The sequence below is a fragment of the Pteronotus mesoamericanus genome, unplaced genomic scaffold, assembly GCF_021234165.1.
Source record: "Pteronotus mesoamericanus isolate MK-2021 breed Mesoamerican mustached bat unplaced genomic scaffold, CSHL_Meso_final contig_20, whole genome shotgun sequence".
NCBI lineage: Eukaryota > Metazoa > Chordata > Mammalia > Chiroptera > Mormoopidae > Pteronotus > Pteronotus mesoamericanus.
Genome location: NW_026555085.1, coordinates 6441063 through 6584922, shown reverse-complemented (window position 1 = coordinate 6584922; position 143860 = coordinate 6441063). Strand labels below are relative to the sequence as shown.

Here is a 143860-nt window from a genome sequence, read left to right as displayed (position 1 = left end):
CCGTCCTGCTCCATCTGCCTGGGATACGAGTCAACCCTTTGTCCAGTGGATCTGCGCCATACACACTACCTGCCTGTTAGCCACTTAGTGGCCATCTCAGTTACCAGACTGACTGATGTAGTGCTTGTGTTAAAGTTAAAGCCATTCACATAACTGTTATCACAGTATATTGTTATAATTGTATTTTATTATTAGTTTTTGTTGTTAACCTCTTACTGTGTCTAATTTATAAATTAAACTTTATCACTGGTATGTATGTATAGGGAAAAACATAGTATTATATATAGAGCTCCATGCTGTCCTTGGTTCCAGGCATCCTCTGGGGGGGCGTGGAAAGTATCCCTCTCCAATGAGGAGGGAGTACTGTATTGGAACAAAAAGGTATGAAAAATAATGGTTATTATAACTAATCAGAAGTTCAATTTTTCGTGCTGTTAAAGTTGCTGTTTGCATTACAGCCATTCATTTTTTCATTTTTTAAGCCTTTCATCACTTAAGTTTTCATTATTGAATACCGTCAAGTCAAATGTTGTCAATTTTGAGTTAGTAGGTTTGCCTAAGCATAAATTAGGTCTTTTGCATCATCACAATATAATACTCAAAATAGTATTTAAATTGTTTAAACAAATATTCAGTCTAATAAAGCAGAGCAAGTCTTGTCATTAATCAAATGCATATACCTCCAGGTTGGCCACATTCGTGCGGAGCGTGACATTCTAGTGGAGGCAGACAGTTTGTGGGTTGTGAAAATGTTCTATAGTTTTCAGGATAAGCTAAACCTCTACCTAATCATGGAGTTCCTGCCTGGAGGTAATTACTTGATGATGAAAGGTCATTTTTCCTTTTTGTTCTGTGGCTTCTTTCTCACCTCAATTAACCCTCCTTTCTAATCCTTGCTCACAAAGTTACTTTCTAAATCTTTTTTAGGTGTGTAAGAAAGTCAGTAACCTGTCTCATACTGGGTGCCTTTCTACAATCCTTAGTGCCATAAAAATAACCTTCACATTCTCATGATTTCAGATGGATGTTTCTTTCTTTTTTCTTTCTAAATATATAAGGATAAATTAGGGATTCTGCCTGCTCTCCTGTCAATGAGAATCATGTATAATCAGTTTCCCAAGTGACAAAATAGAAACCATAACATTCTTTGCTTCAACTCTTTTGTTTTCTGTTTCTGTAACTTATATTAGTAAGGATTGAATTTCTCATTACCTATATTAGCCAGAATCAATTTCTCATTTTGAGATCATTAAGTTTCATGTAACTTAGCATGTGGGTCTCCTAAGACAGCTCCAAAACAAACCCAGACTAGTACCTACCATCTCTTCTAGGAAGCACAGTCTGTTTCCCAGTGAGCAGATGAATATGAGCAAACTCTGGTGGGGAAAAAAAGAAAATTTTTTCTTTTTTGTTTCTGTGGAAAAGCAAATATAATTGTGGCATAATATTCTGATCTTGTGACAACTTTTAGATTTAGGGTCATCAATAGTTTTTTATTAACAATTAATGAAGGTTAGAAAATAGACTGCTAGAATGAGGAGAAACTTTTTATTATTTAGATGCCAGTTCTTAAATAGGAATAAGAACCAGCTCAGCCACGAGCTCCTTGACATGTGTCTCCTCAACTTTGCTTGCATCAACTTCCATAGCTTCTCATGCCCCCGGACCCTGCCCTTTGCACCTGGTGGGGCTGGCCTGCAGGGCCATAGACCATCTGGCCGGAGCTCTCTGATCACCTGGGCAAGCTGGCCCAGGGGAGGCCATCGGCTGCCACAAGGCTACCTTAGAGCCGGCCTGCGCATGCTGTCCTTAATGTCACTAGTGTGCCCCCAGGTTGCATGTGTGGCTGCCAGGAGTCAGTAGGGATTCGTATTTTCCAAGTCTTGGATCAAAAAAGAACATTTTAATAAAAGGATTCATTTTCTTTTTTTTTTCCCTTTGGGGGTAAAATACCCACTTTTCTGTAAGAATATAAAAATTTCCCAAGTTATAAATGAAATGAAATTTAAAAAAAAAAAACCCAGCATGATGCTCTGATCAGAAGTTTCTTTCTCTTTTTCCTATTTTCTCACATAAATGGCTTTCCTGTTTTTCTTAGCTTTAAACTACATGTTAGACATACTTGCTTTGCTTTTGTCTAATTGTTGAGTTAGGATCAGAATCTTTCTTTTGCCATTTTATGCTGCTCATATTAAGCAGGGATAATTAAATTTTGGCTTTGCAGAAAACAAGGAAGTTACCTTTTAATTGTTAGACTATTGGTAATGTGTTGTAAAAAATGGCATAAAGCATATCACTGTATATTTAAATACCTATAATAAAACACTGAAGGAAAAAACCCCACGGATCTTGGGAGGTGGTGTCTAGTGTGCACTTTGGGGAAGCAGTTATCACACAGTCTCTGTGGAGCGTTTTCAGTTTAGTTTTAGTTTTGCTGACTGTCAGTTTGCTTCCTAAATCCCACTTTTTTGTTTATGTTCTAGTGTTGTGTGAATAGAAATTGGAGAGTTTATTTTCAGCTTCCCCAAGTGTTTGCATTGTTGTTTGGCATTTCAGCCTCTCTCTATAACAATGGCAATACAACTTACGTGGAAATGCCATTTAGTTCTAGGAAGTTTGCAGACAACTGTGCAAAGTTAAAAGTAAAGTAGCCTTTATCCCCAGTTCAAAAATTTATCGTAAGCAAACTTTCTTTTTTTTAGTATGAGAGACATTTTCTTTTTCTCTCAAAGTAGAATGGAAATCCTAGCTCAGTGGTAGTTGTCAGTTAGGCTGGGTGACAGTGCTTTGCTCTCTGTGGCTGTGAGTTTTACCTTTCAAGTGTTAGAAACTGCTTAGCATTTCTGCCCAGGGGGCCTCTGTGGGTCAGTCCCTGGAACACAGCATAAGCCTGCTGTTGACAGATAGGGAAGACATATCTGAAAACGGGCACTTATTCATGTGTGTTGTGTGTGTGTGTGTGTGTGTGTGTGTGTGTGTGTGTGTGTGTGTGTGTGGCTTTGTATCTTGTTTCCAGGGGACATGATGACCCTACTGATGAAAAAAGACACCTTGACAGAGGAGGAGACGCAGTTTTATATAGCAGAGACAGCATTAGCCATAGACTCCATCCACCAACTGGGATTCATCCACAGAGACATCAAACCAGACAACCTTCTCCTGGACAGCAAGGTACTGCGGGGCGCTGGGGTAGCAGTGTGACCGTGTGCACTTTGCAGTGTGAGCAGCCTCTGCTTTGATGCCTGCACTGCCTGCCAGTCCCTGTAGGGAAGTTGAGGAGCTCTGAACTCCTTTGTATCTCTCTCTCTCTTTTTTCTTTTTAACTGGTAAGTTTGCTGTTACTTCCTTTCTTTGAAAGGCTTATGATTTTATAATTTGATTGAATGTGCCTCTTAAAAATAAAGGACATTTTGAAAATGATTAAGAGTAAAATTTATTTAGAAGGTTATTTTGTGGGGAAAAAAAAAAAAAAAAAGCCAAAGTTAGTCATCTTCTCTTAGCATGCAATTCTACTGATGCATCACCTCTGCTGGACAGTGCCATCAGTTGAGGAATTCAGCCAGGGACAGGAAGTCAGGCACAACAGCAACAACCACGACACTGTCACAAAGTGCAGGTTCCAGATCTTATGCCCTCTGTTTAAAGAAGAGTCCTGCTCAGCCTCTGTAATGGCCTTTTTATATTTATCATTAGACATGCAAATGAGCTTATAGTTGCTTGGTTCTTAAGCTCACAGCAGATCTGAAGAGAATCTCCTGCTAGACTGCTGGATACTTCTTGGAAGTCTTTACCTTCTGGACCTCACTTACCTATAAAGTGAATATAGTGATTCAGAGAAGTTTCAAAGTTCCATCCAGCTATCAAATTGTACAGTGTTATGTTCTGTTACACAGAATTGTTGTCTAGACTGAATTTTTCTTCTAAGCAGAAAAGTTTTGGGTTGGCCAAAAAGCTAGATTTTTTTTCTGTAAGATGGCTCTAGTGGCCCTTAGCTGTCTTTAACTTCATTGGAAATTGTTTCATTTGAAACAATTTTGTTAGATTGTATTGTGACAGCTGGCATATCAGCATGCATTTTAAAAAAGTATCCAAATTGGTGAATTTTTGTGTGGTCATTTTAGTAATGAAGGTGGATGAAAATAAGCAATGTTTTTGGCATATTATGCTTTATTATTTCAAGAAAGGTAACAACGCAACTGATAGGCGAAAAAACACTTGCACCCGTGTATGGAGAAGGTGTTGTGACCAGTCAAACGTGTCAGAAGTGGTTTGTGAAGTTTTGTGCTTGAGATTTCTTGCTGGATGTTGCTCCACAATCGGGTAGACAAGTTCATAGTGATCAAGTCGAGACATTAATTGAGAACAATCAACATTATACCACGTGGGAGATAGCTGACATACTCAAAATATGCGAATCAATAAAGTTATTGCTGAAAATAAAAAAATAAGTCTTTTATTTTATGGAAAAAACTGAACGGATTTTTTGGCCAACCCAATAAATTTAATTCCTAGAGTATTTTTCTTTCTTGCTGCCTTTTGACAACTTTCTTGCTATTGTTGAAAAGCCTAAATTTTTTCCCTAAAAACCTTTATCTTTTCTGTTTTAAGAGGGCAGGAGATTTGTCATATTTCTTCTGGTTAGTAGCTTTTGCTTCATTATAAGAATAATGCATGTGCATAGTAGAGAATTTGAACAATATACAGTTACAAAGAAGAAAAATACCAATCTTATCATGCAAAGATAAGCACTATTTTGGTGTAATAGCTTCAATACTTTTTCTGTTTGTGTCAATAATTTGTATATAGTTAGCATCCTAAAAATAAATAGTTTGGTATTTAAAATGTTAATGTATATGAAAGTGTTTTCCTGTGTTAGTAAGTTCAGGTACATTTTTAATGTGGCTCTGGCTCCACTTTTTTGGTCTTGGGTTTGCATGCCCTGGCCCTGTACCCCAGGAGCCTTATACTGGCTTAGTTGGACGCTGTAGTCTATAATCAGGTTGAGCAAACAGTGAAGGCTAAGAACTTGGGGAGTCAATCAAGCTGAGGAGAAATGGAGACCCTGCTAGGTGCTTTTTTGCTTTCTATAATACGCTAGCCCAGACTTGTAGATTAAGTGTTCTCACCGGTGAGCTCATTTGTGTATTTGGCCATATATATTGAAGAAGTGAAAATGTAGGAGTTCTGAGTAACTGTTGTATACTCAGAATAGCTACAGAATTCCCTGAAAATCTAGGTTTGAATAGCATTTTCTCCAGGCACAGTCCTTTCTTAGAGGTATCCAGGTAAAACATGCAATTATGAGAACTACAAATTAACCTGTTTCTTGACTTGTAGAACAAGTTATTTGCAAAACTGGAAAAAAAAAAAAAAAGGTTAGCAAGCTCAAAGCTATCTGTTTGGCAGTTTACCTTGTTGCATGCATGTACACACGCACACACACAGACAAACTTAATAGGATTTCTTTGAAAACAAAAACAAAAACAAAATAAAACCTGACCCGTGTGAGCAGGGCTTCTACAGCCTTATGCCCTGAGAAGTTTATATGTTAGGGCCTGAAGGAAGGTGGTGTCAGTAAATGACCACACATGTTAAAGTCATTGGGGCTCAAACATTGGCCACAACACTTCTATTGAATAATTGTGTGACCTTGAGCAGTGTAGATCCCTGAGCATCAGGATTCCCTCCTATATTTTTGGTTTTACCTCCTTTACTTAAATTTTAACCACCCTAAGAACACCTACCTCTTTCTTAGGGCTATTTATGTGTCAGATACCAAGTTAAGAGTCTTGTGTGCAGTAATTCTCATCATTCCTATCAGGAAGATGTCATTATCCCCATTTTCCAGATGAGATCAGAGGGTTGCAGAGGTTAGCTATCCTGGTCTGGGGAGAAAGAGCACGTTGATTCTGGTTTTGGTTTTGTCACTTCACCAGCAAGCCTTTCGATGACTCCCAAGTCTGTGAAGCGTGGCGTAAGAGATGTAAATGAGAAAACATTTAAAGCATGGTGTCTGGCTGACAAGAGGTTTGAGTTTTCCTTGAAGGGAATGATAGAATTAGAGACTTACTGATTGAAATGCAGTCTGGCAACATTTATCAAGAACTATATAATAAAGTTTATCCCTTTTGTCTTTGGAATAGTTTACTCCTTAGAATTTATCCTACTGAGAGAATTCAAGAGGAGGAGAAGCTACATAAACAAAGATTTGCTCATTCCTTAACAACCATGTACGAAGACCATTCTCAGGGCCGGGCAGGGTTGGGGTTGGGAACAGAGGGCTCCGGGTCCCAGGGGTGCGTGTGGTCCGCAGTGCGGCGGGAGTGAGGGGATGGGGGCGAGGTGCGTGTGCGGTGTGAGGAAGTGTTGGCTGAGCAGTGATGTACTAAGTCATTTGGGTATTACCTATAAACATTAAAAATGGTAATTTAAAAGACTGTATATATAAACAGAAGAATATTTGAGTTAGTTTAAGAAGTAAAATTATCTTTAGATGCTATGGGGGTTCAGCTTTGTTTAAAAGTTTATGTTTGGACAAAAACCAAGATATGCAAAAATGAAAATACTTTTATTAGTAAAACAGAATTTGGGGTAATCTTTTAAAAATTTGCTATTATATATATTTTCCCTGTAATAAAAGAAAAAAAAAAGGCAGTGTACTTGGCTGTGGCACTGTAATGGATACTGCAAGGAGCTGGAGAAGGTAATGCTGTGCCCCACATCCATGCGTGTTTTGCATTGCCTTCTTTCTTCTTCCCCCAGGGTCATGTGAAACTTTCTGACTTTGGCCTTTGCACAGGCCTGAAAAAAGCACATAGGACAGAATTTTACAGGAATTTGAACCACAGCCTTCCCAGCGATTTCAGTAAGTGTTAAAAGTGATGTTAGCCTCTTTGTTCCTTAATTGGGCCTAGTAAAGCTGTTCCCCTGGTAACCAAAATGTGCAGGACGAATTAATAGAGTCTTCCTTTGAGGCTTTAGGGAATTAACTGATTTGTAGTTGTGTACTGAGGCAAGGTGAGTGCTTCAAATGTGTTATGACAGACATTGGAAAGAGCTGGCTTTGGAACTCTCCTGAGAGGTTCCTGGGGAAGAAGTTGGGACAGTAAAGCAAAAAGTCCTGGGAACAGTTCCAGATTAGCATTATCCTCATGCTGCTTTCTGTTGTGGCAGGAAGAAATTTATCTTTATGACTGTTACTTTTCACTTGAGCACTATCAAACCATTGAAATTATGTGGTGAAATTACAGCTCATCTTAGAGAAGCTAATGCCAAGTAATGTATAATAAATTCAGGAGTCTCTGATTACAGTTACACTCTTGGAAATTCTATGGTAATTTTGAGAAGCCATAAATGCTTTAGGTCCACTTTGGGACCTTTGCTTCTGATGAGACTGATTTCCCATAATTCTGATCCAGGCCTGCCTGTGTCCTCTGGCCACATGATCCACATGGCAGTGCTGCCTTACCTCATTATGAGATTCTTTGAACAGATGCTTTAGAGCCTCTGATTTGGGCTCATAGACTTGCTGGGAAATGTGTCATCCAGAGTTACTGATGTGTTGGCAGACTTTAGGGTCTCACGTGGTTTGAACCAGAGCTTAAAAAGTAGTAAACATTCCTGTCTGAACTTTGATTAGAACTTGTTTTCTCTACTTTCAGCTTTCCAGAACATGAATTCCAAAAGGAAAGCAGAAACCTGGAAAAGAAATAGACGTCAGCTAGTAAGTAATAGCTGTAGTTTCTTAAATGCTACAAACCAAGTGTGAATATGTTCAAAAAATATGCACATAAATTTACATTTGATAAATGTTTGCAGCGTATCTATCTTGCTTTTAAGATTGCCTTAATAGAGCACTGTTAGGTCGATAGCACCAAAGTAATCATTTGAAGGCAGATAGTATTAGGTTGTTTTGGTTGTGACATTTTCAATAGATGACCTCTTTCTGACCTTTTATATTGATGATGACCCCTTTTCTTCCTGTTTCCCCTTTTCCCCTATTTTTGTGGCAATAAAGGTTTATAGTTAGGGTTTATAGTTAAGCTGCAAGGCTCTCAAAATAAAACTAAGTACAGATACCTACCCAGACCTTTAAGGCAGTGGTTCTCAAACTTTTTAAAATTTTGATTCACTTCAGCAAGTCAAGACTCCTCAATTTACCTGCCCACCCTTTTCTAGTTTGTGGTGGAAAAAGAAACCAGGTGTTGAAATTGGAGAGAAATTTAAGGGAAATGCTTACTACTTACTTTATAAATATTTAAGTGAATAAAGAAAATTATGCCCCACAAGCTTAAAAAATAACGTTGTTAGACTTACCTTGATAGGATGTTGGAAGTTAATTTAAATAATACAAAGTCACCAGTGTAATGTTCCTGTCTAGCAAACTTTTATTCTGATTCATTGGTTCATATTTGAAGTGCAGTGTACATGTACCAATGTCTAGTTATTGGAAAAACTAATAGAAATGTGTGTCACTGCAAACTTAGGCTTTGCTAGACACCCATAGCAAATGAAATTGGTGATGGTAAAGCTGAACTAAAAACTGGTTATTAGAAAGCAAGAATAACAACAATGGAAAACTACAACTAACTCGGAATGAAGATCATGCACGTCTGTTATCTAGACATGGTGGCACTTCTGCTTGTTCGTGTACACAAATACAATAGTAACTTGGCAGGTTTGCCAAATGTTGTTTCTCAGCCAGTCATCTTAGTGAAGGCCTGAATTAGAGTTCTCTATAGTATCTTTAATAACTTACTGGGTTGACCAGAAAGTTTGTTTTTTTCTGTAAGATGGCTCTAGTAGCACTTAATTGTCTTTAACTTCATTCGAAACAATTTTGTTAGATTGTATTATGACAGCTGTCATATCACCATGTATTTTTAAAAAATTTATTAAAATTGGTGAATTTTTGTGTAGTTGTTTTAATATTGAAGATGGAAGAAAATAAGCAACCTTTTTGGCATATTATGCTTTATTATTTCAAGAAAGTGAAAATGCAACTGAAATGCAAGATAAGATTTGTGCGGTATATGGAGAAGGTGCTGTGACTGATTAGATGTGTCAGAAGTGGTTTGCAAAGTGTCATGCTGAGAGATTTCTTTCTGGACAATGTTCCATGGTTGGGTAGACCAGTTGAAGTTGATAGTGATCAAGTCGAGACATTAATTGAGAACAATCAGTGTTATACCACGTAGGAGATCATCAACATACTCAAAATATGCAAATCAATGAAGTTATTGGTGAAAATGAAAAATGTGTCTTTTATTTTATGGAAAAACTATACGGACCTTTTTGGCCAGCCCAATACTTAGTAGGTTCACTAGTAAGTAGCTGTCAGTCATGTGAAAATGGAAGCCTGTAGAATTGTTTAAGAAAGAATCAAAAGAAAGGCTGGTTTTTTTTTTTAAATTTATTTGAGGCTCATACGTTGGTCCAGACTATGCTTTGGATATTTTGATTTTTATGTTAAACGTGGGTCCTGGGAAAGGCATTAACTTAAACCAAACAGTGTTGGAGATGCAGTAACTGGAATTAATTTTTGTTACTCATTCTCTGACATTAACAAGGGGATACTTAGGTTTGGCATAGTTAGTCACGTCATAGTCTCCCTTCCTTAGGAACTGTGATACTCTTTAAATGTCTAAATTCTGTATGTGGTTGAAAACCTGTTTACATAGCTTGTTGAAGTTTAGGGAATATCAGGAACAAAATTGGTCAGGTGCTTCTGTTATGTCTCTGCTTCAAGCAGATTTTAACCTTAGCTGCATATCAGGATCACCTGGGAACTTCAGAACCTCCTAATGTCTAGGTCCTGCCCCCAGAGATTCTGATTCAGTTGGGGTACATGGGGTACATGGTCTGCGTATTTGATTTTTAAAAGGACTGTGGGTGATTTTACTCTGCAGTGAAGGTTGAGGCCCTCTAAAGAAGAGACTATTTCTTAACAATAGCTTCTACATTATTGGGAAATTGATATTTACTTATGTTTAGGAAGCTAACAAAAGATTAGGAATCTTCTTTGATTTTTTTTTTTTTAAACAAGCCAAGATTTAACTTTGGCTACTGTACAAATACTTACTTGAGGGATAATTAAGCTTAAATACCTTAAATTATCTTTCTACTTTGAGACAGCCTTTATGCTCTTTGACATGCACCAAAGAGTCATATCAGACTTATTAGGAACCATTTATAGGTGTATAAGGAAGGAGATTTCACAGTTTCTATATTTGGAGCTCAGTATCCTGTAATAGTTTAAAATATGAGTAAATTAAGGTTCTTAATGCTGTGATTAATGTTCTTGCCTTTTTATTTGATCTATGGTAGAAGTGGAAATAGTTTTAAGGTCATCCTCATACAACCCATTTTGATAACTTGAAGAAAACTGAAAGCCACCTCTCAGTCTTCAAAAGGTCAATTAATCATGTGCTTCTGACCTTTCATAAGTGATCCCATTTAGCTAGTACCAAGCAGAAAGTTAATGTTGTTAATGTTTAATGTAAATTTAGTGCTCTAGGTTAATAAGTTTATCATATTGTTCACCTACTCTGTTACTTTTCCGTCCATTGAGAATCACTGAATAGAGGCTTAACGCTTACTCTTTGGCTGTGTAAACCATATTGTAATGTTTCAAACTGTTTTGTGGTGTGTAACCTTAGGCCTCAGTAACTGATTAGGAAATAGGTATGTGTCAGCTTTAAGTTATTAAACCACAGAGGGAAGAGATGAAATACAATCTAGGTATCCAGTCTGTCAATTTATTTTTTAGTGTTGAATTTACGGAAGTGATTGAGTAGGAAATGAAATTGCTTTCTTCCCTTGAAATCCTAAATGAAATTATAAGTTGCAACATGTCATGTTTTTGAAATGACTGTTAACAACCAACAAAGCTCTCTTAGAGTGCAGCATTAATTGACACTATATCCAGACAACAAAAGGAAAAAGAAGGACACAGATTTGAGGTATTAAGAGCTTGGAGATGGAGGGGCACCTTGGTATGGAAAACAAGACACCTTGGTATGGAAAGCTTGGGAAGGGGACAGTCCCTAGACTAGAAATACCTACTACCAGTTTGTTAAAAGGAGAGTGGGGACATTGCCTTATATCACAGGGTTGTACCTGCTGTTGGCTGTGTTTTCATAACTCCAGGAATCTTTTTTAACACGTTAGTATCTTGAAGTAATTCTTTTCCTGTGACAATATATCTCTGATTTCTTAATAGAGATCTTTGATCAAATAAAACTTACTTAATATTGATTTTGCTGGGATAAATCTAGTCTCTAAATTGAAGGGTTTCTGTAGTTTCTTAACTTCTATAATTAGAATGAAAATATTTCTGCTTCTTGGGGTGGGCCCAGTCCATGTTTCAAGCTTAAAAGTTTAAGGGAACCTATTCCCCCACACCCCGGCATTTATGTTATTTAATATATATGTTGAAAAGAAAACAATGTACAATTAGGTATGTGGAAAAATGGGTTCCTGTCTCAAACTCTGAAAATTTTAGAAGCAAATACCTGTAATATCTTTATGACCTCAGAGTAAAGAAGCATTTTTCAAATAGGATACAAGAAGTACAAATCATAAAGAAAAATGTGTTTTATTTTACTAGTTTAAAGAAAAAACCTTTCCATATATTGAAACACATAAATGAGAAGATAAATCACAAGGTTCTAGTACTTTCGAATTATCTTGTAGTTCATGGACATGTCCTACAACCCAGCAGTTCTCCCCCTTGTCATGTGCTTTGGAGAAACTCTTGCACATGTGAACCAGAAGACATGTCAAAGAATGTTTGTTGCATTTCCATAATAGCTAAAAACTGGAAATCATTTAGTGGTCCATCAATAGGAAAAGGGTTACATTCTGGAATAAAATATTTTATGGCAGTGAAAGTAATCGAACTACAGCTACATATGTGGCATCATGGATCAATTTTAGAAACAAAACGTTGAGAAGAAAAATCAAATAGCAGAAGACTGCGTGTAAATGGTACATCTTTACAAACTTCAAAAACTAAAAGAGATTGCATTTAAAGAGACACATGGCAAAATTAAATTTATTTTTAAAAGCAGAGAAATGATAAAATTGAGCGTGCAGGGCTTTGGGGCTCAAGGATGGGATGAGGAGGAATGCGTGTTTGGTTTTAATGATATTGGTCATATTTCAGTTCTGCAGTTGAACTCATGGGTATTCATTTTCGTTGTTATGCTTTATAATTACAAATTTTTGGTATGTGACAAATATTACACCATTTAAAAAATCATAATAAAATGATAAGCCTCAGATTGGGAGAAGACATTTGGAATATGTAAAACTATAAAGGATTAATGATTAATGTACTGAATCAGGATTAATACCCTGGATTTATACAAAATTCCTATCAATCAATAAGAAAAAAATAACGCAACTAAAAAAAACAAAAAAACAAAACTGATGGGCAAAGAATGTGAATAGGAATTCACAGAAAAAAAGACCTGAATGACTAATTAACATGACTGTGCACTCAGCCTTATTGGAAATGAGGGAGATGCAAATTAAAACAGTGAGGTCTCATTTCATATTCATCTTATTGGTAAAAATTAAAAAATGTGACAAAACCAAGTGTTGGTGAGATATGTAATATTCATCCCCACTGGGAGTGTTTAAACAGGCATAATTGCTTTGGAGGACAATTGGAAGATGTCTAATTAAGTAGAAGACCCTGCGATACTATTTCTATTACATCTAGTGAAATTTTTGTGTAAGTGCCCAGGAAGTGTTAAAGGAATGTTTATTCGAGTGTTATCTGTTATAGTGAAACATTGGAATAAGTATGTGCCCATTTACAGGAGAATGGATTAAGAAGACACGGACATTTGTGGAATGGAATAGTGTATACAGCAGTAAAATGGGTGTTCTGGAGCTACATGAGTTAATCTCATTTATAATTGGAGTAAAAAAAAAAACCAAGTTGTAGCCTTGTAGAATAACAGAGTACAGTATGAAACCCAAGTTAAAATATACAAGAAGGAATGTTATGTCACTTACGTCTATATTCATACAAGCATAAAATAGCAACTTCAGGGAGGTTTTAATCTCGGTGGGGAGGGAGGGAGGGAGACTAGGCTTTCATCGTTTCTTTGGTTTTATTTCTTTTAAAAGACAAATAATCTGAGACAAATATGGCACATTATTTAACCTCTTTTTAATGTGGGTAATGGTTACATGTATATTATATTGTCTGTTTTGTTTCTGTATGTTTAGAGTATTTCATAATAATTAATTTAAAAAGACAACCACAGCTGTAATTTTTAAGTTTAGAAGCTGTGTAATATTGAAAGCACCTACATTGGAGCCTTCCACGTGGCCAACCGTCCAGTGCCGAGCACACTGGAAGGCTTGGACGGCACTTGCCCAGTATTGCGGCTCTGGTGTATGGGAAGAGAGTACTTGAATTTAGAAAGTGTTCCTTTAAGAACTGTTTACATAAATAGTTAAGTTTGGTAAATAGACATTTATAAACCTTTGACCGATAGGACATAACTTTAGCTTTTGATAATAAAACTTCCCTTAATAATGCTCTCAAATCAAAGAATGTATGGGGTGGAAGGGGATGATTTGGAGCAAGATAATTTCCAAATTGCACTCTGCCACTTAATTAGTTCTGAGGCCTTAGGCAAAGCCATTTTGGGCATCATGTTCTTTAATCTGCGAAGTTGGGTTCATAAGGCCCTCTTAGCCAAGTCTTGTCAGGACCAAATAATCTCATAATCATAAGAAGAAAAGAGCCTGGCGCTGACTGGACGCTCAGTAAATCATGGTGCTAGTCATCATGACAGGTACCTGTGGGTCTCTCGCTTCATTGACAGAGCTTTGTTTTTCCTTTTGGAAGTGCTCTGGCAAATCAGGTTTGCCCTTAAGCAGTTAGGCCTTCCTGCATGTTTATTTCATGGGCGGCTCCAGATGGTGCTGCGGCCTTTGGTCCGCAGAACAAAACTCTGGGCGCCCTCCAGCCTGCTGGGCCTCCCTGACGTGTGGCGTGTGTTTCAGGCCTTCTCCACAGTAGGCACCCCCGACTACATTGCTCCTGAGGTGTTCATGCAGACCGGGTACAACAAGCTCTGTGATTGGTGGTCGCTTGGAGTGATCATGTATGAGATGCTCATCGGTAAGTAGCATGCTTTCAGATGGCTTTTTCTGTGTAGCCAGGAAAGATTCCTACATTGATAAATAATAAACGCTCTTTCAATTTGAGATTGATTTATGTTCTCTCCCCTCCCCCATCTTTCTTGTTTTTAATTTAAAAAAATTATAGATTTTAGAGAGAGAGGAAGGGAGAAAGAGGGAGAGAAACACTGATTTGTTATTCCACCCCTTTATGCATTCATTGGTTGCTTCTTGTATGTGCTGTGACCTGACATCAAACCTGCAACCCTGGTGCACCGGGACGACGCTCTAACCAACTGAGCTACCGGGCCAGGGCTCTACCCTCCCCATCTTTCAAAGTCAAGTTTCCCAGGTAGAAAACTCTTGGCCAAAAAAGTATACCCTATGTTCTGTGGCACACTGACATCCTGTGCTGATCAATTTACCATGTTTTTTTCCTGCTTTTTCCTAGCAGCTCTTTTAGTCACTGGCATTTATTAAACATCCATTGTATGCAGAGAACTTTAGCTGGGCATCGCCTCATGCACTCTTCTTATTTGCTATCCCCTTCCTCTCTCAAGGCCTTCAAAGCACGGAACCCTCTGACCTCTCTCCCTTTTATTCAGATTGGTGTGTCTCATTTAGGGGATGCTCCGGTGGGGCGGCCCTACCCCTGAGAGCACTAGGAGAGTCAGTGTATCTGGGGTGGTCGCGGTGCATCTGTGCAGATGTCAGGTGTGGCATCTGACTGGCTGTGTTGTCTTTGTGAGCACTGGATGGATGCCTCTGGGCTGTAATCTGTGTGGAGGGCAGGCAGAGTAATTACAGTATGTGAGGATTTGTCCTCTCGCCTGTAGTTCTCAGAAGAGGGGTGGTGGTCACTTTTAAACCCCTTTTTTTTTCTGTTTTTTAAAGAGTTTATTTATTTACTTTTAGAAAGGGGAAGGGAGGGAGAGAAACAGCAATATGTGAAAGATACATGGATTGGTTGCCTCTCGCCTGCCCCCAGTTGGGGACCTGGCCCACAACCCAGGCCGGCCTGTGTGCTGACTGGGAATCAAACCAGCGACCTCTTGGTTCGCAGCCCGGCGCTCAGTCCACTGAGCCACCCCAGCCAGGGCTAAAACCCATACTTTTTCATTACTCAACTTGTTTGGCACTTTACCCACATAAAGATGTTCTTAAAATGGAGTCATTTCTTACTAATGTTTCATCCTTTCATTTCTTCTTTGGTCACAGTGGTTCCCACATCTGCAACTCTGCTTATGTCCTCCTCTCTTCTCCCAGCTCCTGTGATTAGGTGGCTCCCTTGTGGTTCCAGAAGCACAACTTCACTTTGGGTTTAGGAGTTTGGGGGAAGATAAAAAATTTGTTTAGATGCTTTCTGGGATGAGTGGAAATCCTATCTATGTCATGGAAGGAAGGACATAACAAGGTCATTAAAGATACATAGAATCATATTAAGGAGAATAATCTCAGATTCAAAGTTCTGCATTGTTAAAGCTCCAAGTTCCTTTTTTACTACAGGCTACCCGCCTTTCTGTTCTGAGACCCCTCAAGAGACATATAAGAAGGTGATGAACTGGAAAGAAACTTTGACTTTTCCTCCGGAAGTTCCTATCTCTGAGAAAGCCAAGGATCTAATTTTGAGGTATCAGTCAGAGAACATCTCCCCTGCCCTAGGCTTTCTGACATGAGCGACTCCATTTTTTTAGGCTTTCGTTATTTCCTGGATTTGCCATCCCCTGCTTCTTCCCATTTCTTTAAAAAAAGGGGAGGTTATTCCTTTTCCTGAAGAGACTACTTGAGGTATGCTGAAAAGGCCTCTGTCTTTTCCAGATTCTGCTGTGAATGGGAACATAGGATTGGAGCCTCTGGAGTTGAGGAAATCAAATGTAATTCTTTTTTTGAAGGCGTTGACTGGGAACATATCAGGTATATCCATATGAAAGCTTTCAGGATTATTTCAGAAAGTCTGGTTTGCTTAATACTAATTTGGAAGCATCATGATTGGCAAACCAAGTCATTAATTTCTTAGAAATTCAGGGTATTTTCCTGATTTTGATTCATGGTAAGGACAGGAAGTTGGAGGTTCCGGTTGGCCCTGAGCCATCGGCTCTGTTGAAGCTAGCAGTTATTTCCACAGTGAAGTGAACTTTGGGTTCCATGGTGAAGGGAACATCAAAGAAGCATGTTCTTTTACCTCTCTGGTGTTGGGGACCGCCTGAAGGACAGTCCCTGCCCAGAGGTTAGGCACTGTCACTGGGAGATGAAGAAGGAGAAGGAGTGGAAGGACTAGGGCAGGAGATGGTGTGGAGGGTGGAGAGGAAGACTGTCCTGGTCTGTAGAGGGCCGCTAGCCCAGCGAGAGCCTCTAGCCGCTTACTCGGCTCTTGCTGGTTGCTAAACAGAAGGTGAAGTTATCTGTTTCACAATTGGGTTCTGACTTGCATCCTTGTGATTTTTACGTTTGCCTCCTGTGTGTCGTGTTTTCAGTGCCCCCTGCCCACGTGCACCTCTGATAGGAGGTCCAGGTCCCTTTCAGCAGGCGGGGCAGGCATTCGGGGGAGTGCCTAACTGTGGACTTTAATTTCTCCTTATTGCTCTTGTCTTCCTAGCCATTAATAATTGTTCCTTATATTTTTTCCATTGTAATTTATTTTGTTTGGTTGTAGTCAGTTGGCACAGTTGGTCTATAGTCAGAAGCTTTTTGGAGAAAATAACTGCTGCCTGTCAGGGGCTAGTCTTCCTGTGTCAGACCAGCGGTCTTCTTTGGAGAAGACTTGATTAGTTATGACCCATATGATTACTAACTATAGTAATTTTTGGCATGTCTATTCTTGGCAGAGAGAGACCTGCTGCAATATCTATTGAAATCAAAAGCATTGATGATACCTCAAACTTCGATGAGTTTCCAGAATCTGATATTCTTAAGCCAACAGGTAATATCACCAACACTGCCTCCTACTGCCTTACAAGTGCATTATTTACCCCTCAGTTTTGGGGTGATGTTTAAAAATGAGGGTGGAGAACATGGAGAGGGACTTCAGTTCTTCGGGTTCTTCGTAAGCATTTTCCAGTGCTGATGCTGGGTACTAGCCAGGCCTTGCCAAATGAAAGATGATTTCAGACTCCCATGTTTAATCTGCTCAGCTGCTTGGGTAAATCACAAGGATCTGTTCTCTCATTCTTATTTATTAAACTAAAGGTTAGGTAACCTGAAATGACAGAAATGGGAAAATAGAACTTTTAAAGGATATGTGAAACAAGTGAGATTCAATGTACAAAATTCTCACAGAGTAAGTGAAAAATAACTTTTCCCACATAGAAACTGATTCTTTTCTTCAGAACGTCATGTCTTCAGTACCAAGTGGTCCCTCGGGGTAAGACAGTAAATCAACTCTCACATCTATTTCTTTCCCAGTGGCAACAAGTAATCACCCTGAGACTGACTACAAGAACAAAGACTGGGTCTTCATCAATTACACATACAAGCGCTTTGAGGGCCTGACTGCACGCGGGGCAATACCTTCATACATGAAAGCAGCAAAATAGTATCCTTGAAATGGATCCTAAACAGAGCAGAGTTCTGTGTGCAACATCACAGTGTTCCTTTCACACACACTTTTGAAAGAGCTTCCAAGAAGTTTATGGAACTCACCAGTATGTCCTGGTAAACTTGCCTGAAATGTGATAGTGAGTAGATCCTCTTCCATAGCACATCTGAGGGGCTGGAAAACAAAGACAGCCATTTCTACTATACCAGCTTCTTTAGAAGCGTCGTGAGCCAATTTGATAGATGTTTTCCTAAGTTCATCAGAACAAAGGGGAAAAAACAGCCATCATCCAACATTATTGAAATTGTATACTTATTGAATAACAGCCAATTCTCGTGATTTCGTGATATGCTTTCTGCCAAGCCCACCAAGTATTTCTTTTCCTTTACAGCTGAAAGTTCCATAGTCCTAAGGAAATAAAGCAATAATGACAGCGTCAGCAGCCAGCATTCTGGCTGCAGAAAATGATCCACCATTTTCTGATGGGGTGGTGATGGTAGTTTCTCCCCATACCTCGCCCGCCCTGGCGGGTGGCTTTTTATAGCCTCCATTCGTGGTGCACTTTATTTATGGTACTAGGCTAAAGACCCTCAACCCATTGGTGTTTATCTTCCCACCCATCTGAAATACGCCGCTTTTCTCAGTGTTGATGGGGGATGCTGGCTTGATCCATTGTTGCTCTTAGAAGGCCCCTAAAGCCATTGGGTGTTGCCAAGAAGTCGCGGATCACGTGGAAAACCCTCACTTTCTCTTCACGGCTGTATCAGAAAAATCCCTCAGCTGGATGTTGCAGTGGACCAGCAGTACCCACAAGTGCTTCCAATGGGAACTTGGTTTACCCTGGGAACACAGTAAGGAGAGCCAGGCAGAGGCAGGAGACCTGGAATCCTCGTGGCTAAGGTGCTGCTCCTGCTCGGTCTCCAGAACCTCCTTCGAAGTGGTGAATGAACCAGCCCAAAAGACAGTGCACTGCAGAGCCAGCCTGTAAGATCTTGGTCAAGTTCACCGCTCAAACCTTGGTGCACTGTGTTTTCTCTTCTTTTTTTCGTGTTTGTATTTCTTCTTTCCCAACTTTAAGTACCATTTTGCCTTGGAATCATGATTGCAGAGTTTTCCTTTACAGATGCCTTCTTGGGGGATGCTCTTCACTCTAATGGGCGGCCCCCAGCTTGGGCTGCCCGGGCCCTGCTGTGGCGTTCTCCCATGAGGCGCCTTCTGAATTTCAGCACAAAGTGCCTTCTCTTTTACAGCTGCCACCATCTTTAAGGGATTTTGCTGTGTCAGATAATGGTGGAGACTCCATATAAATGCATTATTTTTAAATTTTTGATAACTCTGAAAGCATCATTTGCACCTGTGTGGTAACTGTACCTGTTGCAGAGTGACATGGGCAAGCTACAGCTGGGGGACTGCGTCCTGCCGGCTTGATGTTGTTCAGGCCAGCTGGGGAGGCGCGGCCCAGCTTAGCCGTTCAGAGAGGAAAACTGGAATGCAAAGTTTTAGTAGTAAGTGAAACTACTTTGGACTTTAACGTCTTAGAGGAAGGAAAAAGAACATAAGGAAGTATGAACTCTGGATGAAGGTAATGTGTCTGCCCCTCATCTTTCATTCATGGTCTGTTAGTGAAAAGGAAGTAAATGAGAATCCTTTGTGTAAGTTTGTAGTTTCTTTGTATTACCAAATAGTTGGGGTGTTGACCCCCGCGCGTTTTGCAAGAGTGTGTGGCAAGCACGGGTAAGCAGGTGCAGCAGGAGTGGCGATAGGCTGTGTGTTTGGGAGTGGCAGGGGGTACTCTGTTTTAGGGGGAAACGCCCACCTTTTAATTTTTAAACTTTTGAATAAACTGTTTAAAAACTGTGTGAAACAAGTCAAATACAGTTTCTTATTCAAAGAGGCAGAATGCTAACACTGTATCACCATCTGTAGGCAAAGTGCTTTCCTCTCCCAGGGAAGCTGGGACCTGAGTCTTCTGAATTGCTCTCCATACGAAGAGACCATCTTATTCGTGGCCCCGCATGTGTTCTTTCTACCCTGTTCCATATTACAGGGCAGTGGGCTCTCCCCTTGTGGTAAGGCTGAGGGGAGAACTTTCTGATAAAGTGCTCTTAACTTGCAGACCCTTTGTACATCTGTTTGCAGCCCCCAGCCTGGGGTTGACCAGGAATCTCAAAAGCTCTCAGGATGAGACTTCCTGGCCACCTGTGTCCACCAGAGCAGGGTTCTGCCTCCAGATCTTGAGTACTTGAGTCCTATTGGGTCCCACTTCTTACGCCTTCTCTAGGTTAGGGAAAGAAACCTCAGGAAAAGGCAGGAAGGGGGAAGACTAGGTAGGACCTGCAGGCAGAAGGCAGCTAAACGTAGGCAGAATGTCTACTGTCTTTAAAGGTACATTGGAAACATGTTGGGATTGGCTTACTGGTGGTCCTGTTCACAGGTAATCCTGTTTCCTACTCTCAGTGGGAGTTAGAAAATAATAGAACTTTAGTGTATACTGAAATGAACCTAAACTAGGGATGTTACTCTTCTTGATTTAGACTCTTCTTGATTCAGAGTGCATGGGAAGTTTCTTTGGTGCCTGTTTCTTTTTAGAATTACTTTCAAAAGTAACACAGATGCATTCCTTCAGGATTAATATTCAAGGTTTGACTAGCAGATTGCTAGTTTTAAAACTCATCTATATGGCATAATAGCAATCCTCTGCTATTTATTACTAATACCTTTTCTCCGAATCATTTCCTTGGAAAGCATATATCCTGAATCACCTTCTGTTTGTCTCTCCTCGTCTTTTGTGTGTTACCCACATGAGGTTTTTAGAACTCAGAAGGCTTCAGTGAATGGTATTTTCCTTTCCTAAGTAGCATACATTTACCTGGAATTACCCATCAAAGCCAACACTGACTTAAAACCAACCCCAATGTGCTTTTTCAGGCATATTTTCAGAGAAAAACATCTTGCCCAAATAACATTTAAGCACCCATAATACACAGAACTCAATAGCAGGCACTCGGGACACATGGAAGTGCCCTGTGGTTCTAAACTGCAGATGAGTTTGAGGGGAGAATTCCTACCCACTAAATGTCTTAAATGCAGCATCAATTGTAAAGTTAGTGTTCTAGTGTCAACATAACAGTACTGTTAAACCAACTCAAAGTTGTTGGGAAACTTAGGGAAGTTTTTGGGAGATGTTTGTGAACAGTAGTGATTAGGCAGAGGGGAGTGAGCAGTCCAGGACTTTGGAAGCTGGTAGGTATGGTCTCATGCTGTGATACAGGCAGGGGGCTGTGAATAATAATTAGTGCTTTTTGAAGAACACTGCAGTCACTTTTGTTACATCATTTCCCTCTCCATCTTCAACCCACTCCAGTCTGGTTCCTGTTCCTTGTGTGATGTGTTAGTATTATCCTATGTATAAAGCATGCTAGTATCAATTTTTATTATTATTCCTCTGATCACTGGTGTCCTGCCATTGCTCTTCATCTTACTTGATCAACCTGCTGCACTCACACTGTTGACTTTAAAAACTGCGCCCACCTCCCTGACTTCCTCCTTCGTGGTTTCTCTGCCACCCCTTAAATGCTGGTGGTGCTCCTCGGAGCAGTGACTTTTGCCCTTTTTTCACTCATGCTCTCTAGGCCATCTGCCCCATAGTGTGCCTCCAACTACCATGTTTTTGTGGTGAGGTCATCAAAGTGACCAACTTACCCAGACTACTCCCCAGAACCCTAGGTCTCATGTAGCCAACTGACCACGAGACGTTCCCATCTGGAGGCCTGCCTTTGGGCTCAGACTAAAGCTGTCGGGGCTCCTCTTGCCTCCATGGCCTTCTTTCCTAGGGCAGTCTCCCGAGCTGTCCAGGCCAGAAGCTTCTTGCATGGCTCCCGGTAGCAAGCATGTCCAGGTCCGGGGCATGGCCACCTGTTCTATCAGTGCCTTCATCTTTCCTTACTGAACCCAGTGCAGTGGGCTTTTAAATGACCTTTGGTCTTTCAAGTCTGTTGTCCCCCCTCTTGCCAAAGAAACTTAAATTTCAAGTCTCATCATGTCATTCTGCAGAAAACCTGTGAGGGCTCCCAATACACCTTTGTCCAAGATAGAAGTCTTTCCTTACTCTGGCCTCACACCTGCATCACCCCATCCACTTCCCTGATGACAGTAAGCAGTTACGTTCCCTTTACTCACGGTTGAGTTGGCCTGGGATACTACCTCCCCGTGTACTCATGGATCCAAAACAACTTGTATTCATCCTTCACAATTTGGGGCATGTGCCACTTCTAGAATTCTCCTGTGAACTCTACCCCTCACAGTAACAACTGGCTACTCCATCCTTTTGAGGTTCCTTAGTGAGCTGGACTGTTTATAGACATCTCCATGTGATTATAAAAAGCCCCTTGAGGGAAGGCACTGTGCCCTACAGAGCTTGGCACAGAATATACTCAACAGGCTACGTCTCCAGAGCATGTTCTAACGTCTGTGCTGGTAAAGGCAGGCCTGCTAGGAAGGCACAGGCTTGCGCTAGTGCCCCTTGAAGTTGTTTCACCAGTAGGCTCCCAGGCTAAGTGAGCTGAGGGGGCTCAGCAGACACCAGACTGGAGTAGGGCTCAGATACCAAATGAGAGAGGCTCTGTAGCAGTGTCTCCAAGGGACCTGCCTGCACTTCGCTCTCCCTCATCACCTGCTTCTCATTGGTGCCATGCTGCGGTCACTTGCTATAAACCAAAACTGGGACATTGAAGTTTGAGTCCTCATATCTTTCAAATTTACGTTTGACTTTGCAGGATCCTACTTCGTTGTTCGAGGGATTAGGGGTCTGGAATGCAAATTAACCAGGAGCTGGAGAAGGGAGACCATTAGGGCTCTGGAACCTAGAGGTACAAAAAAATAGCAGGACAGGAAACAGGCTTGAGGCAAGACAGCTGCCGTAGGAGAGGAGAGTTCTGGGTAGGCCAGTGCTGCTCCTTTCAGTCCCTTTTAACATCTTATTTTTTGCCCAAAAAAAAAACCCACAAGACACAAATGAAAATATTTTATTAAAAAAAAGCATCCCAAACATAGGATTTCGTAAACACTGGTAGGTGAACATGTGCAACTTTAAGTACAGAGGCAAAATTAAAGGCATTTTGCCTTTAAGAGAAAATGTTCTGCAGAGGTGGTTCCACTCAGAGCATAGATGTCGCTCCATCTCCCACGAAGGCATCGGGTTTGCTTTCTGAACTCAGCCCATTTTAACAACTTCAGAGTAATGGCAAGTGGCGGCACTGAATAAAGTACTCAAACCTCTCCTTAACTTTGCATTTCCATTTGATAAGGATCGTATCACACCTTGCCAGTGTGAATTGAAGCCTGTGTTCTGTTTTTACTTACACAAGGTCCTGTTGGAACACTACCTGCAAGTATATTCATCCTTGCTGGGCTTATTTCATAGTATTTTCATAGACCTGTATACATTAGATATCACACCATTCTCTTCGATTTTAGTTCAAAATAATACTGGCTATTGCATATTGTGTGCAGTAAGTCCAGCTACTTTCTAGCTTCTTTATACCTTTTGCTATCATTCTTTGAATACCTTTCTACTTTGGAGAAATCATTATCAGACACATTTTAACACTGTCTCCTTGCCCACTATTTTAAGTCCTCAGTGGCAAATGTTTCCTACTCATACGTGGTATGATGCAGATAGACTTGGGTTCTAAAGCTCAAATTCAGGTTCATCTTGGTTTGCTGAGATACCTCTGAGTAAGACAGTCTGGGTAAAACCATTTCCTTATGAAATTCTAACTGTATAAACCACCTGGCTTACTTATTTAGGCACTTAGAAAAAATACCAAACCTGAGTCCCACCTTTTTTATTAGAAACACTTCTTGCCCAGGTGGCCAGTAACTGACCGTGGGAACAAGAGCAGCTATGACTGAGGGGGGCCACAAATCAGTGATGCTGGGCTCCAGCTGAAGCAGCCTGACAGCCCAGCTTTTTCCTCAGTCGTCACTGGCAGTCCACTTGGTGACACTGGCAGATTTACCTCCAAAGATTTTCCATAGGGCTGGGGCTAAAAGTGTATGAAGCCAATTTGGGGAAAAAAGGATCTAGTTCTTGAAAGCCAGAGTAAATGAATCATTTACACAGGAAAAAGTGTTAAGTACATGTCATACTTTCATATGTGGCTTTCTACCTAAACAAGGACTAGGTAAATGGGAGTATCAGCTGCAGCAGGTTGACAATAAATGATAGTTGTTGAACAGAAGTTATGTGTAACACGCTACACAGTCAATGCAAATTTCCTTTGCGATGACAAGGAAAAGTCATCTAACTGAAGTGTTAGAGAAGCACCATTAAACAATTACTGGGCTGGTCAACTACCAAGGGGCATGAATGTTTACTAGTAAGATCACAGCCAACCTTGACCTCAAGTATGAACCAAGTTTCATGGAAATAATAAAACTACCCTCTGGCCACAAAATAACTCTCACCCTAAATCCTGGCCATCACCCTTACAAACAGATGGTAATCATGACTGTAAAAGGGGGATGGTTCAATTTAAACCCAGATGCTTTCTCAGAGTCAGGGACAGAGCATTGATTTCCACTGTGATGCTGACCCCATGCACAGAGAACACAAGACATTCTTGTTCTTTAAGTCTGGAAAGAGCAGCTTTCAACACCCATCCGACTTCACCTTTGGAGGACCGTGACTGACACAGTTATAAAACAATCAACTACAGCATGGTATGGGAATGGAATTTAACTGGTCACGTTCCTATCTTAAAAGAACTTGAAGGAAACCATGTGCCTCTTTGTAACCTGTGATGAGTAAATATTCTGGGTAGGTGATTGGGAGGCCAACCTGTATTACAAAAAGGGAGACAAACTCATGACACATTTGGCTCTAGCCGTGGGGACTTTGGGGAAGGTGGCTCAGTGTGGGGAGAGTGATGAGTCGTCATACACGACGAACACACAGCTGACAGAGCAAACACAATTACTAGGTCTGATTTTCCTTCAACTCATTCTTCCTTTTGGGGTGACATTAGTATGGTTTCTCATCTAGTGTGAGCAACTCATAGGCTATTTCAAAAATTAAAATATCCTGATATCCAAAAAAACTCCATTAAATATGAAAAGAATATACAAAGAAAAACCCTGTACTGGCACCAAGCCCAGGCAGGTGATGCTCCCTCACTGGAGCGCTTGCAAGTGTTCCTACTGAGAAACGGCCCTTGTGAGAAATTTTGCCCTCATCTTGAAAGCCTGTAAGTTGTATCTAAGGTCTCCCAGCCACACCCACAGCAACATGCTGTTCTAGGGTGAAGATCCATGGCTCCACACCAGCCTCCAAGCCAGGATCATTGAAGTGGCCTGACTTCGAGGTTCTACTTTAGTTGTGAGTCTCCTTCAAAATGGATAATCAATTTTGGCTCAAACACCATGAAACTAAGGTTTCATCTTTTGGATTGTTCATTGCATTAGTGAAAAATGAAACTGAATTTAAACACCTCATTTCCTTTTAGATATTTTGAATGAGAGCCTAGTTCTTCCCTGATGCAGTCTGGGCACAGATGCCGCCAGGAATGGCACCTTCATTAACCTCTAATGAGTATGCCATTAGTGCCTGTTTGGAGAAGACAGATTGTCTCCTTTTAAGTTTGGTCCCTTCGCTGCTAAGCAATGTGCCTGGTATAAAGCAAAACACACAAAAGCCAAGAACAAATAAAGGATGAGAACTGCTTTGCTGAATATGAGGCAACAGGAGTCTTGACTTCCTTTTCGGCTTTTGCAGTTATGCAAAGACTCAGTGAACAGCACCAAAACTAAATTTTCAAGTTACCAGGGCTGCTGCAAAGCTGGTAGCTTATTACCAGTGAGCTTTTTCCTCCTCTGCCGGAGGTGCAAATATACTGAAAAGGATGCATGTTAATTATGGGAGAAAGGGAAAGGATGGGGAAGAAGCATGTCTCTTTCTCATGGGAAGGATTGGCTTTCAGCCCAGAGAAAAACTTCGAAGAGGGGTGGACCCATAGCTGGCCCTAATCCTGAAAGTCATTAGAAGCCATCTGAGAAAGTGGGGCATTTAGCCGATCAAGTTCATCCACTTGGGGTGGGTGATGCATAAGTATTTCCTGGTCCTCCAAGACATCTTCTCCAGCAGCTACCAGATTAGTGAGAGATTTACTTCGAACACACTGGAAATCCACATGGCGACTCTTTCCTTCTTCCTTTTCCCATGACATCTGGATAAAGGGTCGCTGCACATAATTATAGATTACTTCAGATCGACCACCAGGTCTTCTCTTAATTTTTTCTTTACAGGTAGGGTAACCTGAAACAGAAAAAGGCCATTCTCATGACTTCAGCAAACACTCACTTTGGCTTTCATCCTTTCTCCTTCCTCATGGCGTCAATTTCCTCCCAAATCCAAAGACTGCATGAAAACTACTAGGGAAGCGACCAGCCTCTGACCATGTCCTCCCAGCCCCAGTCACCTACACCCTCTCTTCCCTCCGGCTCAGTTAGCCTTATCCTAAGAAGGGAAGTAACAAAAATTCTACCCCTTCTAATGGAAGGGGGAGAGAAGCCTCTTATAATTTCAGAAGCCTTAGATGCTGGCCACAATACTGTAGGACAAAAGTCCTGCTAGGGCATGGCTAGTCCAGTCCTCTAATTCTGCTGCTTGGAAGGCACACTGTATGAGAACTCATTAAGGGAATGTGGACTGCCTAAAATATCTGAAAGGTGGTCACGTGTCTCTGGAAGAAATCTTATTCAGAGTAGCTTCAGAGTCTAGACAGAGAAGGGAGGCAGTCACCTATTAGATATGTGGAAGAAAGTTTTGATGGCAGAACAGCCTGTGTTGCTCTGGTAAATGGAGAGATCCCTGTCACCTGTCCCTGGGGTTTCCAGGGAGATAAGGGAAGTACACAGTGGGAAGAGGTTTAACAGATGATCTCAAACATCTCTTCCAACTTTAAATTCCAACCTAAGTCAGACACAAGGAAGGCCTGATGGGTTCTGTGGGCAAGACTGAGGTGGTAAAAGTAGCAAAAACAGACCCATGGAAGGGAGACCAGGACAGCTTCCGCTCTCTCCAAGATTCAGTCTCCAAGACCCTTCCATGGAGCCCACAGGTTGGGACTCATTGTCAAGGATATTTAAGGCAATTCTGTCAATATATCTAGGCATTTCTCAAAGGTATATAGTAGAATAAACTTAAATTTTCAGTCTCTAAGCTATAGCTTTCAGAAGAATCCTTTCAGATCACAAAAAGATGCTCACTCAAAAGAGCTTGGCAGAATGGCCCTCCCACTTGGTGAGCCCACTAGACCTGCTCCATTCACCCCCCCGGAGGAAATAAAATGAAAAGGAAATGTAAGGGCAAACAAAAACAAAAATAAAGATCCTTCAAACTTGGGTAGGAAGGTTGTTTTCATGTGTGTCCATTGTCTAAGTGCTCTGGAAGCTGGGTTTTAAGAGCATAAGCTGGGCCACTGCTCCATCCTATTCCATAAGCTGCATACTGCCTGGGACATTTTTACCTTCAATTCCAATGCGAATGTTTTTTAGGCCCCGTTCCTTTAACACTGTTTTAGCAACATCCCGATTCTCAATGTATTTGAAGAATCTGTAGAGCTTGGAGCTATAAAGAACTGGGGTGGGGAAAGGGGGGGGAAGGGAGATGTGTAGTTAGTTATGGAGCAATGACTTCCGTAGAGGAAGAGATGAGCTAACAGAATCAGACTAATGAAAGCTGTATTTCTTTTGTCCCTGAAGCAAAAAAAAAAAAAAAAACCAAACAACAAAAAAAAAAACCACACAAAAAAACAAAACCAAAACAAACAAAAACAGATGGATCACAGATTAAATGTTAAATAATAAATTAACCATAAGGAAGAAAACATACAAGATATTTTTATAATCTCAGGATAAGGGAGGCCTTCCTAGCTATGACATAAAACCTAGAAGCAATAAAAGCTGATACACTTGATTGCATAAACATACATTTCTACTCAGTCGAAACCACTATTAAAGCTAAAAAGATAAATAATCAACTGGAAAAAAATATAACTCATATTACAAAGGGCGAACTTCCTTAATCTATAGAGAGCAGTGACAAATAGCTCACACAAATTGCTAAGACTAACAATCCAATTATCTAATGGGTGAAAGGCACAAATACAGTTAACAGAAAAGGAAATTAAAATGGCTCTTAAAAATTAAGATGTTCAATCTTATTCATAAAATGAGAAATGCATATTAAAATTCAAACAGCAAATATAAAAGTTTAGTAAAACATTGTTTTGGTAAGGGTGCAAAAATCTTCATGTTTTGTGAGTGTAAACTGGCTCAACCTTTACAGAGGATAATTTGGCAACATCTATCAAAATTAAGAAAGCACAAAGCTTTTGACACAGAAATTCCATTTCCAGAAATAGTATTCTATAGAGATATGCATGTGTGAAAACACTGTTTAAAAGGATATTCACTGCAGCATCATTTATAATTTATAGCTTAAATGTCCATCAACAGGGCTAGTTCAATCAATTACTGCACAATCATGCAATGGAATACTATAAAGCTATAAAAAAGATCACAGAAATTTTTAATATAAGAAATGGTATACAACAGTCTGTAATAGTATGGTATTTGATAAAAAGGAAAAGCATGTAAGTGCTTATATATGCACATTGAGTACATCTGGAAGAAAATGGGAAAAACTGGATAGATGAGGCAGGGGTGTGAACTGTTTCGATGTATATATGCCTTTGTACTTTTTGAATTCTCAATTGTTACCAATTCAAAAGAATTTAAAATGAAAGGTATGGAGAGAAAAATGACACCACCATTTAATGTGCTGCCTCAGAAACGACCCAGTGCCAGGCACCGGCAGTAGCACGGAAGGCATAGCATCCACTACACTGTGCTCCACAGCACAACGGTTAGACCTGCATCACTAGGCTGAACTGATTGTCCAGCAGAGTGTGCTCATCACTGGCTCAATAGTGCTAGTCATGTGGGTTCTAGGATCTAGGTGCTGCTATACTGGGCAGCATGTTTCTTGCTGAAAACATCTACATTACGCAGGTGGCTCCTACTTTGGGAATACTCCTCCCCCATGGGTGGGGGGTGGTCTTCATCCCAGTCCACAGAATCCTCATCCGTCAGCACAACGATGTGGCATTCTCGCTCCCCTTTCTTGGCGCAGCCCACCATGATGGGCAGGATCAGTTCTTCGAGGTAGTGATCAAACTGCTTGTGAGCCCCGTCATTAGACAGTTCATGCAGTAAAGCACCTGAGGAGAGAAAATGCAGGTGAACATCCCCTCTGCACAAGTGTGTATGTTACTGAAGCGAAAAAGACTAATGGGTAATAGTTGTTATCATTGATAAGGCCCAGAGAAGTGACCCATTTAAAGGCTGAGATTGTTTTGTGCTCCAAGCGATAACTAACATGATTTTGTTAGGTATGTTTCACGTTCTACTACGCTTCCATCGCCTCATGTTGAATAATCCTTGAGCATTCTGATCAAAGGGTTTGTTGAACATAGGGTGTCATACCATAAACATTAATTCTGTGAGAGAGAGAACAATCATTTGGGGATGAGTCTTTGTAGTACCTCCTCTGAAGATGCTCTGGATCTCAATTTCACGTTACAGAACCAGAGAAGAGGAATTATTTGAAGTTTGCCGACACCAAAGGACTTGCTCTAAGTATATGCTAGACCCAACCCAGTAAAGAAACCACAAGTCCAGAGACCTTTATGGAATCTGCAGGGAATTGTATCATGAACTTCAGAGAACAATTTCAGGAACCCTAGGAAATGATAAGATCCTGAAATTTGTGGTTGACTATCAGTTCTAATCTCAGTTTTTAATGCTTAGAGCTTTGAACAAGCTAATTTCTCAGTCTCATTTGTTAAATGCGTTATCACCCATCTTTTAAGGTTATTGTTAAGACTTACACCAAGTTCACATCTGTAAAGCACTTAACAAACACTAAGTTAATAATGACAAAAATAATTATATGAACCCAGCCAATTTATGCTGTTTGACTTTATCGGTGAGACTTCCTGAATATCTGAGATTCGGTACCCTTATCTCTTTAAAGGTTGAGACACCAAGGTCCCAAGGAGGGAAGGAATTAGCTTAGTGACTCACAGGTCAAGCTAGATTTATAAACAACTACCCATTTTCTTTTGTTTACTTCTTCTCAGTGCTTTGCAGCAAGAGAGGGAACAGGATAATATCGTATCTCTCTGCCTCTGCAGATGATTTTCTACCCACACTTGAAACTTTCTGTTTAGTAATAAAAAAATGCCAATCAATTCCAGGCAAACTAAATTCATCCACTCCTGTACTTACTCAGATCCTGACATCGGATAGTGTTGAAGTCAAAGTTAATGCAGAGATAATCACACGTATCTCTAAGGTCTGGGATAGAGATGCCATCAGGACAATTGATGATACCAGTTTTGTAATAATCCTGTAAATAGATTAGGAAGAAGAAATGTAGGCAAAGAACAAGATGAAAAATTACCTCTTAAACACTCTATTTATTGCCAGTTCTGTTACAAGTTATAGGCTATTAGCACTATCACCAAGTTGGTTGATTCATTAAACAGCAAAGTGGTTCCAGGCTTGTCCTGACATATTTAATCAGAACTTGATACCTATTGAGCTCATACAGAAAGACTTATGTTACAGGAATAATGAATGAAGTGGAAAAGTCAGTAACACAGGCTGGTGGAACTCAGGGCCTCTGACCACGTGGGCCGAGGATGTAACAAAAGGCTCTTTCGTACCAGCACTGTTCGAAAGACTGTCGCGCTGATTCCTTCGGCAATCTCATACTCCCCCTTCTCGTTGGGCCGTGTGAAGTTGTACTCTCTTCCTGGTCCAAACATCCTGAAAGATACCAGGCAACAACATGATCTGCTCCAGCAGGATTCTTCAGAGAGAGGACTTCTTTCTTCCCCTCATTCTGGGAGACTCCATTTCACTCTCTCCTAGTGTAAATTAACTGAGTGCTAGGACCCAGCTCCCATCATGTATTCAAATATTAGGAAATGCCCTTCAGACTGGAAAAGAAGGCAGCAATTGCTTTCAGCATCTAAGTGCAAGGAGGCACGATGCTACAAGTCCTCAAGGTTCAACTGCGGTGAGGTTCTGTGGCAGCAAATGGAGTAAAATATCTGCAGAGCCGGCCCTTGGAAAACATCTGCAATATGTGAGGTGCCTCTCTGGCCCTCGCCACAGACCAGGAATGTGACTGCGTATAGACTGGGCAGCTCAGGGAGACAGTGTCTCATGCTCCTGGCCCTTCCTATTCCTTCCCCTCCTCTATCAACATTGACCAATCTGGTGTGCAGTGCTCAGTATTCCTGAGTTCTGCTTTTTAACATCTAATCCAATAGGTGAATCTGTATTAGTAGGTTCAGATATGTTAATGCTTTCCCATTCCTGGTACGTTCTAATGAGGGAGCTCTGGGGAAGAAAAAGCCTTCTTCAATCCAATTCACTCCTAACTACGGGAATGTCAGGTCAAATAGAAAAGGAGGGTAGGTGTTATTAGGCTTATCAGCAGTTTGACATATTTCAGAGAGGAGGCCTGCTCTGGGCATCAACTCAGGCATCATGAGGATATAAGGAGGCCTGGCTTTTCTTACTCATCTTCTGCCCTCCACCCTTCCGTCTCTCCAGTCCCCTCCAGTAAAACTGGCCCCAATGATCGCTATGACAGCTGCAGCATTTCTATACATGAGCTGTGGAGTGGGAGGCCAGTACCAAGGACAAGGGCAGACAGTTGCTATCTATAGCTAGCCTGAAATGCGTTCCCAGTGGTGACTTATGGCCACTTCCTTTCCTAGCCTGCTGGGAAGCCCTGCGGCTCAGCTGTTCAAAACTGTTAGCCTCCACTCTGAACTGGCTGCTTTTCAAAGGTCTGATGAAGACTCTGTATCACATGCTTTCCAAGTCACTACACCATACATAAGAAATCCATTCTGATAAAAGCTGTCTTCAAAGAATGCTGACATTTTTTCTGGAACGTTCTGGTTGCAGTCTAGCTGACTCAGTTGTGAACCAAAATAGTGAACAACATGGTATAAAAAGAATCTGCCCCCGCCCCCATCATCAGCAGGGCCTAAACTTGGAGATAGTTCTCCAGCAGTGGCACAGATTTGCATTAATCCATTCTCAGCCTCTCCATCTGCCCGCTCTGTGACCAGTAGTCCCCATTTGTAAGCTCATTGGCTTATGAATACTGCATGTAGCCTCAGGACACGACAAACCTAAGTAACTCAGAATTCGTGATCTTGGCCAACTCAGCTAATGAGCTATTTAGGTAAAGAAATTGGACTATCTTCTTAGAACAACCCACTCTTAGATTCAAAGAACCACTGCCACACGAGAATCTACTACCTAGAAAATGTTTGCCTCCTTCTCTTTATCCTACTTTCAGAGGAAACCTAGTGCAAGCAGCCAGCCTGCCCTGAGGAACACTTTTAAGGGGCGGTACTAGAGGTAGGGCATTAGCAGCAGTAATACCAATACTGAGTACAGTTAGTCAAGTCTGATAAAATACAGGGCCCATTTAGAAAATGTCTTAATGTTATAGTTTAATCTTAATTCAGATATTTGAGAAATATATAGGTTTGGTTTTGATTAAAAATGGTTCACTATGAGTTTGTATGTGTATGTTCAAGTAAACATGTATTTGAATAGCTGCATCCCATTTAGCTTAAAATTAGGAAATTAGTGTAGTCCACTCTGATTTCTAATTCAGTTCAAACTAGTTCAATGTCCTGATTGAAGTTAGAGTTTTAAATAACATCTACTTCTAAGTAGACGAAAATCCTCAAAAGCCAAATGAGTGTGTATACACACACACTATTATTAATATCGCACTCTTTTCCCATTTCTCTCCCTCATGTTACGGCCCATGGCCTCCTAACCCCCAGCCCATGCTCCAAGATGACTTCTGGCCAGTGCTCCTTCTGAGCAGGCTCCTTCTATTTCCTAAATTCTAACCCTAAAAAGCTGGGGCAGGAGGTGGTAAGAGAAGGATGAGACTATAGTCCGAATGAAACATGAAGAATAAAAAGAGCAATTATGAAGCAAAAAAGCCAGATATAAGGATTCAGTTTCAGAAAACAAACAATGATGGAGACATTGGAAAATGACTGTACAGCATCTATTTCTAAGCATGGCCCACAAATAAATGTCAGGCAAAATACTGCTTTTCAGTGAAATGGCTTTGTTGTTGTGTCATGTCAAACACTTGCCTAATTCTTTTTTTTTTAAATTAAAAGACAAGTAAGACAAATGACCCCCCTCCCCCCAAAAGAACATGATTTTCAGTCCACGTCTTATCCCAGTATCTTTGACTTGTGGAATTTAGAAAACATTGCTTTTGTGAGGTTATGCAAATTGTGAATAAAAGAAATTAAGTATTGGACTTCTGTTTTACAGTGAGTTTACAGAGGAACAGGGAATGAAATTTAGCAGATTATTTCACATAGTTCTGATTGCACTCCCTTTGTTCATTATATTGGCTTTGTAAATAAGTACTCAGCCCCCCCAAATCACCAACACATGTAAGGTGTGTTTTTTTTTTTACCAGCTTGCCCTCCCTGTCCCACCAAGCAGGACGGTAGAAAAATCAGCAATGCAATGCTTTTTATTCTCACATCTATAGCAAGATAAACAGCAGGTATTCTATTCCTAGGGAACAGAGTGAATCTGAAAGGAAATTATCATCAATTACCTTCCCAACATGGTATCCGGATGAGCAGTAAAAATTTGTGGATTCACCACAAAACGTGTGCCATCTACAAGAAGTGTCACTTTCTCTGGTGCCTGGGAATGAAGGTTACTGCCAAAGCCTGCGGTACTGTTTCCAAATCGTTCTGCAGTAAAGGGTTCATGGTTCCGTTTATTCCCACCTTGGAAGCAAGAGCCCTTGATGTCTTCGGGAAGTGGCATTATGTGAGGGAGCTGAAGATTTGCTGGCTGAGAGGCGTAGTCAGGTGAAAGGTCTAAAAGATCATACAAACAAACCAAATAACTTGACAGAAAAGCCTTGAAGAAAAAAATAAACCCAGTCTTCTTTAAAAAAAAAAATACAAAATTAAACAAAAAACCCAAAGCTTTTTAGGGGTCAATAGGCAAAAACTCTTTCCTAGAGAAAATAGAGAAAAAAATACAACTAGAACCTTACATTGGATCACCCCGAGCATTTTTCTGTGCGTGTGAGTGGGGGTGGGGAGAAGAAGGAAAGAGGGATAAAGAAATACCCACATTTTAAAATAAAATGATTAAAAACTTTAAAAGTAAACTCCTACATGGTTTTTAAAAATTAAACACTAGAGAAGAGTTTCTGTGGAAAACCAGCAATCTCCTGCCATGCCCCACAACTGCCTTAGCTTGTTCCACAGAGACGTCACTTTTTACTTCTGTTTTCACTTCTCTCTCTCAATAATACTTTATTTCCTGTGTTTTAAGGAACCCGCCACCTCTGCATGCCTAAACAGTTTATTTTCCACATTCTTTGAAAATGTTTCAGAAATGATAGACTCTATCTAATGCACCACTCTTCCTAGAAAAAAAATCACAGAAAAATGCATTTTCACTATGCACAGGAGAATCCTAACATCACCAACACCACTATTTAAACAGGCAGGTCTTGTGATCAGCAGCAAAATTATAGTGCAAATGGCCTTTGATTAGGATTCATGCTTGGAATCTCAGTTTCTGTATCACCAAAGAGCCATTTTCTTTAGATAACTTATTTTCCTAAACCTGTTTCATCATCTATAAAATGAGAATAATGTTCATTCCACCTACCTTACAGGACTGACTATCAACTGAAAGAAAGTATGTGAGAGCACTTAAAAACGTGTGATGATGCCACATCATGCAAAAGCAGCTTAAAAAAGAATTAATGAAATCTGATGTACAAAGACCAGCAGGAGCAAGTATTTACTAAAAAGGCACCAGAGGATGCTCTTAAATATGCAGTTCTCCTATTTTATTTTACTGTTAACAAATATTTTTTAATGAAAAATTTCAAACATATCGAAGCATAGAGTTAATACAATATGTATGTGCCATTACCTAGATCTGAAGCTCAGTTAACATTTTTCTACATTTTCTTCAAGCCTTTTTTTTGAAAGAAAATATAGATACAACTGAATGTCTCACTCCCATCCTTCCTGTACTTTAAATTTGTGTATATTTCATGAACATGATTTCTGCCCATTTCCGAGCATTTAGATAACCAAATTGTTAGCTAGAGTGCACTCAATTTTTCCCTACTTGCTTCTAGAGAAAAGGAAAAACCTACACCAGAAACCAATTTAGGGTCCACATCCTACAGCTTTTGAAGGATTTAAATTTTCATTGTGGCCCTCACTTTGCCACACTAGCTTATTGACAGACAAGCTAGTACAAGAAACACCTGAATCACCAGACAGGCCTCCACTGGCAGTGCTGTTCTTCAGAATGAAAGTGGGTATTGACGTCACCAATTTAGTTCTCTAGAAAGCTTGATTTGCTCCCCGAGCAATTAATTAGGTAGATTCCTGAAGGATTCCTCAGGTTTCACCTTTAAATGGGTGAGCAGGAAAAGGGACTCACTGCACAAATTCTCTCTAATGGTACATTCTAGGGTGGCAGTCACTCTGTTTTTCTGTCTGTTGATATATATAAAAGAGTAGCACAGCCTGATCAGAAAGACACAGGTTCAAATCTGAGTCCCCTACATCTTAGCAGTATGAACCTGAGCAAGTTACCTAAGCTTTTAAAGCCTCCGAATCCTCTTTTTTAAAAAGAACGACTAATCTAAGCAGGGATTTGCAAACTTTCTGTAAAGAGTCAAAAAGCAAATAGTCTGGGCTTTGTGGGTCACCATCTCTGCCACTGCAGCAGGAAAGCAGCCATAGGCAATATGTAAACAAATGGGAATGATGGCTATATTTCAAAATTTTATTTATAAAAATAGGCAGCCAGTCCAGACTGGACCAGTTTGCCAGCCTTGATCTGAAGAGATGTAAGTGAAATTCCTAATACGGTTAAGTGCTCGATAAGTGTAATTGCTATCATTGTTGCTGTTGTTTTTATTAAAAGTTAAAAAGAACCTAACAGTTTATCGAGAGCCTTCATGTCCATTATCTTCCAGCCTTGTGAGGCAAGAATATTAACATCTCTGTTTTCGAGCCCTCGGCAGTGTGGCTCAGTTGGTCGGAGCGTCGTCCCATTCACCAAAAGGTTCAGGGACTTTGATTCCTAGTCAGGGCACATACCTAGGATGCAGGTTCAATCCCTGGTTGCGGTGCATATAAGAGGCAACCAATCAATGTTTCTCACATCAATGCTTCTCTCTCTCTAAAATCAATAAACATGTTTTAAAAAAATCCCTTTTTCTAGGTTAAGAAGGCAGGGCTCAGAAAGATTAAGGAGCTCACCCACAGTTACAGCTGATGGGTAGCAGAACTATAATTTGAATCTGTCTTCTGCCTGCAAACCCATGTATTTTTCTTAGACCATTATTGCCAAGTTAGGCGTTCTAGACTGATTAAATAAGTGGAGATTTTCTGTGATGGTTTAGCTTTATATAACTGCAATATGTAAGCTAAGCCAACTACTAACTGGATATTTGCTTTAGATTAAGAATATTTGCCCTGGCTGGAGTGGCTCAGTGGACTGACTGCTGACCTGCGAACCAAAGGGTCGCTGGTTTGATTCCCAGTCAGAGCACATGCTTGGGATGCAGGCCCGGTCTCCAGTTGGGGGTATGCAAGAGGCAACCACACACCGATGTTTCTCTCACTCTCTTTCTCTCTTCCCCTCTCGCTCAAAATAAATAAAATCTTTTAAAAAAAGGCTAACAATTGTTTAAAAAAATAAAATAAAAAAGCATTTATGTTTCCTGCGCAGAGTAGATGCTCAGGTGTCAAAAAGCCCTCCATATTAAGTCAGGATCTAATCACCATACCATCATTCCTGGGACCTAGAGGGTAGGTAAGATTTTGAAGGCCAGAAGAAGTCAGGCTATTTGTTTCTTTTTCTTGGGCTGCAGCTGAGGTTTCATCCATCAGGCAGCTGGCCTCCTGCCGTAACAACCTGTCACTCTCACTGCCACGGTGAACATTCATCCTTGGACTCTACGCTGAACTGTCTGCTCGATCAGAGAAAAATCCTGCAAGACAGGAATATGCATGATTTAGAACACTTTCAGAACAGGTTTCCCAGGCCTTCCATGGCATGACAGCAAACTGACAGCACTATGCCTCTCATTCTTGTTCTGAGAAGAAATGACATCATAAACATTCCTGTAATTTAATATTGAAAGGAAATGGCTGATTTAAATGGTCTGTTGACAAATCTGTTAGTAGGGAATAATTTTAAGCTTTATCCATAAAGAGACATTGAATGCACTGACTTTGGCCACATTCATGATCAATTCTACATATTTAATAGTGATGCAGTAATTTGGTGGTGTTTATACTACAGAGACACAGGAGAGGAAGGGTACAATTAGTCACTTAAAGAAAATCTCCCCACAGATTTTAAAATATCGAGACACACACACATTCCTGGCAACAATGGACCACCAGAAGGTGCTAAACAATTGCAACAATAATGCTAGTATGAGAGTTGAAACTAGAAGTCACCTGCACTCAAAAAAGCAAAATGTAGTGCCAAGCTCCCCTTTATCAGTTCTCTCTTTCACTCTCTGTAGCTTATGCCCAACCCCTAACACCCACCTCAAAATAACACGAAGATGTCACTGTCCATAAGGCCAACTCTCCCTCCAACCATGCATGATCATCATGAATAACACCTGCTGAGTGGATGCCCTGTGCAAGGTATTCATTCACTGATCAGGCAGAATGGAGAGGTCAGGCAGGAGGCAGGAAGCAGGAGGCCGGAGGCCTCACGCCTGCAGCCCTTCTCCTTGGGGGCTGCCCAACTACTGAAAACATTCCTCAAGTTCACCCTATGGAGTACTTTCACAGTTTATACTGTACTGATTTCCACTTGGTGTTTTGGTGGAAGGATTATCTGACATTGCCAGCAATTTTTATGCATATGGTTGCAGGCTAACACCAATTCAGGAAGAAGTTAGGTCACTAAGGGCAGTATCATGTTTTAATACTCTGAATTTTCCTGACATGCAAGCATGTAAAGGTGTGAATAAACATTTGAAATGTGAATTAAATTCTGAATCTCTCCATAACCCGCATCAGTACATTTTTTAGCATAAAGTTGGTTGACCAGTTAGTACCTGTTTTAACTTGGATGAAATATAAAAATGACCACTTTGAAAAGATCAGTCAACATGTGCCTGAAAACAAATTATTTTAAAGAGGAGATACTTTCAGTTGATGAAATCTTTTATTTTCAGCCAATGGCTCTTAAAACATCAGGCAAACTGAGGCAACAGGTGAATGTTCTAATAGAAAACTTGATATATGGACACAGCTTTTTCAGGATTACCCTTACTTAAAGAAAAAACCTATTTACACACAAAAAATGCAGCCACTTAAAATTTAAGTGGAGACTGGTAAAATCAAACGGAACCACTACTGCCCTCAAATTAGATTCGGAAGATGTCAAAATCAGGTCAACAGAACAGGATAAACAGTATCTGTGGAACTGGAAAGAGCATTCCTACCCTGGAAAGGCCAAAAGGGGGCCTGTTTCTTTAAGCTAACCTGGTTTTGAACTGCAATGTTTCACTCAGCCTTGAGCTGCTGCTTCTCAACTCCTCACTAAATGCTCAAGAACCAAGTTCATACTTTATTTGTTGCTCTCCAAAGATCTCTTGGACCAAGATATAATAAACTTGAATAAATCTATCTCTTGAAAATCTGCACAGTCTAGAAAACCAGTGATTTTCAACTGGTGTGTCACAAAAAATTTTAAAACATGCAATAGCTATTTAGTCAGGGGGACTGACCTGTTTCCCCTTCTACTGTCAAAGAGAAAAAAACCACAACAGCCAACACAATAGCTATCTGGTGTGAATGAATCAAAATTACGCGTATTCCTTTTTTTGTCTGAGTGGCAAAAAATATTTTTTTTGGTGTGCTGCAATATTTTAGTAATTAGTTTGTGTGTGCCATGAGATGAAAAAGGTTGAAAAAGGTTTAATCATCATCCTCAATCCCAGCCACTTCTCCAAGTGACTATCACTACTTGCTTGGTATGAACTCTTTTAGACTTTATACTACACAGATATAGTGTTAAAAGCATATAGCTTCTTAAAAAACTAACTATATTCTATATGTACCTCCCATTCTGTAGTGCTTTCCTAAATTAATGTTCTAGAGATCCATCCATGTTGGAAGATCAAGATCTAGTTCATCCCTTTTTAACTGCTATATATGTTATATTCTATGAGTCTATTCCATCTACAAATATTTAAGCTGTCTTTACTTAGATACTACAAATTATACTTCAATAAACAAGATCAGAGTATACTATGAAGCTCCAAGACAGGAACCAGTTTGCCAAGTTTTCCCAAATGGCTTTGGTTTCAGAACTCCTTTTTTCAGGAAACTGTCTCAGGATTAATGCTTATTGGCACACACTTGAAGAAATCACCTAATCAACCCAACATTTCTGCAAGTCCCCTATGAATGAATTCTTCTATAATCCTAGAACAACAGAACAAAATTCTCTTGAGCTATGAAACCTAAAAAGTAAACAGACTGACATCAAATTCTTCAACATACACCAGAGCAGCCAGTTTAAATTTAAGAGGAAGGGTCTATTCCCCTTCCAGGATGGATGTTTCATTCAACTTTGAATGTATATTTTCATTGCCTACCATGGCTCAATTCTGTAACTATACCCCTGCATGAATCTTGGTCCTCAGAACAGATCTAAGAAATAAAAGAAATAAGCAAAGTACTCTAACAGTATAGTTCTCTATTGCTACAAAACTATTTTTGGCCAACAGTCCTAAAAGTCACAGTAATATATAATCACAAGCAGCAAAGGATCACGACATCCCTGGCATATCTAACACTGACTGAAGAGTTTGCTTTCAGAAAACAGCTGGGAGTAAAAACATACCAGTGAAACACAGACTGTATAGCTATGAAGCAAAGAAACTTAATATCCAGCAAGCCAGCTCAAACTTCACTTCCACATCTCACGTAAAAGCATTATACACTCTGAAGAGCTACACAAATATTTTTATTATTTATTCACAGGCCTTCTATAAAGGCCCATATTTTAAGTCCTGGTTTTGCTGACCTGGAACTTCAAAACATTGAGAATCATAATCTCCCTATCTTGGAAAATTTACATACAACCTTTGATAATGGAATTATCGCCACATATTTCTTGCACATAAAAAAGGACACATTGGTTTCTCTCTAGAACAGTCATCTCAGGTATTAATCCAAAATAATCTCTAGATAACATGTATTTTCTTTTTACTTGCAACTGCCTCTAATTATTTCTGAAGAAAATAAGATAATTAAACAAATCACTGTTCCATTAAGTTCAGTATCTTGTCACTGAACTATTCAGATTTTTAAAATCCAGAGGGAATGGGGCTGGGGACAATCAAACTTAACATGAGTGCATTTCAAAAGCATTATGCTTTCAGACTATTAATGGTACAAGAGTCTCATCTTTTACTTCAGGGCCATGTTTCCTCTGTAAGAGCTGGGTGGTGACAGTGTGGTGGAATGCCACAGAATTTGGTAAATAAACAATCTCCCCTTCATCTATATTCACCTATGCATTAATTTCATAATTAAATCCAGAAAGCAATTACATTTTTTTGCCAAACCTTCATTTCAGACACAAATCCCAGTCCTTTCAGTCTGTTCTTATGTGAAACAACTACATTTCTTTAACCACTCTAATTGCCTGTCATTCACTTTGGTCTAGTTCCATTACGCATAGGAATGAGAACCCTGCTAATGCTGTCTATCAGAGGTGAACAGATTCCATTTTGCTTCACATATGCTCTCTGGAGATACCCAGGATTTCTGGTTAAAAGGGGCAAAGGTAGAGGGACAGACAATAGAGGTAACACACACAATCTAAAATGTCTACATGGTCACCTTCTAATATACCTGACTGATAGTTAAGAGGCTGTCATCTTCAAAACACACTCTGGATGCATGTGAGTGTGTGTGTATGTGTATTTATATTTATATCCTCACCCAAGGACATACTCATTGATTTTAGTGAGAAGGGAAGTGAGAGAAACATCGATTGGTTGCCTCCTGTATGCACCCCAACCAGGGACCGAACCCAGAACCTAGGTATGTGCCCTGACCAAGAATCGAACACACAACCTTTCCGTTTATGAGCCACCCAGGAGGAGTGTTTATCTATGTATTTAAACCAACTCTACTGATGTTTTTCTGTTATGTTTTTATTCACTCCCTTTGCATGTACAACCCTAAAGTTCCAATCTCAGAAGAAATTTTGTATTCTAAGGCTTTCTGGTTTTCCTTTCCCAGATTATTTCTAAAAATATTAAGATCACTCCAGTATTAAGCCCATATAAACTTTATTCTTAACATTTCTAAATCTTAGAGGTTTCCTACCGTATGTCCCCAAACCCGTAACATTTAGCTGTTTGAGTCTGTAAAGAGAGTGACCCTTGAAAGTAAGTTATTTCCATTGGGTCCTCCCTTCCCATGTACTTGCTGTCTTCCTCAAAGAACTCTGGCAAAGTGGCAGACATAAATACTCCTCAGAGACTTCTTGCTACATTTTCCCCCAAAGTATGATGTTCCATTATGACTCTAACTTTTATAACTGTGGCTCTGGGCAGGTTTCTAAGTCTCTGTGTGTCTCATCTTGCTCATTTGTAAGAAAGGATAATAACCATTAACCACATAGGATGATGTAAGGATTAAATGAGGTAATACATTTATTTTTTAAAAGATTTTATTTATTTATTTTTAGAAAGAGAGGAAGGGAGGGCGAACGAGAAGGAGAGAAACATCAATGTGTGGTTGCTGCTCACGTGCCCCACACTGGGGACCCGGCTGGCAACCCAGGCATGTGCCCTGACTGGGAATCAAAAGAGCCAATCCTTTCGTTTCCAGGTTGGCACTCAATCCACTGAGCCACACCAGCCAGGGCCTAAACGAGGTAATACATTTCAAGTGCTCAGTATGATGCCTGCACATTAAGCACTCAGTAAATGTTACTTACTGTTTTTATTCCTAAACCACACAGTTTACAGAGATCTTTTACAAACCTAACCTTATTTGATACTGAAACAACCCCAGGAAAGATTTAAAATAAAAAAAAAAAAAGATTTGATGTATTTTTTAGAGAGGGGAAGGAAGGAGAAACAGAAGGAGAGAAACATTGATGTGTGAGAGAAACACTGACTGGCTGCCTCTCACAGGCCCTCAACTGGGAACACAGCCTCCAACCGACTGGGCTGGGTTCACAGGCCAGTGCTCAATCCACTGAGCCACACCAGCCAGGGCCAGGAGAGATTTTTTAATTATCCTCACTATACTGTTGGGGAGAAGAAGAAAAAAAATATATCAAGTTTTAAGTTGAGAAGTTAGCAACTTGCCCCAAATCACAACTCTAGCTAAGAAAGCAGACAGATTCCAAACTTAGGACCTTGGATTCCCACATTCTTTTCAACCAATCACACTGCTTCCCCCGTCTTGCCGTTCATCCATTACTGACTGTAAGTTATTCCTTCTATTATTTGTCGGAAATGAAAGAGAAAACCTGGAAAGAATAGTTTCCAGGATCATTGCTACTGTTCTTATCAAGTAGGAGTTATGGTAGTAATGCAAGAATCTTGTGATAGATGGTTTTATTTCTCCATCAATAAAAACAGCATTATTAGTGTTTTACTGCTTATAAAAGCAACATGTGTTCATTGAAAAAAAAAATCAGTCAATACAGAAAGATATAAATACTTCAAAAATCAACAAAGCTGTGGTGAAATCTCTGTACATACATCTTTGGGCATTTACACCATTATATCCTTGGAATAAACTAGAAGTAAAACTGCTATGAAAAAAGTTTTTAAGTTTTGATATATACTACCAGATTAACTTTTTTTTCTTCTACACTCCAGATTTATAAAGCCAAATGCAGTGTCGGCAATTTGAGTTTTGAAGCTCAATAAACTTAAGAATATTTAAATGAACATATACATTACTTTAAGACTTTTAACTTCACAAGAGCTACTTCAGTGGCTTAAAGATAGTTTAGGAAATATTTCATTTTAGTAAGCTTCTCTCAAGAGCATTATAATATAAAATTTAACAAGATGAAATAAAATTCAGTTATAATTTCTTCTTTACAAATTTAATTCTTTGTTAAAGTGAAGTTAATTGAATAATTGTAAATACCAAGCTCTAAATTCTTAGTGATCAAATGTTCTAAATATAAAGGAATTAATACTTAATGAAAAATCAATTTATATTGTAATAGACAAGGAAACTAGATCAACTCTGTTTTGTTTATTATCACTGCAAAAAAAAAAAAAAAAGTCATTCTACTGACATACCTATGTATCTACTAGTGACAAACTGCCACAATTTACCTGGACCTAAAGGGTTTCCTGGGACATGGGACTCTCAGTGCTAAAGATGGGACAATCTTAGGCAAACCAGGATTGTTGGTCACCCTAGCACACACGTATAATATTTTATTCTTTACACATATATATTATACTTTTTCTTCCTAATAACTTGAATCATCTTGCACAATTTTACTATGCCATAATATGACGACGCCCATAACCAATCTGATGAATAAACGTACTAAACCAACATACTAATAATTTTTTAGATATTTTATCTCAGTTTACTGTCTCCTCTTGCTGTCACTATGTATTCTAAAACCCTTTAAATTCTATTAGTTAAAAAAACAAAGACAGCCAACCAACTCCTGAGAATTTATAAAATATATTTTCTTAGTAGCCTATAGGTTTTTTTAATTTAAAAAAAAATGATCATTAGCATACAATATTATATTAGTTTCAGATATACATCATAATTAGACATTTATATACCTTATGAAATAACTACCATATTAAGTCTAGTACCCATCTTGTGCTATACATAGTTATTAGAATATTGACTATATCCCCTATGCTGTACATTATATGTGACTAATTTTTTTTTAAATATATTGTTGTTACAGTTGTCTGATTTTTTTCTCTTCCACGCTGCACCGCCCCTCCTCCCAGCATTCCTCCCCTTAGTTCATGTCTATGGCTCGAACACATAAGTTCTTTGGCTTCTCCATTTCCCATACTATTCTTAACCTCCCCCTCTCTATTTTGTACTTACTATTTATGCTTCTTACTCCCTGTACCTTTTCCCCCATTCTTCCCTTTTCCCCTCCCCTCTGATCTCCATTTCTATGATTCTGTTCCTGTTCTAGTTGTTTGCTTAGTTTGTTTTTTTGAACCTGTTTTTACAGGTTCAGTTGTTGATGGTTGTGAGTTTGTTGTCATTTTATTGTTCATAGTTTTGTCCCTTTAATGTGTCATATAATAAGGGCTTGGCGATGATGAACTCCTTTAACTTGACCTTATCTGGGAAGCACTTTATCTGCCCTTCCATTCTAAATGATAGCTTTGCAGGATAGAATAACCTTGGAAGTAGGTCCTTGCCTTTCCTGACTTTGAATACTTCTTACCAGCCCCTTGCCTGCAAGGTTTCTTTTGAGAAATCAGCTGAAAGTCTTATGGGAACTCCTTTGTAGGTAACTGTCTCCTTTTCTTTAGCTGGTTTTAAGATTCTCTCCTCATCTTTAATCTTGAGTAATGTAATTATGATGTGCCTTGGTGTGTGCTTCCTTGGGTCCAACTTCTTTGGGACTCTCTGGGCTTCCTGGATGTCCTGGAAGTCTATTTCCTTTGCCAGATTGGGAAGTTCTTCACTTTTTCCAGTAAGTTTTCAATTTCTTGCTCTTCCTCTTCTCCTTCTGGCACCCCATGACTCGGATGCTGGAACATTTAAAGTTGTCCCAGAAGTTCCTAAGCCTCTAATTTGTTTTTGAATTCTTGTTTCTTCATTCTGTTCTGGTTGAATTCTCTCTTCTTCCTGCTCCAAATCATTGATTTGAGTCCCGGTTTCCTCCTCTTTACTCTTGGTTCCCTGTATATTTTTCTTTATTTCACTTTGCACAGTCTTCATTTTTTCCTCCATTTTGCAACCATTCTCAACCAATTCAGTGAACATCCTGATTACCAGTGTTTTGAACTGTGCATCTGATAGGCTGGTTATCTGTTCATCGCTTAGTTCTACTTTTGGAACTTTAATCTGCTCTTTCATTTGGGCCATATTTCTTTGTCTCAGTGCACCTGCTACATTGGGAGGGGCAGAGTCTTAGGTATTTGACATGGTGGGGCAACCCAGGTCTCTGAGCTATGATGCTGCACGTGGGGGAGGGGTCCAAGAGGGAACAATGCTGCTTGATAGGTTCTTGGCCAGCTTTCAGTCACTTTCCCCCTCACCCGTAAGCAAACTGGGCCGTTCTGGTGCTGATTCCCAGGTAGGTGGGTTTGTGTATGGTCTAGGACCCTGTGGGTCTCTCCAATAGACTCTCCTGTGAGGATGGGAGTGTCTCCTGCTGCCACAATCCCCACTGTTTTTTATAGCCAGAGGTTTTGAGGCTTTCTTTTCCCACACTGGAACCCTGGGTTGCTCAGTCTGTCTTGCTCCCCAGCTGTTCCTCACGGTTTATCCACATGCAAATATGGGACTGCCTGGCCCTCCAGCCTCCATCCTGCTGCGCATCTTCACTTCACCGCCCTGGCTGCCCGTCTCCACCCCTCCTATTGGTCTCGGTGAATGTTTCTTCTTTAGCTCCTTGGTTGTCGGACTTCCAAAAGATTCGATTTTCTGGCAGTTCTGGTTATTTTTTGTTTTTAAATTTGTTGTTGTCCTTTCGGTTGCGAAAGGAGGCAAAATGTCTCTACCTAAGCCTCCATCTTGGCTGGAAGTCTCTCCAGATTACCCTTTATAAATATTCCAATTTTCACTCCTTCCAGAAGCATGGAGTGTCCATTCTCCAGAACTCCTGTTAACAGTGTTTCAGTCTTTATTTTTGCTGATCTGGTAAGTGAAATATGATTTCATTCTAATGTGGTCATTTAAAAAGTTATTTATTTTCAGCAATGCTTCCAAAATTTCATTTTTGAGAGCCTTAAAAGTTTCGGGTGGTAAGGAAAAAAACCTATGTTGGTTGGACACTGGGTAATAGCAGTGATTTATTCATAAACTTGATTTGAATTTAACTTGATTTGAAATAAACTTGATTTATTCATATCAAGTTTATTAGGCTTGACTAGAATCACTGGATGTTTCCCATGCCTTGCTTACATCTCTTTGGTAGTTTGTGAGATAACAAGATAGCATTATAGGCCCTGGTCCAGTAGTTCAGCTGATTAGAGAGTGATCCAGATATGCCAAGGTGACGGGTTCAATCCCATCAGGGCACATAGAAGCATCAACCAATGAACACATAAATAAGTGGAACAGCAAATCAATGTCTCTCTCCCTCCCTCAATTTTTTAAAAAATTGAAAGAGAGGATGACAGGACCACCCACTCAACTGAAGCAAAGCAGGTTATGGCTTTAGCTTTGTTATTAACTAGCCATGTCACCAAGAAAAACATCCTTTTAAGCCTCAGTGTCTTAGCCATAAAAATGGGATGCATCTACCACTACCAAGTGGGACAATCCTTTCTCAAATGGGATGTATGGGAAAGCCCTCAAAAAGCATAAGGCGCTATATAAGGACATGAGATAAATGTGGGTATGTGCATCTCCCTTGTATGACTACTTAGCACTTACTTGACTCTTTAAGTTCCTTGAGCTCCTTCCACTTTTGAGTATATTTATGTTCTGACTATTGTATGGTTTTCCTGATTTCAGCTACCTTTCCCGTTCTGATGTAGTGAAATTACATACTGTATTGCTTTTGGACTTCTCTGAATTATTATCTTTTGCTTCAGTACCTGATCTTCTGTGTCTTCCCATTTTTCCCTGAGGAAAATGCCACATCCTTTCTCTTCCCCTGCCAAGCTGGCATTTTTTTTTAAAGCTCTTTTACTGCTGCACAGTTTTAAAAAACAAAGACAAAAAATAATCCTGCACTTGGGTAGTATGTGTTCATTGTTCCTGGCAGAAAATACTAAAAAGACAAAAATCACCCATAACTCCACTTCCTGACTTTCCTAAGTATAAATACATAAATGTTATTTTTTATTTTTACAATTTTAAATTCTGCTGTAAATACTATTTTGTATTCTCTGCATACAATGAACATGGTTGTATGTCAATAATCATAATCTTACATCATTTTTTAAAAATACTCAACTTTTTAAAAAAAGATTTTATTTATTTTTAGAGAGAGGGGAAGGGAGGGAGAAAGAGAGGGAGAGAAATATCCATCAGCCACCTCTCTCACACTCCATTCAGGGACCAGGCCCACAACCCAGGCATGTGCCTGACTGGGCATCGAACCACCGACCTTCCAGTTTGCAGGCCCTTGCTCAGTCCACTGAGCCACACCAGCCAGGGCTTACATCATTTTCAGTGGTACATAATTTCCATTATATGGATGTACCAAATTTTACTCAATACAGTACACAGTTTTTTTTCCTTAAAAAAATTTAACCTTTAACCCACACATAGTTTATTCTGGCATTTACATTAAGGTACAGATCAAACAAAATTCGAGTGGTTAGCCACCTAACTGTCTTAAGGAGTCCATTTTTTTCCCTACACTAATTTGAGATGTCAATTTTATCAAATACTAACATAATATATGCTTGGTCTGATCTTTAAACTCTGTTCCACTGATCCATCTATTTCTGTGCCAATGTCATATATAATTTTAGTTTAATATCTTGCCATTGTTTTTCTGTCACTTATCTAGAAGTTCTACAATATTTTTAAGTTGTCAAGAGGGACATTTTTTCCTCCTATTCTTTAATATGATGTCTTAACTAGTTATTTATACTTTTTCTTCTGCCTTGAGTAGAATAAAGTAAAACTTTATTAGTTTTAGAATGATTGTGATAATTTTCACTGAACATTAAATTTAATGGAGATTGCAACTGCACACATTCAGACTTCCTGTACCAGTTTATGACCCAAAATGTAGCTTTGTTTGTTCTCTCATTAGATGGAAGTAAAAATTTGCTTTACTTACTACTGCCGTTAACTCATTCCAATGAAATAGTAACAAATATATGTGTGGATAATTAAAACTATTAGTACTAGAGTAAGTTTGATGTTTATTGTTAAGAGTCACTGTTTAATAGAATTTTTAATTCAAAAAGTAAAATGTAAATTTACTACAGCTATTTTAATAGAAATACATTATATACTTTAAGATAGATTATATATTTCTAGATTAATATTGCAGCTATACAAGAAGACCTTTTTCTGTGTAGAAAAAAACTCATGGTACTGCATTTCTTGAATACTGGTCAAGGTTTCTACACATGCCTTCCTTATATATTCTCCCTGTGAGCCAAAGCAATTGTATAATTAATCCCTAGTAGAGATCAATCCCCTTCCCCAATCCCTTTCTCTTTTATTTTTTTCTTTTCAAAGAACTGATGCTATAAAATATTTTTCCATTTGCATTACTCCTCCCTCACAAAGTCTCAAATGAAGGGAAACTGTATTTAACCATAAGCTACCCTGTCTCCTATATTTACCAGCAAGTGCTCTGGGACCATATCACCTGGGTTGGTTCTTGATTCTACCGCTTACTCGTTGGGTGAATGTGGGCACATGACTAACTTTCCTGAGCCTCAATTTTCTTACCTGCAAATTAAGAATAATAATAGTAGCTATTTGGGAGAACTGTTTTAGAAATTACAGATACTTCAAATAAAGCACAGTCTCTGCCTTAGGGTAAACACTGAACGAGTGTTAGCTGTTATATTAAATATCCAAAACTAGTCTCAAGCTTACAAAAATCATATTCAAAAACCTTATTTTAAAAAATATCTGCTTGTTTCTCCTTTCTTGCATTAATACCTAGCCACCCCATCATCCCTTATCCCAATTCCAATACCGATAACCCTCTATTTATAATATAGCTCTGGGTATCTGTATTTTTACAGAGAATAAGAACTGAATTCTGAATATATCCACTTGTGGAGGTAATAAAACAATTATCATGCCACTGTTAACTCTAAATTCCAAACATTTACAGATAATAAACATGTTATTTTTATAAACCAAACCTGAAGCTTTAGAACTACAGTTTTATCAATTAGGTTTCTTTTTTAATCTCTCCAAACTACAGAGAAGTTTTTGGTAATCTTTTCAGATTATCAGCAAATTAATCAACATACAGGTTGTGCCAAAAGTAGGTTGATCAACCAATGAATGCATGAATGGGTGGAGCAAGGAATCAATGTTTTTTCCTCTCTCCCTTTCTCACTCTAAAACTCAATAAATTATAAAGAAATTAACATAAAGAAAAGAAGCAAAGATATAATTTGGGTACAAAAGGTGGTCTTTCTTAAGAAAGCATTATATTAACATATACTATAATTCTTCAGTCCACATTTTAGTATTTTTGAAATTGGGATGTATCTTAAAATCATGTATGTATTTAATGATAGCACTTCTTTTTCTTAAAAACCTATTATTAGATTGATGTCTTAATGTCAAGTGTTTTAAAACTGGTGTGTGTGTATATGTGTGTGATCGTTTGCATTGCCCTCACTTTTGCTAAGAACCAGTGAAAACCTTTGACACTAACCAGAACCAGTCCTTAAATCATCTTCTGACAGTGATATGGATTGCCTCCAGAATTTTCAACATATAACCCTGAAGAGTGTGGCTCAGTGGGCTGGACATCTTCCCACAGATGAAAAGTTGGAGGCAACATCTCACATCGATGTTTCTCTCCTTTCTCCCTCCCTTCTCCTCTCTCTAAAAATAAAAAAAATCTTTTTTTTTTTTTAGAAAGGAATTTTCAACATGTACTGATCCATGGATCTCTCCCCCATGACATTAATGTCTTTTCTTACTGTACACACTCAGCTTTTTCCTGTAAAATGGCGTACTGTATTGACTAATACATTTTAAAATTCTTTAAATTGTACTCTCTTGCACTGTTCCTTTTAAGCTATTATTACTATTAGTATATCCCTTGGCTATTTCCTGGAAGTTTGCTATTAAGTAATATTTAAGAGCTTGAGTGTCTCTTCCTTAGGTTAGGTAATAGCAAGCACAACAATGTCCTTAACATTAGGGACCTCACCCTAGAGATTCTGTCATATACTGACTGGCTTTTTCTTAGGAATCATGAGGTTATTAGAGTGACCATAACTAGTTGAACCCAATCAAAAGATAGAAGCACCCTGTATGGAAATTATAGAATTTCATCTAGCCAATTTTTAGGTAATAAAGTTGAAATTACAGTGGAATTGAGTAAGACCTTAATTTGAACTTAGATTGTAAAATCAGCCCTCATCTGGAGGTTATTGATTTAGAGGTTCTCTCATAGCAACTATTTAAACAGAAAAGGTTCTAGATGTGTCCATTATCAGCAAAGGATGGTTCTATGTCCTGGCCTCAGGACTTGGGCTTGGAATCATAGCTCCAAAACTGTGAAACTTACATAGAAATCATGAAGTAAATCTGAATTAGGAGAGGTAACACAGTATAAGTTTAACAGTTACAGACTCCAAAGCCAAAAGTCTGGGTTTGAGTCTTCCTTCTACTATATTTTAGCTATGTGACTGTGGCAACTTTCCTACCCTCTTTCTTCCTCAGTTTCCTCATCTGTAAAATGGAAGATAATAATGGCACCTACTTTATAAAGTTTTTGAGTATTAAATAACATTTACAAAGTAGTTAGAACAATATATGGCACGTGATATGTGTTAAATCAATAAAGTAAATCCATCTGGATTTCAGACATAATGACATAGAGTTTTTTGAGTACTTAAAAGATTTTCTTGGTAGGCCATTCAAGTGCTAAAACAAGAAAAGAGATTAAGATTATTGTTGCGTTGGCTGTTGTCATTTTTTTAATTTGACAATATCATTCACCACATTAAAAGACTAAAAAAGTTTTAGAATAATAACTAAAATAGCACAACCCAATAAATTAAAAAAAAAAAAAACTAAAATAGCATGAAACAGTATTGACATATTAGGTTTAAAAAAGGCAGGTTGAGCCCTGGCTAGTGTGGCTCAGTGGATTGAGTGCTGGCCTGTGAACCAAAGGGTTGCCAATTCGATTCCCAGTCAAGGCACATGCCTCGGTTGAAGACCAGGTATGTGATAGGCAACCACACATTGATGTTTCTTTCCCTGTCTTTCTCACTCCCTTCCTCTGTCTCTAAAAATAAATAAATAAAATCTTAAACAAAAAAAAGGTAGGTTTAAATAATAAATACATTCACAGAAAAAAGATGGAAAATATTATTTTCCCTTAAATGTAGGCTCATCTTATGATTTTATTTTTAAATTGTGTTTTACTAAATAATTCAAAGTCTCTAAAATGAATGTCATTACTTTTAAAATGAGAAAAAAAAGAAAATGTATCTCTAAACACAGGGGACTCTTAAAGAAAATGATGGAATTTTTTCTTTTAATAAAAGCTTAGAACAAATGGAAAAAAAAAACAACCCTCTACAGGTGCTCAGAGGAGATTCTGCTGAATGGGGAATATTTTCAGTTCCAATTTTTTTCTATTAAAATGTCTGAATATTCCAACTTAAAAAAAAAAAGCTTAGAACAGTTTAGGGCAATTATGGCAACCCTAGCACACGAATACACAGGTTAACAACTTCCAAAATTAAATTTCGCTATCTACCACCAAAAAGAGATTTAAGACAAACACATTGAAGGAGTCTAATAGGATTTTCTAGTATAGACTGTGATCTTCATATAGAACTATTTTATTCTAAAGAAGTTGGAAATTTCTTCTAATAATCTCAACAATAATTTATTTTCACTTTCCTCTATAATTTTGATACCAGTATTTTACATTTGTATAGCATCCAATTATTTTGTTAGTATTTGATACTTTATCTGGTCTTTACAACCTTCTCTATGAAATAAATGGGAATACAATAACAGAGACAACTGAAACCAAATCCTCTGGCCTGGGTTACAGAGCTTTCCACTATATCTCAGTGCTTTCCAAACTTGTAGTAAGGCTCACCCTGTTTCAGTAAGAACAGAGATAGTTTACTTTATATCTGTACTTATCAGAAAGTCTTAGAATTTCAATAGTAGAAAAGACTACCTGAATATAAAGAAAACAGTATCTTCAAATAAATTAAATTATACTGTTTTTAAAAACAATGAACAGCCAGCATTTCCTGAGAACTTTCAGTGTCTTCAGGTACAGTTGTAAGCACTTTACATAAATTATCTCAATCCTAATAACCCTATGAGGTAGGTAGGTAATGTTACAATCACTATTTCAGCCACACAGAAACTGATGAGTACGTCATCCAAGATAGTAAATGAAGGAGCTTGCGTCTGAAACTAAGGAAAGATTGACTCCAAAGCCCACATTTTTAACCACTACCCAATGAAGTACAGCTGACCCTTGAACAGTGCAGGTCAGAGGCATGACCTTTTACATTGTCCAAAATCTGGACAAGCCCCTGCATACTAAGGTTCCCAAACGTGGAGCTGACCCTCGGATAACACAGGCTTAAACTGTGAGGGCGAACTGAAACGCAGTCATTTGAAAAGAATTCCATATATGAAACCATGCAGTTCAAGTTCATGTTCAAGGGTCAATTATACTATTGAACATAAATCTTCATGGCTTTGGAGTCAGCCAGATTTAAGTTTGAACACTGACCATTTACTAGGTTTAAGACTTTGGGAAAGATTAAGCTTATTGCGCCTTAGATTCCTCACTTATAAAATGGAGATAAAAAAATGAGACGATTGACGTAAAAGCATTTAGTACACCATCTGGTATATAATAATGTCTATGAATTACTAAGTCCTTACCACAGTATTTCTAATTCTAGTTTTCATGAATATAAAAAAATCCAACAATGTCTAATTTGGGGACTCCAAGCAAAAGTATCAAACGGTTCTCCTCTTTCATCCATATTTCTTTCCTTTCCACTGTTCAGAAATGAACAATATACTATTCCAATAATCTCACTTCCTGTAGGAATATCAGGATATACTGAATCATATTAGTAGTCACATCAGTCTTATATTCTGTCTCCCACAGAGATATCAAATAACTAGTAAGGACAACAGTACAGTTATGACAACTTCAAAAGATTCTGGACATTGCATTTTATTGTATGTTAGATTCGAACATCTAACATATAATAAAAATGAGTCAATGTACTTAACATTTACTGACTCTTTAAAAAAAAATCTCTTGGGATTATAAGAAAACTACCTATTTGCTCTTATTTTTCCTTTTACTATTTATTTCAAGCTTCAGACAGAGTTCCTTATTTTAGTACTCCCACTCTTCATGATATATATGGTTCGATCAAATTCTCCTTCAATCTCCATTTTTTTTTCCCAAATAATCCTGCTTTTGTAGTCATGTGAAAGTCTCTCCATTTTCTTCATCTCCTTATAACTTAATTTCTCTGGACCCTTCTTCCATTTTTGCAGCATTTTTCCTGATAGGACTTAGAGGGAAGAGCACTGGGCGAGGAGCCAGGAGTCCTCACTCTGCCATCTCATCTCTCAGATTCTTTATCTGGCAAACGAGAGGATTATGCTAGATAAGTTTGTAATAGGCCTCCTTATATCTCTAAGCTTTATACTTTCATGCCTCTGGTGTTCCAACTAGGTATCATGCATTTTCCAACAATTTCCCTAAACTTTTTACTCCAGTTAGCCAAGGAGGGCCAGGCATGTTCAGACTTGGGGGCAGCCGAAGACATGATTCATAATCAGGAAGGCCAGGACTACAGAACGAAAGACAACGTTTTGTGAACCAAGAGAAAAAGATGGATTAAGAGGAGATATCAGACATTAAAAAGATACCAAAGAAAAAAAGGTCTGAAACACATGGCTTAACTCTAACTCTAATGAAACACATGGCGTAACATCCCTATGCATCTATTTGAAGAGGGACTAAGAAACAGAAAACGCTTTTAGCAGCAGAGGAGGTGATCTTGCCTTGCCTCAAGGGAGCAATGTTAACTGCCATCTCCCCAGTGCTGCAGCTAAAAGAGTCGAAGACAATGCTTTGTACAAAACAGGCACTACTGGGGTATTTGATGAGGGAACTGAAAGCCCTCCTAAGTGCTACTGGTACGACTACATGCCAGGAATCTGAGAGCTCAGGGCCATGGGAATTACACAGCACTGGCTAGCCTAGTTCTAATGGAAGGATATTGAGTTAGACGAGAGAGGGAAATTCGGCATAATGACACTGTTGGTCTGATAATATTGAGAGTAGCCTCCAGAGGGAAAAAGTACAGATTAATAGCCACTGGCTATCTCTAAGGCACCAAGGCATTATTAGAAATATGTATGAAAGTCATTTCCTACCCTGGTGTCAAAGTCCAAGAAAACACTCTTTTCTGAAGTTTCCTTCTGGAGCCAGAGCTTCTTGGCTTATTACTAGTTAGGGGACAGGGGAATGTAAATCAACAAAGGGATAGGGGGCTGGGCAGTTCAAAAAATCCTCAGGCCAGCCCTATAGTGGTGTTGCTCAAAGTGTGGTCCCCAGATCACCAGTAACAGACTGAGAGAGGGTGCTTGCTTAAAATGCATACTCAGGGATCCAACACAGGTCTCTAGAATCAAATTTCTGGGAGTGGCATTGGCATTCTTAAGGAGCAAACTTATGTTTGAGAATTTGAGAATTCCTGTGCCAGAATCTGAGGGAGGGGGCAGAGTTGAGAGTGAAGACCTTTGACTCTGGATTCATCATATTCCACTGATATTACTATAACTCTTTGTTTTGGGAGCCATTAAAAAACCCCCCTCAATTTCTCAGGTAGCAGCTGCAGCTGGTTGTTTAGCAGCCAACAGGGGCACAGTGAAAGAGCCTGGAAAATGCATTTTCACAAACTGGTTAACAGTTCTTCCTCCACAGCCTTGTTTATCCTGTTAGTTTGCTCGCTGGTTTGTTCATAAGTCGGTTCGACCTACGAATTTTTGGAGTCATGAACTCCAAAACAGAAGAGGTTTATTGATTGATTGATAGGGTAGAGCTAAGCTTGCAAACCTGAAGACACTATTTAAAAAAAAAAAAGTTTTATTTAAACGAAAAAGACCGGTTAAGGCTCTCCCAGCTCTTTTGCAGGCAGAGCCACTGATAAAAGCTAGCTGTGGGATGCAGAGAAGTCTGAAGCAGGGGTGAAAAGAGATAGCAAAATGCACCCTCTGCTCGAGTTTAGGAGGAAGTCCGACCAACTACATAATTTTTAACGAGTTCCATTAATTGCCAGAAAAATAATCGTGTCCGCAAATCTTATCAATAAACACTCCGAAGTTCTCGTCATTTCTGGCGGGATAAAAACACCAAAGGCCTGCAGGAAACACACAAGTTACACTTCAGCTGTCTCTACGACTGTATTTACGATTTCCATACACGTAATCCCTTCCCGGGATCTTCAGACCTTCAGACCTCACCCTCCGCACTGAAACAGGAGCCCGGAACCTATTTGCCGACATTTTTCCTCGCGATGATTTCACTCCTGCAGCCTTTTCACTGGGGGGTCGGACCCGGCGGACTTCCGCCCGAGCGGCGTCCTGGGGAGACGCCCCCCGACACAAAGGCAAATCTCGGAGCCATGCCCGCCGCGACTTACCTGCCGCTTTCTGCAGCGATCTGGTGCCAGGACCCCGAATCCGTGTGGGACACGCGCACCGGGAGAGGCCGCCGCCGGGACCGGCCGTGCCGCAGCGGCGCGCGCCCCCTGCCCTGGCCGGCGCGGCCACGCGGCTGAATCACCCGGCGCTTCACGTTAAGAGTCCCCTCGGCGCGCGGGGCACGCTGGGAAAGCTGGGCTCCGGGCTGTGGCCTCCGGCCCCACGGTGGGGGGTGTCACCTCTCCTTCCCGGGACACACCCACCCGTCGGAAGGAGGACACCCTCACGCCTGCACCGCCAGGGTGGATTCGATGTCTGAACTGCGAATACCCTCCTTCAATTATTAAAGGTATAAAACGGAAAAGTTAGTGATCTGAGTTGTAAAACTCGCGTAGCCCCAGGACAGCTAATGCCTATAGAAAGTTGTGGAGCCCGGATCTCTCCCCGTACATTTGACGGAAGGAGGAATTAGGAACAATGGAATTGTTTAAATACGTTTTGCCTGGAGTCCTCTATCCCGGGTTTGCAGTCTGATCAAAAAAGGGAGGAAAAACACATTTTTCTCAAACCTTGAGTTTAATGAAACTATATGCTATATAGCAAAGTTGGTTTACAAATTTTAAATAAACAGAGCAAATTATTGGAAAACTGGTTGTGTTACAAGAAAAATATTTCAACATTCAAAAAAAATCTAGGTATGGCCCTATAAAACTAGTGCTAGAAAACATAAAAGGAAAGAAATAGTATCAATCCTGTCATGATTTCTAATGGCTTTTGTGCTTTAAAAAGTTACATACTAATAAAATGTTACTGATTATGCAAACTTCTATTTTTAAAATGTTGAAAACCATATAAGTTAATAATAGTGTGATTTCTTAAATTCTGAGTCAACTTTTTTGTTAACAAAAGTCTCTGATAACTAATTTGGGCACTAAGACTAAGATCAGAATTGAAATATTAGTAATATGAGAAAATAGTTTGACTCTCATTCAAATAGGTTCCAAATGGTTGCCAGACAATTGTACTACACAACAAAATTGGGTTTCAGGGTCAACAGTATTAATTTTAAAAAACTATAAATTTTTTCATTATAATTTGATCTTAGTGATCTAGAGGTCATTCCACATTTCTGGTATTTCACTTCACTTTAAATGACTGTAAAGCCGCCAGTACTGTGTTTGAATCAGGATGGACTAAGTTATGATGCTGCACTAGTCACCTGAAGGGCAGGTGACTATAGGGCAGCTTTCCTCCAAGTGGTGACTCAGTAGTCCCAGCTGCTTCCATCTCTGGCTCTGTCAACCCAACATTAGATTGGTAGAAGAGCTAAATTGGAATGAGCTTGATTGGAGAATTCTGCCAAGGCTTTTCTTTGTCTCATCAGAGAGTGAACCTTTCACTTCCGCTGACATTTTATTGGCCTGAACTAGTTACGTGGCCTGGTCTGATTAAGAAGCCTAGGAGGTTTCACTTCTTGTGTGCCTGGGGAAGATGGACATGAAAAATGGCTTGGTGAACACATAGCATTGCGTCTCCCACAGTGTTCAGTAGTAAAAATAAATATAAACAATTTGAGTGTTATAGGATCCAAACTTTACAACTAAAGTAACATGGAAGATTATTCAAACTAATGCCTTTATTTCCATTTCTATAAAGTACGGTATTAATGCTCTTCATATCAAAAAAAAAAAGGAAGAAAAAAAAAAACCTTTGTAATGTTCCTACAAGAATTCTTGAAACAAATTCTTCCTTTCTGGACAGTTTTTTCTCTGCAGATTTGTAATATAAAAATTTGGCCCACAGGTTGGAGAACCAGGCTAAGATTATATGGTTCTATTTTTGTCTGTAATAGTGTATCAGACCTGATACTTTCTTTAAGTAAACCTCAAGGAGATGGAATATAACAAATGTATATTCACAGAAAGCACAAGTGTATGCTGACTTTATCATTTTATTTCTACTTCAGTGCATCTCCAAAAGATGAACCTCTCAGATGTACATGTGAAGCTGAAACCCTTCCTAATGTCCTGTTGGCAGACCTGAAATTTTCAGTTGTCTTAATGGCCAATATCAAAAGGCAATACAGTTTATCCCATTAACTGTCATTTAGGTCTCCTTAGATAGAACATCTATCAACAGTAAGTATTACAAAGCACTTTTCCCAGTGTTTTACATCACTTAAATTTCTCAGCAACTCTGAGAGATTTGATTACTCAGGTTTACAAATGAAGAAAATTAAGACAAAACCCAAGTATCTAAGGTCATTAAACTACTAAGTGGTGCTGAAGAACCAAGAACCCAGACCATCCGATCCCAAAGTTCTTGCTGGACACTCACTGAGGTATGGCACTTCCACCTAACTGCGTCCAGGTGAACTGAGCGCTTCCAGCAGGCACCTTAAATGCCTTCAGCTGTTAACATTAAACAACTAAAGTTGACTATCCTAAAATGAAAATATTTTTAAAGCCATAGTTATTACCAATGATCATATAAGAACTAATTATTCTTTCTACCTACTATATCATATGTGTAGTAGTCAATATAAAAAAACAAAAATCCCAAGATTTTTGAACTCTCAATGTAATTATGTTTGCAATTTTTTAACTAAATGTTTGGATTAGTTGTATGATCTCTAGATCACTGCATATCAAGTAAGAATATTTGAAAGAATAATCACTTTCATTTGCAGTCCAAGTTGTGCTCAAATACAGATTGAAATAATTATTTAATTTCTGACTTTCTATAGGGAAGGCAGCCAGTTCCCTGCATACTGACCTGAAATAGATTCACAAGAATCCTTTTTACTTCACTTCCATCAGTTCACCTTTGTTAACAATCTCTTTGTGAAAGTCATAAAGGCTTATGACCCTCAGAAAGCAAAGACTAGACCTTGAATACAAGAATTTTAAGTTTCTTAGTGTCCGGAATTTACTATTAAACCTTTATTAATATACATCTGCTTTACACACCACTTCAGTGTGCCTCAGTCTCATTTATAGGGAATGTCTCAGGCAAATTCAACAAACAAGTAGTCAGAGTCCAAAGGCATAGGACCCCAAGAGAACTACTTCAAGACGATGATGGCAGGATCTCTCCTATAAGGGGCTTTAAAAAGTTGTTTGGTTATTTGGGTAATGAAATAAGATATAAGGGGAAGTGAATCTACATAAAAGTAGTCCACTGTTACATAAAATAGAAATGATAGAATGTCCTAATTTTGCAACTTCCCATGAATCAGTAGATAAAGGCATTATGCATTAACATTTTCAAAGATCATAGAACTAGACATGTGCCTCTTGAGGAAAAACCATACTACCACCTATAATGCTGTCAATGGGATTGAACCTAAATCTGAACTAGACTTGAGATCCAGCAGCCAGTTTGTAGGAAACACAGGGACATGTCGAATGGCATCATGATCATGCAATTTGCAAAGTCCTGGCTATGGAAGACTCTATAGGTCAGAAGGCCTCTGCTCTTTAAGAGAGAAATTATAAAGTTAAAAAAAAAGTATATATCAGAAATTTTTTAAAGTGTGTATATGTGGCTCTGGCTGGTGTGGCTCAGAGTGCCAGCCTGTGAATCAAAGGGTCGCCAGTTTGATTCCCAGTCAGGGCACATGCCTGGGTTGCAAGCCAGGTCCCTATAGGGGAGGTGCGAGAGGCAACCACACATTGATGTTCTCTCTCTTTCTCCCTCCCTACCCCTCTTTCTAAAAATAAATAAATAAAATCTTTTTAAAAGTTAAAAAAAATCAAATGTGTATATGTGTATGGGGGTCAGAGACTGTACTCTCTAGGGGTAAACATTTGAGTAATAAAACCATTAAAGGAAAAGGAAAGTGAAAGGGATTACTATAAAAGTAGGATAATGGTTACTTATTAGGTGGTAGTGGTAGGGAAGAAGTTGTGATTGAGAAGGGGCATGTGGAAGAGGCTTCTAAGGATAGGTAGTGAAGGTCTGTTTTTTGACCTGGTGGTGGTTACAAGGTGTTTGCCTTAAAAATGTTCATTAAGACAGACATTTCCTTTGGGTTGTCTTCTGTTTCTGTGTTTTATTTTATAACTAAAAAAAAAAAGTTTGGAGGGTGAGGCAGTGCTACCTAAGAGCTGAAATGTATTTTCTCCACACACAGTTATTTGCAAATATATCCATTTGGTTTTCTGGGACAGTATTAAGCTTAAATTACTTTAAAAAGAAAAACAAATGCTTTAAAAAGAACAAATCCTTTGAAGGATATTCCACATTGTAATCTAATTTTGGAATTTTATTTAGTCTGCCTTTTTTTAGAAGATAATGAACAAGTAGATAGTAGAGTTTATTCTGAGTGTTAGAGGAAAGGTAAAATGGAATGATGAAAGATAAGAGACTAGAACAATTTTTTGAAGCTTAATGGTTACATTTCAGTAGTGGTCAGGAGAATAGTCTATAAACATTTCCCACTGAGATCTTGATGAGGGCATGAGCTCCCTTTCATTCCCCCACCTGCATGCCAGGACCATGTTTCAGGGCTATAGGACTTTTTTAAAGTACATAGAATGCTTAGCTTGAAATTCAAGAATCAAATAAGCCTCCGTAAACAGAAGTCCTGGGGGGGCCAGCATGGGAGAGTCAGAAAATGGAGAAGTATGTTACCCTGGACTTAGGCAGAGGCTGGGTGTAAACAGATAATATGTTTATCTCTCATTTCTCCTGGTACCAGTTGACAGACTCTGACCCTCCCAGCCCGTGCCCCAGCTCTGCCAGCTCACATTGCCTCTGATTGTGAACACAGTACTTGAACCCAATGCTGAGAATGCTGGGAAGTTTTGTTTTGTTTTTAACCTTATATGAGTATTAGATAAACTGCATTTGAAAAAGAAAATAAATAGACAAGCCCCAAAGTATAATGTTCTTCAAAGTAGGATTTCAACCAGTGGACTTTGGGCTTACAACAAGACAGGCTCCAGTCGCTCACCGAGCCACCACAGAAAACCATGAGATTCTTCTACCTTGCTCAAATCACACCTCCTTCTTTCCCCAAACTTTCAGTAACTGAGGAAAGGCAAAAATCTGTTTACCAAAGTATGTGTCCTGGTCCCTTCTACTCTCTGAGAAATTTTATAATGAAAAACAAACAAATAATGGGAAGTAGGCAAATTCAGAAAGATTTCTTCTGATTAACCAAGAGCCCAAAGGATTCTTGCTTATTTGGAGCTGTGATGCCTACTTGGAAATAAGTCAGTGTCTATGAATGTACAGGTGTGTGAAAAGGAAAAAACATGAAGTAGTATCAAATTCATAAGGCACTATGATGTAGTCAAAAAAACAACCACATTGGAAAAAGAGCCAAATGACTTGGTGGGAGGTCATTCCACCATTTATGGAGCAAGTTGCATAAGCTTGGGTTTCTTAATCTGTAAGATAATAACTGACCTATTTTTGCCATGAGATTGTTATGAGGAAGAAAACATAATCAGAATTACGTAAAAGTATTTTATCACCTTAAAGCACTAGAGGAATTTAAGGTACTGTTAGTATTAATGTTACACATACACTCTATCCAAACCAATATCATCTTCAGAAGGAACATTTAAAGACTTTTTTATGAGATAAAATTGCTCTCCTTATTGGCAACTGTAAGTTGTTTGTTTATTAAAATATACCGCTCTCCTTAATTATTATGCAGTTTGAAAGGACAAAAACGTTGCAGTGACAAATATTTTCAATATGTTCTCCTTTTATCTATAATCACTGATAACAATAGTATTTTAAAGAGAATTTGAGATCTTTTCTTAAGGGGACTTTTGTTCTCTATCAAATGTGCCCTTGTCAGTGCATTTTAAAAATGGTACAGTAAGTAATTGCCCTCATGGATTCCTGTTTTTAAAGTTTGCCAAACACACATGCATGCACACACACATTCCCAGGCTAGATCTGGAAGGAACCGCTAACTCAGCCCTTCCTTAGCTGCTCTTTGATGATAGCAACATCCAAACAAACTTGAGGAGAGCAGTTTCAGAAAGGCCCTCTTCTTGCTCTAAATCTCTATAGCACTTAACACTTGTTTAGTAATTTGGGTTGTTCTCTCTTGCTTTTTATTTATTATAAATGGAGGTAAACCTCCTAAAATGCTGAAAATTAGTAGATGTTCAGCCTTGGGGTCAAAATCATATACTTGAAATTGACTTTATGAAGGAGTCAGGGGAGAGAAGGCTAAATGGGGATTAAGGAGATCTGACGGGTACCAGCCTGGTCACTTTGGGCCAGTAATCAATGACCTCTTTGGTCTAGAAATTAGGAAGTTTGGGCCAAATAATATCTGTCATTTGTTGAATGCCTTCCATATGGTAGTGATGAAAGAGAAACTGAGGCATATTAAACATCTTAAGAGTTTATTTGAGCAAAATCAATTTGAATAGGGGCAGCATCCAATCTAGCAGAAAGAAAGGAGCTCCAAGGACTCTACAAAATGAAAGACTTTTATAAACAGAAGGGAGGGAAAACGGGGAAGTTACACTGGCAAAAAAGCCAGTTGGTTATTGCGAGGTTACTTCCCTTCAGAGGATGGCAGGAGGGTCTCTGTCAGATTACAAAACTAGTGCTGATCAGGTGATTCCCAATTGACTGGTTTAAGATTCTATCTCTGGGAGATTCTAAACTGTAGTTAAGTCTCAGTTTGCTGACGTGAGGCTAAACATAAGTGACTTCATTTGGGCCCATTGTTTTTAAGAGTAGGCAGGTATTAGCTCTAATTCTCCTAGTAGCCTGGCAAAACGGGCCTTGTTAGTCTCATATTACAGATACAGAAATTGACTCAAAGAGGTGAAGTTATCATTTCAGGTCACATTAGGTCAACTCCATGGAACCACTTCAGCTTTGCAGTTCTAGGATTCCACAGAGAAAACCTACGCTTTGGCTTATGCTTCCCTTTTAGAAATTGTTTAAAGTTCACTTATAAAATGCCAAATGTCGATAAAACCTTCAAGATCATTAGTGCCAGGTTTTTCTCTTGTTAAAAAGGAATCTAAGGTCCAAAAAGGACCAGTGACCAACCCATGGTTGTGATTTATTTTCTCTTTCAGGTGTGCCCATAATGCTCACTGTAACCTGATTCTACCTGGACAGAAATATATATATGAAGTTGCAGTGGTATTTGGCCTGGGTTCCAAAAGGTTCCTAATGATGGCCTTGGTTCTGTTTGCAAATATTGTCCATCCAAATAAGTAGAATTTTCAAAATTTGAAGGTCACTGGAAGACATTCCTTTTCTTTGGAAAGGTATAAAATAAGGGTGGTGAAACTTTTCCACCCAAAACCGCTGAACCACTGAAAAGTCAAACAAGATTCACACCTAATTAAAAAGCAACTTAATTTAGCTTTTAATGTGTTATTAAAATAGCTCTTAAAAATTAACACAAATATAAATACATTTTTTTATTTTAAAATTATTTAAACACTAAAAACAGGATAAATTTCTGTAAACAATACACTTTCGATAAACAATGCGTAAGTTTATTATCGCTAGTTAAGGGGGACAAATTTCATGGAAGGAGGAGACAAGAGAGAAGAAAGAAAGGGGAAAGCAATACCCAATTTATAAAAAAGGAGGGGAGGGTGCTCTGGCTGATGTAGTTCAGTGAATTGAGCGCCTGCAAACCAAAAGGCTCCTGGTCCGATTCCCAGTCAGGGTACATGCCTAGGTTGCAGGCCAGGTCCCCATCTGGGGGTGCGCAAGAGGCAACCAACTGTAGCTCTTGCATATCGATGTTTCTCTCCCTCTCTCCCTTCCTTCCCCAACAGTTAGGGGAAGGGAAGGAAGAATCAGAAAGGGAAAGAAACCGAGAGTGGGTGAGAAAAGTTAGAAACTGGTCTTACAAGGGAGAGAAAGACTAAGAACAAAGGAGAATTGCAGTGGGAACCTGGAGAGATGAATTGAGGGAGTTTAATTTATTCAACAAATATTTATTGGCCTCCCACTGTGTGCAAGGCACTCTGATAAGTTCACGTCCTTGGCGAAACAAATATATGGCAAGTAGAGTTAATGATTTCATTTCTTTTGTAACCCTCCACTCTTTTTTAATGAGAATGGAAAATAATTTATGCTCATTTAGAAACTTTGGAAAATAGTAGAATAAAGAACCTCTAATTCTCTTTCTCTGGGTGAAAGAGGGGAGGAAAATAAGGATCTCTAATTGTAGCCTATTGACATTTTCCTGTCTTCTGTTTCGTGTTCTTTCTGATACTCAGTTTAAAGGGCTGCAGCTACCCAGGGAACCCTCTTCTCACGGAGATGGCAGGGCTTAAAAGGGCCAACAGAAAGGCGCCAGCCTCCTCTGGCCCAGGTTTCCAATTCACACACTGCCACTCCTGCCCCAGCCTCATGAAGCCTTTGCAGAGATGTGGGTGCTGGGTAAAGAACTGAGGTCAACAATCGTATCCCTAATTTTATATCATATAAAAAGTGTAACTGTATAAGTATAACATAAATTTAAATTTGTACTTTTACCTCTTTTAGGACAGTGCTAGGATCTTAGAATACTTTGAAAGTCACTTTTTAAAACAAATGTTGTTAAACCTCCTCTTCTATCCTGGAATGACATGTATGGTTAATAGGAACTACATACAAATCCAATTTAAACGTCTGTATAATGCCCTTGTCATAGAGGAGAATGAAAAGGAATGCAATTTTTAATAGTTGTTACCAGAAAACAATATGTATTTTAGTATGTTAAAACTCAGGCGTGATACAAAAGAAGACTTCAGTTAAGTAGTCATTTGTTTGCACCTGTACTTAGAATCACTATGAATGTGGCAGCCAGAAATATAATGTGGTAAAGTATGTTAAATGAGTAACTCAGTTATTACCATGTGTGGTGTTACAGTCGTCTGGTTTTCTGATATAATAAATTTTGGTAAAGTTTAGAAAAACAAAATGATAATAAAATAAAAGTATAAGCTTCTCTTGATTTCTCAATTTATACTACAGATGCATATTTAGACAATCCAGTGTGGAGGGGTGACTCCCCCCAAAACGGAATTATCTTCTGGAGGGCAGGCCCCTGGTAGCGTAGGCTTCCCCCGCTAGGTGAGTGCTCTAGGAGCCCAAAGTGTCAATGTACGAGCTGGAGTTGTTGTGAGAGGCCACATTTGGCTTCAGGGATTTCTTTTGAAGGCTCTTTCAGTGTGTTTGCCCGTCTCATGACTCATGACGGGTGATTTATGAGCACACCTGCCCACACCGCACTGAGTGTTCAGCAGGTTTTGACAAAAAATGGGATGACCCCTATGCCCTGCCATCCCTATTCACCTGATCTTGCCCCAAGTGACTTTTCTTTGTCCCCCATAAAAAGTCCTCAAAGGGAAATGTTTTGCCAATGTGGAAAAGGTGAAATGAAAAAAGGCAGAAGCACTAAAAGGCATCAAAATTGACAAGTTCAAAAACTGCTTAAGCAATGGAAAAAGAAAGTCTCGATGGGTATATTGCATCAAATGCAGAGCACTTTGAAGGCGACTGAAATTTAAACATGTAAGAATAAATACACAACGTTTTATAAATAAATTTTGGGCTTTTGGGGGGTTCCCCTTAGTATGAATTCCATGCAAAAAATCCTTGTGCTTATATGTGTGACTTAAGTTCTAAACTCAAATAATTATACATGGGTTTTTTTTTCACTTTTCCTACATGAATATCCAGAGGAATAGGACAAAGTTATATAGGATGTAGGATAATTTGTGTGTGTGTGTGTGTGTGGGCAGAACCCTGACAGGTAGTACCTTGACATTGGAATAGGTCTAGGGTACCTGATTCTACCTATTAAATCTGAATATAGCCCCCTATTAATATAACTATACAAACGCACTCCAACATTTTCAACAACATCCTCTGATTTTCAACAACATCCTCTGATTTTCAACAGCATCCTCTGTCATTCAGCAACACTAAGGGACTGGTACCACCCTCAGTGAAGTCCACTTGCATATCTTGCACCATAAAGTTTTTGCTCACTATTATAAACTAGCATCTAGAACTGTGCCTGGCATATAGTAGAATATCACAAATATATCTTTAGTGAATGAACACAAGGGTGCTCTTTTTACTTACACAAAATTTTTCATCTTCTCTATGATGATAACTCACAAATTTAAATTTCCAGTCCTGATCTTTCTTCTGAGCTCCAACTTTGTTTTGACAAATGCTCACCTAACATCTCCACTGGAATGATTTTCAGATAATTAAAATGTTAAGTATATCCAATTCATCATTTCCTGCTGCTGCACCCCTCTCCCAAATAAAACCCACAACCAAACAAGGCAAAATGTTCTATTCTGGTATTCTCTGTTTCACTTAATGCCACCATAATCCACTTATTTACTCATCAAAAACATTATCCACTTATTTACTCATAAAAAACATTATCTGTGGGCATTATCTATGATCATTCTCTCCCTATCATCCTCTTTTCTAATCGATTGATTCTAGTTCTTCAGTCCTCTCAAATTTATATCCTTTTCTCCATTTCCAGTGCTACCATGCTAGCAGATTATGAAGTTACTGTAATGGTCTCTTGCCTGCTTCCAAACCATCCTCCATCAAGTAGCCATAGTGATCTTTTAAAATAGGAATCTGGTCGTGTCACTCCCCTGCTTAAATCCTTAAAGGTTTTTTCACATCTTTTAGGATAAAATCTAAAACCTTTAGCAGGGCATATAAGACCCTGCATGATTTGGCCTCTGCCTATCTATCTTTTCTTATTTTGGGCTTACCCACTATTCTTCAATCACTTCTTTCACTTTGTGTCTTTAAATTTTTTTTTTTTAATGTTTGAAACTAATCTGAACACATAATTTAAAAACAGTTGTTGCTAAGTAGTTATGACAAAAACTTTTGTTTTCGAGAATCCCTGCCTTCATCTCTATTTGTTTATTCCTTTCTTTTGGTAGAGTTCCCCCATTCTCCAATAGTTTCCCGAGAAAGGATGTTTGGGAGGGTAATTTTTTGAGATGTTGCAGGAAAATGGGGTTTATTCTAGTCTCACTTGTCAATTTAAATAGTTACATAGTCCTAGATTAGAAAATATTTTCTGTTAAGTTTTTGAAGGTTCTGTTGTCTTCTAGTGTCCAGTAGTGCTGTGAAGTTTGCTTTAAGTCTTTTTGTTTTATTCAGTCTGGAAGTTTTTAGGATCTACTGATCTTTGAAATTTCAAGATGTGTGTGTGTGAACATTGGCATAGTTCTTTTCATTTGTCATTCTGGGAACTCAGTGCGCTTTTCATTCCGGAGACACATGTCCTTTGGTTTTGGGACGTTTCCTCTCATTTATTTATTTGATAATTTCTTCTCTGAATCTTTTGTGCTCCTCCCTCCCGCCCCCACCAGGATTTGCTATTATTCAGGCACTTTACCTTCTAGATCCTCTAATCTTATCTTTTTCTTATATTGTCCCTACATGTTTGTCTTCTACAAGTGAGTTTTTAAAAACATCTTCAAGGATGACTCTCCCAAGCTGTTAAAAGAAGAAGAAAGAAAATCATAACATTCTGCTGATACATTTCATTACTTTAGTTAAAAGTAGCAAATTTCAGCAATTAATTGAAAAGGTGCCTTTGCGAAGTAACTAAAGACAAATCTTTTCAAATTGCATGCTTTTAAAATATTTCACTTCTTTATTACATAACTTCATTGACCTCTGACAAACCTTTTCAAGTACACATTTATAGTATGCCTAATAAACTTATAAATACTAGTGATTGTTAGTTCTCTCATATGCCAAATTCTCTTGGATTTTACTTGGCCTTTATACAACCAAGCCACTTCACCAAAACTAGGGAGAATTTCAGTTATATCATTAATTAATTTCCCCATCTGATTAGAGCCTGTCATAGCTAACTTACTTCATTAGATTCAACCATTTATTTACGTGCTTCATTCTGTTTTGAATTCTTTTCAAAATAGGCCATAATTCTTACATAAAATCCTATAAAATTTTAGATATCTCTCATGACTTTTTTCCCTAAGTTTTTAGTATGAAAAGTTTGAAACAAAGAGAAGTTGAAGGAATAATATATTCAACATGAATATACCCACTACCTAAATGCAAAAATAATCAACATTTTGACATATTTGCTTTTTTATAGCAATTTATTATGAACTAGTTCAAATGTAAAGAAATGTTGAGAAAATACTATTATCAACACTATTTAAACACTGTTTAGATTAAACAGTTTTTAATTATATATTCTATTGATTATGCTATTACAGTTGTCCCAATTTTTCTCCCTTTGTCCCCATCCACCCAGTATCCCCCTTCCTTCCAGCATTCCCCCCTTTGTTCATGTCCATGGGTCATGCATATAAGTTGTTTGGCCTCTCCATTTCCTACACTATTCCTAACATCCCCCTGTCTGTTTTGTACCTATCATTTATGCTTCTTATTCCGTATTACCCCATTCTCCCTCTTCCCCCTCTCAGCTGAAAACCCTCCAAATGATCTCCATGATCTCCATATCTCTATGATTCTGTTCCTGTTCTGGTTGTTTGCTCAATTTTTTTTTTTTTTTTTAGATCAGTTGTGAATTGGTTGCCATTTTGTTTATTTTTTTATTGTTCTGTTACAGTTGTCCCATGTTGCCATTTTAATGTTCGTAGTTTTGATCTTTTTCTTAAGTAAGTCCCTTTAACAATGTAATAATGTAATAATGTCTTGGTGATGAATGCCTTAAGTTTTACCTTGTCTAGGAAGCACTTTATCTGCCCTTCCGTTCTAAATGATAGCTGTGCTGGATAGAGTAATATAGGCTGTAGGTCCTTGCTTTTCATCATTTTGAATACTTCTTGGCAGTCCCTTCTTGCCTGCAAAGTTTCTTTTGAGAAATCTGCTGACAGTCTTATGGGAACTCCTTTGTAGGTAACTCTCTGCTTTTTCTCTTGCTGCTTTTAAGATTCTCTCTTTATCTTTAACCTTTGGCATTTTAATTATGACGTGTCCTCGTATAGTCCTCTTTGGGTCCAACTTATTTGGGACTTTGTGCTTGCTGGACTTGTGTGTCTATTTCCTTTGCCAAGTTAGAGGAGTTTTCTTTCATTATTTTTTTCAAATAAGTTTTCAATTTCTTGTTCTTCCTCTTCTTCCTCTTGCACCCCTATGATTCAGATGTTGGCGCATTTCGGAGATGTCCCAGAGGTTCCTTACATTATCCTCATTTTTTAAAATTCTTTTTTGTTCTTGCTGTTCTGGTTGACTGCTTATTTCTTCCCTGTGTTCTAAATCGTCAATTTGAATCTTGGCTTCATCCCCTCCACTGTTGGTCCCCTGTAGATTTTCTCAATTTCACTTAGTGTAACGTTCGTTTCTTCCTGGGTCTTTTTTATATTGTTACCATACTCAGTGAGTTCTTTGAGCATCCTGATCACCAGTGTTTTGAACTCTGCATCTGATAGGTTGGTTATCTCCATTTTGTTTAGTTCTTTTCCTGAGGTTTTGTTCTGTTCTTTCATATGGACCATATTTCTTTGTCTCTTCAATTTGAAAGCCTCCCTGTGTTTGTTTCTGTGTATTAGGTAGAGCTACTTTGACTCCCTGTCTTAGTAGCATGGCCTATTGTAGAAGAAGCACCTGTAAATTGTGTGGGGCGGAGCCTTAGGTAATTGTCAAGGTGGGGCAACCTGCTTCACTGCTTTGTGGCTTTGTGTGGGTGGAGGGCTCAGAGAGGGGACAATGCCTCTGCCTGGCTTCTGGAGATTTGCCTGGCACCCTCCCTGTTTCCAGTCATTTCACTTACTCCCTTTATGCAATTGGTGCCCTTCCAGCTCTTGCCCTGGTACTGAGTCCCAGTGGGGGTGGTTCTGTGTATGTTCTAGGTCCACATGGGGCCTTTAATCAGTCTCCTGAAAATTGGACAGTTTCTTCCACCACCCCAACCTCCACTGGTTTTTACAGCTAGATTTATGGGGGTTTATATTTCTGGCACTGGAACCCTGGGCTGTGCTGTCTGGCCTGGGACTGGGATCCTTTGCTCCTCATGAATCCCTCCTGATTTTTATCTATTACATGTAAATGCGGGACCACACCTTCTGCCACCGCCACCTCTCTGTACCACACCGCGTCTCTGCCCCTCCCCATCTGGATGAACGTGCTTCTTTAAATCCTTGGTTGTCAGGTTTCCATACAGCTCGATTTTCTGATGGTTCTAGGTGTTTTTTGTTTTGAGGTCTAGTTGTTATTCTTTCTGTGGTTGCATGAGGTGGTGAAGCATGTTTACCTATGTTTCCATCTTGATTGGAAGTCCTTAGACACTGTTTTAAAGTTGTGATCATTGTCCCATGTTTACTTTATTTATTTAACTATTTTGCTGAACTATTTGACACTAAGTGGCAGACAACATGACATTTCACCACAAATTCCTTAAAAAAAATAAAGCCCTAAAAATTAGGATGTTCCTTGTATGCCTATAATATCATTATGGAGCCTAGGAAAAGTAACAAAAATTCCTTTATACCATTTTCTTTTTTTAAGTATATTTTATTGATTATGCTATTACAGTTGTCCCACTTTTTTCTCCCCTTTATTCCCTTCCATCCTGCACCCCCCTCTGCCTCCAGCATCCCCAATACCTTAGTCCATGCCTGTGTGTTGTATATATAAGTTCTTTGGCTTCTCCATTTCCTAGGCTATTCTTAACCTCCCTCTGTCTATTTTGTACTTACTATTTATGCTTCTTATTCCCTGTACCTTTTCCTCTATTCCCCTGACCATCTCCCCATTGATAACTGTCCATGTGATCTCCACTTCTGTGATTCTGTTACTGTTCTAGTTGTTTACTTAGGTTTTTTTTTAGGTTCAGTTTTTGGTAGTTGTGAGTTTATTGACATTTTACTGTTCATAGTTTTGATCTTCTTCTTTTCCTTAGTTAAGTCCCTTTAACATGTCATATAATAAGGGCTTGGCCATGATGAACTCCTTTAACTTGACCTTATCTGGAAAAGCACTTCATCTGCCCTTCCATTCTAAATGGTAGCTTTGCTGGAGAGAGTAATCTTGGATGGAGGTCCTTGCCTTTCATGACTTTGAATGCTTCTTGCGAGCCCCTTCTTGCCTGCAAGGTTTCTTTTGAGAAATCAGCTGATAGTCTTATGGGAACTCCTTTGTAGGTAAATGTCTCCTTTTTTCTCGCTGTTTTTAGGATTCTCTCCTATCTTTAACTTTGGGTAATGTAATTATGATGTGTCTTGGTATGTGCTTCCTTGGGTCCAACTTCTTTGGGAATTTCTGAGCTTCCTGGATCTCCTGGAAGACTGTTTCCTTTGCCAGATTGGGGAAGTTTTCCTTCATTATTTTTTCAAATAAGTTTTCAATTTCTTGCTCTTCTTCTTCTTCTGGCACCCCTATGATTCAGATGTTGGAATGTTTAAAGTTGTCCTGGAGGTTCCTAAGCCTCTTCTCATTTTTTTGAATTCTTGTTTCTTCATTCTGTTCTAGTTCAATGTTTATTTCTTCCTTCTGCTTCAAATTGTTGATTTGAGCCCCAGTTTCCTTCCCTTCACTGTTGGTTCCCTGTGTATTTTTCTTTATTTCACTTTGCATAGCCTTCACTTTTTCCTCCATTTTGTGACCATACTCAACCAATTCAATCAGCATCCTGATTACCAGTGTTTTGAACTGTGTATCTGATAGGTTGGCTATCTCTTCATCACTTAGTTATTTTTTTTGGAGTTTTGATCTGTTCTTTCATTTGGTTCATATTCCTTTGTCTTGGTGCTCCTGCTACGTTATAAGAGGCAGGGCTTTAGCTATTCACCAGGGCAGGGCAGCCCACCTCACTGCGTTGTGGTGCTGTATGTGGGGTAGCGGTGAGAGGGAACAATGCCATTTGCTTGCTAGGCTCTTTGCTGGCTTCAGTCACTTCCCCCGCTACCCACAAGCAAATTGGGCCCTTCTGGTGCTGATTCCTGGGTGGGTGGGTTTGTGTACGTTCTAGGACCCTGTAGTTCTCTCCAACGAACAGTCCTGTGAGGATGGGAGTTTTTCATGCTGCCACATCCCCCACAGGTTTTTACAGTCAGAGGTTTTGAAGCTTTCTTTTCCTGCACTAGAACCCTGGGTTGCGCGGTTTGTCTCACTCCCCTCTTGTTCTTTCCTGCTTATCCACATGCAAATGTTGGACTACCAGCTGCTGTCTCACCTACCCAGTCCTCCAGGCACCGCCTTGCCACATGTCCTCTCTGCCCTGGCAGCCCGTCTCCACCCCTCCTACCAGTCTGGATGTTTCTTTTTTAACTCCCTGGTTGTTGGACTTCCATACAATTAGATTTCCTGGTAGTTTCAGTTGTTTTTTGTTTTTAAATTTGTGGTTGTCCTTCTTTTGATTGTGTGAGGAGGCAAAGTGTATCTACCTATGCCTCCATCTTGGCCAGCCCATTTTCTCATAGTGTTTCTTTTAAATCTCTTTTGCTTCCTTTATCCTAGAGCATTCTCTCCATCTGCCCACCATTTTGTCCCATATAATACTAAATTTTTAAAGATACCAGACCAGTGATCTTACAGAATGTTCTCATGATAGTTTCTGACAGAACAATTTTCAAGTGTATTCTGTTTTGGAGGATTTAATTATCTTTCAGTATAAAAATTCTTTTACTGAATTTTACTTTGTTTTACTATTTGTAATTCCCAATTGCTCTGTCCTGCTCTTAGATTTTTTCCTTCTTCTAGCATTCTGTTCTTCTTTCCTGGATACACTATTTCACTGATGATACTTAATTTTTTTTTAAGTATTTTTATGCCCTCTACATTGGTTCTGTTTTGGGTGATTCCTCTTCCCCCCATACACACACCCTTATTCATACATGTTGAAGCTTTTTTATTTTTTCATGTTAAAGGCTTTCCTCTGGTATCTGGTGATTTTTGTTCATTCATATTTTGAGTGAAGTCCAAAAAGCTGATGGGAAGCTCTGAGTATGTGTTTGCAAATTGTTGATTGAAGGGATTCACTGCAGGTTTTTCCTATGAGGACCACTAAATGTCAATATCTGTAGCTCTTTTTTCTGGCACAGTACATTCTTTCCTGAGAAGTATCCTTTATTTTCTGCTGGAGAGTACAGCTGAGCAGCAGAAGAGGCCTGGGTGTCTGGCTTTCCATTTCAAATTTAATTTCTCTCTTTTCAGTAAGATGTCTTGTTACTGAACAGCAAGCGAGGTCCTGCTGCCTGCTGCCACCCTTTAGGCAAAATTCTGGAGACAGAGGTTTGGTGAAAAAGGAAAGAAGGCTTTATTCAAAAGCTACACAATTTTGGAATAACAGCTTTCCACATAAATTAGTCACTTAAGCCTATCAGCTAAGGCTAAAATCTTTAACTCTTGAGTTCCAGCTTTAATCACTTAAGCCTATCAATTAAAGCTAACATTTAATTCTTGAGTTCTCCTACCATTCCCTGTGCCAGTTTTTAATTACTCTATTTTTATAAGATTGGTTTACAAACTAAAACAACACAAGGTACAGAAGCTACACAATTTTGAAAGAACAGCAGGCTTCTGCCTCATCCCCTCTAGAATACCTAAAGAAAAATAATCCTGCCATCCTCTTCCTGGCCAGATCAATCCTAGGCTGCCCCCAGAGTTCCTTCTCCCATTTAAAATACTGTCCTTTGGGAAACACAGGTGGCTATAGCATGATCATCCAGACATCCTTGAGGAAGAGAAAGAGAGTCAGTCTCTGCTTTCCTCCTATTTAAATCTTCTGGCCCATAATTCCATGTGCACTGGAGGTATTCAGCTTCTCAGCCAATCCTGTCCTAGGCTGTTTACCATTGCCTTGGGCAGCCTCTTCCTATGGCCCTTCCCTATTCCTCCCCAGTGATCTGATCAGATCTCTCTGTCTCAGCTTCACTCCCACTATTCTATGCCTGGTGTCTCCACAACTAGAACTCCTTTGGTTTACTTTCTTCACAGGTGACATATCCTGTTTCCTATGGAGGTAAAAGTAGTAGCCTGATTTTATTAGGTGAGGGTGGGGAGGTGGGGATCTGACTACTTAATAAACAGTTTTCAAGCAAATCTCCCTCTTCAGCACTACAACTCTTGAATCTCCACTCCTGTAACTTCTCTCTGCACTCTACCTGCTTCTGATTCTTGAGTAGATCGAAGGGTCTTCAGTGTGACTTGCCTTGCTTCTCCTTGGTTTCTCCTTCTTCAAGCACTTAGGCCTGATCTTTTTGGGGTTTGCTAAGTTCCTTACCATTGTCCACCCACTTGGACTCTTGTCTATGTCCAAATTTATTTTACAATGAACACATTTAAAATTATCATGTACCAACTGAAATTTAATATGTACTCAGATCAACATAGTGTATATATCTTCTACTGCAGTGGTAACAAATTACAACAGACTGAATAGCCTAAAAAACACAAATGTATTATCTTATAGTTCTGGGGGGTCAGAAGTCTAAAATGGGTTAGCAGGGTTTATTCCGCAGTTTCCTTGCCTTTTTTCGCTTCTAGAGGTTGCTTGCATTCGTTGGCTCATCGAGCCTTTCTCATATCACTCTGACCCGTACTCTATTGTCACACCTCCTTCTCTGGCTCTGACCCTCTTACCTCCTCTTATAAGGACCCATATGATTAGGTCCTTTTCCTTATCCAGGATAATCTCTGCTTCTACAGCCTTAATTTAAGCACATCTGCAAAGTCCATTTTGCCACATAATGTAAGATATTCACTAGTCCAGGGGATTAGGATGTGCACATCTTTGGAGGGCCATCATTCAGTCTACCTCACATAGACGGTAAAATGTGAACCGCAGATGAACTAACTGCTGAAAGAAATGATAAAATCTTCACTCAACTATTTTAAGCTTTATATCAGAACAACCTCCAAAGATAAAAATAACAATATACAGATCTGATCTTGTATCATAGAAATGTACACTTGAAATGTATATGATCCTATTAATCAAAGTCATCCCAATAAGTTTAATTTTAAAAAATGCATCTGAAAAATGAAACAAACTTTTCTAAATTTTGAAAAAAATAACTTTAAGTGAAAAATATTATCAATATATATTTAAATAATAAGACAAGAAAACTAACAGAAGCCAATGATTGTTAAATAGACCACATATTATCAACTCAATAGTTGCCTAGGCTTCTATGTGCAAATCCATTATCATGCTTTTGTGAATCCTGAGATTTTTTGCTATTTTCAGGTAAGCACACCATTTTCTAAAGGCAATTATCTAATAATAACAACTACATAAAAGTATTTTTATTACATATATTTAAAAATAAATTGTAGCTGAAAAATAGCTTATAATTAGTATTGATTTTTTTTTTTTCAATAAATACCTCTTAACATCCTGCAGAATTGTTTGGGGAAATTATAATAAAACCTATTTGGGGAAAACCAAGTCCAACGTTCTTAATAATTTAGTTTAAAAGACCATTGTTTGATGCTTTATATTCTGAGTTACCTAGGAATGCCATGTGAATAAATAGTTCAAAATGACAGTTTCACAATGGGCTGATAGGTAAAGCTGCCATCTGGCTCTTCAGATTAAGAACCTCACCTGGCAACTGCATCTTAACTATCAACTTTGTCTAGTTAGTAATTTAATAATTTTATTGAGGGCTGACCTGGCTCTGATGCATTAGCTGGACAGCATGTCCTTTTCCCTTTGGAAAGTTTACTTGAGAAATTGTTTTAAGGTCAGAAAGTTGTCTGATGAATGTAGTTAAAATGTCAGGCTGCCCAAGCGCCAAAAATGCCAAGGAACCCACAACTCTTCATTCCATGGTCCCCTCTCCCTTAATCTGGTCCAAATTACAATAATCAAAATATTGAAGTAGGATGCTACACTGGAAAATATAGTACATTTGAAAAATGATGACTCAATTCTACCTGATGATTTCCATTGTCTTGGCTTGTATAGCTGAGATAGCTGCTTATTGCCTTTCTCTCAAATTTCTTTTCAATTCTTGCTTCTTGTAAAGCTGAAATATTTAAAAAAATGAAATTTAGCTTTACTGTATGTACGGTCTGATATAGTAGTCACTAGACACATGTACCTACTGAGCATCTGAAATATGGTTAGTCCAAATTTAGATGTATCATAAGTGTACACCAGACAAAATACATACCAGATTTTGAAGACTTACTTCAATGAGAATGTAAAATATTTCATTAATGATATTTATATCAATTACATGTTGAAATGATAACTTTTGGATTTATTTTGGGATATATTTAAATAAACTATATTATTAAAATTAATTTTACCTTTCTTTTGTTTTTAATGTACTGGAAGACTTAAAATTACACATATGATTCATATATTTTTATTTTTTATTTATTGATTTTAGAAGGAGGAAGGGGGAGAAGCAGAGAGTGACAAAAACAGAGAAACATTGATTTCTTGTTCCACATATTGATATATTATTGGTTGATTTTTATATGTGCCCTGGCCAGGGAATCGACCTACTCTAACAACTGAGCTAACGGGCCAGGGATGCTCAGGTGAGGGGAGATATATATATATAATCTCCTCATCCGAGCATATGTTTTTAATGATTTGAGAGAGAGAAACATCAATGTGAGAGAGAAACATCGATTTGTTGCCTCCCATACATGCCCAAGCCAGGGCTGGAACCCAAAACCTAGGTATGTGCCCTGACCGGGAACTGAACCCACAAACTTTTGGTGTCCAGGATGATGTTCCAAAAAACTGAGCAATGCTGCCAGGGCACGCTTCATATATTTTTATTGCATAGCACTCACTAATCTAAGGCTCCCTAAGGCCTCCACTATTACCTTCTTTAGCTGTTATTTATGGTCTTGCTTCTCTTATCCATTCCTTTTCTTTCCAGTAACTGCTTAGATTTAGAAGGTAAAATAAAAAGTCAAATTCTGTGACAAACCTTTAAGTCAAGAGAATAAAGTACACTTGATAGACAGTGAAAGTCTTCGTTCAATTCTCCAATTTATTGGATTGGTGCTATAACATTAGGGAAAAAAAGGTGTAGGGGGAGAATAGCTTTCGTTAGTATCTGTGGAAATTGTAGAGTAGGATTGTGTGTACATGGAGGATTAAAGACAGAAGACAAGTATTGTTCTGGGGAGGAAACACACAAAAGGTGTGGGACAAAGAATGTATTCCATCTGTAACCCTCACCACCTTTCTAGGTTTTTGATCTATTTTTCTTTCAGCTACACTAGTTTTTTCTCTCTTTTCCTATGTGTACTAATTTGGACGGTTCTGTTGACAGAATGTGGCTATTGAAGAGATGAAGGAAAGCTGCTGGGCGACGAGGATGTGGGGTGGTGTAGCAGATCTAAGATCTAAAGACCAAACAACATAGAGAGAGATGTTTATCTAAGTTGAAAAAGACCTTAGAGATCACCCTGTTCCATCTTCCACCCAAATCCATAACTCTTTTATATATGGAATAAAGGTTGCTTGTATTGTTATAACATCAATATTTATCTAACATACCAAATAATACTGAGAAATGGGGGAAATCCTCTGAAAATATGTTTTTCAACAGGGAAAAAACATGAAGAAGAAAAAAATTAATACTATTGTTTGTGAACCTAAAGAACTCCTGAATCCCTCTTCCAAAGTAACAAATTGTTGCAAATCGCTGTGGGTGAAATATAGTTTTCAGAAGGCATACATGACCAGACTTGCCAGCAGCCAGCCAGCTTCAGCCATGTCTAGGAACTCAGGTAAGATATTTGTATTGAACTAAGAGAAATGTTCCACTTAGCATGTATTTTTCTTGGTATTGAGGACACAAATTTGGGCATTAAGTAGATTACTTAAACATTGACTGTAAGAAGATAGTGGCAAATCTATTCATCAAAGTTCTATATGCTAAAAATCTAAAACTGACTCTGTTTTTTGCTTCATGGTATTAATTTCTTAGTTTCTATTAGCCCTGAATAATTGACCTGACAACGAATTATGATAATCCCAAAGCAATTTAAATAGATCATATTTATCTTTTAAGAAAAATTTGTCTTTAAACTTGACCTGGCAATGTCTGCATTCTTAAGGTAGGAAAAATTCAGTTTAGATTCCCTCTTGATTTGGCCAGCACAGGAAAGAATTGAAGGAAAGATAAACTTGAAATTTTGTTTTGCAAAAATGTATGATTTCTAAATGTTTCAGACCATTGACAAATTAAAGTCTTATGTTTTGAAGAGCATTATGGGTTTTTTAACTTTTTGATTAAAAAATATATATATACTAGACACATAAAAGATATTATTAAAACTAATCTTATTCTCCAACTTTAAAAGCATCACATGCCACTGAAGAAGTAGAAATTTCAAGCATAGTGATAGTGTCTGGTCACCATACCAAATATGGTATCCATTTTCCAGAAAGAACTGTTGACTTAAATATTGAATTTTCATCTGTGCAAGTGCCAACAATTCTCAGAGCCTGAGATTCTGTCACCTGTGAATAACATATATAGTTTTAATTGCGATGTAATCCATACACGATAAAATTTAACCTTTTAAAGCGCACAATTCAGTTTTTAGTATATTCACAAAGTTGTGCAGTCATTACTATTCTAGAACTTATACTTTACTGCAAATCTTTTCCGGTATGTTTTCACATTCACTATACCGCTTGATCCTCTGTGAAGCTGATGCCCTTCCGAGGTGCTCTGTGGGCGGCTGCCATGTTTACCCAAAACACTTTCCCAAGTAGTTTCACCTCAAAAAGATAAATGGTGAAGAAGTAATAATGCCATTACCTTTGGTTCAAGCAATAACAGCCTACAACCTAATCTACACGTGTTTTCGTGTCTAGAACTCTCGTTTTGCTCCGTATGCAAAATCTTATTTGTGACAGGTATTTTAGCCTGGAGGGTCACTAGTGTGCAGACGACAGCGGCTCCCCCAGTTTAGAGGCGAGAACCCACACCAGCCTCCCCTTTTCTTTGCACACTGTTGGGCAGCAGCGCATTTCGCCCTGGGTTTTATGATATCGCTAAGAAATGGGGGCTGTTCCGATTCAAAGAGGCGGTGTAAGGACATGGAGTTTTTATTCCGGCGCGGAAAGCGCCAGAAGCTAGGATAATCGGAGGCGCCCTGCAGTGTATTCCGGGTACCGAGTTTCCCTGCCTCCCACATCCTTGGGAGGCTGGAAGGAGCGCCGCGCGCCGCGCGCCCGCCGCGGGAGACTGCCTCTGGCCGCACGCGCTCCCCATTATCCACAACAAGCCCACGTGACTTCTACCGCCCAGCGCCCGGGGGAGCGCGCGTTTTCCCCGCTGGGAACCGACCGGGGGCTGCACGGCGTGGCGCGGGGCTGTGCGGGGTGCCTCAGTGGACCTGAGGAAAGTTCTCCTGCAAGCGACCTTAAAAAGTGGGGGGGAAAAAAGCCCAAATACTGCCTAAAATAAAACTCTTGGGACACAGATTATCGAGAACGTCGTTTATCCCCCCCGCCAACGGCTTTGGCCCTGGGCTGCGACACAGACTGAAAATGGAAATTGCTAGCCATTGTTAGCTGGGAAGTGGCTTGCTGAAGCCAAAATGCATCTCTTTCTTTGGGAAAGTCTACACGTATGAACAATTCTGGGGAAAAAGAAAACAGAATTTTTGTATGGGGAACTAAAGCCAATTTTTCTTAGAAAAGTTGAGTGGTGGGTGGGTGGGTAGAATCTTGGAAAGTCCAGAGAAACCATCCTGATTTGTCATTTAAGGGAAATTAGAAACTCTTGGGAAAACGGAAATGAGTAAAAACAAAAAGAGATCTTGCCCGCCTCTAAAAATGTAATAATTATTGATAGGAAAGGGAAGTTAAAAAAATCTATATATTTCAATATATTTATATATGTATTTGTGTATAACTACCATAAATATAATATATTATTGTAGAAGTCAGAAGAGAGTCTAGTGATTCAGCTGCTTTCTTCCTTTAAGAGTGTTTGGATGCTTATTTTTCCTCTTTTAAGGCTTATGAACTCTCCCTCGCCTCCTCCAGGAAACAGCTTCCTTATTCTTACAGTGACATAGTATTTCATTGTGTGGACACACCATTGTTTATTTAAATAATTTCCTATTGATGTACATTTGGGTTGTTTCCCATCACTTAATATTGAAACCAATGCTACAACAAATAACCTTGATTTGTAAAATGTGGTAAATAGATAGGTTGACCCCTAGAGATGTACCAATTTATATTCTCACCACCAAATGTGAGAGTTTCTCCAGGCTTTTGATAAGGTTTTATACCAAGAGTTTAAAATATGTGGATGTGCCTTATTGTTGCTATTTTACAACTTTAAATGAAAGGAGAGCTGTCTTCAAGACAAACTAAAAGGCAGAGCTGTCCTTAAACTTAGAGAGTAGCCAACGCTTTCATCTAACCCTAACTCTCTTTGCTGTTTCATTCTCTCCACCCCCTTCTGCAACTGCATCTTTGCAATCACAATCAACAATATCTGTTGAGCACCATCTACATGTAGGGTGCTAAGCTATGTCCCAGAGTTATGAAATAGATACATGACCTCAAGTGTTTCATCATTTAGTTGGTCACACTGCACAAACTATAAATAGTTATTATGTTGAATTCCAGAATGCAAAACACACCTCCTGCTTTCAGCACTCTTAATTGCATTCCTTCCTCCACTGCTCCTCTTTAATCCCTCTTCCTAATGCAGATGATCTACTACACTTTGTATTTCCTAGGTGACAATGAGTTAATCAGTTAAACAGCTGCCAATCTCATCATGCAGTTGATTGGCACAGGCAGGGTTGCCCCTAAACTCTGCCTGAAGTAGGTGACATTTGTTTGGAGGGCCTCCCCACTTGGTTCCCTTTTCTTCCCTCTGGGGCCTTCTCTTCTGAGTGAGCTCTCAGCCCTTATTGGTGCCCTCACTTTTTCTTAGATAATTGTCAAATAACCATTGCTGCACTGTTAATTAATCATTAATGTGTTATTTCAAAATGGCTTGAGGTAAGGCTGCAATTTTCATTAAAGGGTCATATATTTCACTTACTAGTTAAGCAGCCTATTTAGGAGCTCACCCTTGGTTGTGGTGAATTAATGCATTGAGACCTTGTCCCTGCCTGCCCAATTCTATCTTCTCCCTCCTACTCTTTACTCCGGTTGCAGGGCCCTGGAGCTCTGGGGACTGTTGTCCTCAGAGCACTTAACTCTGAGACTCAGTTGGCAGCCCTGGCTCAGTGACATCTGGTGGTAGGAGAGGGGTGCTGTGGAGTGGGTTGCCCTCAGGCACTCTTCTCATTGTCTTCTCACAGTCAGCTTGCAACCTGGCTGCCCTCTTGTGAAAGGTGGTTTTTCCAAGTCTATCACCCTGCATAAGTGGCTGCCCTTCCCACTAGATTGCAATGGTTCTTGCTAGTTGTCCAAGGTATTTAAAAGTGTGTATTCAGGTAATGCTGCTTCTTTTTTATTGTATTAAAAAATTTTAATCAAAGCAACTTACATGTTTATAGAAGAGAAATCTAGTACCGGAGAGCTTATGGTGAAAAGAACCTAAAACAGTGCCTGAAATATAGAAGGCTGTCTATAAATATTTGTTGAATGAATGAACGAATAAATGCAAAGTTAGTGTTCAGCCTCTCCGTTTCACCTCTACCCTGTCCTGCTGCCCCATTCCCAGAAGGGGAACTCTTTCATTGGCAATGTTTTCTAGTTTTCTAGATCAGTGATTCTCAACCCTGGCTGCATGCTAGAAGCACCTAAGGAACTTAAAAAAACACAAAACAAAACCCAAAAAACCTATTTGTTGTTTTATCTCCAGACCAAGAAAATTCTTTTTCATTTATTTATTTTTTTAGGTCTCTAAACTGATAGTCATGTACTGACAGAGTTGGGAACAACTGCTTTATTTTCTTCTATCTCCACTTATTTATGCCATCCATTGATTCCTTGACATGACAGATGAGGTTTAGCTCGTATCACACCCTCTCTTTTCATGTTTGACGGTCAAATTATTATTTTAATACTTCTGTTTTTTGTCTTTGTAAACTTAAATAATTTAAATGCCTATTTTTTATTTCATATATTTTCGGCAATATCAGATAACTCAGCATTTTATAAGTTGGAGACACTAACTTCCTTGCCTTCTATTCACTCAGCCTTCCACAGCCTGCTGTTTGATTTATATATCTTTTTATTTTTCTGTGGCCAAAGTTGTTAATATTTACACTTAAAAAAACATTTATTTATTTATTTATCCTCACCCGAGGACATGCTTATTGATTTTAGAGAGACAGGAAGGGAGAGAGAGATAGAGAAACATCTACTGGTTTGGCAATCGGGGACAGAGCCCACCAACCAGGCACATGCCCTGATTGGGAATTGAACCTACGGCCCTTCAGTATGCGGGATGATTCCCAACCAGCTGAGCCACACTGGTTATTTATTGATTTTTGGGGGTGGGGGTGAGAGAAAGAAATATGGATTTGTTATTCCACCTAGTTATGCCTTCATTGGTTGATTCTTGTATGTGTCTTGATGGGGGGTTGAAGCTGCAACCTCAGCATATAGGTATGATGCTCTAATTAACTGAGCTACCTGGCCAGAGCAACATTTACATTTTTACCTGCAGCCTCAACCAACTCTTCCATACTTTGTCCATCAGTTGATTCTAAGGTTAAAAACCAATAACCCTGGTTTACATTATGGTATCTATGTAAATATTTTCTAACACCAAGTCCAGTAGTAGTAACTAAGACATATAATGTAGGGCTTTTTGTATACCAGGCATTTTATGGACATTATTGTTTAATATTCATTATAGTAGTAAATTCCCTTTTAACAACTGAGGAAACCAAGACACAAAGAAGCTAAATAACCTGACTAAGAAAAGAAAATCAGAAACTGGGAGCCAAGTCTTGAACCTCCCATGTGGGAAGATAGGATGCATTTGTCTTTTCTTTTGGTACAGGTTTAGGACCCTTGCCAGCTGGAAAGAGAATGCACATCAAGGTCAAATACATTTTCTCTCTCTCTTTTTTTTTTTTTTTGAGGGGATGATTGTTGTCATCAGCTCCTGTTGTATAACTCTGATCAGCTTTCTTTTTTTTCCATTTTTGTTAGTGACTAATTTCAACCACTTCAGCATCCCTCTCTGTCTCAGCAGATGCCCTCATTTTCTGCTCGATGTATGAAGTTGATAGCTTCATGGACAAGCACCTGAATCTTCTTTCCCTTTGCTCCAGAATTCCTTATGTGAGCATCACAACTTATCTCTTTCTATTCTGTCTCAAGGGAAGGGGGAGACGCCCTTCCTGTCAAAGCTCATCCTTCCAGGTGTTTTCATTCTTGTTCCTCGTAAACCTCTGAGACTTTGCCCCAACAATTTGACCTACACTATTGTCTACTTTCCATTATTCCTAATATCCCTCATCAAACTATGAACCTGCTCAAGACTCTCAACTTAGAAAATTCCTTCAACACACCTCCTCTTCTTGCTACTTACTGCCTTTCTCTCTCAGTCCTTCATCAGGATACCTCTTAGAAGAGGAGTCTATACTTCTGATGCTAAATCTAGTCTGGTAGCTCAAATTCACACCTTACTGTCCTGCAAACTTTCTTTTATCTTTACTGCATTCTCTTTTGTTATACTTCAATCCTGGGTGATACCAGCAATCTTTTCTAAAGGATCAATTTGTCAAAGATTTTGAGTCTTTCTGAAATTGATTAGTAGTTCTGCTAAGTTTAATCAAATTACTTTGAAATTGTTATTCTGATTAAGTATTGTTAGGAATTGAACATTCAACTGTAACATGCTTGATTGACTATGAGAGGGGCATGACCTTTGAGATGAAGCAACTACTGTTGATTTTGTATTTAAAATATTTAAATAATCAAATTGATTCCATTTAAAGCACTAGCGAATACCCTAAAGACCTCCTAAAAGAAGCCACTTTCCTCAACTAAAAGAAGAGGTTACATGACTCTGAGATGAAGCCTTGAGTTTTGTTCTTTTCTTTATTTTATTTTGTTTTATTTTATTTTATTTTTACTTGTCTCTGAGAAAGGGAGGCATTTGTTTTTTAATCTGGAAGAGGATGGTCCAGGACGTGGACAGGCCAAGACTTCTAGCACCCTCATCCTCATTTTTGTCCACCTGTTGTATTAGCATTCCAAAAATAAAAGGTTGTGCAAACTCTCTTAAATGCTCTGGGATTTAGAGGCAGTGGCTACCAGAAAGAAAGACTGTATGGCCCTGGCTAGGTAGCTCAGTTTTTTAGAGCATCACCCTGATACACCAAAGTTGCAGGCTCGATCCCTAGTCAGGGCACATACAAGGATCAACCAATGAATGCATAAATAAGTGGAACAACAAATTGATGTTTCTTTTTGTGTGTTTGTCTCTCTCTCTCCCTTTCTAATCAATTTTTTAAAAAAAAGACTATATGTACTGGAATGTACATGTAGTCTCTGAGAATAATTATCTCCCAATAATGATACAAGGATTTAAGCTGTGATTGCTTAAAATTATTCCTAGTCATATAGTTAAAGTACTGCAAAGTTTAACACAGAAGAATATCATTTTAGTAAAAACCATAAAACATTCCTTCTATTTAAACTTAAGCCACATTTTAATTTGCTTCACATATGGACCATAAACTTCCTGTATGACATTTTACTGTTTTCTGGACTTTCTCATTGCCTTTTCTCCCCTCCCCTGCATGTTTTGTAGTTTCCCCAAATTTTCAGCTGTGCTATCTCTTCTGTCAAATCTCCCTATCCGCTGGGGGCTTCCCATCTACAGCTGTTGTCTCGCTCCAGTCTAGTTACTCTTCTAGGTCTGTTGCACCATCATCATCCTGGGACTTGCCTTCATGTGGTTTGGATCCACTTTTTGCTAAGTCTTCTGTCTTTTTTCTTGGTTTATACTCTGTTGTTTACTCTTTTTTACTGGAATGTGCTTCCTCAAGAGACTTCCTAAGATATTGTGCGGGAGAAAAATCTCCCTCTCCCTGCATATCTGCAAATGCCTTTATTCACATCTTACATGTTATTGAGCGTTTAGGTAGGCATAGAATTCTATTCTGAAAATAGTTTTTTTTAGAAGGTATTAATTATTTTACTATCTTCTAGTATCCATCATTGATGGGAAGTCAGCCTCCCACTAATCTGTGTTGTTCTTTGGAGATTTTTAGCATCTCCTTATGCTTGGTGTTTTGAAATTTCAGTATGTTCTACAGGTGAATATTTCACTTCCCCATTTGTTGTCCTGAGATTTTGATGGGGCTTTTTCTTTCCTTTCTTTCTCCTTTCCTTCCTTCTTCCTCTTCCTCCTCCTCCCCACCCATCCCCTTTCCCACCTTTCGCCCTTCCCCTCCTCCCTTCTACTCTTCTTCTTCCTTTGTGCAGCTTTCTAATCTGAAGTTTGCTGTCCTTTAGCTCTGGGAAGCCGTCTTAGACAGTTTGTTCTGATAATTTCCTCTCTTTCTTTCTTCCTGGGATGCCCATTAGTCAGACACTGCTTTTTCCATATTGGTACTCTATATCATTGTCTTTCCGCTCATATTTTTCAACTTCTGATATTTTTTCTGAGTGATTTCCTTGACTTTAGTTTTTCAGAACATCAGTAGTATTTTTTTATCAGTAGTATTTTTAATTTTGGAAATTAGATTTCTTAAATTTCAAAGAATTTATTCTAAGATTATTCTTTTTCTCAGAGCATTCTCTCTTGTTTCATGGGTGTGATATTTTCTTAAATCTCTCTAAATATATACATTAGAATTTGCATACATTCTCTTCTGTTCCCTGTATTATGTCTGTTTTTTTTGGATTACTGTTTATTTGTTTATCTGCTATGTCTTATTCTGTGGTTCTTATCAATTGCCTGGTGATACTTTGTTATTCTAAAGAAATATGGACAGGGTAGCTGGCAGGGTGTGTGGCTGCTGTTGTGTGAGCAGGACTGACTGTTTTTCTGGGTGGTGCAATGGGTAACATTTATGAACTCTTTATCCACGTTCCAGGCTCTGTCCTGTACAGGTTAAATATACTAACTCAATCATCTCGACTACCCCTATATGAGGTCATCACTATGGTATTTCATTAAGTTTAATATTCATCAATATTAAACTATCGAAGGTGAAATAATACCTTACTATTCATATTTTACATTCAGTTGAAAACTTACTATTCAGTTGAAAACTGAAGCATAGAGAGATTAAATAACTTGCCCCAGGTTACATAGTTTTATTTGTGGTGGATTTTACATTTGAACTAAAGTGATGTGGCTTCAGAATTCGACCTCTGTGCCTAACTGCCTGTCCAGGGCTCCCTGGCGAGCAGGGACTCAAGTAGAGCACCTGGAGCACAGGGCGCTGTGAGCTCCCGGGCAGGCTTTGGGAGGTAAATTAGAGAGCTAGTTTCCTGGCCCCAGATTCCTCAAATACCAGAACAAACAGATTTGTAATCTGAGGCACCAGCATTCATAAAGAAGCTTTAGCTTCCTTCGTAAGATTTGTTCTCTTTCATTAGAGAAGAGTGGTCTGGGTTTTGTTGATTGATTCATCGATTGCCTGATACCTGTGCTGGGTGAAGCGGGCTGGGGTGTCAGGGGCACCAAGTGGTGCAGTCGATCCCCCCTCAGACCTCCCGTCAGTGGCGTGTCTGCCGCTCCCAGCCTCGGGGTCTTAGTGGGTAGATGGGCTTCTGGCCTCAGTGGGAGATTCTCTGCCTGGCTCATTTGTTCATGTCTTGTCTCATCTCCTTTCTGCCTTTCACAAACATATACAGATTTCTCATGTGCTGTTGACCTTGCTTTCCATTCTCTGCATTGTTGAGGTTTTACTCTTTTTTTATACTTTACTATTTGGTGGGGTTTTGGAGGGAATAGAAGAAAGGGAGAGGCCAATGCTTGTGCTTAGTGTTGAACCAGAAGTCTCTAGACCTTTACTTTTAGTGAACGCAATCAAGATTCTAAAAGGATGACCACCATGTGAGAAAATAAAACATTCACATTATAGCTGGCAATGGAAAAGCACTTATAAAACCTTAAGTGCATGTTTGCTAAAACGTTTCCCGTAAATGTAACTGAAGGGACAACTGGTCAACGTTAGGATTCTCAATGTACAGCAATATTTTTAAAAGTTCCAATGCATTGAGGAATTATTCTTACAAAAAGATTAAGTGTGAGATTATTTCCCAACTTCTTCACCAGGCCATTTAGATTATGGTTGGATTTTCAGAACTCTACACATTCATACAACTTTCCAGCATAAAGTGAGATACTTTTTTCCTTGGGATATTAAAAATTCAATGCTTGGAAAATAATACAGAGTTTTGCTTTTTTTTTAATTTCACTCATTTTAATGATCTTACCACATGACTTCTCACTTCAATATATTATCACTTTAGAACTTTGATTTAATGATTTCTTTCCTATTATCTTATAATATGGTGACATAGCTACCACATTTTGCCATGTATAATGTGCACTTTTTTGCTCAAATTTTTGAGGGAAAAATAGGATGCACATTATACATGGTTATAATGATTACATACCATGGATATACTAATGCCATGTGTAATGCCCAAAAATGTGGGTTCACATTGTACATGGCAAAATATGGCATTTTATTGTATAAATGTCTGCAGGACAGGTACACCAGCTCTGTAGCCAGCAAGTAATTCCATGTATAGGTTGAGTACAGCAGAGCTCAATCCATTTTGCATTCAACTTCTATTAGGAATGGATTAATAACCATAATAAAAAATACAAGACACTAGTATCAGGAACTTCATTTTTTTATAGACTTTATTTATTTATTTTTAAAAAGATTTTATTTATTTACTTTTAGAGAGAGGGAAAGGGCAGGAGAAAGAGAGGGAGAAAAATATCAATGTGTGGTTGCTTATAACATGCCCTCAACCGGGGACCTGGCCCACAACCCAGGCATGTGCCCTAACTGAGAATCGAACCTGCGACCATTTGGTTTGCAGGCCGGCCCTCAGTCCTCTGAGCAACACCAGCCAGGGTCTTATTTCATTTTAATTTTTTCAAGAGAGGGGAAAGGAGGGAGAAAAAGAGGGAGAGAAACATTGATGAGTGGGAGAAACATCAATCGGTTGCCTCTCTCATGTCTGCAACTGTAAACCTGGTCCGCAACCCAGGCATATGTCCTGACTGGGAATTCAACCTGCAGCCTTTCAGTTTGTAGGATGATGCCCAATCCACTGAGCCACAGCATTGAGGACAGAATTTAATTTTTTAATTTCACTTTCAGACTCTGCCCTGAAGTTGATTTATAGCTAGCACAATCTCCTACACAATTTATTGACATTGGAGAGTTCTGGACAAAGGGCATTAATGTAGCATTTATGGTTATTTGTTTGGTTGCAGGGAAGAGAAACCTATTCTAGTTAACTCTAGAAAACTGTGGTTTCTGGTTAGGATGCTTATGAAAAAGAACTGAACGTGGAGAGTTTAGGTTCTGAGGCTGCTGTGAGGAAGTTAGGAATTGTTTTCTTTCTTTCTTTTTTTTTTTTTTTGAGTCTTCCTGAGTGTCTGCTAGGTTCTCCTCTATCAGCCAGCTTCCCCTGCCGCACCTTTAACTGTTTCCTTCCCCTTCATAATTTTCACTTGCAAGTGACTTTGACTTATTCTGAGCCCAACATAATTCTATGGCATTCCTAGTCCCACTGTCAACTCTTCTCTCAGTTTCCCGAGTCTCATTGAACTGCGAGGAAGCTGGCCTTGAACAGAGAGGAAGGGATCCTGTTCCCTCTTGGCTCTAGGTTCTGAGTACCCGGTCAGCCAAAGGATTATTGGTTCTTGGGTCAGGTAACCATCTCTTATCCATTCAACTCTGGCCTGGGGTTGGGTGGGGCCATGTATGAAAGAACCTGATTACTTAGGCAACAGGTCAGGTTCTCCTGGAAAGTGGTATGGTTAAGTCAGACAATCACTGGCAACTTCAATGCAAGGATCCCAAGCTGTGTTTCAGGATTCTGGGGCAGCGGCGGCAGCAGCAGCAGCAGCAGCAGCAGCAGCAGCAGCGCGCGCACACACACACACACAGAGTTATATTCTTTATACTATAGTTAACCAAGTAACAATGTCCACTACTATTATACATTTTAGAAGAAAATTTTCAACAAGATTTGAAAGATGATTAGAAACACTATTTTTCCTGATTCCACTTTCATCTCTGACTATTCTTTCTCAGTCATTTTTGTGGGCGTTTGTTCCTTTGCCTACCTTGTTTCCAGTTGGTCTTATCCAGAGGTTCTGTCTTCAGCTAAACAAACTGAAATATCTCATCCACTTTCCTGCATTTTTATTAAGTGAACAAATGAACAAAGACTTTTCAATCTTTAATTTCTGACATCTGAGCTTCAAATATTATCCAGATGCCTGCTAAGATGTCCTACAGGTACCTTAAATTTATGAATGAACTCAAATTTTGTTTTTTCTCTTTCTACCCACCTCCTCTGCCTTCCATGCCTGCCCTTCCCTGACCCCTGTTCTCTGTACAGTCTGATGGTGCCATCACCCTTCCAGTCTGCAGGGCTGGAAAAGTAGGAGTTTCCCTTTCCCTCGCCTTTCTTGTCTAATCTATTACCAAATTCCAGAATATTCTGCTTCCTAACTATTTATAGAATCTGTCCTCACCATTCCACCCCTGTTAGTACAGCTTTAGTTCAGACCTGGGTTTATATCCTGCCTCTCAGACTCATTGACTTTTAACCTCTAGGCAAGGCACTCAACCATTTTATAAACCGCTGTCTTTCAACTTGGCTGCAAATGGGAACCACTTGGGGAGCTTTAGAAAAAAAAGTACTGATACTTGGTCCAACTCCCAGGAAAATAATTTCTTTGGAATGGAGTGAGACTTGTGCATTGGGAGTTTTAAAAGCATCCCTCCAAACCCCACCAGGGATTCTAAGGTGGAGCCAAGATTGAAAAGTACTCTCTACACCACAGCTCTCTCATCTGTAATATGGGGGGTAAAATGACCTCATGGGGATCATTGTGAGGGAGTACTCAGTGAAATAATGCATGTATGACCTGGCATGTGGTAAGCGTGTTAATTATTGGTAGGCAACTCCTTATCATCCCTCCTCAGGACTTCATAGTAGTTTCTAAATGCCTTCCCTGCCTGTCTTAACCATTCTCCACTCTGATCCCAGAAGGAAATAGCCAGAAAGCCAACCTGATCATATCATTTCCTTCTTAACATCCTTCACTGGGTCTCTTGCTCTATTGGATAACGCCCAGGACTCTTACTGTGCCTTCATGATTTTGCTCTTGCCTGCTCTATGAGCCTTCCTATTACTCCCTGCTTTTCGACAATAGCACCACTCCGAGTTTGTACACAAAACCTCTCTTTCACCTCATGTCTTTGCTCATGTGAACCTTCTGCCTGGATGTTCTATTTGCCACCCCCTCCCAGCTGGCTCTGGCCCCATCTCAGTCTTCCTCTCCTGGCTAATTCTTATTTATCCTTCATCCTTCAAGACTGAATTGCAACATCACCTCCACTGGGATGCCTCCCCTGACCTCTGTGCAGGCCCTGCCCTTACTATAACATGTTGAACTGTAGTTTGTCTCTCTCTTCTACTAGCTTCTTTGAAGACAAGTCTTCTTTTCTCAGCACAAAACCTGAAAAACCGAAGTCCTCAAATTTTATTGGAGCAAAATAGGTTCAAAGCAAAACTTGCTGTATTTATGAAGCCATCTATGTGTCTACTTTAGCCCGAACTTATTTCCTTCTCTGAATTCCTAATGCACTTGGGAATTATTTCATCTCTAACCAGTGTGCTGTGAGCAACTTGACAGAAACCTTGTCTTTTTATTTTTTATAAGTTCCCCAGAGCACCCAGCACAGTAGTTTACTTACAGAGTTGCTTAAAAGTACACACTGGTTGCTGGAAGCAAATAGCATTTGGAAGAACTCACTTAAGAATAGTGGGTTAAAAAAATAGAAAAATCTATTTTAAAAAGCTGCAGAGATCCAGACCTATCCCACACAATGACTACTAATCACATTTGGTTTTTGAGCACTTGAAATGCTGCCAGTGCAATTAAAGAGCAAAACTTTAAGTCTTATTTACTTTTAATTAACTTTAAAAACTGATGCTTGGTTTAATTGTTGGAAAGCTTTCAGATATGTTTTGAACAACTTGAACATATGAATGTACTTTTTAAAATATGAACTTTGTGAAATCTAAATACAGATCAAGGTTTTCCAATGAAAAGTTATCTTCTGAATTGAGATGTGTCATAAGACTAACTTAACATTAGATTTTGAAGACTTAGTTATAATAAAAGGAATAAAAACCATATCATTTATAATTTTATGTTGATTTTATGTTGCAATGATAATACTTGGGATATGTTGGCATAAGTAAAATGTATTACTAATTAATTTTATCTGATTTTACTACTAGAATATTAAAAATTAGTACATAGCTTGAATTATATTTCTGTTGAACAGAACTGATCTATTCCAAAGAAAGGCTTTGTTTTTTGATAATCATTATGATGATGGGTTTTCATCTCATATCTAAGACAGATTGTAGTAACTAGTGGTGAGTAGCTTCACAGATAGGTGATGGAGTATCTCTCTTGAACTCTTTTCTCTTAACGCAGATCACAACTCTCCTTCTCAGCCCAAGGAAAACAGTATCAGCCAGAACCATCACCAGGAGGAGATAATCCACAAGTTGGCCATGCAGCTGAAAAACATTGGAGACAGCATTGACCATAGGATGGTTCGAGAGGTGAGACCTCTGTTTCTCCAGCAAGGGCCTGGCAGGCAGGAGGAAGAGCAGACAGAACAATGGCTGCCAAGTGGCTGGGATGCCCAGGAATTAGCAGAGCACATGGATTAATAATGTCTGGATTACCAAACATTAGCTCTGAAAATTGTGAACCTGACTCAAGGTCACTATTTGACCTCACACTTGCCTCTCAAACTGCGGTCCATGTGCACGGAGCCTCAGCATCACATAGCAGCTGGTCAGATGTGCAGAATGCCTGCCCACAACACTGGAATCACAATCTATTGTACTTTTGTACACACACCCCAGAGGATTTGAGTGCACATTAAAGTGTGAGAGACTTTGCTCCACACCTATAAGCTGGGATGCCTATTAGAATTATCTGTGGAATTTTAAGAATTACAGATGCCTGGGCCCCACCTTGAGAGATTCTGATTTAATTGGCATGAGGTGTGGTCTGGGCATCAGACATTTTAAAAGCTCCCTGGGTGGACTGAATGCTCAGTTAAGGAGGACAGCCTGTGCCTTAGATTGTAGTAATCCTCCAGAACCGACCCAGAGGTATGACTTAAGCCCACTCCCATCGATCTCTTAGTTTCTCCTGATTATGATAAGAGATAACAAGGGAAACAGGAAAGAATAATGCTTACTGCTTGAAATGTTAGGGGTGATGAAATCCGCAGCCAACTTAAGTTTCCTCAGCAACCTGTAGTTGGCAGCAGAGAGAGAAGGGTCACGTGTGGCTCGGTTACGGGAGGGGTGGCTGCCCCTCTGCCTACCTTCTTGACTGTAAATTTGCCTGTCCTCTGATGACTTCTTGCTCATCACTGCTGCAGCCACCATGCTGGCTTCAGGGAGAGCCTTGTGTTCTTTCACGTTCTGGTCCAAATGTGGACAATAGGCATCCTTTCTCTGAAATAAAACATTCCCTGAGACAAAATATGAATGGCAGGTCCCAACAACACTACTAAAAGCAAGAAGGAAACAAAGATGAAATAAATACACAGTCAAATAAAACATTCCATAGAACAATTTTATTGAAACAATACTTATTAAACACCTGCTCTACGCCAGGCTCAGTTCCAGGCATTGGTGCTGGAGCAGAGAGCAGGGTGGACGATGAGGCTACTCTTGCAGATGTCAAAGTCGAGGAGGGAGACAGACAACACAGCGGACGGACTGATAAACAGTCTGGTCAGGCAGGATGCCGACTCAAAGCAGGTGTTAGAAGCTACTGAGTGCTGGAGATGGATTTTAGAGGGGTAACCAGAGAGGGTGATATCTCTTGAGCAGACATTGGAACTGAGGGAGCAAGGCATGGGAATTCGAGGGGGGGACGTGTCCCAGACAGAGGGAACAGTGGGCACAAAACCCTTGTTACAGGACCAGGCTCAAGGAACAACGAGGAGGCCAGAGTGGCTGGAGTGAGGTAAGGTCTGGGAGTTGGCCTTCGTCTTAGAGGCGGTGGTAGGTGTTTGGGTTTTATGCTAAATGTAAGGAAACTTCTGGAGCAGGAGAGTGTCAGAAGCTGATTTACATTTAGGGTGGAGACTGGTGTGGTGCAGAGAATAGGCTGTATGCGGGGGCTGGAGACGCAGAGGAGAACCTCCCAAAGGCTGAGACCAGCCATAGCAGTGGAGGTGGTAAGAAATGACCAGGTTCAGGATGAATTTTAAAAGTAGCGCCTGCAGGATCGGCTAATGAATTGGATGTATGGAGTGAAAGAAAAAGAGTAAATTACCTCAGTGGTTTTGGCTTGAGCATCTGAATGGGTGGTAGTGTTATTTACTGAGATGGGGAAAAGTGAAGGACAGATTTGGAGGGAAATACAGAGTTCCGTTGAGTCTGAAGTTCCTATTAGACACAGATTGAGACGTTGTGAGGTTGAGTTGTAAGAACCAAACTGGAGTTAGAGGAGACACTGAAGCTTGAGATAAGGATTTGGATTATACAGTATTGCTTTCCCTCGGGGCTCACAGGATCGATAATGACCTTGCTCCCTGCCCAACTCTATTTGGAGGATAAGCTAAAGCTATGTTATAATAGCTAGTGCTTACTGAGGGCTTGCTGTTTGCTAGAGGCCATGCTAAGGGGTTCACTTGCATTGTTTTTATTTAATTACAACCACCAATGAAGCTGGGACTATTACTATTCTCACATTTCAAATGAGGAAATTAATGACTCGGAGAAGTAAAGTAACTTCTAAGTTACACAGCTGGTAGGTTGCGGAATTAGGACCTGAACCCGTGTCCGCTGGTTCCAAAACACACACACCACTCCAATGCTGTCGACTCTTTGACTCTCTTTTCTCCTGGGGGGCCACCCCGAGAGCCTGAGGCCCAGAGAGAGGTGGGTGTGCCTTCCTACCTCTATAACTTTTCTGTACAGGACCCCTTTCAGAGACTTCACCTGAAAGCCTTACTCCCTGACCTCAATGGACAACCACATCTGAGTGCTACACCAGAAGCTCCAAACACATAGCAGACAGTCCCTTACACAAGGGACTTGCTGCTCACTGAATCTTCAACCGCATTGTAAGGGGTTAAATGTGCTGGCTTTAGGGTCCCAGCACTGGATCCAAAGTCTGACTCCCCACTCTTTACTGTGTGGACTTGAGCAAGTCACTTAACCTCCCTGGCTCTCATGTGTAACTTGGAGATAGTGACAGTACCTACCTTACATGGCTGTTACGAAAATTCAATGAGAGAACCTATGTAAATCACTTAGTACAGAGCCTGCCCCACAGAAAATGATCAATATATGTTAGCTAAACCAAACAAATTTTTTATTTGTTTTTGGTCTTTGCCCTTTCAATATTTGGAGTTGAATATCTCTTTACCGTGTATCATTTCTTGCAATATACTCATGGTATTCATCGCCTCCCTTCCCTTTTGACTACAATTTCTTATATAGGAAAGTTTTCACTTTTCATTCCAGGAAATTCTGTAGTTCAACTTTCCTGTTTCTTCATCAGCTAATTTTGAATATTTATGTGTCCTGCTAATATTTTTCTCTGAAAAGGAGGGACCAGAGTAGGACAAATCACGACCACCTGCTTTCTGTTTGACTCAACCTGATCAAAAGGTTGCTGCTCTGCATAACCTCCTTTTCCATTTTGCCTCCTTTTCTTTCCTTCCTTTATCTTCTAAAGTTGTAATTTACTTCTAAGTCTTAAATTTATCTCTGCAGCTGAGTAAATCAACACCGAATGGTATCAGCTTTTCTTTCTTTTTCAAAAAATGACTTCATTGAGAAATAAAATTTACGTACCATACAAATCACCAACTTAAGTGTACAATTAATGATTTTTAGTATATTCACAGAGTTGTACAACCATCATCACAATCAATTATATAATATTTTTATCACCCTAGAAAGAAACCCCAAACACAATTGTAGTCACTTCTCATTTCCCCCCATTTTTCCTCCAGCCTCACCAGCTCACTTTCCCTCTCTATGGATTTGCCTATTCTGGACATTCCATGTAAGTGGAATCATACAATATGTGGTCTTTTGCACCTGGCTTCCTTCACTTAGCATACTGTTTTACTTTTTCTTTTAAAATTTTATTTTTAGAGAGAGAGGAAGGGAGGGAGAAAGAGAGTGAGAGAAGCATTGATCAATGACCTCTTGACCACTCCCCGACTGGGGACGGAACCTGAAACCCAGGCATGTGCCCTGACCAGGAATTGAACTGGCGATTTTCACTTTGCGGAATGTCGCCCAACAAACTGAGCCACACTGGACAGGGCAACATAATGTTTTTCAAAGTTCATCCATGTTGTAGCACATGTCAATACTTCATTTCTTTTTATTGCTCAATAGTATTCTGCTGTATGTATATTTCACATTTTATTTCCTTATCAGTTGATGGACATTTGGGTGGTTTCCACTTTGCTATGAACATTTGGGTACGGGTACGTGTTTTTGTCTAGAATGTGTTTTCAGTTCTTTTGGGTACATTCCTGGGCGTGGAATTACTGTGCTAAATGAGAACTCTATGTTTAACTTTTGGAGGAGCATCCAGACTGTTTTCCAAAGCGACTGGCCTACTTACATTCCGACTGGCAGGGTACAAGGTTCCAGTCTCTCCACATTTTTGTCAACATTTGTTATTGGCAGTCTTTCTTTTTATAGCCAGCCTGGTGAGTTTGAAGAGGTATCTCACTGCAGTGCTGATTTGCATTTCCCTGATGGCTAATGTGCATCTTTTCATGTGCTTCTTGGTCATTTGTGTATGTCTTTGGAGAATGTTTATTCAGATCCTTTGCCCATTTAAAAGTCTTTTATTATTGAGTTGTAGGAGTTCTTTATGTATTCTGGGTGTAAGTTCCTTACGAGAAACATTATTTGCAAATATTGTCTTCCATTCTGTAGGTGCTTTGCACTTTCTCGATGGTATTCTTTGAAGCACAAAAGTTTTTAATTTGATGAAGTTCAATTTATTTTTTTCTTTTGTTTCTAGTGCTTTTGGTGTCATATGTAAGAAATTATTGTCTGATTCAAAGTCATGAAGATTTACACCTATGTTTTCTTCTAAGAGATTTGTCGTTTCAGCTCTCAAAGTTAGATCTTTGATCTATTTGGAGTTAATTTTTGCATATGGTATGAGTTAAAAGTCCATCTTCAATCTTTTGCATGTGAGTTTCCAGTTGTCCCAGTACCATTTGTTGAAAAGACTCTTCTGTCCCTGGCATTCATGTCAAAAATCAATGGACTGTAAATGTGAGGGTTTATTTTTAGACTCTCAGTTCCACTGCATTGATCTATATGTCTATCCTCATGCCTGCCTACCTTTTCTTGCAGCATTTTATAAAGCTGGCTTTGACCTAGACTTTTAAAGATGTCTTGTCCTGTACCACAAAATTGCCTTTTAGAACATTTTAAATAGACCACATCATATTTTTAAAAATAATTTTAGAAATTTCCCCTAACTCTGGCTCTAAAATGCTGAAAGCTTTACTCTGCTGCTTCATGGCTGAAATCAAGCAACTTTGACAATTAAGATTTTTGAATTTAAGAATTTTGAATCTGGCATGGTACACTGTTTTTATGTATAGTCATCATTTATTCACCTTCTGAACTCTGTTTAATCAAGTGGTCACATTGATTCTCCAGATCTCTTCCTGCTTTTGATATATTTAAAGAAACTTTTAGTTTTGCCCTTGAACCACCCTCGCAAAAAGCTCACCAGGTCATGTTTTGTCTGCTGAACCAATTGCCCTCGAGCTGCCACACATCCGCTTTCTTGTTCTCTTCGCTTATGCAAGCATTCTGTATTTTCAAATGGGCCTGATTCTCAAAATAACATCTGTTTTGCTATTTAGTTATATAGGGTTCTGATTCAAGGACCTCATCATTTTTCTAAAATCCAGGGCATGTCATTTTCCTAGATATGTAATGTGTTTTATAATAGTCTTCCCATCACCTTTAGGATCTTAAATGCGTCTTTGAAAGTTTTCTCTACAGGAAGGACTATTTTTTTCTGGGTTCCAGAAACTGCCCCCTTCCTGTCCCTGCAGGGCTAGGAGTGGGGACAACTCTGTGGTTACCATCCCGAGTATGGTACCAGCCCCGTGGCCCCCTATGCCCTTTGTAGACAGTCTCTTTATTGGGCCCTGCCTGAATTATCCTAATTTCTCTGTTTTCTCTGGGACACTGACTGATACAGTAACACATAGGGGACTTCTTAGTTTATTAAGAAGAGGGGAGAGAAACCAACGTTTATTAAATAATTTCTTCCAGGTACCCTTTGAAAACAGTCTCAGAGGGCAGAAGGAAAACAGAACTTTTCCTTTTATTTAATTCTCTCAATAACCCTATCAATTACTGATGTAGGTATTTCAGGACAAGCAATTTAGGTTCAGAGAGATTCGGTCACTCATCCCAGGTCACTCAGCATCTGAGTGACAAAACTGGGATTTAAATATACGAGCATCTGACTCGGTGCTCATTTTCTTGTCTGCCTTGCTGGAAGGAAATTCATCCAATTTTCCTAACTGATATCAGTTATAAAAGGGAAAAAATCCTTGAGTGATTCCCAGTTACTGACAAGACAAAGTGTAAATTCCTTAACCTGCTGCTAATGATTTATTATTCATTCATTTATTCAACTAGTATTTATTGAGCGCCCGGCGTGTGTCAGGCTCTGTTTTGGTACTGGACGTGGCAGTGGTCAAAAGGGACAGAACTCCTTGATCTCATGAAGTTTATATTCCAAAAGGGAGACAAGTAATAAATGAGTAAATAAAGTATGTAATTTATCAGACAGTCATAAATATTTTGGAGAAAAAGAAAGCAAGGAAAGGGGTGAGGAATGTTGAGGATTTGCAGTTTTGAGGAGAGGAGTTTAAGGGACGCCTTTACTGAGAAGGTGGCCTCTGAGCAAAACCTGACACGGCATGGGAGGGAGTCGGGGATTTCTGGGGAAGCGGTGGAGACCGGCAGGTTTGAGGAACCGCCAGGAGGCCAGTGTGGCTGAAGCTGAGTAAGGGAGGAGGTAGTAAAAGATATGGGTGGAGAGGAGGGTTGGCGGCAGATTAGGTAGGGCCTTCAGGACACCTTAAGGACTCTTCTGAGTGAGGCTGAGCCACTGGAGAGCGCTGAGCAGAGAAGCCACATTTCAGCAGTCACCTAGGGCTGTTGCGTTGGGAATGGACAGTAGGAGGAGGGGCAGGGACTGGGAGAGTCCTTTGTATGGACCCTCAGGCTCCTTCTCTGGATGCTCCCATATAAACAGTGGTGTTTGCTTATGGCTCCACAAAACTGCTGTGCTCTTTGTCACCTCCAAATTTACTCCTCTTCACTCCCTTCTCTATCCCTCTAAGTCTCCTCAGGTCTTCCAACCCCAAAGCGAACTTCCTTGCTTCTTTGACAGGACTAAGGAAGTGTCCTTGGGAAGCTGGAGGAAGCCATCATCAGCCCCCGCAAAAGGGTCCTCCTTTGCTGAAAGTTGAGATGGGAAAACTCATCCAGAGGGAAGCTCCCCAAGGCAGTGCAGGGGACAGGGAAATGACTAAACAGACCATGATACTCTCCTTTAGCTCATACAGTTCCTAAAGCAGCCCAAGAAGCTTGTTTTTTGGTTTTTTTTTACATCAATTGAATTAATATTAATACTGAATTTCTCCTTTGGATTATTCTACTGCCTTTTTAAAAAACCTCTGTCTCTCTCTTTTTGAACAGGATCTTCAATGGGAAGGCAGAGATGCACTGGCTCATTTTGCCCTAGTTCTCCTCGGAGGAGTTCACGTGTTGCTGCGCTTTCTCTGGAATGACCACTTGATGTAAAAGGAATGTGCATCAAGCCCTGTTTTCCATCTACCCTCTGAGAAATCCCACCAGCACAGATGAGAAGAAGACCCTTCCCCGTCTCCCCCTCTTTTTCACCCATCACTGTTGGTTTATGTCTGGTTCCTTAGAGAGCTGTGGGCTCACCAACCATCCGTCTGTTCAGAGCAGCTGGCTACGGGACGTCTGCGACTGCCTCACGGCAGAACCCAAGGTGCATTTAGGAGGCACTGTGGATGGGCGCAGTGCTCCTTGTGAGGAAATCTTGACCATTTCCTTCCCCAAGGGAAACTGAACTTCATCCTCAAACCAGAGATCACGGAAATGGGTGCGTTCTCCTGGGCCGCTCCCTGGCCCCCCGGCCCTGCTGGCCCCACGCTCAGTGCTCATGTCCGGATCCGCAGTGCCCTGTTCTTCTTCCTTCCTCTCTACCTCATATTCCCTCTCTCTCCCCTAGTAGAAGTATTACAAGTATTTTGAACTTTTGTTGTTATAAATTATAAGTTCTATATGTGTTTAAGTTCTTTGTGAGAAAAGTGTTACTTAAAAATAAAGTATTATTTTACTGAGCATGAAAACCTATGCGTATTACTTTTGTGAAGAAGGGATTCCACTCACTCCTGTTCACATAGGTTCATAATTCCATAGACTAGATATATGTAGCATCACCTTTGTCCCCCCAAAGGGGAAAAATCCCCATTTTTTTAGTTTGCCTCATGCAATGCCTACTTATTTCCATCACCACCTAGGTTTTGGTTTGCTGACGTTAAACAGAGCCTTAAAACTTTCTTCTTTCTTCTTCTTTTTTTTTAACTTTAAAAAAAATTACTCATTTGAGAGAGAGAGAGAGAGAAATGAGGGAGGGGCAGGGAGCAACATTGACTTGTTGTTCCACTTACTGATGCCGTCATTGGTTGATTTTTGTATGTGTCTTGACTGGGGATTGAACCTGCAACTTTGGCATTGGGGCAATCCTCTAACCAACCTGGCTACCTGGGCTACCTGGCCAGAGCCTGCTCTGCCTCCCTTCTCTTCCTTCCCTTCTTTCCTCCTTCCTTCCTTCCTTTTGTTCTTTCTTTCTTTGTATTTAATCATATGATTATAAAAATCAAAACAATTTTAAAAAGCTTGCCATGAAAACGCTTGCTCTTGTTTTGTATTTTGAGTCCCAATTATGTTGTTTATTATCCATCCTATCAGGAGTGTCTTTGTACAAATACACACACACACACACACACACACACGATAGTGTGTAATAGTTCCATGGGTGGTAATGCCAGATTAAGGGTAAATGCATTTAGTAACTTTGCTAGATCCTGCCATGCTGCCCTCCCTGGGGTCATACCACTTTGTACGTTCAGTGAAGTACCTCTCAGGCTCTCCAACAGATTGTTATTAAACTTTTGAATTTTTGTTAGATTAATGAGTAAAAAAATGAATCTCAGAATAACTTTAATGTGCACGGCTTTTGTCATGAATGAGTCTGAACATCTTTTTCTATGTTCAGGGACCATTGGGTGTTTTGTTTCATGTGAACTGCCTATTCAAATCCTTTGCTCATTTTTCTGTTGTATACCTGGCCCTGTTCTTATTGATTTCTAGGAGCTAAGCCTTCTTTACAACAGCAGCTACACCCTCAACTTTTCCGCAGAAGGTTATTAGGGCTTCTTCCCTCCTTTTCTTCCATGGCTGAGTTGGTTTAGTGCTTACAACCTCCCTCGGTTTCCCCTCAAGACAGAGGAAGCGGAGGCAGGTGCACATGGGTGATGGGCAGCTGGGCACCACCCCCGGAGCAGCCAGAGGCCTGGGAAAATGTGCCAGTCGGGATCCACTGAGCACTGGGGTCTAGGTCAGGAGGGGCACCACGCCAGCTCTGTTGGTGGCTTTTCGGCTCAGGGACTTGGCACCTCCACCCAGCCAAATGGCATGTGGACAAAAGTCACCTACTCCTAAAGGGAGGCAGCTGGTGGGCAGCATGAGCGGTCCCCTTCCTATCTATCTGCGGAGACGCACAAAGGCGACAAGATGTCGATCTGTCGTGGTCCTGACCCCAGGACCAGGAGTTCCTTCGGCTCCCCAGATCCGGTAGAATCCCACCTTCATCTCCCTGGAAGCCAGGGCCAGGCTGCCCAAGGAGCTGTCCACCGGGCGGAAGGACGAGAGCCACAGCGCCCCGGGGCTCCGCTCCCGCAGGGGCTGGCCCCCGCCCTCCCACAAGCCCGCCGGGGCGGGAGTGGAAGCCAAGCCGGATCCCGCTCTTTCGTTTTCGTTTCCCGGAAGGATAGCGATTACCGGAGCGTCCTGCACGCCTGCTCGCCCGAGGACCAGAGCGCACACTACCCGGCACTTCTAGAAAGAGATTTCCTCCCAGGAGACATTCAGTTATCCGGGCCGTTAGGGGTTTGGGAAGGCAGGGTCTGGAAGCGCTGGCCTGGGGCCCAGCAGCCGCAGGCTTTGGAGCGCTCACAACCGACAGCCGGGTGGCTCCCACACTTCCACCTGTGATGCAGGTAAGAGCCTGGCAGCTGAACCACGCTGCAGAGCCACCTGCCCCTATCCCTTCTCCACCACCTCATTTTCCGTACTCATTCTATCAGATCTTTTCTTTCTCTTTTTCCTGGCTGGACTCTCCCTTTCGAACACTTTCCCCAGCCTCCGCATCCATCCCTTTCTGCCCTTCACTCCCCTCCTGCCTCACTCCCCTCCAGCCCCTCACTCTGGCTTTTTGAAACTCCTGTCTGCTGAGCCTTCTTTCCTTCTTCTCACCCCTGCCTCAACCAGATGTGAAGTCCCTGGAAGTTTCTGCACAAGCCAGACCCCCATAGCTGGCACACCCCTTTCCCCCTCCTTAGCAATCCTTTCTGTTTGCCATATTTCCCTGGGAGCCCCCCTCCCACCTCCAAGGCCTTTCTCTACCGCCCTCTCCCCAAGATCCCTATCTATGTCTGTAACCCCGGCTCTAACTCACAGCTCCCTGGCTGGCCTTTCCCAGGCAGGCAGTCCCAGCCCTGGGATTTCCCTGTCCTCTTGCTTGGAAGAAGGAGGAGGAGAAGACCAGGACCTTCCTGGAAGTCCTAGGCCAGTCCTAGGCCTTGAGCCCCTCCTCCGGCTTGGCAAGGCCCCCCACTGCCTCTGAGGCTGGGTTACCTGGGAAACAGCACCAAGTGGGGCAGGGTGGGGAGCAGCCAGGAATAAAGTGGAAACTACCCCAAAAGGTGTGGAATCCTCTCCTGCAGGGACCAAGGCTTCTGGAGTTTGCTTTGCTGGCTTTTACTGCAGTCTTTTATGGCACAGTCTTTTACTGCACATTGCCCTCCTCAGATACTAAGAGATGAATGTAAGGCTCTTGAAGATCCTAGAGTGAGCGAATGACTCTTGCTGGGACGGGTTTCACTTTCACTTTTTATGATATGGCAGCCTGTGACTGGAAGTGAGCCCTAAGGGTCCTCCTGTTTCTACAAAATTCTGCCACTTTTTTCATCCCTTCCTCCTGATGAATGAGCTATGCATCCTCTGAGGGCTACGCTGATTGTAAAATTGTAAAGATACAGACATCCCTTGGTGGGACTTCGGGGTTCAGAAATTCATCCTTTCTTTTTCTCTTTTGAAAATACCATGTAATTGTTTGTTTATGTCTGGTTTAACGTCTTTTTATCCTGGCCCCTCAGGTTCCCACTGAGTATTATTGGACCCTCAGATTTCCAGCTTGTAAGTCAGGTCTCGGCAGGGCAACCTTCTGATGGGGATAGGCACATGCATGAAAAGCTTGAGTAGGAAAGATGAAATTTATTGAGTGCCCACAATGTTAATGGTATCAAGCTGAAGACATACATGTTTCCTACTTTTATGGTAGACGCGGAGGTAGATGCTCTTTCCCTTGGAAAAGAATTCTTAATACATTTAAGGATAATGGAGCCTACACCAAGACGCTCACCTCTGACGTCCCTGGTTTTTCCTCTCTCTAGGAGGCAGCATTGGCCGGTTCTCCTGGGAGCCCCTTGACAGCCACGCCACCTCCAGGCACCCAGGCCCAAGCTAGATGTGAAGCCCGAGTGAAGCTGCTGGGTGAGGGGGGGATCTGCAAGCTGCCAGGAAGACTCCGTGAGTAGAGGGGAGGGGAAAGGGTGATGTTTTTAAAGGACATATATGTGATGCATAAACTTTTCTTGTTTAAGGATTTTACGTCCCCCCATTTGCTACTTCTTTGCTGGGTTTTCTTTACCTGCTCCTTGGTGAGGAAGTCAGAGGAGGTAAATGTGAATTCTCCTTGCAGAGAATACAGGTGGCGTGACCAAGCATGAGGGTGCCCGTCTCCTCACTGGTAAGATGAGGGTCCCTTCCAACCTAAAGAGCAAGAGTTGGGGTCGTTGCCAGTGAGGAAGCCAGATGTAGCTAAACAGACAACAGCTGTATGTATGTAGAACTCTCTTTCAAATAATTATGTTTACTTTTTATTGTTACAAAAGTAGCATGTGCTTATCTAAAATTGGGAAATGACAGAGAAGCATAAGAAGAATATATATAGAACAGTCAACTCCACCCCAAAATTTGTGGTGATTGCGGGGCAGGGGGAGGGGATGGGTAGAAGTAGAAGAGGATATGGGGGCATAAATGATATTAAAAAATACAAAAATTTTAAAAAGAATGTAAGTTGTAAAACAATTTTAAAAATCCAACCAAATAAACAAACAAAAAAATTCCACCCCAAAATAACGACAGGAAATGTATTGGCCATGTCTTTCATTTCATTTTCTAAATAATGCTCTTGCCCGAGGAAACTCGTAACCATGGAGCAGAGTGTTTCAAATGGCAAAGCTGAGTGTCATGTTGAAGATCACATAGGCTCTTCATGTTAAGGCTCAAACTTGGTCCTGCTGATAATCTTCTAAGAGATTTTTAAATGCAGTTCCTAAACTGTGGAAATCACGGGATAGGCAGCTAGCTGACGGGAGGGATCTTTGATGTGGGTGGGGGTCCTGGCAGCTGAGGGAAGGCATGTCTGACCTGTGTTGTAAAGCACTACCTCCCCCTGGCTAGAACACTGCTTTATTGATTTCACACCCTTCTGATTTCCTGGCCACAGAGTGTTTTCTGAGGTGCTGACAGGACTGGGCAGAATGTGGGGTAGGACTTCACTGCCCTTGGGAAGACCCTGCTGCCCCCTAGTGCCTCTGTTATCTGCTGCCTGGCATTTTTTGAATGGGGAGCAGGGCCTGTCTTTCCATGATTAAAAGGAAAGTATGGACCAAGACATGGACGCATGGACAGGAGAGAAGCCCAGAGTGTGGGGGATGCTCTGGTGCCTCAGAGCAGCAGAGGGAAGTAGGGAGAAGGGCGGGGAGCTCTGTGAGGAACCTCTATTGTTTCATTTTGTTCAGATGCCAACCCTGGCTGGTCGCCTGGGGCTCAGGGCTGCTCCAAGGAGATATTTGCAACAGTTACATGGAGGGTAGGATTTTTGGGCTCGATTCCCAGCCCAAGCCATGATGATGAGGAAAAACTGGACCTTGGGGACATACCTGAGGGCCCTGAGTGTTGCTGCTGAGCAGGACCTTGGAGGTTCTAATCCAGTCTCCTCATAGCCCCTGAGGACACAGAGCCTCAGAGAGGGAGGGGCTTCTCTGCAGGTCCCACAGGGGCCTCTGGATTTTTCCCCACAGCCTCCCCCACCTTCAAAGACCACTCCCACAACTGGCTCACCAAGTCCCGGGATTTCAAAGCTGGTAGAGATCCTAGATGTCACCTCAGGTAACTCCCTCATGTTCCAAATAGGAAATCGAGACCCAGGAGATTTGTTCTGCCCAAGAACAAGTACCCGTCATCCTCCTGCCTTCTGTTGTGCGCCTAGCTCAAGGCTCCTGGGTGAGGGGGTGCAGAAGCGGGGACCTGGAAACTTTAGTCACCACCTTGGTGAATGCAACTACCAAACCTTTTCGTTTTTGAAACCCCCTTCAGTGAGGCCTCTATGAGCATTTCTAAGGACAGGAATTTCCTCCCCTCTAGAGCCAGCCTATTCCCTGATTACTCAGCTCAGATCACAGGGTCATGTGACCTATCTAGAGCTCCTGCCTTACTAATCCTATTGCCTTGGGTTAGATTTCTTGGGAAGCAGACCCTGAAATACTCCACAGAGGAGAGAAGGAATTCAAAAGTTGTTCTCTCAGGCCAGTTAGCTCTGTGGGCGAGTGGAGCTCAATCCCAATGAGGACCTTTTGGGGACAGTGAGAACTCACTCTGAGTTACCCCAACCCAGGGGTAAGGAAGCTTATCCACTCATTTCTCATCCTGATGGGATGATGGCTGCTTCCAGGGGTATGGACTCCTCAGCTTTCCAGGTTGCCCCGTTCACTGGCTGAGTCAGGAGCAGAGTAAAGGGCAGCGTTTGGTCGCCTTCAGAGTGTAGAGGGGAGAGCCAAGCGCCATGGGCGGGGCACCAACAGCATCTTCTCTATTTCTCTTAGTAGATTCCATGACTCATAGTTACTTGTGAAAACATTCAGACAGCACAGTTCTGGCCCTTAGTAAATATCTAACAGTCTTAAAAGATAGAGTACTCTAAATGACTCATTTTCCTGTCAACAACAGCAGAAATAAGCAAACTGCTGACACCTAATGAGGGTTTGACCTTTTAGATGAGGGTTTGTCAGCCTGATTCTTACATTTCTGGAAATTGGGTTTCCCTTGCTGGGCATCTCTCTGACATTTGTTCCTACTCCCCCACCCCATTCCCTCCTTCACCTCCGCTTCCATTCTAATCATCAGGGCTGATTTGCCTCAACAGGAAGGTGTAAAAACAAAACAAATCTGATTCAGCTTTGTGAGTCAGTGCCAAGTGCAGCCCATGAGCTAGGGCCCCATTAGGCTCCCTTTCCGTGTTTATTTGCCTGACAAGGCGGGCAGTAGGCAGTGGAAAGTGCGCCCTGAGGACGACTGTGATGTCTAGGGGCAGGAGGTGGGCCGGGTGGAGGGATGGATTCGCAGGGGCTCTGGCGGAGTGACCCCTGCCCACAAAAAGAGACTCACAACTTTGTGTCCCTCTGTGCAAGTGGAAAGAGAAAGGGCCTGCCTGAGGCTGGGTGGTGGGGGTGGGGGGTGGAGCCAGGAGCCAGGAAGCCCTTGTGGCCCTATGACCCCTTTCGAGCCCCAGGCTAGGTCACAGGGGAGTGAGTCTGGGAGGAGGTGATGCCACTTCAAGGGACAACTCAGGGGATTTTGAGAGGAGGCAGTTTAGACATGATCACTAGCACAGCTTCATTTGATGACAGAGAAACAGACTCCCTGAGACAAGAGTCATCTTTGAAGCCAAAGATCAGACGGGGCCTCACCCCAAGACTCAGTTCTTGGTCCCAAGGCTCTTCGTTTTCCAGGAGCTTATTCCTGGAAAAAAGTGCTGTGAACCTACCCACTTTTGGCTGTAGAAGGATTGAGAGATCTTTGTGTTTTGACATTAACTTTCAAAGCTCCTAGTTCTGGTTAAGCCACAGGAAGAGACATGAGTGCCACCTCTAATTTTCAGATGTCACAGGCAGAAGGGTGGCATCTCTTTGCAACTCTGTGCAGGGTGAGTAAGGGAAAAGAGCCCTGGATGAGCTCCAACAGAGTTTTCATGGCCCTGCTCAAGCTCGTGTCCTTTACTTCTAGCAGAGTGCTGGCGCTTATTTTAATGGGTACAGCTCTAACAACTGTAGCTCCCTGGTATCCTGGGGCAGGGCTTTTCAAATTTTAATGTGCTTGTGAATCTCCTGGGGTCAGTAGGTCCCAGGTGGGGCCTGGGATTCTGCATCTCTAATAAACTCTAAGTGCTGCTTCTGCTGGAGATGCATCTGAGGACCTCATTTATGCAGCTAAATCCTAGCAGTGATTTTCAAAGTGCCGGTCAAGATCCCAATGGGGGTGAAATCAACTTAGTGGATCAACATAAGTAGGTTTACAAAATGAAATAGTGTATATCAGAGTAAGGTAGCTGTGATTTCAGGAACACTTTGTTGTGACTTTTTGTATATACATGTCTTGGGTCATGACATAAGATATTTCCTACTGTGGGTTGAGGTCTGAATAGTTTGAGAAACACTGCCCTGGATGACGGCATATTAGAGGCGGTAAGTTAGATGGATACAGGGATAAAGGCACAAAGGTGGGGTGGTGTGGGGAGGATGGACACTGGAAGAGAAGGTTCTGGAAGCTGTGAGAATTGACAGTGGTGTTCATCACCTGACAGTGAAAAGGACTATGGCAAACAGCAAAAGATGGGAGATTCCCAGAACCAACAATCTGAGGACAAACAGCTTTTCCCTCTAAAATCAGGGCGTGGCCTGGGCTGTATGAATCTTTGTGCAAATGGAAGAGACCCCTCCTTTGAGGAGAAACCAAGCTAAGCCCTAGCTGGGTTTCACTCCGTTCTCCCGCTCCGCCTGTTCGATGTGTCCGATGTGTGTCAGGGCCGCGAACGCAGCTGTCCTCTGCAGGCCCTGCCCCCACAGTCAGGTGACGACCATAAAGCTGAGTGTGATTACCGAGAAAAGCAGTATTGGCCAAACAACTAGGGCAAGCGATAGGGTGACAGATTAGAGGGACAATGTCACAAAATAAACTAAGGACAATGTTGATGCTGAACCACAGTTATGGTGGCAGAGATACAAGCTGGTCCCTCTGTTTTCAGGCAGCCTTCCCCAGTGAAGATGTGGATAATCATAACAAAGGACTTTTACTGAGTTTTTACTCTTGATCTGGGCATATCTCATAAATACACTGTCTGATTAAATGCACTCAGTAGACCTGGGAAGTAGGTTCTGTTATTGTCCCCACCTTAGAGAGTGAAAACTGGCCTCAGAGTGGGGTGAATGATTTCATCCATAGTCAACCATGAGTAAAATGGTGAAGCTGGAATTTGAACCCCTATCCTTCAGACCCTATAATTGTCACTCACGCTGAGCAACAGCTTCCAGCATCAGATCCTGACAGCTCCCATTTTTAGGGGACCAGCCAAGCACTTTACATTGTGTCCTGCATTCATCCTGGAGGCCCTGCCAGGTAGGTAGAAGTCAGCTGTCGGTTCTGATTTGGATGCTGAAGGTCGGTCCAGCTCTGTTGCTCCTGGAAGTCGCTTGACCTGGTAATCTGCAGGGAGTGATGAAGAGTAGCAGGAAACAGCTTTGATCAGGTGGGGAGGGGTAGCTTGAGGGAGTCTGGAAACCAGGGTGAAAGAGTTTTGACTTAATGGGGTTCATGGTTAGGAGCCACTTGAGTTTCTTGAGTAAGAGAGTGAAAGGGATGCTGTGGGAAGAGAGACCTGGTTGGTTGGGGCTGGGGAGGCTGGAGAGGGGGTTAGTCAGGATGCCCAGGGCCATTTTGGCCCTCACTGATTTGCTCAGCTCCTTCATGTAGGCAATTTATATTTGTTGAACATCTACGATGTGGCAGGCATTGCTCTAGGTGCTGGAGACTGACAAAGTCTGTGCCTCATGGAGCTGACGTCCTAGTGGAGGGTGCAGTGGCTCCATGAGGAAGCAGTAAGGTCAGTGGCGAGGGCAGTGAGGGTGATAGAGCTGAGGAGGGAGGGCGCCCCCACATCCAGCCCTGCTCTGGGAGAGGGGGATGGAGTGTTGACTCTTCAGGGAGACATCTGAGCCCTCCCACCATGTCCTGGAGAGGCAGCTCCCCCCGCTGCCCCAGCCAGTAGGGTCTCTGTTCAGATTTGTCCAAAAACTGGGAGCGAGCCAAGCCGGAAATTCTCAGTGAGCAAATCTTGGGCCAGGGAGAGTAAGGCGATATCTGGCTGGAGTCTTAAGAGACAAAGATGGTCGTTGTGAGGGACCACAGCCGAGAGAAGGAAAAGCCATGGGCTGGTCTGCAGGAGAAGCCCCAGACGTGGGGTTAGACTGGTGGGAGAGACCCAGGTAGGCCCGTCCCAGTCACTAGGTCAGGGAGATTACGCAGGGGAGTGGACACCACGCTCACTGGCACTTGTCGAGGTCGTAGGTGAGCTGTGCCCTCTGCCAAGCCTTTTACACGTGTGACCTCATCTAACATTAAGAGTGCTGTTTGTCTCAGAAAGCATATGCCACATGCCAGACACTGGGCATTAAATGGATTCTCTCACAGAGTCCTCGTGGTAGCCTTGGGTGGCTGGTACTGTTTGTTCTTGTTTTGGTTGCTGAGGCTGGTCCAGATGAGGAAATTGGGACAGTCATTTAGGTCCCAGCTGGCCTTGCCCCATCATGGGTACTTTTTGTTGTTGTATGTTTTCACTTTTACTTTTTTTTTTTTTGGTATAACTTACATACAGTCAAGTGTGCTACTTATGAGTTCTAACTCTATGACTTTCTATGTATGAACACCTGTGTAGTCACCATGTACATTAAGATCTAGACCATTTTCTAATGCCCCAGAAAGTTCCTTTGTACCCCTTCCCAGTCAATTCCCCTCCAAAGGCCAGCACGCTTCTGATTTCTCTCCTTGGAGGAGCACTTCTACGTCTGGCTTCCTTCCCCAATGTAGTATCTTTAAGTTTTATTCACATATTGTGAGTAGCACTTGGTTGTACTTTCTGGTTCATTACCAAGTGGCATTTATTGCATGAAAACATTATAATTTGTCCATTCTCTGGCTGATGATATGTGGGATGTTTCCAGTTCTCTTCTATTGTGAACAGAGCCACAGCAGACATTTGCATATGTGTCTTTCGGTGGATTCGGTCACTGTGTCTCTTAGGTCTTTACTTAGGGTCGAAATGTTGGGCTCCTAACCTTTGCATAACACTGCCCCTCATACAGCACAGCATCGTGGAGAGTTAGTGCTATCATCCTGTTTCACAAAGGGGGAAATAGAGGCTGAGAGAGGTTGACGGTGACTTGGTTAGTAAGGGACTGAGCTGGAACCCAAACACTGACATCGGGGATTCGGCCCCAAGCTTGGTGGCTGACCCACTGCTTGGAACCTGGCCCTTTCCTAGGGTGCATGTCCTATTTGAAAAGCCTTTTGACCTTAGCATTCTTTGAAGACATGGGACAGAAGGTCACTTTTCTTTATGGGACTGGAGGTGCTGGCAGGTGAGGGTAGGACTGAGCACAACATAATGAAAGAAAAAACAAATTCCACTGCAGGCTTTGAGGTCTCGGGTGCTGCTGTGGGCTGCATGTGACCTTAGGGTCCCTCAGAGGCAGCTTGGGACATCTCCTGCCCACCTCTGTGGAGCTGGGAGCAGAACCACGTCTGTGGTTGATAATGTATGTAAGTTCAGGGTTTCCCCCTCTTAGTGCAGATGCAGTTTTTTTCATGGAGGCAGAACAGCCAGGAGGGTGGTGTTGGGGAGCGGATGGAATCCGTTCCTGCACCCCGGCCAAACACAGGAAAATGGACGCCTCTGACTCAGGAATCATAGTTTCAGATTTTCAGACTGACAGCCTCAAACATTATAAAATAGGCAAAACAGCAAAAAAAAAAAAAAAAAAAAAAAAAAGCCACTGGCCCCGAAGCCTTGGACACCCTGACTGGCTGTGTCAGCCCAGCCCAGACACCTGAATGCGACCTCTGAGTGTTACCTACACAGCCTTTCATATCTCACGCCATCGCCAGGCTGAACTCCCACCGAGGCTCTGAATTCCTATTTCCACCAGCAAGGCGTCGTGCATTCCTGCCAGGTGCAGGTGTTATGAAAATGGCATCTCATTCTTCTGTGATCATGCCTCGCCCTGACTCGTGAGGCGACATCTTCCCACATGCTGTTAGTGGGGCTGCTCTATCACAAAGGTTCTCAACTGGCAGCGTTTTTGTTCCCTGCCCCTTGGGGACAGTGGGTAATGTCTGCGGACATTTTTTGTTGTCACAAGTGGGCGTGTGTGTGTGTGCCAGTGACTTCTAGTGGGTAAAGCCCAGGGATGCTGCTAAACAGTCTACAACGCTCTGGACAAGCCCCACAGCGAGGAATTCAGAGCCCCAGGCTGGCTTATCACAGGGCCGCAGTGCCGGGGCCCTAGTCCTTTCAGGAGCCCGTGAAAAATATTCCACTTTCTTTTGAAATCAGAAGAAAAAAAAATTTTAGATAAGGGAAAATGTTTTAATATATACAATATACCCTCCTTTATGCCAATGCAGTCATAAAGTATAATTGAAAATTTTTTTAGTTCAGGAAGGGGCCCATGAAGGCAAGAATGCCAAGGGTGTGCGAGAGTCATGCTGTGGCCCTGCTAAACAGGCACGGTTAGGGCGGTAGATAATTGGCACTAGGAGCAGACGGCCACGGCGGAGCAGAAGCACAGGGGGAGTAAAAAGAGGCGGCCGCTTGCCTGGGTATTGCCAGAGGTAAGAACACAAGCTGAAGGTGGGTGGAGACTCCACTGCCTCTTGGGCTGTTCCCTGAGCAAACCCAGGTCTGAGCTGTCACAAAGGAGAAAAAGAGTACAGCAGCCAAGCAGACCTCGTTCCAGGCCTGGTTGTACCTCATGTCACTGTGTCACTTAACCTCTGGGAGCCTCCGTTCCCTTATTTGGAAAACAGTAGCAGTAACTCCTTTGTAGGACTTGTTGGTCATTCATGCAATCATTTGGCATGTGTTTACGGAGCACCCACTATGTCCCAGGCACTGTCCTGGAACATGTACAGTGTGCCCTGGCACACCCAGAGCAGTGCCTGCACAGAGCAGCTCCTCATTAAACATTTGTTCAATGAATAATTGGAAGACAGGCTGGGGTAAGGGGGGTGGGAGGGGGCCGCCAATACAAATAAGTGAATACATACAAAATGCATAGATAATGATAATCATGAACATATACCTAATGTAAAGTGTAATGAAAAAGAAAGTAGAATTCCAAGTAAGATTCCAGGAAGGGAAAGAACAGGACATGGTGACAGAGGCAATGACTGGGCTTGGGGGACAGGGCAGGAGGGCATCTGCACGGATGGGGTGTTCAGGATGGGCTTCTCTGAGGAGGTGACATTCAAGCAAGGGCCTGAACCTGAGGATGAGAGATTGATGGGGCAGAGCCTCGCGCCCGCCCCCAGCCCGCGTCCTGTGGTTGCAGGGATCCAGCCTGCGCTCTGGAGCCGGGAGGATGTGCTGCACTGGCTGAGCTGGGCCGAGCGGGAGTATTCTCTGCAGCGCACCAGCGAGCACGGCTTCGAGATGAACGGCCGCGCCCTCTGCATCCTAACCAAGGACGACTTCCGGCTCCGCGCGCCAGGTTCAGGTCTGGAAACTCACTGGCTTTGCTCTAAACCGATGGAAACCCAGGTAGGACCAAGGAGAGGGAAGGAGGGGGCGTTTGTCTGAGGATCATGCGCACCTCCCAGCACTGCTGACAGCCCTCTTCCCATAAATGTTTGCCTGGTCGTTCCCACCAGAGCCTGTCAGCAGCAGAGGAGTCAATCTGGCTGTTGTTTTTCGAGCCCCACGGGTCTGTCCTGTTCTCTCGCCTTCTCAGCCCATTCCCTGCGGCCCTGTCTCCCTTACCACGCTACTGCCTCTAATATCTATTACCACAAAGCTTGTGACAGGACATGCCATCCAAGAGGCAGGTGACTGCACGAGAGCGAGGCTGGACCTCCCCACCCAGCCTGGTCAGCAGCTCCCCTCCCGCCCCACCCCCAGGTGATGTCCTGTATGAGCTGCTCCAGTACATCAAGACGCAGCGGCAAGCCCTGGTATGTGGCCCTTTATTTGGAGGGACCTTTCGGCAGAAGATGACCAGTCGGTACTGCCCCTACTCCCTGGAAGGTGAGGAGACCCTTAGTGGAACTCTGAGACCCTCTCCCACATCGGCCTCATCGGGAGGGCAGGGCTCCCTTCAGGCAAAGTCACGACAGAGGCAGAGGTGTGGGAGCTCCCTGCCTGCTCCCTGCCCCCCAGCCCCCACCTCCTGCCCTCCGGGACCCTCTGACAGGCAGCCCCTGGTGCAGCCCTGTGGCCAACAGGCTTTGTCTCTTGCCTCCTCATTGCTCTGCTCTCCTCTCCAGCAATGGGTTTTTTGTAAGGTGTTTGTTTCTTTCCTAATCCATGGAAACCACTTTTGTCAGGGTCTCAAGGGACAGGAACTTAGGGATGACCAGTCCACTCACTGTGATCTCTCATAGCCTCCCACCCAGTGGGCTAGTCTCCTTCCCTGCTCTTCCCTTAGCTTCTAGGATGCCCCACAGGCCATTCCTTCTCGGTCTCCTGGTTTCTCCTCTTCTCTCCTGCTTCTACATGTTGGGGTACCCCAGAGCTCAGGGAGCCTTTTCTCTATCTGCACTCAGACCTGGGTAATCTCACCTGGTCTCAGGTGGGAAATACCATCTAACGCCGATGACTCCCGTGTATACCTGGACCTCTCTGAATTCCAGACTTGAGCTCCACATACTGCTTGCCCCACCCCTCCACTGGCTCATGGGATGTTCAACAGGCATCTCAACTCCCACAGCAACTCAACTCCTAGAGCAAGCACCTGATTCCTGCCTCCCCCCAAGTCTTCCTGTCTCCTTCCAATTGCTCTGGGCAAAACGTTGGATGTCTTCTTTGCTTTCTTTTTCTCCTAGCCTCAAACCTCCTCACTGGTCTTCTTGCTTTTACTCTTGACGTCCTATGATCTGTTCTCAACAGAGCAGCTGCAGGGATTTATTAGGTCACGTGACTTCTCTGCTCAGAATCTTCCAATGGCTCCCATCTCATTCGGAATCAAGGCTACAGTCCTTACAATGACCCCCTGACCCTCTGCCATCCTCTGCCACCCCTCTCCTGGCTCATGCTGCTCCAGCCACACAGGCCTCCTTCATTGAACAAGCCAGAGACACTCCTGCCCCAGGGCCTTTGCAGTTGTTCCCTCTGCCTGGCCTGTCTCTAGATACACAGCCCACTCCTCTAGCTCCTTCAGGTGTCGATTCAAATGTTAACATCCTTCAGGTGTCGATTCAAATGTTAACATGTCAGTGAGACCCTCCCTGACCAACATACACCTGCACTTTTCCCAGGATTTCCTATCTGCTTTATGGTACTTTATTTTTACTCTCCATATTATATACTGTTTCTATGTCCTTTTTCATTTTAATCATCTATCTCTCTCCACCCTCAACTAGAATGTAACACACCATGAAGGCAGGGGCTTTTGGGGGGTTCAGTGATGTGTCCCCAAGATTCTTAGAACAATGCCTGGCTTGTAGAACTTTCCCAATGAATATTTTTTGGGTGGATGGAGGAGATGCTGGACTGAGATACAGGGCTCCGGACCTGGCTCTGTCACCCCTTGCTTTGCGCACAACTTTACAGATGAGGGAACAGGCCTGAGAGATGTGGCGACCGGTCTGGGAGCCGGGGTTAGACCCGGGCTGTCGCACCCACGCCCTCCACCGCCTCGCTGAGCTCCCAGCCGGGGGCTGGGTGGAGGAGGGGCACTGGGGGTGCTGCCCCACTGGCTCCCGGGCCCGACGTTTCCAGGGCCTGGGCCGGGGGAGGCTCTGATTCCGCAGAATCAACGGTGCTCATTTGCTTGCAGAGGGGACCAGGCCCTCCCAGGTGGGCCCCCAAAGAGGCCTCCTGCAGCAGCCACCAGATCTGGGGCTTACCAACTCCTTGAGTCACCTGGATGCCCCTGGCCTGGCCAGGTGCCCCCTTGGCAGGGAGGAGCCTCGCAAGTTATCTCACTGTGCGGAGCTCGGCTGTAGGGCTGAGGGCACCTGCTCCTTCCCCCCGATGCCGAAGGCCCCCACCGATGGCAGGATCGCAGGTGGGTAGGAGGCTCTGCTCCCCTGGCCTGGGGCGAGGTCACAGGTGACAAGGAGGAGGGAAGTTTTGCTCTAGGGGATGAAAGGGTCTGTCTGTGCTGGGAGAGAGGGGTGTGGGATGACTGTCCCATGTTCTGGCCGCAGTCTGGCCGCAGGGAGCAGAGCTGCCCGGGTTGCCAAGCTCACCCTGTCACCAGAGCAGAGACAGGCCAGTCATAGTCAGGCTGTCGGTCAGATTAGGATTTAAAACCTTATTTACTTTTAAATAGCTGAGTGCTTAGTATGTGCCAGGGATGGTTCTTTATTTAATCCCACAACAGCCCTTGAAGTTAGTATTATTATTAGCCCCATCACAGAGAAGGAAAATGTGGCACAGGGAGGTGGCGTGACCTCCCCACGTTCACACAAGCAGTGAGTGGCCGAGTTGGGATGTGGACCCAGGCAGCCTGGCTCCAGAGCCTGTGCTCCAACCAGGTGATACACTTGCACTTTACATTTGTTGTTAAAGGATTGACTAACAGGCAGGCAAGCGGACGGACTGACCGATAAGCCCCAAAGGGTGTTTTCTAGCCATGCTGGGGCCACTATATTGATTCTATGACACCACAGAGCGGGAAGAAGCTTGGCTTCTGGGTTGGAAATGACCAGGAATCACTAAAGCATAATTCTTTGAGTTTTTGAAAATAATAATGCTTAACATTCTTTGAGCACTTATTCTGTACCAGGCGCTGGGCTAAGGGTTGTTGTTGTCGTCTACCGTCTTATTTCAAGCTTGCGTCAGGCCAAATGAGGAAAATGGCGTGGAGGCCCAGGTAGCGGAAGAGCAATCTCAGTGCTCCTGGGCCCCCTCTGCTGCTGGCCCCCCACGATGGCACATTTGATTTTCCCAAATCTCCTGTTAGAGTGGAGATGGATGCGAAAACCTGGTTTGGCAGAGTCCAGGGGGCTGAGTGACTGGGCCAGGGGCAGAGAGGGGCCTGGACGCCGCCTGCGTCTGAGGGGAGGGCACAGGCTTGGTGGTGTGCAGCGCCGGGGTAGACTCCCTGCTCTGCCTGCAGGAGCTTGGTGCCTTGGGACACATCTGTACCTCTCTGAGGCCATTGCCTCATCTCTTCCTGGGGATAAGGTAGATACCCCCTACGGTTCGGGTGATGGGATGAGACAATGAGTAATGGGCCCCCTGGTTTTGTTAATACCATGTAACACCACCCTGCCGCACACCCGGGCCCCAGCCGCGCGGGGCCCAGAGTGCCCATCCTCACAGCTCCAGGAAGGCACCCTGTCGACACCCCTGTGCTCCCTTGCAGACTGCCGGCTGCTGTGGGATTACGTGTACCAGCTGCTCTCGGACAGCAGGTATGAGTCCTACATCAGGTGGGAAGACAAGAACGCCAAGATTTTCCGAGTTGTGGATCCTAATGGGCTCGCCAGACTCTGGGGAAACCACAAGGTGAACTGCAGCCAGCAGGTGGATGGTCTCAACATACCCAGAGGAGGACAGGGCCCGGGGGTCAGAGTGGACCCTCAGCACTGGGGCATAGTCCTAACTGATGGGGTCTTTACCCGCAGCCCTAGAAAGTGTTGGGGTCATTTTACTTTGGGAGATCTTGGGGAACAGACAGTTACATCTTGACGATGGGGACTATTCTTGGAACTTGGGAACCTTGCCTTCTAAGTGCTTCATCCCACCTTTGCTTAGCATTGCAATCTTTCAAAGCACGTTTACATGAATTGCACATTGTATGCGGTGGGGGGTGGTTGGGCCAGATGAGGAAGCTGGTTCCCTGGGAGCAGCTGAGACAGAAATCCAAGTCTCAGGCCCCGTGGGAGTGTCTGGTGTCAGGGCCGGGAAGGCCTGGGAGTCCCTGAGTCCCACATTCCCAGCGCGAGGAACGCCCACACCTAAACGGGTGTCTGCCAGGGGATTCTAATAGCTAAGTATTTATTTTGCTAAGAATTAGGATTTAAAATTTAACTATCATGCCAATCTCATGACTTACAGTGGTGATATAAAGCAAGTGTCCTTATCTATAAATTAATTCATTTAAGTAAAAAAAAAAGTCTTTTCAAGACAACTGTTAACAATAATGATAGTCTGCAATATGTAGCATTTCCTAAAATGGTATAGCATTTGATTGGCTGACAGTGCTCTGAAGGCTTTACCTGCATTTACTCCTTTAACCCTCATAACAGCCTCAGGAATGTAGGTATTATCAGATGGGAAAAGGCCGGGCAGGGGTGGGGGGCGGGGGGCAGATTGGTTTATCAACTTGTCCAAGAGTCTGTAGCCACGAAGTGGCCGAGTGGGGACTTGAACCCAGACTGTAGCTCTGTACTCTATTTTGTCACCTCTCAGTAGTGCTGATGGCTGGAAGGATGCAAATGACTAAAGTTTGGGTGTGCTTAACTGGTCCAGCCCCTGCAAAGGATGGGGTGGGGAGGGGGGAAGGATCTGAGGCTCAGAGAGTAGTAAACTCATTTAGTGAGTATGTAGTGCTAAGTGCACTCATGGATCAGCAATTTAATCCTTCACACAAACCTGTGAGACACACGCTGCTATTCTCATTTTATAATCAGAGACACAGATTCAGAGAGGTAAAGAAGCTCATCCACCGGCACTGGGCTGCGAACGGCGGAGCTGGGGCTTAAACTGACACCACAGCCCAGCCGCTTTGCCGGACTCCGCACTGCCCGCCCCACAGACAGGGGAAATGACTTGGCCCTCGTGCCCCCTCAGGCTATCTCTCTGATTACATTTCCAACTCAATGTATATTTATTTGTTGCTGCTTGTGACATTTGCTGTTTAAAAGCACATGTTATTCACTCCTGCCCCATGGTTCTCAGCCAGGTGGATGAGAGAATCACCCCACTTCTTCCCCGACCTTCCCCTGACTTCCTCCTTCCAAACTCAGGAGAACTCTCACGCGCTCTTACAGAACCTTGGGCTGCTCCCTTCCGTGTGTGGAAACTGAGGCCTGGAAGGAACGAGGTGGGGAGTGGGGGTAATGTGCTGCTTTGCCTTCCAGAACCGGGTGAACATGACTTATGAGAAGATGTCTCGCGCCCTCCGCCACTATTATAAGCTGAACATCATTAAGAAGGAGCCCAGGCAGAAACTTCTGTTCAGGCGAGTAGCTTTGGGGTCGAGGTCCGAAGGGGAAGCAGGGCTGGGGATGGGTGGGCAGGAAGCAGCCCCCCGACTGGGGCAGTGGCTGATTTGCAGCTGGGACCTGATTCCAGATTTCTGAAGATACCCGGGGAGATCCTCCAGGACAAGGGCAGCCGCCTGGAGCAGTTGGAGAGCCAGGAGCAGGACAAGATGGATTTCAAGGAGGAGATGCTAGAAGTCTCTCCGTGAGGGGCACATGGACTCGGGGCACTGAGGGACCAAGACCGAGTCTCCTGTGAAGGCAGCTGGCTGCGCGGCCTCCTCCCTCCTCCCAGGGCAGCAGGATCCCCATGCGGGTTTTGCCCTCCCAGGGTCACATCTGTTGTCTCAGACCTTAAAGCTGCCTGGGGGACCTGGACCTGCTGAGAACTGGGAGGCTCACATCCAGGATATTATGGGGCATCATTCTGTGGGTAGGCTGAGCATCATCCCTGGGGCTGAGTGGGGGCCCAGAGCATGAACTCTCTCCCTGCCTTACCCCAGCTGCCTGCCCAGGCGCTGAGAGTAACCAGCCCAACTCTTTCAATTTCTGGAAGAAGGAAGCAGAGTTCCCTCACTGAGCCTCAGCTTGCCACATCTGTCATGACCATGAAAGGGGCATGCTCATGAAAACCCACCCTCAGGGGCTGATGTATGGAGCAGACAAAAGGATTATTGCTTTATCAACCTTTAATAATAATAACAATAATTTTACCTGACATTTAAGTGCTTACTGTGTGCAGACCTTGTGCCCTGGGTCCTACCTACATTTTATCATTCAATTCACACCTCAAGCCTGTGAGGTATAAAGATGGAAAAACAGAGACTTCCAGAGTTGGGATGTCTCTCCAGAACCCAGTGCTGTTCCCTGTTTCCTGTTCGTGGCTCTCAGTGTCTTGGACTCTTCCCAAGCAGAGGCCACGGCCCTGTCCCCCTCCCTTGGCATCTTCGAGGAACAATTCCCTTGTGCTCAGTTTTCAGTTCTTTGGTGACTCTGTGACTGTGACCCAGAGAAGACTGCCATCCCCCCACCTGTGGCGTCTTACACTCCTACACCCGTATCTGCCATGTGACTGAGCAAATCGCGCCACTTCTCTGGGGCCTCAGGTTTCTCACCTGTAAAATGGGGACTCTGTCCTGACTGACCTCACAGGATAACCAGGAAACTTTAGGAAGGTAGTATTTGTGATGTGTTCAGTGTACGCCTGCTCTGTAAGAGTACTTACTCCTGGTAACTAAGAAAGCCAACCAAAAGCTGCTCTAAAGCATGAAAATGCCTCTGTTCTGTGGGTCCAGCTTCTCCCCTCTGCCCTTCAGCCCTCAAGTTCTGACTGGGGCTTCCTGAGGGGCCGAGCCTCTGCCCCTGCACCCCCAGGGGAGGCTGGGCACAAGGTGAAGGGGGTTTTCACATAATCGAAAACAGAACTTGTTAGGTTTGCATCTGCTTTCTTGGAAGGAGGAACCCCCTCTCTGCTTCCAGCCTCCTGCATGTCAGAAAACCCCTGCCTGGCTGAACCCCAGCTGGCCTGAGTCACTGTACAGGGGAAGCCGATAAGGATTCTTGGACTTTGTGACTCAAAGCTGTGACGGCTCATGAGCAGAGAAACTCCTGGCTGAGTCCTCTCTGGGGTTCTGGACAGTTTCCCCCCCGAAGGGGCCAGGCAGGGGGTCTTAGCAAACAGGCTCAGCAGGAAAATCCTTGCCCCTTCCCTCGTCCCTGAGACTGTTTTATCTCTGTGACTTTGGTCCAGGATGGACCCAGAGCCGTTGTCATCATCTCCAACCCACAACTACAGAACGAGCAGGAGGGACTTACCGACTTCTCCTTTTATAGATAACACAGCTGAGCTCAGAGACAGGGACTTGGGACTTGCCTGAGGTCACGTAGGCCAGTTCAGCCTGCTGCCCCCCTAACGTTGCCCATCTTTTTCATGGGCCCAAGATGAAAGGTTTAAATAAAAGAATGGAATCATAGGTCATTTCTGCCAGTTACGATGTTGGCATTTGCCTGCTGGTGTGTTAGTGGTTTTCCCTAGGAAAATACCTGCATATCCTAGGGACTGTGTCTTCGCCCCACACTAGGACTCTTGGGACCAGGAGTGGGCGGTGGGTTTGGCCAGAGTTCACCATCCCAGACCCCAGGTCCTTGCATTCTCCACTCGGCCCTGGGCTCCACCCTCTCCCAATCTCCCCAGGCACATTAGGCCATTCTCTGGGCTGGACACCTGGGTACTAGGAATAAAGGGATTCTTCAGCTCTTCATTCTGTGAGCAATAATTGGACACCTGCTGTGTATCTGGCATCAGGTGAGGCTCTGGGTTTAACTCTATTTTTAACAAATAAGATTCTTGAAAAGTCATGAGTCACTGAAAACAATACATGTCAAAATGGTCTTCCTCACAAATAATTTTAAAAAGCAGAAAATATATTCTCATGGTTTGAAAAAGTAGCCAATCCTGTCTTTTTTTTTTGTTTGCCAGAGTACATTAATATCAACAGTAAATAAACGTTATTAAAAAAGTGTATATTAAGAAGTTCATTAATGAAATAAATGATATGAGTCACTGTGTCCATTCAGTTAAGCCATTTACAGCATTAACCCAGGAGCACGGGCTTTGTGATTCTCTATCTTCTCCTTGACATGGATTGCTTTTTTAAAAAATATTTTTTTAGCCCTGGCTGGTGTGGGTCAGTGAGTTGAGCGCCGGCCTGCAATCCAAAGGGTTGCTGGTTCGATTCCCAGTCTAGGGCACATGCCTGGGTTGCAGGCCTGGTCCCCCGTGTGGGACACACAAGAGGCAACCACACATTGATGTTTTTCTCCCTTTCTTTCTCCCCCCCTTCCCCTCTCTAAAAATAAAAAAATAAAATATTAAGTAGAACCCAAAAATTATTTTTAAAAATTTTATTTTTCAATTACAGTTTACATTCAATATTATTTTGTATTAGTTTCAAGTGTACAGTATAGTGGTCAGACAATCATACACTCTACAAAGTGTCCTAGTACCCACCTGACACCATACACATAATAGTCATTGCAATGTCATTGACTATATTCCCTCTGCTGTACTTACACCCCCATGAGTATTCTGTAACTGTTAGTTTGTACCTCTTAATCCCTTCACCTTTTTCATCCGGTCCCCCAACCCTCTCCCCTTTGGCATCCGGCATCTGTTCTCTGCATCTATGAGCATGACACAGATTTTTGTTGATAAAGTCTTTTTCCCCCACAAAAAAGCTCCAGCTCCAGCACCCCACCCCAGCTTTATTGAGATATGATCGACATAGAACATTGTCTAAGTTTAAGGTGTACAATGTATAGCACTTTCTGTAATCCTGGTGGCCCTGCCAGGCCTTAAACTCTTACTGCGGGAAGACTGGTTGATGCTTGTGACCCGCTGTTGTTCTTGTGCATGGTCCTAGTGGTGACCACCTTTCCTGACTTCTTCATCTGGCCCCTCCCCATGACGTTAATCCACATTTTCTTTTTTTTTTAATTTTTAAGTTTTTGAAAGTATATTTTTATTGATTATGCTATTATCATTGTCCCATTTTTTTCTCCCCTTTCTTGCCCTCTGCCCTGTACTGGCCTTCCCTCCAGAATCCCCCCACCCCCTTAGTTCATGACCATGGGTCATACATGTAAGTTCTTTGGCTTCTCCATCTCCCGTACTATTCTTAACCTCCCCCTGTCTATTTTGTACCTACTATTTATGCTTCTTACTCCCTGTACCCTTTCCCCCATTCTTTCCCTTCCCCCTCCCCTCTGATCTCCATTTCTATGATTCTGTTCCTGTTCTAGTTGTTTGCTTAGTTTGTTTTTGTTTTTGTTTATAGGTTCAGTTGTTGATGGTTGTGAGTTTGTTGTCATTTTATTGTTCATAGTTTTGTCCCTTTAACATGTCATATAATAAGGGCTTGGTGATGATGAACTCCTTTAACTTGACCTTATCTGGGAAGCACTTTATCTGCCCTTCCATTCTAAATGATAGCTTTGAGGGATAGAGTAATCTTGGAAGGAGGTCCTTGCCTTTCATGACTTTGAATACTTCTCAACAGCCCCTTCTTGTCTGCAAGGTTTATTTTGAGAAATCAGCTGAAAGTCTTATGGGAACTCCTTTGTAGGTAACTGTCTCCTTTTCTCTAGCTGCTTTTAGGATTCTCTCCTTATCTTTAATCTTGGGTAATGTAATTATGATGTGTGTTGGTGTGGGCTTCCTTGGGTCCAACTTCTTTGGGACTTTCTGAGCTTCCTGGACTTCCTGGAAGTCTATTTCTTCTGCACTGGGGAAGTTGTCCTTCATTATTTTTTCAAATGAGTTTTCAACTTCTTACTCTTCCTCTTCTTCTTTTGGCACTCCTAGGATTTGGGGTTGGAACATTAAAGTTGTCCCATAGGTTCCTAAGCCTCCCCTCATTTTTTTTTTTGAATTCTTGTTTCTTCATTCTCTTCTGGTGGAATGTTTATTTCTTCCTTCTGTTCCAAATTGTTAATTTGAGTCCTTGTTTCCTTTCCTTTGCTGTTGGTCCCCTGTATATTTTTCTTTATTTCACTTTGCGTAGCCTTTACTTTTTCCTGTATTTTGTGCCCATACTCAATCATTTCTGTGAGCATCCAGATTACCAGTGTTTTGAACTCTGCATCTGATAGGTTGGCTACCTCCTCATCACTTAGTTCTTTTTAGGGAGTTTTGATCTGTTCTTTCATTTGGGCCATGTTTCTTTGTATTGGTGCACTTGTTTCATTGTAAGAGGCAGCACCTTAGGTATTCACCAGGGTGGGGCAACCTGCTTCTCTGTGTTGTGGCGCTATTTGTGGGGGAGGGACCAGAGAGGGAACAATGCCACTTGCTCGGCTCTCGCCCTGCTTTCAGTCACTCCCTCCACTAGCCACAAGCAAATAGAGCCTGTCTGGTGCCGATTCTCAGGTGGTTGGGCTTGTGTATGTTCTAGGACCCCGCAGGTCTCTGCAAAGAACTCCCCTGTGAGACTGGGAGTTCCTGCTGCAACCCCCACAGCCTTTTACAGCCAGAAGTTTTGAGGCTTTAGTTTTCCAAGCTTGGACCCCGGGTTGCGTGGTCTGTCTTGTTCCCCAGTTGTTCCTCCCTGTTTTTATCTGCACGCAGATGTGGGATATCCTGATCTGCCAGCTGCTGCCTCACCTTGCCACACATCCTCTCTACATTTTCTACTCAAGTATTCTTTCAACAGTTTTAGAAACATTCAGAAAACACATACATTTATAGAGCAAGGGCTTGATGTCTGCAAACCATTCAGCCTCTGGTGGCAGATGCAAGGGTGGTGCTGGCTTAGCTGGAGTCTGTCCAAGGCTGGGGTCAGGTTCCCTCCTCTGCACTGGCTTGGCCACTCCTGGGACCTCTGAGCTAAGCTGCCACTGGGACAGTCCCAAAGTTAGGGAGAGGAGTGTAAAGTGGGTTGTCCTGAAATCAGAATATGTATATCTTAAACATTTAAAATCATAATCTTAATTTTTAAAATAACTTTATTAATTTTTAGAGGGGGGAGGAAGGGGAGGCAGAGAGAGAGAGAGAGAAAGAGAAAGATTGGCTTGTTATTCCACTAATTTATACATTTATTGGTTGACTCTTATATGTGCTCTGACCAGGGATTGAACTCCTAACCTTGGCTTATTGGGAAGATGCTCTAATCAACTGAGCTACTTGGCCAGGGCATAATCTTAATTTTTTAAATTCCAAAATCCTTGTAAGTTCACTGCTCGAACCTTAGGAGGGTGAGGGCCCTGTCCTTGGGAGTTCACCCCCAGCAGGGAAGCAGAAGTAGCTGATGAGCAGACGTCATGAGGCGCAATGAGAGGCATGTCCAGTGGGTCAGTGGTGACAAAGTGGCAACGGTGAATTCAGCTTGGCAGGTGCCAGGGAAAGTGTCCCTAAGGAGGATCATCCAGGCTTCTGCTCTGCTTTCCCCTTTTGTTTTTGGACGGTGGGGTGTGGAGGTGCGGAGGGCAGTAGGTCGTCTGATCCCGAGGGATCACGGAGAATGCGGGTACAGGCAGACCAGGAAGGGGCTGACTGCACAAGCCTGCCCTGGGGGGGAAAAGAGGGGGCCCTGAGGTGTGTACCTGGATCAGCCTGGCTCCCTAAGGCTGGGAAGTAGACCAGGACAGAGCTGGGACTTTTGAGGGGGGTGGAGGGAGCCTTTCAGGAGAGGGAGGGGCTGTCCCGTGTATGACCCATAAGGAACAAGAGGAGGAGACTCCCAGTAGCCCCACCAGCACATCCCTCCACTTCAGGGTCAACTGCTCTGTGAGGAAGAAAACACACAGTTGACGCCAGTCCACAGGGAGCCTGCTGTTCACTCACAGACTTTATGTAGAAGCATAGCCCCAGACCCTGTGCTGGGGACTCCCCTGCGCCACTTCAGGGGAACCTGGCTTCCTCTGACGCCCAGGTCTAGGCTTGGGGTGATTAAAGTTATGTCCTTAGGAAGAAGTGAAACGAGAAGGAGAAATGATGAGAGGAGCAGCTGGCTTGGGACAGGGGCTCAGCGCAGGGCAGGGAGCGTGCTCCCTCAGGGTGTGTGGGAGGAGGGCCAAGCAGAATCCCACACTCCACTCAGACACCCGCACACTGGGCTCTCAAGCGTCTTCATTTTCCCTCAAATTAGATGAACTTCATGAGGAAATGCTAATGCACGAGGCTCATCATGGCCTCTACTGCAAGTGCAAAGCCTTTGATGACAACAAATGATACAATAAGACAATAAACACAAAGAATTGTATAACAAATATAAGGAAAACATGCACTTTAGAAGACAAAGTCTTTCAGAATCTGATGCCCATTGGGCAAAAATTAAGGGGTTTCATGGGCCGGGGGTGGTGGTAGTACTTGTATGTGTGTGTTGGTGATTTCATGGAGGCTCACGCAGAACTGAACATGTCTGGGAACTTTTACCTCTGTGCAGACAATTCAGGGTCTCTCCCAAGTAACAGAGATGAGCGGAATGAACAAATGAATCTCCTGCCCTCCTCCAGGCAGCTTCCCAGGTTGTTGCCCAAAAATCTGGAATAAAGTTTGGGAAGGATGTGTCCCTTCCAATCCCAAGACACTCCTCAGCAGCACCTGAGTCCCGTTAACAAATCCTCTCTGTAAGAGCGACCTCTCTGACTCCCGCTGGCCCCTGCAGCTGAGCTCTCACAAACTGTGCGGGGCAGGGGCCTTCTAAAACTGTAAGAGACTCTGGCCTGGCTTCACTGCCAGGATTCCAGGGACCCAGGCTGCTTGCTGAGTTCTCTCCATGGAAGGGGCTGCAGTTTAAAATCATGTTCACCAGGTGGCGCAAAACCTCCTGTGTTGGTGTTGGAGATGGCAGTCTGCTGACAGCGACAGCATGCCTTTCTGCCTCTGCTAGGATGCAGCTACTACCCTCCAGCTCAGGCATAGTCCGTAAATAGACATCCAGGCCTTGCTTGAACACCTCCAGTGACAGGGAACTCACCACCAAGGCCCCCTGGGGCAGGGTAAGTAGCATGAGTAAGGATGAAACTGAAGGCACCAAAAGGCCATCTGTTCAACGATGTTACCCTTCCTCTCCCAACCCACAGGTCAATGGTTTCTGAGGTTATTATCTTCCCAGTCTCTTTGTTGGGAATAACTTATGTCCTTTGATTTTCACCATATCCCTGAGTAGTTTATCTACTTTCTGAGCGGAGGCCCCAATGAGATCTTTCGTTTTATTTTTTTTCTAAATTTTTAAATTGATTTATTGGGGTGTCATGGTTAATAAAATTACATTGGTTTCAGGTGTACAGTTCCATAAAACATCATCTGTATATTGTATTGTGTGTTCACCACCCAAACTCCAGTCTCCTTCCATCACCACTTCTCCCCCTTGACCCTGTTCTCCCTCCCCCACTCCTCCCCCTCTGGTCATCACCATGCTGCTGTCTGTGTCTGTGAGTTTTGTTGTTGCTCTTGTTTAAATCCCTTCACCTTTTTCACCCGTCCCTCTAGCCCCCTCCCTCTGACAGTTGTCAGTCCATTCTCCGTATCTATAAATCTGTTTCTATTTTGTTAGTTTATCTTTTTTATTAGATTCCACACATGAGTGAGATTGTATGGTACTTGTCTTTCTCTGACTGGCTTATTTCACTTAGCATAATGCTCTCCAGGCCCATCCATGTTGTCACAAAGGGTAAGATTGCTTTCTTTTTTATGACTGAGGAGTATTCCATTGTGAAAATGTACCACAGCTTTTTTATCCACTCATCTCTTGGTGGGTACTTGAGCTGCTTTCAAATTTTAGCTATTGTAAGTAATGCTGCAATGAACATAGGCGTGCCTATAATCCTTCAAATTAGTGTTCCGGGTTTCTTCCGATATATTCCCAGAAGTGGAATCGCTGGATCCTAAGGCAGATCCATTTTTAATTCTTTGAGCAACTCCATGCTGCTTCCACAGTGGCTGTACCAGTCTGCTGCATCCCCATCAATGGTGCTCAAGAGCTCCCTTTTCTCCACATCCTGGCCAGCACTTGTTGTTTGTTGATTTAATGAGGACAGCCATCTGACAGATGTGAGGTCATTGCATATCCCAGCGAGACCTTTTATAGGTCTGGGACACAGGCCAAGGGTGTGGAAAGCCTCTCCACCCTTGTCCCACACACCCTTGCCCTGATTAGGAATCAAAAGGACTGAGGCTCATTCCGTTTCCTAGAGATTTTAGTGAAGTCAGACTTCTGGGCCTCAGTTTCCACATCTGTGAAATAAACACCAGCACCCTCTGCCCTGTGTGTCACATTAAGTTGCTGAGAAACCTGAAATGAAATAATGGATTCATTTATTTAACAAATATTTATTGAGCATTTACTACAGGGTGGGGCAAAGTTAGTTTTACAGTCATTTGTATGGAAAAGAATACAATAATTAATATATAATAATAGAAGAATAAACTCTGTGTTTTGGGTACTCACAACGGTAACCTACTTTTGTCCCACCCTGTACATGCTAGACATTGTTCTGGAACTTGGAAAATATGGTGGTAACGAAGTCAGATAAAGAAACAAGGAGAGACAGTATAAAGTGCCATGAAGAGACATACAAGAGAGCCATGTGAGGGGGGCCAACATCAAATTGAGCTGCCAGAGATGTGAAAAGCATGTGAAAGTAGGAGGAATCACCTTCCCCTACACTAGTTTTCCCCTGTAGTCTCTGTCTGCCTTCTATGTGGCCTTGGTTCCCATCATGAAAGTCATGCCTGAGATAGCCTCTGTTGTTACGTGCGATCAAATGCAATCTTGATGGGTACGAATAATATAGACAGGAAGGCTGGAGGGAGACCAGTTTGGCCCTGAGACAACCCTTTCTACACCTGTCCTTTACCTGTGGAGGAGCCACAGCTAAGAGCAAGGAGACCATAAAGTTTCCTGAACAGACCTCAAAACACTCCAGGTCTGGCCCATCTAAACATCCCAATTCGAGGACAGGGCATGTATTGTTGAAAGTGCTCTGGCTGGAAAGCCCCAGAGTTCCACATATGACCTTGAAATCCCAGCAGGTCTGATCAGAAAGGAATTCCCCTTGGTCCTATAATCACGCTCTTGAGCCAGTGACATTCTCAGGTTCTCGACTTGTGGGGTAAGGCAGGGTGCATATCAGAATCTCAGGGAGCAGGTGACTGGGGGCGGGGCTGGCCATGGTGCGCAAATCTGCAGAGAAATTCTGAAACAGCTGATGAGGCCTTTTCTCCCCACCAGCCCTCATGGGCACCACAGCCTGACCGAGTGTCAAGGATGGGAAACTGGACATCGGGGATGTCAGGGGGAGCTCGAGGGTCGGTGGTCCCGGTTTTCATCCACATCCGCTTCCAAGCTTCGGAACAGGCCCTTCCAACAAAACTCTAAAGTGATTTAAAAATAAGTTATATTTTCCTGGCTGAACAGTGAATAATTCACCAACTTGGGTCTTGTTCAGCCACAGAAAGGAAAACAGGAAGAGGTCTGAACTAAAACTAACAGCATAAGTTCCCCAAAGAAATACATAACAGAAACAAAAGCTCCTGGCTCAACTACATCTTCATTGTGAGCAAGGTGAAGTGCATTTCTGATAATACGGATTCACTCATCTGACTTTGTAGGGAGGGAGACGTGCCCAGATTGAAACCTAGCCCCTCTTCTAAGGCAGCCAGTCCTGATGATCCTGCTTCCACTGTAGGAACGAAGGTAGTCACTGCATGCGTTACAGCTGTCACAAACTAACATATCAGGGGCTTCACATGATGGACGCTTGTTTCTCAGTCATGCCAGGGTTGGTCGGTGGGGCAGGGACAGGATCCTCTCCACGAAGTCACTCAGGGACACAGGCTGATGGAGGCTCTACTCCCTTCTCCTTGTGGTTTCCAGGTTGGAGGTTGACCTCCAGCCAACAGGTGGGGGAGGAGAAAGCAACAGAGGATCGGGAAGGTGTTTAAAAGGGCCAGACTGAGCGGGGAGGCATCCATCACTTCTGCCCATGTTTCATTTCCAGAATCAGGCAGCTGGAATACCAAATATGTTCCTTGCTCCTTCTGAAAGAGTTGCCATCCTTATTCATACCACTCTCTGCCTCTCTGCCTCCTGCTCCACAGCTAGGAGGCTCACCTGTGTGGGTTGTACCATTGGGCTCCCTTGTCCTCTGCTTCTAGATGGGTTTGCCGAGAAAGCCACTGGCAGAGGGCAATGTGGCTGAGAACCCCCAGCATCCCCCAGGGCCTGCTTGCTGACTTCCACAGGTTGGCTATGTTCCTCTACTGAAGGGCCATTTTCTGTCACTGTCCCCTCCCCCTCACTGTCCCTCCCTCCAAGCTGTGTGTCCCTGTTTCCTCCACATGTCTTTTTAGGGACAAGGACAATAACTCCCAGTGTTGGTGGTCCAGGAAACTGCATCATCATTCGGTGTTTTCCCTACACCCTGCCCTCACCCTTGTAAATGGTTTCATCATTAACTGTTCATGTGGCTCAGAATGAGTGTGCCATCTGTCTCCTGCTGTGACCTGCTGCTGCACGTGGGCACACAGACATGCAGGGGGTGGGGAATGCAGTCCTAGCCTGGGCAGACTCTCCCCATGGCTTGGGATGGCCTTTCTAGTGACAGCTAGCTGTCTCTGCCCCATTCACTTTGGCCTCTGTGATCTTTGGCCTCTTTGTATGGACTATTTGTTTGTGTGGCCTTGGGCAATGTTTCTTCTCTGAACCCCTGTTTTCTTTTCTGTAAAATGAGGGACTGAGCCAGGAAATTTTTCAACCGACATTCATTAGCCCCTCCAGTTGGGTGTAATATCTCAGTTGCTCTGAGCTACTTGGCTCCTTACCTTTGAACTCAAATGCAACTTTCTTTTTCTGGTGCCAAAAGAGGGGTAATCCTGTAACTAACTCCCTGTCATGTACCCTCTCCTATCTTCATCTTTTGAACTGAATTGTGCCCCCTCCAAATCCGTGTGCTGAGGGCCTAACCCCCAGTGCCTTAGAATGTGACTGTATTTGGAGATGAGATCTTTAAAGGGGTCATTAAGCAAAAACAAGACCATTTATTGTAGGCCCAATCCAATTGGACTAGTGTTTTATAAGGAGAAGAGATTAGGACACACAGGGAGACCCAGGGGTAGGTACTCACACAGAGGAAAGACCCTGTGAGGATACAGTGAGAGGGCAGCAGTCTGCAAGCCAGAGAAAGAGGCCTCAAAAGAAACTTAAACACCTTAAACCTGAACTTCCAGCCTCTAGAGTTGTGAGAAAGCACATTTCTGGTGGTAAAGCCACCCAGTCTGTGGTACTTCGTTATGGTAGCCCAAGCACACTAACACATGTCTTGTCCTGGGTTCTGGCTTCTTAAGGCTTCTCTGTGTTATCTCCGTACTTTGATAAGTTAACTTGTGATTACTCTGAATAACACATCTGTACTTGAAACATCAATCTTCAATGCTGAAACCCTAAGGGAGATTGGCAATGAAGTACTACAGGTATGAGCCCCTCTTGCCGCCCTGCTAATACTTGATTTTGCCTCTGGGAACGGCTCTTCTCATACTCCATCCTGTCCTTGGCAATGGTTGAGGGCCCCATAACCCAGGCTGGGCTACTGATAGCAGCTCATTTCCCTGATCACCACAATTGGTCCAGAGAAGGCACATGACCTAGCTTAGGCCAATTAGAGTCCTTCCCTGGGATTTTTCTTTTTCTGACAAAGAAGTTATCCCCAAGCTGGTGGTGGCCATGTCATCTGCCGTGAGGAGATGCCAGAGAAGCAGGAAGGAGTGGTGAGGTTCCCAACAGGGTCTGGCCTCCTAGTTCCAATCCTTGGGAATTCTGAGCTCTCCTGATCCTGTGGACCTCCCTTCAATTTTTTGACAACCCCAATTGCTTTCTAATAAAGGTCTTCTCATTTAAGGTGGTTTGAGTTGGGGTTTTGTCTTATGCAAATGAGAAAGCTCTGACTACTTTTTGAGGAAGAGGTACAATCTTTAGTCAAAAGTTTGTTTGTAAACCTTCAAGGTCACTTCTGGGCCTGATACATATCTCTATCCTAGGAGGTAAGTTCCTCATCGCAGAGAGGGGACCTCCTTTGGGATGAATCAGAGGGACTTGCTGCACTGGAGCTCAAGAGATTTAACTGGGTGGCATCAAAGATTCTCAGTAATAATCACTGGTCCCACTGTGTATGGTCTCCACCTGCCAGGATTAAAGGGCTGGAATTTGAATGTGGTTCTGGTTTTCTCACACAAGCATGGATCCAGAATTTGTGAACATCACAGTCATATACCATATTTGTAAAATGAAAGATAAAATCCATGTGGTCATCTCAATAGACAAAGAAGAGACATTTGACAAAGTCCAAATTGTTTACGATGAAAATACTCAACCAACAAAGATTGGAAGAAAACTTCCTCAACCTGATAAACCTTGTTAGAAAGAAAGAAAAAACACCCAGATGGTTCATAGGTGACATGATGTTGTACATAAAAAGTCCTCAGGAAAATAATCTATTGGAGCTAATGAATGAGTTCAGCAAGGTTTCAGGATACAAAGTTAATCTACAAAAGTCAATTGTATTTGTCCACACTAACAATGAACAATCTGAAAATGAGACTTAAAAACAATTTTATATATAATAATATCAAAAAAATAAAATAAGAATAAACTTAAACAAAGTGCAAAAACTAGGTTCTGAAAACTACAAACCATTGTTAAAAGAGATTAAAGAAGACCTAAATAAATGCGCAAACATTCCGTGTTCATGTATCAGAAGATTTAACATTCTTAAGATGGCAACACTTTTCAAATTGATCTACAGATTCAGTGCAATCCCTATAAAAATCCAACTTCTTTTTTTTCAGAAATAGAAAAGCTGGCCCTGATACTTATAAGGAATTGCAAGTGACTCTGAATAGATAAAACAATCTTAAAAGGAAAAACAAAGTTGAAGAACTGATATTTCCCATTATCAGAGCTTACTGCAAAGCTACAGTAATCAAAACAGTGTGTGGAACTGGCATAGAATAGACATACAGATTGATAAAATAAAATAGAGAATTCTGAAATGAACCCCTACATCTATGGCAATTGATTTTTGATAAAGGTACCAAGACTATTCAATGAGAGAAAGAATAGCCTTTTCAAAAAATGGTGTTGAGACAACTGTGTATTCACATGCAAAACAATGAAGTTGTACCCTTACCTCACACCATATACAAATTAACTCAAACTGTATCAAAGACATAACTGTAAGAACTGAAACTATAAAACTCTTAGGAGAAAACATAGGAGTAAATCTTCATGACCTTAGATTAGGCAGTAGTTTCTTAAATATGACCCCAACAACACAAACAGCAAAAGAAAAAAATAGACAAATTGACTTCATTGAACTTAAAAGAAGCTGAAAAGACAACACAAACATTGGAGAAAATATCTCCAAAACATATATTTGACAAGGAACTGGTATCCAGGATATATAAAGAACTCTTACAACCCAATAATAAAACGCCAAATAACCCAGTTTAAAAATGGGCATAGGACTTTAATAGAAACACCCCAAAAGAAGATAAACAAATGGCCGATAAGCACATGAAAAGTGCTCAATCATTAATCATTAGGTAAATGTAGATCAAACCACAATGAGATGCTACTTCACATCTACTGGGATAGTTATAATGAAAAAGATGGACAGTAACAAGTGTTGGAGAAGATGTGGGGAAATCGGAACCCTCATACATTGCTGGTGTGAACATAAAATAATGCAGCTGCTATGGAAAATGGTTTAGCAGTTTCTCAAAAAGCTAGCTATACTATCAATGAACCATGAAAACATTATGCTAAGGGAAAGAAGCCAAATATTGTACAAAAAGCCGTATATTGCATGATTCCATCTATATGCAATTTACAGAATAGGCAAATCCATAGAGACAGACCAAAGATTAGTGGCTGCCAGGGGCTGGAGGCAGGACGGAATGGGGCGTGACTGTGAACAGGTATGGGATAGCCGTTCACAGTGATGAGAATGTTCTAAAGTTAGATAGTGATGGTTGATACACAACTCTGTGAATACACTAAAAACCATTGAATTGTACAGTTTAAAAAAGTGTCTCTTTATAAATTAGGTCTCAATAAAATTGTTGCTACAGAGAAAAACAGTTTGTGAATGAATAGAGCCTCTGTAGAGCTTCAGCTTCCCCGAGGAGAGTGGCAGGTCAAGAGTGCTTTCCTAGGACTGTAGGAGGGAGATGCAGCACAAGGGTGAAAACCCAGGCTTTGAATCTTGACGGTCGTGAGTCTGGACTGCCTGTTCTCACCTCTTACGAAATGTGGAATGTTAGGACTCTGAAAGTCTCATCTAAAATGGAAATAATTCCTACCTTGTTGGGTTCTTATGAGGATGAACTGCTTGGTAGCTTAAAGTAGTAAATAGATGACAGCTATTATAATTATTATTTTCTCTTGGACACAGATGAATGAGGTCTATGGAAGGCAACTTTGGCCCTGGACAAAAGGCGAGAAGAAGAGGCCTAGCAGTCTCTCATTAGATATTAAGTGCTTGCACCAATATCGGCTCAGACTCGACTTGGCTGGGCTGGTAATTCTGCTTTCAAATGAACAGCCGCAGCGGTCAGATTAGGACCAACATCCCAGAGGGGCTGAAAGGTATTTTTTTTTCATTAACATTTGATTCTTGTGTAATAACAGATGATTTCATTTCTTTCTTTCTGCTTCTTTGTTTTTGTATTTTCCAAGTTTACTACCAGGAAGAGGTATCTGATTAAATTGTTATTAGTAGACATGATTCATGGAATCATTGCCCTTTGTCTAGACTTTTCTTTCTTGTATCTTGAATGGCTCAGTCAAGTATTTGTAAGTACCAGCCAGGTTCAGTTGGAGGAAACAGAAACTTCATCGGCTAATTTTAGTAGAAAAGGAATTAGAGGTTTACAAAGTCATTGGAAGGGTTGGAGGAGTGGGCTCCAAGTGGGACCTCAGGAATGTTCTGGAACACCATCACCTGACAGCAGGGGGCCATCCTTGCTCCATGAAGGGATGCTGGAACATGCTGGAATGCTGCTGAAAAATACAGAACCTCTCTTGACTTTGTTTGTCCTGGCAGGAGCTGGATCCCCGGGAAGATAACCCCATCTCACTTGCTCCTCCCACATCTTGGGCCAGGACATCTAATTGTCAGATCCAAATTCACATATGAAGATCCAGCTGCAAAGCAGTCTGGAAAGTGCCCTTTCTACCATTCCAGCCCCTGTGATAGGGGAAGGGCCCTGACCCTTGGAGGAGATTAAGACGGTGTGCGCGGAGTCAGCCCATCAAGACTGGCCTCCTTATATCAAGATTTTAATATTTAATTTGGTTCAATACTTACTTGAGCTAAACAACTGATGATTCTTTTCTTCATATAAAATTTATGTTTGCAGTGTAAAATGACTTTTTTCCCATTTGTGGAGCCTATAAATTTATTTCTGAAGCCTTGTCTGTAATCCAAGCCCTGGAAACCCGGAGAAGGGGTTTCCTTTGAGGAGTCCTTGTATTAAACTCAGAGTGCTTTACAATTGGCTGATGCTGAAATGAATAACCACTTTCTCTAAAGGGGGTGAGGAGCTCTTGTGTGATGGAGGAAGCAACAACTTCCATGTATTCTCTTGAGCATAATGAGCACTTCCTGGAGGAAACAATATACTTGATATGTTGAATATTTTTTTTCAATAAAAAACCAGCGACTCAAGAACAAACTCAGAGGCCAAGAAGCATTTGAGAAGATGCTTATCTTCTCAAATAACGAAGAAAGACAAATTAAAACAAGAGTGGCTCATCCGATCTTCAACAAGGAACAGGCTCAGTAGGCCCCTGTGGGACCCACAGACAACAGCTGGAGGCATAGAGGTGCAAAGCTTTGGAAGGGAACTTAAATGTGTCTCCCCTGCAACCCAGCCACTCTATTGCTAAGAGGATACCTTTCGCAAATGTTTTCCTATACACACAAAAATATATTTATAGAGATACTCTCTGAAGCACTGACTTACTACTACAAAATCTTGGGGAAAATCCAAACGACTAGCAATGGACTGTGGATGAATAAATACAATGGAATGCTAGGCAGCCAATGTAGAGAAGTAGGTCTGTAAATCCTGACGTGCAAGGGACATGTGGACCCTCCTGAAGGTGCAGAGCTGGGCCTCTTAGCTCTTTGCCAGATGATGATGCCACTCTTGTCCGTGCACATTTAAAATTGGTAAAACTGTGATTTAGCGAACATGGCACAGCAAAGCTTAGGTCAATTTTGTTTTGTAAAATAATTTGTATAAATTGTATCAAGGAATTAGACTAAAGGCATGGGATATTCTCTAATCTTCACGTCTTCCATTAAGTTACGAGAATTTTACCTAACTCTCAGTGCCTCCAGTGAGAAAAGGGAATTGGACCTGGATGTCCTAGCTCTCAACAGCCATGGGTTTAAAAGAGGTGACCTAGCTGTGGACAAGCTGATTTTGGCCCACCTCCTTGTCCCCTCCCTCATCCTCGCCTAAGTTGAGGCAGGAGCGGGGCTGCAAGTTCCCCTCCAGCATTTGAAAGGACAAAAGTCATCAGCTGAAGGCTGAGAAGCCGGTGTAAAATGCAATTTTCTTAATGTCACTTTACTAAAATAACAGGACGGGGCTGGGCATCCCTCTAGAGTATTGACTGTCTCTGGGAGTTAAAGACTTTCACTCACTAAGTTAACAAAAAGTAACTATTTAGGGCTTGTAAGGGAGAAGAGAGCCTCCCTGGCTCTTTGGCTAAAAACTCCCCTAAGACAATGTTTATTGTGGAACTAATACAAGAACATAAACAAAAAAGAAAAAAAAAAGCAAATTGTGGAACAGCATATATTGAATGTTCCCGGCTGTGAAAATGATGATGATGATGATAAATGATGTTATGCTATTTTCTACATAAAGGAAACCAGAAGAGCTTATTCAAAACAGTGACAGTCTCCAAGGTGTGAGGTGTTACAGGGTCTGGTATTTGCCTTACACAGACCTGTATTATCATTGTAGTGCAGCAGAAATCACCCAGTGCCCTTGGTTGCCTGTCAGTAGGCTCTTGTTTTGATAAGACAAGACTTTCAGAGTCTCGTTTTCTGGTTCCTGCTGGGAGTGGAGTGATCTTTCTTACCAACTGAGAGGGCAGTCTCTCACCAATGCAAAGATCCACCTGTTCTTTGAAACACAGCTCCTCTGCCTGGGCCTGGTGTCTGAGATCCTGCCACGGGATCACATTCTCTGGGAATTTCAGGACAGTCAGAAGAGCCTGACTCTCACGTTTTACCTCATGCACAATCTTTGTGGGTGGAAACCTGGTCCTACTTTGGACTTGGAAGTCGGAGCTGACTAAGAATGAAAGTCACTAAGGGCAGAAAAAGCTGTGAGTAATGCATTAGGAATCAACCTTGACTTCAGTTTCCTTGTTATTGGCTTTACATTTTTAATTTCAAGATTAGTGTCTATTTTATTTTATTTTATTTGCCTTTTTTTTTTTTTTTTTTTTTGTTAAGGCCATGAATGGAACACTTTGAAAGTAACACACACCCTTTCTGCTGGACAATCAAAGGGCAGTAAGGGCGGCAGGATCTGAGCACTTGCCCCAGCCCGCAGGGCTTGTTCCCAGGGATCCCTGGCTCAGAGGAGACAGCCGTCCAACCACGAGCGGGATTGGGGGCCAGGACCTGGACACCCCACTGCTGAACAGTTGTGTGTGAAACGGTATATACTAGTTTCCTGTCCTGTAACAAATTACCACAAACGTGGGGTCTTAAAACAACAGAAATTTATTCTCTACAGGGGGCCGAGAGGTCCAAACTTAAGGTTTTGGCAGGATCGGTGGATGTGCTCTGCAGGCTCCGAGGGAGAATCCGTTCCCTGCCTTTGTCCTGGATGGTCCTGGTGGCCCACAGCCCTGGCGAGCCTTGGCCTGCGGAGGCTTCACTCCAGTCTCTGCCTCTGCCCCTACCCGGCCGTCCCCCTCTGTGTGTCCTTGGCAGCCTCAAATCCCCTCCTGCCTTTCTCTTACAAGGAAGGACATCTGTCATTGGACTGAGGGCCTACTCTAAACCCAGGATGATCTTATCTTGAGATCCTTAACTTAATTACACCTGCAAAGACTTTTTTCAAATAAAGTCTAACTTACAGATTCTGGAGGTTGGGGCTTGGACATGGTCTTCTGGGGGGTTTTATTCAACCCACTGCCAAGAGGAATCAAGGGGACTGAGGACAGTTGCTGCTTTAATTAGTCATGGCATGTTGCAGTGCTCGCTTTGCCTAATAGTTTGCATCACTGCATATCTGTCACAGAGGTCCCAGCTGACTAAATTGCATCCCACGCCCCAGTTGAGACCTGGCTGGAAGATGGGTATAAGGAAACCCACATTTGCAGAAGAAATCATTGCTCCACGGAAGGAGGAATAGATGGGCACTTTGGAGCAGGTGGTCAGCACCTCAGGAACGAGAGGCCCCTCATCTCTCCTCAGCTTTTTGTCACTCCCAGACCTTGTGCTGGAGGGGACCCCCAACCCAGCTGGGAAGGCTTGATTTTGGTTTGTTCAGTGTCTGGAGAGCTGACGCGACTGCTTGGCGTTCCCTTTGGGAGGGAGGTTGTGACAGAGAAGGCCTGGGCTGCAGCTCGAGTTCCTCTGTGAAACCGAGAGACCCAGGGTGACATGTCTGAGGTCCCGGGTGGACAGGATGCAAGCTTTCCAGGGGTGCAGCTGCCATTGGGGGAGATACTCCCAGAATCCTCTTTTCAAATCCCCTTTACCAAAAAGGGGCTAGCAATGTCTAGAATTCACCTGCTGGAGGACCAACCAGGGAAATAGTGTTAACTAATGTTCAAAAATGGAATATATAAATAGCACATATTTACTATAGAAAATTTGGAACATTTGGCAACAAATAAAATAAATAAATAAGACTTCCAGTCAAGATGGTGGTGTAGGTAGACATGGCTTGCCTCTTCTTACAACCATCCTTGTGGTTGTGCTAGGAAGCAAAGTGTGTCTACTTATAACTCCATGTTGACTGGAAGCCCCTCAAAAATACATTTTTTAAAGATTAAAAAAATCATTATGTGGCTGAGATATTTTCTGCCATCATCACAACTTCTAACTGGTTATATAGAAATAAAATAAATAAAAAACATAGTGAATAACATTAAATTAAAAAACTTAATTTTTTGAGTATTATTTTGTACACAACCTCCTTTTTGTGAAAATTGATTGTAGTTTTCACAAATAATTCAGTTGATCCCAGTTTTCTGGATGTGTAATTATATTTTTACAAGTGATAATATTACCTTCTTATCTATATCTATGTAAGGAATTCAATCTAAAATGGAACCAGAGGCTATGAAATGGAGAATCTCATGTGTGTACCCTCAGAAGAACAGAACTTAAGAACCGAGACTGAGTTCCATTAAATGCCTGATTTGCAGAAGACAGAGACTTATCTCCTGACCAATTAATATCCACCAAGAATCTCTCCCCATTTTTAAGCCAGTGAACTCAGTGCTTAGACTCTGGCTAGACTTTCCTCACCCGTAACTACAGCACACCCTAAACCCTCAATAGACTCTCCTATAGCTTGTTACAGCATGTGTTTCTAGAATTGCAATTCTTCTGCTATTCCTAAATAAACTTAAATTTCAGGTAACTTGAGCTTGCCTCAGTTTACCCCCTTGCTTAGGTTGATGTTCAATAGTGTCAGAAGCAGGACCTGAAGGAGATGACCCTCAGAAGCAAGGAAGGCACCTGCACTGAGCCCCGAGAGCTCAAAGCTTCTGTGAATTGCCTTTTGCTTCTGGTTTGGTGAGTCTTCTCTTGGGTTTTGAGCTCCCTCCTTCTGGTTGAGCTCTCCAAGTTTATTAGAGATTTGGGTAAGGACACATTGTCCGTCTGGCGAGGACTCATTTGGTTTCTCAGTTAGAATGTGCTTGGGTTGGATTTAAATGTGTGGGTTTTCCTGAAAGCAAAACTAAAACTGAAATTGCTGGCCGCAGGTCAAGCACCTGCCTGCTGCTGGGGCACGCGCCACCTTCATGTGGGAGACAACTGCCCTGGAAACAGGAGACTCCTGTACAAGGATGGCGTGGTCACAGACAAGCAAGTTTTACAGTGGGTCACTTTCCACCCATAAGAAAATTCCATGCAATGAGGGACAATTGGTCATGGGTTACACAAGGCTGTCACCAGGTGAAAGCAGAGTCTCACGAAAGGCACAGTATCAAACAAAACCCAAGTGCCAACCCTACACATACCCCTTAGGCTATCTAGGATTTTTTTTTCCTTTGCTCTTGGGAAATGTCCAAAAATGGGATTCCTGGTCATCTAAATACGTTATAGGTGGTCCCTCTTTGGAAATCCTGCTTGGTTTCATGCTAAAAAAAAATATGATCTCTTCTCATGTAGCTAGGCCAATTTTACTGAATATGACCTAGAATTGCAATGGCCATTATGAGAACTGTGCCAATGAGACAAGATTATTCATTTAAGAAGTGCACTTGAAAGCAAGGGTTCCCAATGAGATAGCTATTCTAACTGGCATTCAGAAGGCTCCAAAAGACTTCAAAAATTTCAGAATAGTTTCATTGAAAGATTCATTGCAAAGGTTAATGAAAAATTCAAGATATAAGAGGTACCTCAAACAAACACTGTAAAACCAATGCAATTCCTACTGCTCCTCTCAATCATCCTTTACTTGAGTACTCATTCTACTGATCATCTGTCTGAATGATCTCTCCACTCTGAGGAGACTCCATGACCATAAAGAAAATTGCCAAGTTAGTGGACCTGCAGGCACCCATATCTTCCTCTGAGGACATGGCCCGCCCAGGACTGACAGGACACAGGAATTTTCTGATAAACTGCTTCTAGTTATTTCCTTAAATAGCCAAGGGGAAACTAAAATTAAAATTAACGGAAAACCTTGTTAAATTCTGGTAGATACCAGAGCTGCACTCCCTCCTTTAAACCCCACTTGCTTCAGAGCCTGCAGATTGGGTCCTGGAAAAGCTGGCAGAAGCCAGTGAAGGGCGAGCATCCTTACCAGAGTCAGCTCTTCCGAATCTCTGTCTGTAGTGCCCAGTTAAGAGAGGGAGATAATATTTCATGTTGTCTGTTATTTTCCAAAGCCAGAGCCATTGATTATTGATCCTTTGTCTCCCAGGGGCAGCTGCTACCTTCTTGTTTATCTTATTTTGTGTCCCAAGATGCTAGCTTGTCAGTCAGGAGGTTGGAGGTCCCAAAGTATGGCTGGACAGAAATGTGGGCTTCATTTCGCTTGCAGCTAGGGCCTGTCATCAGACCTTAGGGGAGTTTGTAAGTCTTTCTTTCTTTTGGTCACCTTTGGGAGTGGGTCTGGGTATTAGGAGGGTAGTATCTTTTGCAGCCTCTTTGGGGATGTCTACTGAGCCCATGGGGTTGTTCAGTGCTCCCAAGAATATTTACTGTTTGTCCCCGCTGACACCTGATAAAATATTTGAGAGTTTTTAAAAAGTAGCTCTATAGTCAGAAGCTGCTCAAATTAGAAGCTGATTCTATCTATATCTGTATCATCTATATCTATCTATATCTATATCTATCTACCCACCTACCTACCTATTTATCTTCTATTTATAACTTTTATTTATATTTCATGTTTTAATGCATTGGTCAGAAATTCTGAGAACAGTGTAAACCAATTACGAGCTTATTTAAGGCCCCCTCTGGTATGTATTCTGTATATGTTTATTCCATGTATGCCTTTCTCTCCCAAAGTAATCAGGCTTGCGTGTTGAATGCGTCTTTTTGCATGAGTTCTTACAAACCTGCATTGTTGTTTTGCCACTTTGTATTTTTAATTTACAAAATGTTATTTGGGACATCTCACTCCGTTTATTACTTTTTTTCACTGAACACTAAATTTTCAGGGTACTTCCACACTGCTATGTGTTCACCCCATTCGGATGTCTCTAATGTGCAAGTAATTCTCCAGGGTGCACATCTTCTACATTTTTTCTGTCCTTCTCCCAGCACCTTTCAACTCTCTGATACCTCAAATGTTGCAGCAGCAGACACGTTGCTCTCATGCCCTGAAGGAGCCATGTGAGAATTTCTGCGAGTGGAAATGCTGGGCCCGGAATACAAACACCAGTTCTCACTAATACTGCCTGATTGTTGTCCAGAAGGGCTGTACAGTCCACCTGCCTCCTATCCCATCAGAACGTGGAAGTCCCTGTTCCCCCATAGCCTCACTAACAGTCTACACATCATAGTAATACAGGAAACCCAGTTTAACAAAACACTTAGCATTGTAGGAAACCCACCCTCATGTCCACTCCCTGGAGGCAACCAGCCTCAGTTAACTTTTTTCCAGTTTTTCCAGTGGTTACTTTCATTATCTAAATAGTGTTTTGGGTATTATTTAAGATCAATACTTTTGATCATGAAAAAGAAATCTTTTCATGCCTAGTTTTAAAAATCCCTACTGGGATTGCATATAGAAATTGTCAAATGGTTTTTTAAAAAAAGATTTTATTTATTTACTTTTAGAGAGAAGGGAATGGAGGGAGAAAAAGAGGGAGAGAAATATCAATGTGTGAGAGGTACATTGACTGGTTGCCTCTCACATGCCCCGAATTGAGGACCTGGCCTGCAATTCAGGCATGTGCCCTGGCTGGAAATTGAACCAGCGACCTTTCAGTTGACAGGCTGGCGCTCAATCCACTGAGCCACGCCAGCCATGGTGAGATTGTCAAATAGTTTTGTTTAAATTTAGTGACATGGTTCCCCAATAGTAACAGTTCCTTACTCTTAAATTATCTTGATTTCTTAAAATACTGTCTACTGGATGATGGCTAAGTCGCTTAGTGTGCTTTCAAATTTAATTTACACTTGACATTAAGAAATACTGTTGTATCACTGCTCTAGGCAACCTTGCTGTGCCCGAGAATGACCTGGAAAGCCTGAAGCCTGTGACTAGGTGATAATGAGGGGTCAGCACATTATGGCTTGTCACTAGCTTTTGTATATCTCAGAACCAAGAGGCTTTGAGAATGCTGATTACATTTTTAGATGGTTGAAAAATATTTTTTAAAGAATAATATTTTATGACATATGAAATGTAAATTCAGTGCCCAGAAATAAAGTTTTATGGGAACACAGCCACACTCATTTGCTGAAATGCCATCGATGGCTGCATTCTCATGCCGGCTGTGGAGTAGAGTAGTCGCAACAGAGGTCATATGGCCCACAGAGCTGAAAATATTTGCTATCTGTCTGCTTATATAAAAGCTTTGCTTTGTAGGTATAAATTATTCAATCAACCGAAGATTATGGAGACTCTACCAGCGAAGGTTGTGCTGTTCTGGTTCCCATGGGTGCTTACTGTCCTGCTAAGGAGATAGTTACAACCCAGGGTGACAAGTGCTAGGATGAGGGGACCAGGAGGATATAGCAGAGGCCTCTGTGCCACGCTGGGGAGATCAGGGAAAGCATCTCAGAGGTGGTAATGTCTAAGCAGAGACCTAGAGAGTAAGAAGGAGCTGGTCATGTGCAGATGGATGAGGGAGGTTGGAGGTGGCAGGGAGGAAGTTCTGGGAAAAGAGAACTGTAATGGCCAGAGGTGCCAGGGCTTGTTGGAGGAACTGGGAGATATTTGCATTATAGCTTATTTGTAGTTAACCCAAGTTTAGTTTGCATATGAATAAATGCCTGTCTAGGGACTCTTTGTAGTATAAGCAAGGAAGGAGGAAGGTCAAATACTGATTCACTCACTCACTCACTCATTCATTTAATGGGAATTGTTGAGCACCTTCTTAGTGCTGTGCACTGGGCTCAGTTCTGAGGATACAGAGGAAAACATGAGGAGATCCCTGTTCTGAAAGTTCTCATGGTCTAGTGATGAAAACAGATAGAAAAGTAATTTCCACAGGTATGAGGACTGCCCACACTGCCGTGTCAAGGAGGGCTCACTCTATTTCTAACCCCTTTCTCCCTGGCCACCTAGTCATTTTCCCAGCCTCCCTTGCAACTAGGGCTGGTCATATAACTGGTTTTGACCAGTAAGACACAGGAGAGGTCTGCTGAGAAATTTCTGGGAAAACTCTTCAGCTTAAAAGTAAAGCGACCCATGATACCATCACCTTGCCCTTCTTGTCACCCTCTGAACAGGACTGTGAGGGTGATGCAGAGGGATCTGCATGGACGCCTTGTGATCATGAGGAGATGAGCATCAACACAAAACTGGTTCTTGTTGGCATCGTTGAGCTGCTGCACTAAACCTGGAACTCCCTACTTTCAGGGACGCCTTAAAGTTTCTGAGCAATCCCGCAAGTTTGGTATCATTTATTCCCATGTACAGCTGTGACAACTGAGGTTCCGGTGAAAGGTGGAATGCTGTGGTTAATGACATGCTTCGGAGACGGACTATTCTTAACCTGCCATTTAGCAGTGTCACGTATGCATTTTACCTTTTTGAGCATCAACTTCAAATTTTTTAAATAAAGCAATATCTATTTTAGAAACATATTTAAGAGGGTATAAAACCAGACTATGCATGTAAAAGGTCTTAGTACAGTACCTGACATAGAGTACGCATTTCACAAGAGACTGTTGTCTGTAATGTAACTAGTGTGCCCACTGGGGATGAGGAGCTGGGAACTGTGGCTCTCTCTAACATCCAAACTGCTAGCTATCAGGATGGTCAACTTAGTTGCCCACTTGTAGTGAGAACAACTGAAGGAGGGGGAGATTCTAGGAGCCACTGGAGGAACAGGAAAAGTCACTGAGGCAGTGGAGTGTGGATGGGAATTGAGACTCACTGAGCACTTTAGGCACGAGACCTAAATTCAGTCATTTTGCACAGGAACCAAAAGAGTATTCAAGATTACTTTCTGGCCAGTGGACTTGGGTCCCGAAGACAGAGTTCCAGGAGGCTCAGCTTGTGGGAAGCCCAAGCACAGCATCGGGCTGGACTTTGAATTGGAGGATTCTCAGCAGGGGGTGTGGCTGTGGAAAGGAGGGGTGTTCACACACTTGCTCTTTGTTCCTGGTAGTCACCAAAGGCATGTGCTAATTTCTATAATGCAAATTCTCTTGCCAGTATGGAGGAAGATTCCTGGGAAATGGAGTTCCAAACCCAGAGGGGTTTGAGTGTCTCTTGTGAAAATTCTTTTTCTCTTAAATATGTCACTCAGAACCATGCCATTGATTCCTTCACTTCCATGCAAGATCAAGTTTATATCATGTCCCCATGTGGCATACTCAGGTCACACAAGAGGGAAAATAATCTCTCTAAACAAACATACTCTCAGGAAAAGAAAATTCTCCATTTTGTGAATATATGACCATTTGCTCATTTTATTGTTACAGGGCATTTGAGTAGTTTCAAGTTTTTGCATTTGGGCTGCTACAAATAGAGCTGATATAGTGCTCTCATAAATGCTCTTTCGGGGACATGTGCATGCGTTTGTGTCATGTGTGTATCCAGGAGTGAAGTCCTGGGTCATCGGTGGGTGTCTGCTCAGCTGTAGTAGAAATTGCCACTCCATTTTCCAAGGTGCCTGCACCATCTCTGTGCCCACTGCCACAGATGGGCTTTCTGGTCGCCCCATAGCCTCTCCGACCCCAGGTATTGTCAGTCTGAGAATTTACAACTACGGCTCCACACAGCAGTACGGTGGATCTTACACACATGAAATAGTGTGGAAAAAAAAAAAAAGCCAGACATAAAGAAAACATGCATCCTGATCCCCATTTGTATAAAACTCCAAAACAGGGAAAAATGACCTAAGCTGTTAGAAGTCAGGATAGCGGTACCCGTGAGAAGTGCAAGGGTGGCGGGGCAGGGCGTGCAGGTAATGAAAGCACAGGAAGTGTTTCATTTCTCAGTCTGGGTGCCAGTGACAGGTTCATTTATCCCCTTTGTGAAAATTCATCAGGCTGTATGGTTACAATTTGTGCACTTTTACATGTTATGTTCAAATTAAAATTAAAAAAAATATTTTTCTTTCCATCTCTCTCTCCCCTTTCTTCTGTCGCCCTTCCTCACAGCACTTGGTTAAGGAGCTG

The 143860-nt window shown here is 41.8% G+C and overlaps 4 protein-coding genes across 7 annotated transcripts in view; 3 read left to right on the top strand and 1 right to left on the bottom strand.

The window, feature by feature from the left end:
• The window catches only part of STK38 (serine/threonine kinase 38), a 37898-nt gene extending 18365 nt beyond the window's left edge, over window positions 1-19533 (top strand). For both annotated transcript variants that reach the window (XM_054569284.1, XM_054569283.1), the window contains exons 6-14: window positions 687-810; window positions 3017-3171; window positions 6763-6865; window positions 7662-7723; window positions 14029-14146; window positions 15652-15775; window positions 15964-16059; window positions 16971-17065; window positions 17548-19533. In XM_054569284.1, the coding sequence (XP_054425259.1) occupies window positions 687-810; window positions 3017-3171; window positions 6763-6865; window positions 7662-7723; window positions 14029-14146; window positions 15652-15775; window positions 15964-16059; window positions 16971-17065; window positions 17548-17678 (1008 nt within the window). In that variant the 3' untranslated portion in view covers window positions 17679-19533. The remainder of the gene's footprint in view (window positions 1-686; window positions 811-3016; window positions 3172-6762; window positions 6866-7661; window positions 7724-14028; window positions 14147-15651; window positions 15776-15963; window positions 16060-16970; window positions 17066-17547) is intronic.
• Window positions 19534-22666: 3133 nt separating this feature from the next.
• On the bottom strand, window positions 22667-55546 carry KCTD20 (potassium channel tetramerization domain containing 20). 2 transcript variants are annotated; one of them, XM_054569280.1, is made up of 8 exons: window positions 55446-55546; window positions 36663-36866; window positions 33435-33705; window positions 30472-30574; window positions 30032-30152; window positions 28765-28962; window positions 27208-27318; window positions 22667-25994 (listed from the first exon to the last, which is right to left on the bottom strand). In XM_054569280.1, the coding sequence occupies exons 2-8, from the start codon at window positions 36820-36822 to the stop codon at window positions 25702-25704; spliced, it is 1257 nt and encodes a 418-aa protein (XP_054425255.1). In that variant the 5' UTR covers window positions 36823-36866; window positions 55446-55546; the 3' UTR covers window positions 22667-25701. The 2 variants fall into 2 exon arrangements, with proteins under 2 accessions (XP_054425255.1, XP_054425257.1); XM_054569282.1 differs by lacking the exon at window positions 55446-55546 and adding an exon at window positions 55267-55375 and having other exon boundaries at window positions 36663-36845.
• A 1985-nt stretch (window positions 55547-57531) lies between these two features.
• PXT1 (peroxisomal testis enriched protein 1) lies at window positions 57532-98752 on the top strand. 2 transcript variants are annotated; one of them, XM_054568723.1, is made up of 4 exons: window positions 57532-57584; window positions 76956-77136; window positions 91023-91153; window positions 98339-98752. In XM_054568723.1, exons 2-4 carry the CDS (start codon window positions 76965-76967, stop codon window positions 98441-98443), a joined length of 408 nt encoding a protein of 135 aa, XP_054424698.1. In that variant the 5' UTR covers window positions 57532-57584; window positions 76956-76964; the 3' UTR covers window positions 98444-98752. The 2 variants fall into 2 exon arrangements, with proteins under 2 accessions (XP_054424698.1, XP_054424697.1); XM_054568722.1 differs by lacking the exon at window positions 98339-98752 and having other exon boundaries at window positions 91023-91388.
• A 1716-nt stretch (window positions 98753-100468) lies between these two features.
• ETV7 (ETS variant transcription factor 7) lies at window positions 100469-117492 on the top strand. Its single transcript, XM_054570211.1, has 9 exons — window positions 100469-100528; window positions 100724-100786; window positions 102409-102544; window positions 111463-111627; window positions 112029-112154; window positions 113905-114135; window positions 115441-115583; window positions 117161-117261; window positions 117375-117492. Exons 1-9 carry the CDS (start codon window positions 100469-100471, stop codon window positions 117490-117492), a joined length of 1143 nt encoding a protein of 380 aa, XP_054426186.1.
• The last annotated feature ends 26368 nt before the right edge of the window (window positions 117493-143860 follow it).

Bases quoted from the DNA above. Each gene is read 5' to 3' on its own strand.
- KCTD20 (XM_054569280.1), bottom strand. From the start codon at position 36,822: ATGAATGTTCACCGTGGCAGTGAGAGTGACAGGTTGTTACGGCAGGAG. The intron at 30,575-33,434 runs GTAATTGATGAT...GGTATCTTTCAG, and splicing joins CCGGATACCATGTTGGGAAG to GATGTTTGGACCAGGAAGAG. The intron at 27,319-28,764 runs GTAGGAGCCACC...TCCCCACCCCAG, and splicing joins GGGGGAGGAGTATTCCCAAA to TTCTTTATAGCTCCAAGCTC.
- PXT1 (XM_054568722.1), top strand. From the start codon at position 76,965: ATGAAGAAGAAAAAAATTAATACTATTGTTTGTGAACCTAAAGAACTC. The intron at 77,137-91,022 runs GTAAGATATTTG...CTCTTAACGCAG, and splicing joins AGCCATGTCTAGGAACTCAG to ATCACAACTCTCCTTCTCAG.
- ETV7 (XM_054570211.1), top strand. From the start codon at position 100,469: ATGTCGATCTGTCGTGGTCCTGACCCCAGGACCAGGAGTTCCTTCGGC. The intron at 100,529-100,723 runs GTAGAATCCCAC...GTTTCCCGGAAG, and splicing joins CCTTCGGCTCCCCAGATCCG to GATAGCGATTACCGGAGCGT. The intron at 102,545-111,462 runs GTGAGTAGAGGG...CTGTGGTTGCAG, and splicing joins CAAGCTGCCAGGAAGACTCC to GGATCCAGCCTGCGCTCTGG.